The sequence below is a fragment of the Haemaphysalis longicornis genome, unplaced genomic scaffold (assembly GCF_048455015.1).
Source record: "Haemaphysalis longicornis isolate Haplotype H1 unplaced genomic scaffold, Haemaphysalis longicornis Haplotype H1 scaffold_12, whole genome shotgun sequence".
Classification (NCBI taxonomy): domain Eukaryota; kingdom Metazoa; phylum Arthropoda; class Arachnida; order Ixodida; family Ixodidae; genus Haemaphysalis; species Haemaphysalis longicornis.
The window spans coordinates 18,590,730-18,734,908 of record NW_027526225.1 but is presented as its reverse complement, the minus strand read 5'-3'; the positions used below and the strand labels follow the sequence as shown (position 1 = coordinate 18,734,908).

At 48.0% G+C, this 144,179-nt stretch overlaps 1 protein-coding gene across 1 annotated transcript; it reads left to right on the top strand.

Moving 5' to 3' along the window:
- Nucleotides 1–64,521: 64,521 nt before the first annotated feature.
- On the top strand, nucleotides 64,522–132,612 carry LOC144161520 (uncharacterized). The gene is made up of 3 exons (XM_077692180.1): nucleotides 64,522–64,740; nucleotides 128,878–129,541; nucleotides 132,572–132,612. Exons 1-3 carry the CDS (start codon nucleotides 64,522–64,524, stop codon nucleotides 132,610–132,612), a joined length of 924 nt encoding a protein of 307 aa, XP_077548306.1.
- Nucleotides 132,613–144,179: the final 11,567 nt, after the last annotated feature.

Sequence of the window (144,179 nt, the reverse complement as noted above, 5' to 3'; positions counted from 1 at the left end):
GCGCCGATGATGCAGAAGAGGCCGGCAAGGATGCTTCCCCACGACCAGCCACCACTGTCGCCTTGCCTGCAAAAAAGAGCAGACCGTGCTGCCACTGTTCTGCGTGCTTTCTTGCTTGCTTACATGGCGTCGAATCTCACTTTTGCGACACCGTTTAATTATGCTTTATCGCTTGATTTCAGGGCATTCAGTGGTACCTACGAGGTATAAAGTTGTGTGCGTGTGCATCTACTTGTGCTTGTGTGTTTGTGGTCCCGGGTGTTCTCGTACGGAGCGTGTGTTCTCGTGTTGTCGTGTTCTCGTGCAGGAGCTTGTGTGCGTATTCGTGTGCGTGCGTTGCTTGGTACGAATTTAAAATATGTAGCCCGTCATTGCCTAGGTAAAAAGTATATCAAATACTTGAACATCTTCTTTACCACGCGCCAAATTCTAGAAGGTAGTTTTGATTCCTTAGTTGGTACAGTCAATAAACTATTTATTAAGAAATCCGTGCTGCTAAACAAAGGAGTAGTGTGATTGACTATTATTTGCCTATACTTTTGTGCCAGTATTTTTAAGCACTTCATTTTCGCTCCAATGAGTGTCGAAATCTTCAGAACTGAGAGACTACTTCTTAATCCGAACTACCAGCAGTTTACAAAATATGGGAACTATTTCCGTAGAATAAAATAACTAATTTTTCATTGTAACGCCAATCAATATACGCAAACGTGAACCGTTTCAGAATTTCAATGTGATTTAATGCGTGTCCAAACTGACGAAGCTCATTTATATTTTTAAAATTGGGTGTACTATAAATAGTGACTACCGAAAGAGATAATGCTCTACCTGTTTGGGTAGATGCATAAAACTCCAGGTAACTCTCGAAGTAGCTGCTTACGTACACGAAAGACGACTAATAACGATGAGTTACGCAGACATGACAACTTGAAGGTAGCGTTAACTTTTGCAGAATGTTACACCGCATGCAAGCGCCGGACCATCGTGTTTCATGGCGCTGACTGCAGCGTAATCCAATTATGTTGCACGCAGAAGGATCTCTTTATGCAGGACTTGTATTCTTAGTATGGTTCTTCGACATGGCGTCATTTATTTCTGTTCAGTCCGACCCGCGTTAATACCTTCGAATCAATTATATTTTAGTGGACTGTTAGCCTTTGTTTTTGGCAAGGTTTAGGTTTTCTTCGAGCTAAATACCTACAGCGTCGGGTGAGTATTTTTTCCTGGTGTTTCGATTGTTGCATCGTTACCTCGTTACCCCCAGTCGAATGCCATAGTCGACGTCCTAATATGATTTAATGTGGCCCATTGAATGTTATACAACCAATGCCGTCGCTTAGCTATAATTGTTTCCCGTCTTAAAGGGAATATTGAGTATTCCGTAGTCCTCTCAGCTTTTGTTCGACAGCCAACAATTACTTGTTTTTGAGAAAGAAATAATTACAACTGTAATCTATTTTTTCCGTTTCCTTGTCATTTTTCATGACGCTTCAAAAACCTTACAAAGAGCCGGCTCCGGTATTACTCTATCGTCGCCATCTTCCTTAAAGGGACACTGAAGTGAATTTGTCAAGCTCCCGTTTTTGCTTGCACTGCGTAGACTGGCTCAAATTAGTCCACTTTTCATCGTTTATCCGGTTGACAAATCGGTAATTATTTTACAAAGCGCCAAAGAAGAAAAACTACCATGCGCGGTTTGCGGCGGCTGCACCAACTAAAGCTGTGACGTTGGGAGGAGCGGGACCGTGATTGGACGATGCCCAAGGTGAGCAACCAGTTTCGGTTTCGGTTTCGGTTCTGTAAAACACAACCTGTGGCGTTGTTGGATGGGCATTCTCAATAACTCAGTAATCATCGTACCGCGCTTCTGCCATGTTGTCAGCTGTAAAAATGCATAAAGATAAGCCTCCCAGGACGGCTTGGAATCGTAGCATTCACTAGCCGAGGCCTACGCAGTGCATGAACGCCCTCCGAGTACGCGCGCAGACGCACAAATGTCATGCGCTTCCCCCCTATTTGGAGCTTGCCTCACTCATGCCTGTACCGTAAAATGCGTGTTCGCACCAGGCCACCAGGCCAAGGGTCTGTTCATTCTGGCCTGTGCCCACTCCCCGCAAGTAGTCGGTGCTTATGGACAGCACGCCAACGAGAACTCGCTAGCGCACCAGTGCCAGCTTGCGCGCGTTCTGTGAACTAGTTCGTGGAGCCATGAACGTTGTGGCCCAAACAAAGGTGAACTCAATGTAGAAAACATCGGCAGAAAACAAAAAAGTTAACTTACAAAAAAAAAAAAGCACGTACCCGCGGGGACTCGAACTTGTGACTTGCAAAACAGTCGGTTGCGACATACCTGCAGCCTTAGACAACTCGCACGAAAGGGGCTGCGCGGTCACGGTAATATAAGGTATATATTGTACAACAAGTTTACATTTTTATTTAGTTTTGGCATTTCAAGCAGCTTAGGTGACTATTTGTTGTATTGTGCTCGTGCAGTAAGCGTCCCCCGAGTTTCCGCAATAGCTCACGTCTAGCAATTGCATTTCGTAGACGGAAAAGCGTTCGCAGATGCGTAGTCGTGCTGCTGACCGCTGTGCTTGTTCACCCAGCGCAAAAAAGTGCTTGCCGCACCCTATTTTTACGCTGTACGGTAAAAATATCAGTTGATTTTATTTCCTTAGTACCTATATTGACTTCGTTGAGTCTTCTCCCGCCTTCAAGAGGCCTTATATTTTCCTACGGGCGTACCAGTCAGCGAAGCGCCGCATGTGCGCTTGTGTGAAGCGACCTTGACTTGGAGCTAGATACACTGTACAAACTAACCAAGTAAAGAAAGGCACTTTCTTCCATTCACAAACGTGTCCTGGCTTCGTTTCAACTGAGCGAACGAATTGCGACGACCCGTCGGCGTCCGGCGGACGAAACGCTGGGCCGACTGACTCTGTCTGAAGTCCGGGGAGCCGTGCAGATAGCTCAGCCAATTGCGAGCTCGGCTCCTCTCGACGTCACACGAAAACGCCGCAGAAAATGGGCGAGCGTAAAGAGAGGAGGACAGCATTTTCGAATTAAGTTTTCTACTAAATAAAAGCGCGTAAACGCGCCCAGAGTGGTCGTAACATGGCCTGGGGACCCCGGACTACAATTTGCGCAAGTAATCCCGCAATGTTTACATATCACTTCAGTGTCCCTTTAAAGGGTGTTCACTTTGTCATTCAATTTCGTCGCAGAAATTTCAATTCAGGAAAGGCGCATTTGAAACAACGCTGGTGTGATGCCGTCCAGCAAATTCGGTAACCAAGATCCCGTGCTTCCTTTGCGGGAAATCATGATGTCACTGAAGCTTCCCTGGGAACATGCCCAGGACGTGCCTCGACCTGGTAGGTCGTGTTGAACATGCGTTTCTGCATCATCAATATCATCATCATAATCATGGTCTTCAATATCATCACCTATCTACGCCCACTGCAGGGTAAAAGCCTCTCCCATTATTCTCCAATATTCCGGGTCCCGGGCTAACTGCGACCACTTTATCACCACAAACTTCTTGATCTCATTCACTGCCCATCTAACTTTCTGCCGCCCCCTGCCACGCTTGCCTTCTCTAGGGATCCACTCTGTTACCCTTAATGACCAACGGTAATCTTGCCATCGATCTACATGATCTGCCCACGTCCGTTTATTCTTCCTAATTTCTACTAATATGTCGTTAACACGCGTGTGTTCTCCGACCAACTCCACTCTATTCGTGTCCCTTAATGTTACACCTATCATCTTCCATTCCATTGCTCGCTGAGTCGTCCTCAATTTAAGTTGAACCCTTTCAGTGATTCTCTAAGTTTCTGCCCCATAGGTAACTAGCGGTAAGATGCAGCTTTTATACAGTTTCTTCGTCAGGGACAATGGTAGGCTGCAATTCATTACATCTGAGAATGTCTGCCGAATGCATGCGTTTACAGTTCACCAATTTCACTGCCCTCTCGTTTTTGCCTGATCAGGGTAATAAAAGCTGATTTTGTCGCTGGCTTTTTGATTTATGCATCCGCAGGAGAGGAGTAAGTGCAGCAGTCCTTCGCGTTCACCCGTATTCAAGCATCGTTTGACTGCACTTGCACGTAAAGCAAGAAAAACAGTTCCACGAAAACGCAGCTGAAGCCGAGCCGAGCATTGGATATCACGTGATATTTTATGACGCCCAGTTGCTTCGGAGTGTGTCTTTTCAAGAGGATGTCACCATCAGAAATAGCAGCGTACGTTTATTTTGCATTTCCAGGTTTCTTTTACATACGTGTTTGTTTCAGGAAAACGCTTAAGCAACTAGAACAAACCCCATTTCACTATACGCTTGCAGTTTGTAAGGTCCCAACGTGTAGTGCAGAGAAGTATATGGGGCGTCCACACTTGTTTTAACTCTGTTTTTAATTTTCTGTGTTATTGAGAGACTGCTGCTCCTGCGAGTGGCTTTTTACAATACCGTCATCTGCCGATATATATCAACTTGTATTTGCGCTTTAGTGTCATGTAAAGAAAAAGACCCAGTGCTCTAGACTCGTGGACGTAGAAGCACACAAAATGGCTGTTCGCGCCTTAAAAGGTTCTGTCGTGTCTTTGTTCTTTCTCGTCTGTTTAGCGCCTCACATATCTTAGTTCGGTCCTGTGCCAACCGTGACCAATTTATCCCCGCAAACTTCTTGATCTCATCTGCCCATCTAACTTTCGGTCGTCCCCTACAACTCTTGCCTTATCTAGGGATCCACTCTGTTGCCCTTAAAGGAGCCATGAAGAGAAAATGCAAGTTGGTTTTATTCGAAAGATTTCGTGTTTTATAGTGCCCCCAGCGCTTGTCCGGATACAAACGGTGCTTTATTCACTGAGAAATTAAACAATTTAGGTTAAAATTTTGATTTTCCTGCTCAATCGTGCGTTTTCGTGGTCCCAAGTGACATCGCAGGAACCGACCGCTCTGCAGCCTAGAATACCTTCATTCACGCATCCGCCGTACAGGGTAGAGACACGTAACGCTTGCGCCGCCATGTTCGGTTGCTCGCTCGCCGCCGAAGCAAGTCATTGTGTCAAAACCGTGCTAAAATTATCGCCGCAACGCGGTTTACTGAAGAAGTTTGAATCATATTGTCTGTTTCGCGTTGCTAGGTCTCGTGGGAAACGAAAAGAATAACGCGTTGAGCCCGTTGGCCCAATTGCGGCGGCACGGGACCGTTCAAAAATTGTCTCCACCCTGTACAGCGGTGTTGGTTTGTTCCCGCGTTTCTTTACGTTCCGTAACCTAGATGGCGCCACCATACCGTGGCAAGCGTTTGGTTTGTTTTTGCCCGCATTTAAACCTGGCTTGTTTCTGTTCTGGGAGAAAATATTCGTTCCCTGAAACAGTGCTCGCTCGAAAAATGGGGTCACGTAAGACACCGTTGCTGGCGTCAATCGGCCAGTGTCGTCTGCGACAACCCCAAGCCGCGTAGTGCTGTGCAGCTAAACCAAAGCATGCTGTGCGCAGTACGAACAGCAGAACGCATCAGTACTTCTATGTTTACATGTGCTTTCGTAACTTCCACTGTTTGTCCCATCATTCTTATTGCTTTGTAAAGAATGTGCCCTAAATTTAAGCGCAAATCGCTCGTTCGTCTAGTTTGTAAGCTCTACCTAATTTGCGTCTGCTTCTGCCAGCCTCCGCCAATCGCAGAGCTTAGCCCATGTGACATCACAGGTTCTGTTGCGGGAAATGAGCTGGTGGGTCGCATGACCATTCCCGTTTTTCCTAATTATGTAGCTTATTTGAGCGAAGTTTACGTTAACAGTGGTGTCAGTATGATTCTAACGAGACAACCTTTTGAATGAACCAAACTTGTGTTTTCTCTTCATGGCTCCTTTAATGACCAGCGGTTATCTTGCCTTCGCATTACATGCCCTGCCCACGTCCATTTCTTCTTCTTAATTTCTACTAATATGTCTTTAACACCAGTTTGCTCCCTGACCCACTCCGCTCTCTTCTTGTCCCTTAATGTTACACCTATCATTTTCCGCTCCATTGCCCGCTGAGTCGTTCTCAATTTAAGTTGAACCCTCTTAGTGAGCCTCCAAGTTTCTGCCCCGTAGGTGCGGTAAGGTTGGCACAGGACCGAGGTAATTGGAGAATAATGGGAGAGGCCTTTGCCCTGCAGTGGGCGTAGATAGGCTGGTGATGATGATGATGATGATGATGATGATATCTTAGTTCATGATGATTTGATTGCGCACGAGCGGTGTCGATATTACGCCTACTTACCATATAGATGTCCGTTCTGAAAAAATAACAAAAAGCGCTAACATGCAACAAAACGATCATTTCGGATGTAGGGGCACCCACACAAAGCACAGTGAGGAAAATGCGTTGATCCGTTTATCGACGTGCTTCCACCTCCAACACCACAGTAAACTTTTGGAGCAATGCGACACGACAGTGAGTGGTAGACACACTTCATACCCGTATATACTAGCATACATTCGCAAGGACATGCATACTATGTACATACATACATACATACATACATACATACATACATACATACATACATACATACATACATACATACATACATACATACATACATACATAACCACCGCGGTGGCTCAGTGGCTAAGGCGTTGCGCTGCTGAGCACGAGGTCGCGGGTTCGATTCCCGGCCGCCGCGGCCGCTTTTCTCATGGAGGCGAAAAGCCAAAACGCCTGTGTGTACGAGATTTCGGCGCACGATAAAGGTCCCCAGGTGGTCAAAATTAATCCAGAGCCATCCACTACGGCGCACCTTACCGCTTGCGTTGCGTCGGCGCGTTAAACCCTACGCTCAATCATAAATATATACATATATACATACATACGTACATACGTACATACGTACATACGTACATAGATGTATGTATGTATGTATGTCGCCTCCGTTACACAGATGACATTTTCGTAATTTGGAACACGGTCGCGCGACTCTAGAAACGTTTATACCTCATCTCAATTCTTCGACTCCGACTAATAAATTCTCCTGCCAGTATTCTTAAAAAGAAGTGAACATCCTGGATACTCCCGTCATTCTAGACAATGGTAAACCTAAAACCACGCTTTTTAGAATACCAACAGACAGGCAGCAGTACCTAGAATATAAAAGCCATCACCCTAAATACTGCAAGCAAAGGAGCTTTGCACGACGAGTCGCCCGCCTTTTAGAGTATGCAGGGATGACAGGGACTACCTAAAGTATCTAGACGAACTCAAGTCCACCCTTATGAACGGGATCCACACCAAATCTCGGTCGATCAGGCGTACCAACCTGAATCTCATCTCAAAAGGGATGACGTGCTCAACAACAGCGGCAAAACTACAGCGCCAGGTCGCCTGCCCTAATAACTAAATTTTCAAACGCCCCCCCAAATGTAAACAATATATTGCCGAAATACTACCCCATTTTAGCCAGTAACGACCGACTTAAAAAGACGTTCCCGGAAGCGCCAAGGGTTACGTACTGGAGAAACAGGAATCTAAGAGATATTTTAGGGCATGCTAAAACAGGGCCTTCAAAGCAACCAATCATAGCAAACTGCTCCCGTCCCAGATGCAAGACTTGCAGGCACCTGCAGACTGACTGCATTCTAAAAAGCACAGCCAGTAATTATGTGCACAAGATTAATTCAATTTTTACGTGTACTTCAACATTGTGTATATGTTGCAATGCTCAATGTGTCACAAACAGTATATTGGCGAAACGAGTCAACCCATGAGCCAACGTCTTAACGGTCACCAGGCAGATACTCTTAGCAAATCCTCCATAGGTGTAGCGCAGCATTTCAACCAACCAGGCCACAATTTTGATGACCTTAAGTTGTATATACTTCAAACTTTAAAGGAGCACTGAGACCAACTTTTGGGCGTTAATGTTATTGCACAGTTCGCTTCCTTTACTCAACCGAATATCCTGGCTGAAATGTCAGCAGCTTGCGACGCGAAGAAAATACCTTAATTGGTTTTCATTTATCGCGCCGATGGAGAAGCGCGCGGAGCGGCATTTAGCACATGGACATCAGCGTGACATCACCCCGTAAAATCCAAAATAAGTGACACGACAGCGCTCGTCAAAAACTCGTGACGTCACTTGGCACGCGCGGCCCTGCGAGCGGGGAGCTGGCGCTGGCGCATTCACAAACGGTTGCACGTAGCCAGAGCTAGAGGCATTACCGCTGCCCAGAAAGGCACTGTTGGCAAAAATAAAGTACGGGAAAGCAAGCGATAATATCGCTTCGAATCAAGATAGAAGTCGCCATCAGGACTTTTATTGAAAGCGGTCATCGAATTTCCGCCGCAATGGTAGGGCTAGCACATTCCGGCAGATCAGCCGTTCAGCTCCGGTAGCGGCGCGGTCGAAACAACGCCCCCTCCGGCTTCCCCAGTATTTTGACGTCCAAACAAAGCGGTGAGGTCACGCCGGGATTCTGCCATATGCGCCTTTCGGGATGAAAGCTCGGGAATTTGAAACAAACTATTTTCAGGCCGTTCAATGTAATTATTTATCGCGCGCTGAAGTATTTAAAGTGCTCTTTCGGGTTCGCCAGACCATTAAGCAACGATAAAAGCAATTAAAGTGAAATATAAAATTTTCGTGTCAGTACTCCTTTTAGTCTCCTAGGGACAGAAAATACCGATAATCCTATTTAATTTACAAATTCAACTCCATGAAACCTGCTTGAATTAATGCGTGTAGGGGCAACTTGGAATTCTTGCGATATTCACAGGGAATACAGCATTAGCCATTGTCTTGCATATACCTTTTTCAAAGGCTATGACTTCTCCCTCTGCTCCTTATGTGGTCACCTAATTCATTTTGTTTTCATTCGTTAGCGTCCAGTTTAGTATGCGCCCGCATCCCTCCAACCTTTACTCTGGAATTCGATTTTATTTTTATTATTTCCTGTTTTTTTGCTCGGCTTTGCCTTGTGCCAAGTACATACCGCCAATTTTATTTTTTGTTTTTGAGTTTCAGGACAGGCCTGTTCCAGGAATGTTGTTGTTGGTGACACGTGCCATTTCGGTTCTGGGGTTATTGCTTTTTCTTTTGTGGGTGTGCTCGTGTGGTTTTCCTTCTTGTTTTTCTTTTTTCCTGGACCTAGTTATTCCCCCCCTTCTCTAACTTTTGTTTTGACCTGAGGCTTGCCGGTAGTTTCTGATAAGGACACCTCTCACCGCCTGGTCTGCTTCCGGCGTTTCTGAGAACCTTTCGATACGCCGCGCGGCGGGGCCAGAAATACCCTCTCATCTTTTCTCTGCAATAATTTCCCGGAATATCAACTCCCGGCTGACTTTCCTCTTGCCTACTCCGCAGCTCAAACTATACAACCTTCTTTGGCCCTCAATATCTCCCCCGAAATTCTCCCAAACCAATCCGCTTTCCACATTCCACTCCCTTCTCTCCTCTCACCTGGGGACCTAAACATATATAAAGCGTGCCAGCCAGGCAAGAGGTTGCCCTGACGAAGCCAAGTCTCTTTGCTGAAACGTTGGCAACAATCGTGGTTTCTACTTTGTTCGAAGTTTTCTTTTCATACATACCTACATACATACATACATACATACATACATACATACATACATACATACATACATACATACATACATACATACAGAAAGCAGTAAAACTTGGAAGTAAAACTTGGTAGAGAACACAAGAATAGAAAACTTCGAACAAGGTATCAACCACGATTGTTCCAACGTTTCCGCAAAGAGACTTGCCTTCGTCAGGGCAAACCTTCGCCGTGCTGGCACGCTTTATGTAGGGGACCTTTATATAGGACCTACCCCTATATAAAGCGTGCCAGCCAGGTGAGGGTTGGCCGTGATGAAGGCGAGTCTCTTTTCTGAAACGTTGCAACAATCGTGGTTTCTACCTCGTTCAAAGTTTTCTTCCTACATACATACATGCATACATACACACGCACACATCCATACATCCATACATACATCCATCCATCCATCCATCCATCCATCCATCCATCCATCCATCCATACATACATACATACATACATACATACATACATACATACATACATACATACATACATACATACATACATACATACATACATACATACATACATACATACATACATACATACATACATACATACATACATACATACATACATACATACATACATACATACATACATACATACATACATACATACATACATACATACATACATACATACATACATACATACATACATACATACATACATACATACATACATACATACATACATACATACATACATACATACATACATACATACATACATACATACATACATACATACATACATACATACATACATACATACATACATACATACATACATACATACATACATACATACATACATACATACATACATACATACATACATACATACATACATACATACATACATACATACATACATACATACATACATACATACATACATACATACATACATACATACATACATACATACATACATACATACATACATACATACATACATACATACATACATACATACATACATACATACATACATACATACATACATACATACATACATACATACATACATACATACATACATACATACATACATACATACATACATACATACATACATACATACATACATACATACATACATACATACATACATACATACATACATACATACATACATACATACATACATACATACATACATACATACATACATACATACATACATACATACATACATACATACATACATACATACATACATACATACATACATACATACATACATACATACATACATACATACATACATACATACATACATACATACATACATACATACATACATACATACATACATACATACATACATACATACATACATACATACATACATACATACATACATACATACATACATACATACATACATACATACATACATACATACATACATACATACATACATACATACATACATACATACATACATGCATGCATGCATGCATGCATGCATGTGCGTACGCACGCGCGATGCCGCATCTCGAAAGTTGCATTGTGTAAGCATGGTATTACTTACCTCAACATACTAATGTGTGATAGTCGGTGACTATAGCTGTTAAACTTATCTACAACAGCGCATTATAGACTGGACTACGGGCGGAGGACACACAGGATGACTGCGGGGCATACACTCGAATTTTTCCCTCGCGCAAAAAGGGTACTGGCACAGCGCAGGCGCAAAGACGGAAGAAATATACAGAAGGCGTTAAGCAAAGAAGGGAGTTAGATCATGGTTACGCATGTGGCAAGTGCTCACGCAGATCTGCAAAGCAATCTCACGAGCGTACAACGGCGTCTTGCTGGCACGCTCATGGACTCATGAGTATCGACGAACCGCCGGTGATTACACACGCTCCAATGTTATGGGGCCACATTCGCATCGCCTTCATTAAAGACTGTAAACTTTCTTGGGCTTCCCAACAAATAGCGTGTCGTAATGTCTGCGGTGTCCGGCGTAGAGCCGCAGTTTATCGTCAGGAAGATAAGGCGCATGCGCGGCAAACGAATAAAAGGTGTGCACTGCAACCTGCCGCCGCTCTTATCTCGACCATCCACGCACTGACGAGCATGTACAAATAAACGTCGCTCGCTCATAGAAACTTGTCTGCTCCTTCGCACGTACCACGTCAACACGACAATGTCTGTTTTTCTGTCCGCCTCCCTGCCCCTCTATTCAGCCATTCGGCCTAAATCAAAAACATTCTTGAGAAAAAATTTACATAGCATAATTTCCCAAATCACTAAATCCGGTACAATACTCCACACTTTACAGCAAAGTTGGGCGAAAAAAAATAGGCATATTAGGTTGGCTTCACTTCTAAACACAAACGCATTGATGAAATGACATTTTCTAGAGGCAAGATAAACCACCTCACCCAGAATATAGAGTCGCCAGGACGTTATAGCTGTAAGCGTTCTTTCTAATCTGGGATGCCCACATTGCATTTTCCCCGCAGACACTATAAAATTCCGCATCCTAGTAAGAGGCAGCTTGGTAATCTGGCGCAAGCTCACAAGGTTGATTGCGAACACTGACATCACTTGGTTCCCGTCCTTTTCCTGGTGTTGCCTGTTATCGCCCACGCACAAATGTTGGACGTCGGGGAGGTTACAAAAAGCGCAAAAGCAAACAAAGAGCGCAGCTTTTGCTCACTTCCAGCCACTTAGAGAGAATTCCGCGAATATTTATTTGAACCATGTACTTATACCACAGCTCGTACGGCTCCATAAGCGCTGCAGTTAGATGGCCAAGACTTACCTTCTGGAGGCGACTCGGCTAAAAATGTCCAGATAAAAGCTCGAGTGAGATAATGGTTGGCATTCCTGTCTTACTCTCGCATTTAGTGGGTGGGAATGCAACGGCAACGGAATTTATCACGGGCGAGAAACCAAAATGATAGCCTAGTGCACAAAATAGGCCGTAGAATACCTTTTAAAACAGAACGCAACGCCCTATACATAGATTCTAAGAGCACAAAATGTGATTTCAAGAAGGGGCTAACAAAGAATTGATACGTCCATTCGATCAATCGCACTGCTGATAGTTGCTCAATGTCATTTCTTTGCAATACTCCCATCTGGGAACACAAAGCAGCAGGAAGAACGCGGAAAAAATATGCTTAGCTAAGGTGAAAGATCCTACCTTTGTTATCCGGGTCATCCACTGAGCTTTCTGAAAGAGAACGTTCGTATTTGCATCATAAAACACAATAAACCATTAGAAGCAAGGAGTTGTGCCCTGGAAAAAGTCTGGTACGCATGAAACATCACGTTACGCAGTCATTCAATTTATATTAGATGCGCAGTATCTTAGGAGCGCACAACGTCCGTCCGGGTCTGTGCGCATAACATTTACAATCACAACCACAAATACCGTCTTATTTGTGGGGAATCTAATTAATGCCCCGTAACAATATCACATAGGCATCGGCAGAACTCGAGCCTGTGTCTGGTGCACCGGACAGCGTTAGTCTCAGTCGTCTTACCCTTTAGGCTACGACAGTGAGTTGGTACCCGGGAGTAAAACGGCTTACTCCCTCGCTTGTAACGATGCGGAGTACATTAGGACCTCCCAATGTCCGTCCGCGTCCATCCGTACGCACACCACTATTAAGCGATAATCATGTGAAATTGGATTTGAGCCGTGAGTTGCATTAACATTTAGGGAATAATCAAGGTGCAACTCACGGCTCAAATCAAATGACGGTCGGGCCGCAAATCGGATGACACTCGCGGCGCAAATTGGAAGTCATTTTGAGTCCCCGTAATCTGCACCCTCGCCACCACCCACGGAGTGAACATGCTGGCATTTTGACTTCACTCTCACAGATCTCTTTTGCAGAAACAGAAAACTTCCGCAAGGTACACAGCGGTTCTGCACTGATTCGTCCTGGCACCGCAAATAGTACAGGCACTAAACAATACTCTTCCCTTACCGGATATATCAGTCGGATCCATCGCTCCTTTCCTCTCCCTCTGTTTAGGACGGCGATATTCGTCGGTCTATCGATTCCCTTGAAATGGAGAAATGGCGAGATGCGTCCCCGGCTGCTTCTTCTTTGTCGTCGTCGTTTTCCTTTTCTTCATCCGCTCTTATATTCTTGAATGCATCTGGTAGTTTTAAATTGTCTCTCTGCCATTATCTACGCATGTTTTTTTTTTGTTTTATCACTCATTCGTATTGTTTAGTTTTCTTGTACTGAGGCTTTTTGGTTCTCTATACAAATTAGTCGATATCTACCGTTAGTTTAGCTATTATGGCGGATTTCCCGAAAGCAGGATTTATTCGTTTTTTGTTATTTTCTGCAAACCTGGCATACGTCATTACCTTGCATACGTACGAACCCAAGAAAACACTTGTACGACAGAGTAAGGGGTTCAACTAAGAGCACTCGTAATACGCGTTCACAGATTGAATGGCATCGCTACATGATCAGAACGCCTGAGGGGAAAACGGCGGACGGCAACTAGATCAGCTTATGTGCGAAGAGAGAAATCTAAAAACTCGCGTCCTGGAGACATAAAACAAGCCGATGTAATGGCGCAAAGGAGCAGAACATTCTGGATGACACGAGCAGGCATAATGACTGCTATCCTTAATCGGGTGCCTAGCCCTCTTTCACAGCCAATAGGCAGATATTTTTGGAAAATTCCCGCGTGCCGTCGCACGTACCTAATGCGTATACAAAACCGTTCCCTGTAAATGGGGATTTTTATCGAAACCAACGTCTTTGTTTCTGTGATTTTCTTATGTTTGAGAAGAGAAACTCCAATGGCGCCACGTGTCTTTGAAGCGTGAGGTTTCAAAGACACGTACATGCGTAGTCAAGATAACCGTTATTAATTAAGGGTGACAGAGTGGATCCCCAGAGAAGGCAAGTGTGGGAGGAGGCGGCATGAAGCTGTATGGGCAGACGCGATCAAGAAGTTTGTGGGGATAAATTTGTCGCATTTAGCGCAGTGCCAGGATAACTGGAGATGTATGGCAGAGGCGCTTGCCCTGGCATGGGCGCAGGCACGCTGCTGCTGCTGATGATGATGATAAATAAAAATGCATTTCATAGTCACTATATTGCTACTTAAAGCTCGGACCTCGAACGCTAAAAGAACTGACTATAATTTTTTTACTATCCGGGCCAGTCTCTGACCTAAGTAAAAAAAATACAATGAAGCTTTTATTGGACAATGATAGGGGTGGGTGTTAAGCTCGGGCTCCTCATTTAATTAAGGAAAGCCGCCGGTAGCCCATGTATCGGCGTTGCCTCCGCTTGTAGCTGCCATGCCGCGTTCCTTTCATGCAGCCGCAGCGACGCGAAGTTGGCGGCCGCCGAGTGCGCCCTTTGTCTACCTTCCTTTTGTGTGGCAAAAGACGGTAGTGCTTAGCTCGAGTACCTCTGTTGTGTTGGTCTGCGGTCAGCACGACCGGGCGGTATCAGCGAACGGCGGATGGGTGCACAGCAGTGAAAACATTTCGGACATGTGGAGGTGGCTCGGTCGTTCGTCAAGGTTAACAGCTGACGGGAAGCGAAAGGATGCCGTTTCTTGGTGTCGAAATTGCGCGTGGCGTGGTCGTTGGAGATTTTGCGAAGTGGTCGTAGCTGCTGTTCCTTAATGAGGAATTGGCCTCGAGAATGCTCGCCTCGGTTTGGAGTAGCTCTTCCCGCCAGTCAGACAGTGGAAGCGGCGTCCCTTAGTCTGGGGGAGGAATTAGCCCACGACTACCTCATTCTGCCAGCGCGCGTGGGGACAAAGGTGAGGAGGCAAGGGGAGGACACTGTAAGATGTTAGCAGTGCGAAGACCGCTCTAAGCATTCGGCTTTCGCTTTGTGCAGATGGCGCCCGCTTAACGTAATGGTTCAACTACTCCGCGCAGTCAGTGAGTTCAGGTGGCAGATGTCCTGTATTTGCTTTTCGGTTGTAATAACGTACGCGCGAAACGTACTATGAGTGCCATGAGAGACAGTTCTGGGTCACGTGACCACCGCTGGAAACACGTTTAGGATTGGTTGATTCTTGTGGCCAATCCGCGGTCCATATGAATCATGTTTAAAGGAGCCATGAAGAGAAAACAAGTTTGGTTCATTCAAAAGATTGTCTCGTTAGAATCATACTGACACCACTTTTAACGTAAACTTCGCTCAAATAAGCTACATAATTAGGAAAAACGGGAATGGTCATGCGACCCACCAGCTCATTTCCCGCAACAGAACCTATGTCGTCACATGAGCTAAGCTCTGCGATTGACGGAGGCTGGCAGAAGCAGACGCAAATTAGGTAGAACTTACAAACTAGACGAACGAGCGATTTGCGCTTAAATTTAGGGCACATTCTTTACAAAGCAATAAGAATGATGGGACAAACAGTGGAAGTTACGAAAGCACATGTAAACATAGAAGTACTGGTGCGTTCTGCTGTTCGTACTGCGCACAGCTTGCTTGGTTTAGCTGCACAGCACTACGGGGCTTGGGGTTGTCTCAGACGACACTGGCCGATTGACGCAAGCAACGGTGTCTTACGTAACCCCATTTGTCGAGCGAGCACTGTTTCAGGGAACGAATATTTTCTCCCAGAACAAAAACAAGCCAGGTTTAAATGCGGGCAAAAACAAACCAAACGCTTGCCACGGTATGGTGGCGCCATCTAGGTTACGGAACGTAAAGAAACGCGGGAACAAACCAACACCTCTGTACAGGGTGGAGACAACCTTTGAACGGTCCCGTGCCGCCGCAGTTGGGCCAACGGGCTCAACGCGTTATTCCTTTCGTTTCCCACGAGACCTAGCAACGCGAAACAGACAATATGATTCAAACTTCTTCAATAAACCGCGTTGCGGCGATAATTTTACCGCGGTTTTGACACAATGACTTGCTTCGGCGGCGAGCGAGCAACCGAAAAATTCCCCGCATTTCCCCGAGGGGAAGAATGTGAAAGTGCGAATGCACGAGTTGAATTTGCGCGGTTCGGTAATGTTCGCGAAAGAGAGATCACACACACACACACAACTACAAAGAAAGAAAGATGCATTTATTCACAGACACCTATTTGTGTTGTCGTTGTACTAGATTGCTAGAGCGGATCTCAGCTTTGAAATTTCGTGTCAGTACTCCTTTAAGCAGGTGCATTAGCCCTTCTCACTCCCGATTCTTGGCCAATCCCCCACGTGGGTATGTGCCATGTCAGCGGCCAGGCAGCGCGCGCCCATCTCCCCCCGTTGCCAAGGAAGACGAGGAGATTCCTGGCCAATCCCCCACGTGGGTATGTGCCATGTCAGCGGCCAGGCTGCGCGCGCCCATCTCCACGTGCGCGGACATCGCCGATGGACGCAGGTTCAGGGTCGCTTAAAGGGACACTGAAGTGAATTTGTCAAGCTCCCGTTTTTGCTTGCACTGCGTAGACTGGCTCAAATTAGCACACTTTTCATCGTTTATCCGGTTGACAAATCGGTAATTATTTTACAAAGCGCGAAAGAAGAAAAACTACCATGCGCGGTTTGCGGCGGCCGCACCAACTAAGGCTGTGACGTTGAGAGGAGGGGCGCCGTGATTGGACGATGCCCAAGGTTAGCAATCACACAAGTTTCGGTTTCGGTTTCGGTTCTGTAAAACATAACCAATGGCTTTGTTGGATGGGCATTCTCAATATCTCAGTAATCATCGTACCGCGCTTCTGCCATGTTGTCGGCTGTAAAATGCAGAAAATAAGCCTCCCAGGACGGCTTGTAGTCGTAGCATTCACTAGCCGAGACCTACGCAGTGCATAAACGCCCTCCGCGTACCCGAAGACGCCCAAATTTCATGCGCTTTTCGCCCATATTTGGAGCTTGCCTCCCTCATGCCTGTATCGTAAAAAGCGTGTTCGCACCAGGCCAAGGGTCTGTTCATTCTGGCCTGTGCCCACTGCCTGCAAGCAGTCGGTGCTTATGGCAACAGCACGCCAACGAGAACTCGCTAGCGCGCCAGTGCCAGCCTGCGCGCGTTTTGTGAACTAGTTCGTGTAGCCATGAACGTTGCGGCCCCAAAAAAGGTGAACTCAACATAGAAAACATCGGCGGAAAACAAAAAAGTTAACTTACAAAAAAAAAAAAAAAGCACGTACCCGCGGGGATTCGAACTCGTGACTCGCAAAACATTTGCCGAGACTTCCCAGCGCCTCAGACCGCTAGGCTACGGAGCGGGAGGCGAAAGCTTCGCTAATATAGGGTATATATTGTACAACCGGTTTAAACTTTTATTTAGTTTTGGCATTTCAAGCCGCTTAGGTGACTATTTGTTGTACTGCGATCGTGCAGTAAGCGTCGCCCGAGTTTCCACAGTAGCTCACGTCTAGCAATTGCATTTCGTAGACGGAAAAGCGTTCGCAGATGCGTAGTCGTGCACTGACCGCTGTGCTTGTTCGCCCAGCGCAAAAACATGCTTCCCGCGCCCTAGTTTTACGCTGTACGGTAAAAATATCAGTTGATTTTATTTGCTTAGTACCTATATTGACTTCGCTGACTCTTCTCCCGCCTTCAAGAGGCCTTATATTTTCCTACTGGCGTACCAGTCAGCGAAGCGTCGCATGTGCAGCGCTTGTGTGAAGCGACCTTGACTTGGAGCTAGATACAGTGTACAAACAAACCAAGTAAAGAAAGGCACATTCTTCCATTCACAAACGTGTCCTGGCTTCGTTTCAACTAAGCGAACGAATTGCGACCAAGCAATTTTTTTTAACCTCCTTGATTGCGACGACCCGCCGGCGGCCGGCGGACGAAACGCTGGGCCGACTGGCTCTGTCGGCCCGGGAGCCGTGCAGTAGCGCAGCCGTGGCGCAGCCAATTGCCAGCTCATCCCCTCCTGACGTCACACGAAAACGCCACAGAAAATGGGCGAGCGTAAAGAGAGGAGGACAGCGTTTTCGAATTAGTTTTTCTACTAAATAAAATCGCGTAAACGCGCCTAGAGTGGTCGAAACATGGCCTGGGGACTCCGGACTACAATTTGCGCTAGTAATCCCGCAATGTTTACATATCACTTCAGTGTCCCTTTAAGAAGTGGCGCCAGCGTATACGTGTCTCTACCGTGTACGGCGGATGCGTGAATGAAGGTACTCTAGGCTGCAGAGCGGTCGGTTCCAGTGATGTCACTTGGGACCACGTAAACGCACGATTGAGCGGGAATATCAAAATTTTAACCTAAATTGTTTAATTTCTCAGTGAATAAAGCACCGTTTGTATCCGGACAAGCGCTGGAGGCACTATAAAACACGAAATCTTTCGAATAAAACCAACTTGCATTTTCTCTTCATGGCTCCTTTAAAAGGGTTTTCTGTCTTTCTTGAATCCCCCTTTGGAGGTGTGATTTTTGTGATAAAATCCACAGTGTCGAGTTTTGTCCGGGGTCCGTCAGTCGAGGGGATCTAGTTCAGTATAAACCTTGGCCGAAGAGGATGCTGCGGGCAGAGTGACAAAGTAATCGTCATTCTGTGCTTATGTAAACACTTGGAATATAGCAAATACTGCAAATAAATCTAATATCCAGCAAGAAAAGGAGTCCTAATTCCTCACCTGCTTTAATCATCAGACGTCGGTCATCTTAGCGAGGCGAGGTTGTCCTCTCGGCTCGAGAATCAAACGAACATCAATATTTCGTCTTCATCATTCACCAAGAAGATGAAGAAGCGAAAGACAAGTGTGGGGCACTTGATACAGATACTACATATACAAGCTGCCAGCAGGCGTTGACACAGGGGAGCTGATCGATGGCACTATCTTTACCCTCCTTAAAAGACATCACCATTATTAGCTGTGCACTGGAAAATATGGTAGTGCGCTTGACTTTGCACGAAGTGATGATTTTAATGGACGCGTGCTTTAGCAGCCTATTTTCTTAAGGAACTTTTTCCACATGAACCTGGCAGTAATTTGCCATTTTGAAAAAGTGGCGTTTTTTTCCGGTTTTCTAAAATTCTCGACTTTTTATAACATTCGATTTCTCGCTGTCGAATTTGCTAAATTTGGTTTCAACTACACACGCATGTGATAGTTACAATCCAGCACACGAAGAGCATATTTTCATTCATTTTCACATGTTGGCGAACCGCTTCATTTATTAAGAAACTACTGATACCGGAAATGGACATGGATTGAGAGGGACAGTTGCTTAGTATAATTCGTTTTGACGGGGAATGTTGAGCCAACGCCGTAAATTGATCGATTTAAGGAAAGTTTATTGTAAAAAACTCAAAGCCCCTTCCTCTAACGATAAATTTGGTTGAAACCAGAAACTTTCTTCTGCCGCAAATCGTGTCGAATCAGTCTAAATCAACGTTTTTGGATTAGGTCAGTTGGCAAAGAGCGCGGCCTTCCAAGCACGGCGGCGCGGGCCGCTGTTGCCACCGACCAGGCGGTGGCGCTGCGGTAGCGTTGAGATCGGTCTAGGCGCGTCGTCTGCTAGGCGCGTCGTCTGCTTCTCTTTGTTTGAAAACGCGCCGGTGAACGCCCACCACACACCGTTGACGTTCTCCTTTGAAATGCACAATCCAACTTCGCTCTAATCTTTTGTTTTAGTGACAAGAGCTCTACATTTTTATGGCCATTTTGAGGAGACACAAGCTCTACTTCGGGTGGGAAAAAGGCAAGGTAAACGCTGCACAGTGCGCTTGCTTTCAGGCGAATCCCATTCCAACGGCCGTTTGTTTTTCCCCAGTACGGGATCCCTTATAACTCAATAATATTTAAAGCATACCCGAACACGTCTTACGCGGTTGAAACTGCGGAAAAGCCTACTATAGTCAACCACCCGCTTGGAATCAAGAAAGGATGTCTTGTCATTTTTATTTATGCTGCGGAAGCAAATGCAGTAGTTACATTTTCACAGAAATATATTTGCAATTCTAAAATAATTAGTGAGCCGATCGGTAGTTGCCTTAATAATAGCGAAGAAAATACACCAATTATTAAACCAATGTTTTTCGACGTTTTTATTTCTTTGGGTGGTATAATGTGTTTTCTTGACAGAAATAAAGTCTTTCTTGGATGAGAATATTTGTCGTGCTATTTTTTTGTAAATCACAGAAACTTTAATTTGTCTTCTCGTAGCCTGGATATGCCCAGTATTTTACGCGTTTCGCCTGACAGTTTTTTTCATTGTGCCATGGTTTGTGCTGTCTTCCTAATATTTTCAACGTAGATTTTTCTGCTCGTTTCTTTTTGCAGTCAATAGATAGGCAACACAACTCAGTTTTGACTAGTCAGACTGCTTAGGAGGTTTAACGTGCTGGCGCTACACAGGCAATGAGGCGCGCCCCATAGTAGATGACTCCGGATTAATTTTGACCACCTGGGGATCTTTAACGTCCGCCGATATCTCGAACACACGGGCGTTTTCGCTTTTCGCCTCTATCAGAAAAGAGGCCGCCGTGGTCGGAAGTCGAACCCGCGTCAATGTGCCCGGCAGCACGAATCTTAACCACCGCGACGGGTAGGGTAAAAGTATTGATCTCACAGCACCGTGCATCGGTTGTGCCACACACTGCCCTTTTTTCACGGCTGCTGTTGCTGATGAAATACCTGGCGACAGGTATACCATTTGCTCCAACGGCTAATATTTAAGGCAACAATGTAGCGGAGAAACGTTGCTATATTCTTACTGGTTTGTCAGCTGAGGGTGAATATTCCCTTTTTTTGCACTGTAGCTGCACGGCGGGAGAAGCACAACTCTTGAACTAACTTCAACCAACTGCCTCACTATTTCAGCCTTCTGTCAACGCCCCCAGACTCTTCGAGCTGGCTGGGCGAAGTATTCACATCCGACGATTCAAATGCTCAACATGTGCTGAATCCCTGCAGAACAGCGATGTACAGAACAGTTCCTGCTGAGTTCGGCGGTTTTTACACCACCCGTACCGTCACTTGCCCCAGTTAAATGCCCATCATATTGGCAGGACGCTACATTTGTGGGAACCACTGTACTCCCTTTGGGTGGTTTTCTGCATGACTTTGGCGTATTTGGTTTGGACAGATTCTCAAGTATGTTAGAGATAATACGGGGCACCGAGCTCTCCCTCAGGGTCCACCTGCCTCACGGTGTCTTTAGTTTTATCGTTCCGGATGTGTTCCTAGCAGATAACGATGTCTGAAGGCTCACAATGAATGCCACAAACGTATGTTTATGACGTAACTTTGAAGGTTTTCTGCGGAAACGCGCTTTTCCACGCCTTCAATACACCATCATCTTTCGGCGACTTGGAGAAATGCCGCGGCACGGACTTTGCCGGTGCCGAAACATACCCCCAACGGCAGCCCGGCGCGGAGCACGTCAACAAACCGCACCGACACTTCCGAGATCCACTAAAATATGTATGCACGATGACAGCATAGAGAATGCGCTAATAAAGGCGTGATGGACAGCCGAGCACCAACACCACAGCGAAAACACATTGCTGGGGCGAGCCCCGCTCCTCAAACTTGATCTCAACACAACGCCAGAGCCACCTCTCAGAGTGGCGACAAAATGGTGCCGCCTCTCACAGCGCAGTTTGCCAACTGAGTTAATCTAAAAATGTTGCTAAAGCGTAAGACTGTAGCGAAGTCGGATTGCGCATTTCAAAGGAGAAAGTTAACGGTGTGTGGTGGTCATTCACCGGCGCCTTTCCGAGCAAGGAGTAGCAGACGACGCGCCGAGACCGATCTCAACGCTACCGCAGCGCCACCTCCTGTTCGGCGGCAGCACCGGCCCGCCCCGCGGTACTTGCAAGGCCGCGCTCTTTGCCAACTGACCTAATCTAAAAACGTTGCGCTTTAGTGACGAGACCTCTACATTTTTACGGCCATTTTGAGGAGAGACAAGCTCTACTTCGCATGGGAAACAGGAAAGGCAAACGCTGCACAGTGCGCTTGCCTTCAGATGCTGTCCGTTCAAACGGCCGTTTATTTTCCCCCAGTACGGGATCCCTTATACCTCAATAATATTTAAAGCATACCCGAACACGTCTTACGCGGTTGAAACTGCGGAAAAGCCTACTATAGTCAACCACCGGCTTGGAATCAAGAAAGCATGCCTTGTCATTTTTTTTATGCTGCGGAAGCAAATTGAGTAGGTACATTTACACGGAAATATGTTTGCAATTCTTAAAAAAAATTAGTGAGCCGATCGGAAACCAATCGCTGCAACAGTAGTTGGCTTTATTACTAATGAAGAAAATAAACAAACTATTAAACCAATGTTTTTCAAAGTTTTTATTTTTTGGCCGGTGGTTTCTTGAAAGAAATAAAGGTTTTCTCATGTAAGAATATTTGTCAGGATATTTTTTGTTTGTTTTTAAATCTGATGAACCGTCTATTAGGGTCACAGGAAATTTCATTTATCTTCTCGTAGCCCGGATATGCCCATTACTGTACGCGTTTAGCCTGAGTGTTTTTCCATTGTGAAATCGTTTGTGCTGTCGTGCTAACGTTTTCCACGTAGATTTTTCTGCTGGTTTCATTTTGCAGTCAATAGATAGGAAACATTTCCCAATTTTGTCTAGTATGCTTTGAATAGCTGCTTAAGAGGTTTAACGTGCTGGCGCTACAAAGCTAGCGCCAGCTGGCGCTACAAAGCTAGGCAATGAGGCGCGCCCCACAGTGGAGGGGTCCAGATTACTTTTGACCCCCTGGGGATCTTTAACGCGAGTGGATATCTCGAACACACGGGTGTTCTCGCTTTCCACCTCTATCAGAAAGGAGGCCGCCGCGGCCGGGAATCGAACCCGCGTCCTTGCGTGCAGCAGCACGACGCCCTAACCACCGCGCCGGGTAGGGTAAAAGTTTTGATATGACAGCACCGTGCATCTGTTGTGCCACACACTGCCCTTTCACGGCTGTTGTTACTGATGAAATGCCTGGAGACATGTATACCATTTGCTCCAACGGCAAATATATAAGGCAACAATCTACCGGAGAAATGTTACTACATTCGTCCGGCTTGTTAGCTGAGGGTGAATCCCATTTTTATCGCTGTAGCTGGACGGCGGGAGAGCACAACTCTCGAACTAACTCCAACGAACAAGTTTTGCCTGACTATTCAGCCTTATCACAATGACCCCACACTCTTCGAGCTGGCTGGGCGAAGCACATTTCACTATTCAAACGTTGAACATTGGCTAAATTCCTGCACAATAGCATGGCACAGAACAGTTTCTAACGTGCTGAGTTCGGTAGTTTTTACACCACCCATACCGTCACATGCGCCAGTTTCGTCGCACAAATATGGCCATCATTTTGGCAGGATGCAACATGTGTGCGAACCACTTCACTCCCTTTGGGTGGTTTTCTGTATGACTTTGGCGTTTTTGGTTTGAACAGATGCTCAAACATGCTAGAGAAAATACGGACACCACGCTCTCCCTCATAGTCCACCTGCTTCGCGGTATCCATACAGTTTTACCCTTCACGATGTGTTCGTAGCAGATGACGGTGTCTGAAGGCACAGAATGAATGCCCCAAACGTATGTTTATGACGCAATTTTGAAGTTTTTGGCGGAATCGCGCTTTCTCGCGCATTCAATCCGTCAGGATCCTTCGCCGTCTTGAAGAAATGCCGTGGCAAGGACTTATCCGCTGCCGAAGCATACACCGAACGGTAGCCCGGAGCGGTGCCCGTCAACAAACCGCACAGACACTTCAGAGATCCACAAAATATGCGTGCACGATGACAGCACAGAGTTAATGCACTAATACAGGCTTGATGGACAGGGTAGCACCAACAGTACAGCGAGAACACATTGCCGTGGCGAGCCCCGGTTCTGAAACTAGATCTCAACGCAACGTCAGCGCCGCCTCTAGGAGTGGCGACGAAATGGTGCCGCCTCTTAAGGCGCAGTTTGCCAACTAAGCTAATCTAAAAACGTTTACATAAACACATGGTGCACAATAGGTTTGCCTCTTACCACAAAAACAATGATAAATGGCCTCACAGCAAGTACGGCTTCCACTTGCACCTTTATACTCAATATGTACTCCTGCAAATCAAAGAAGACATCCTGGACAATCTAAGCAGCCAACACAAAAGCGCCATCTTGGCCCTTGACGTCAAAGGGTCCTTCGACAATGTCACGCACCATGCTATATTAGAAGGCCTACAGTCAACCAACTGCGGCAAGCAGGCATACACCTTTGTTCAAAATTTCTTGACAGACCGCACAGAGACTATTGGCATAGGGAACCTTATTCATTTATTTATTCAAAATACCTTACAGGCCTGGGAGCATTGGGTAAGGGGGGCAAAAACAGCAGATAAACAAAAAATAGCAAGAGAAGTTATACAGAACCAACTCCCGACACCACCGAAAGGAACACCCCAGGGCTCTGTCATATCACCACTACTTTTCAATTTGGCAATGAAAGACCTTCCAGTACAATTGAATAATATCCCAGGCATCAGTCACGGTATCTACGCCGATTATATTACAATATGGACACGCACAGGCTCGGCCGGCACGCAGCAGGACGCCTTGCTTCGAAGAAGCGATTCAAACCACCGAACAGTACCTTCCTCGACGTGACGTGTACTGCTCTCCAGAAAGATCCGAATTACTCCTCCTTAAAAAACGAACGACAGGTCGACCCCCGGAGATAATTCCTGATATAGAAATTCAAATCAACAAAGCTTCAATTCCACAGGTCAAAACTCTCCGCCTACAAGGACTTACGCTACATGAAGACGCAGCGGGAATGGCAACGCTCCATAAACTGGAAACCACAATTCAGCAAGTTCTACATCTCATACGCCGTATCACAAATCGCCGACATGGACTCAACGGACAGGACACCATTAAAATTATTCAAGCAGTAATAACGAGTAGAATTACGTATGGAACGCCATATCTAGCCCTGAAAATAACGAAAAAGAAAAACTTATTATATTGATCCGAAAAGCCTACAAGTTTTCTCTGCGCTTACACCCTACTGCTTCTACAGACAAATTATTGCAATTAGGCCTGCACAACACTTGGGAAGAATTGGCTGAAGCCCTCAAAACTAGCAAATTTGAACGCCTAAAACTCACCAAGACGGGAAGCCACACCCTACAAAAACTGGGTTACAAAGTCCTGAAAGACAATAGCTCTAAACAACGAATTCCTCCACATGTGAGAAAGAACATTACTGTCGCGCCGTACCAAGAAATGTGCACCCGCTCTATAACAAAGCCCGACGCAAGGCCAGAGTTCAAGCTCTTCGAACTGCATACGGGAAACGTCCTCACGTTAGGTACGCAGACGCATCACTATACACCAGTCGATCAGCCCACGCCATCAGCATAGTCAATAATCAGGGACTGGAGCTAGCTCCTGCTTTTATACCTACCAAGGACATCGACACCGCTGAAGAAGCAGCCATTGCCCTTGCAGCTACCACTGGCAAAAAACATGTCACCATCATATCAGACTTCCAGTCAGCCTATCGCAACTTCCAAATTGGACGCATTTCATCAACAGCAGCAAAAATTCCATCAGCCCACCCTGATTTACCCGAAATGTTTGTCATATGGGCACCGGCGCATTCATCACTGAGAGGGAATAAGGCGGCTCATGCCGCAGCCCGAGCTCGTACACATGGGGCGCTGCCTTCTGGGATGTCAGCCAGTCCTTCCTTAAAGGAGTACTGACACGAAATTTCAAAGCTGAGATAACTATGTAAAACGCTTCCTTTTTATCAGGAGATATCTCCCAGCAAGTTTCAACAGCAACCGTTCAGCGAAACATATTTAAAATCAATTTTAATCTTCGCCCGCACGAGAAAGCCCAGAGCGGGCCGACGTGACATCATCTGCTACGTGCCCCAAACTGCCGACGTCGGGGCTCCCGTGACGAAGCTGACGAGCTGGCTGTGGTTGGCGCGCGCTGCTCGGGCGTGTGTACACGTCATGGTTTTGGGACTGACGTCATGCTGCCCGGGCCTGTGGGGACGGCGAAAACCTCGGCCGGTCTGGGCGCGCGCGTGCGCTCGCTCGCGCGCGCTTCCAGAGAGGCAGCGATACGGCAAGAATGGTGACGTCATGTTATACATGCTGTCATGGCGGCCGCTCGGCGTTTTTCAGTCGAAACCAAAACTGGCACGAATAAACGACGCCGTAAATGAATGTTTACGCTGCGCTCGACCGTCTAATCTGTCATTCTATGATTAGTGGGCTGGTAGGCACGCATAGCAGCGAAAAAAACGTAACATAAAAATTTCGTGTCAGTACTCCTTTAAGCCCAACATGAGATAATCCCCAGAACGTACAGTGACATCCTGGCGAGCTCGTACACATAGGGCGCTGCCTTCTGGGATATCAGCCAGTCCTTCCATAAGCCCAACATGAGATAATCCCCAGAACGTACAGTGACATCCTGGCCCACAACCGCTTGGGACGAAGAAACTTTCGGCCTCCACACCCCAACATGTCTCTCGAAGACACGGTTATCTACAGACAGTTACAAAGTAGCACATTTCCACATGGTACATTATTACACTCAATTCATGCGACATTGTATACATACACTTGTAAATTCTGCATAGAGCCATGCACTTTTACCACATGGTATGGGAGTGCCACCACATACCATTCCTTGCCCCAAATCCCAATCCCTGATCTGAGCAGTAGGTGGGTCGGTTAACCAGCTCCAATCCGGATCACCAACAACATGTGGTGGACCGGGCGAGACAGGCTGCCAAGACCCAGGGCTTCCTGGACTAAGGAGGTCCCCCACCTAGCAGTTAACCCAACAACATTGACTGCTCAATTAAATGTTTATTCCTCCTCCTTCTACCTAACCTAACGAATTACCCCTAGCCAATGTCCCCTTGTGGGTACATGCCAAGCACGTCGTCATCACCACTACCTCCATTACCACTACCAACACCACCACCGCACCACTACTATCATCATCACCATGATCATCATCATCATCATCATCATCAAAATATTCCTTCCAGAAACACCATGTTCAGACCTCAAAGTTCAAAGACACCGCAGGCGAACAAATGGGGCAAGACGTCCAAGGTTGCCTTTGAATCCTCTGGCAGAGAACCCGGGTATTCAATGCCGGAGCTTATCATTCCGCCTCCACCCACTCGGGTGACCGATTCACCGTCACCTTGCGCAATCGCCTAGAACCCCGATGTGGGACCGACTCCATGTTCTTCGCCGATCTCGAGCCCACTCCAGGCTGATAGCTCAACGAGAGCAATGAACAACGACCTCTTCCCGCATACCCCCATCGAAGGTATGTCCGACCCCACCGCGACCTTGAGCCCACAGCAGGTGACGTACTCTGTGCGAGGCCTACTCTCAATTTTTCCCGTGAGTATGGTCACGCGCGCATGTCACTATAGCGCCACCGTCGACATAGGTGACCGCAAAAGTGTTTCAGCTGCCTGTGAGGTCAGTGAGCATGCACTGCGGGGATTCAAAACAGAAAAAAATTGCCCCAGCGCGCTTTGAGCGTGGGTGCACTGCGAGGTGGTCAAACGAGTAGCCCACAGCAAACATCATTGACGAGGTCAAACGAGCGCTAGCAACAAAAAATGATTGTTTGTAATCTGATAGTTAGCACACCTGCAGACTAGTTTATTTAGGGGAATATAGAGCACTACACTTAAACCTGGTTGTAGCGACCGTCTATGTAACAAATTCCTGGATTTAACAAAGTTTTTCAATTCCCCATGGCCACACCCATTGAAGTCCATGTGTTTGCGACCTCTATGTAACGAAACCTCGCGGCTCGTAACTTTGATGTAACGATGTCGGCGGGCTCATCAGCCAGTATTTTGTTGCAGTTTTCGCAAAAATCGACCCTAGAAATGAACCAATTTAGCGAATACTAGCACTATTGGGAAGAGCGACCAGCACAGAAAACGTCTTGAATCGTCCAAACACGAATTTCGTGATTATGATGATGATGTCGAACGGAAGGTCTAGCACCATTCCGTGGCTAACGTGGCTTTCACTTATTGTTTTGCATATCTAGCGTGACACCACACCAGGGAGCAAGAGCAACTAGCCTTGACGTTTTCGTTTCGCGCGCCCGTAATGGGTGCAATTTTGGGTTCCAGACTTAAGCTTTGAAATATTAGGCCGTCCGGTCAGTGTTTAGTTGCACGTCTCCACTACTACGTGTGGTATCAGTTCGTAGGTGATGAGTGCTGCTGCTATAGAAAGCGAAAAGTTGTCTTTTCAAGAAAAGCGCACAATTTTAAATGCCGTATTCGCTGGCGAGTACCGCATCCAAGCGAGCACCCTCTCACCAATCTTGAGTGCTGAAAGGAGCATCAAGTTCGCAAAAAGGTGCCCTTGAAGCATAAGTTTGGTTCTTGTAACGCATTGTAGCGACTTTGGTTCCCTGGTGGTACATAACCGTGACTGCGTTAGCGGCTTTGCGGGTGTAGCGTGCGGCATCCGTGTAGCATGTCGTTGGGTTCCTTGCGCACTTCTTCGTAACCGCATCGACCAGTGCTTTGCGGAGTGCTTTTTTGTAAAGTGGGTGCATATTCCACAGCCCAGGAGCTACAAGAATGTGTTGACGGATTTGGAGGGGGACACGTTTGTACTGGTCTTCTTTGGGCTGTAGCGGGTATATGAGGCATGTAAGGGTGTCTCGTCCGGTAGGTGTTAGCTTGAGACGGGTAGTTTGGAAACAACGGTGAGCTTCGTGCAATTCTTCCAAAGTGTTGTGTACCCTTATTGAAGCAACTTGCGCGTGGATGTTGAGGGGGGTAGGTGTACAACTCGGTGTATCCTGCACAATCTTTGCCTCATTGGCCTTACACTGGAAGATTCTGTACGGGCACAGAAGGCTTATAAGCAAAGCAACTCTGCATTTAAACATCAACTAAAAAAAACATCTCATTTTTACGGCCTACTTAATTTTATTGCAGATGTCACAGACACCATACTGCACAAGTTAAAATAAAGCAAGTAATCACGTGAAACTGTGACCATTTAGTGCAATGCCTGCACAATGTGCCCGTGCGTGCAATGTACGTCCCGTATCACAGGCGGAGATTTGCACAACGCGGTCTGCGGATTTTCGCCCAGTTTACAACTTAACCTGGCACAAATACAATCACAATCAACACCAATATCATGAGAGAACCTTAAAGGGCCTATTTGAAGACAAAATACAACCTAGTTCAATTTAATAGGACTAGCCTTTGGTAACTCGCACAGCTCCATTCCAATCACAGACGTTTTTTTCAACCGAAGCAATGCAACAAATGTCATGAATTTTCAAATTCTGCGCTGCAGTGAAGTAAAATGGGCAGGAGTGATGTATATAGGCCAGCACTAAAACGTAGTTATGAGTATGTTAATTGGACGTTAGAATTCAAATGATAAGATCAATGGAGGCCCCTCTACAATCACGCAATCATGTTCCTTGGCGGTGACTTAGGTCGTTAGGCCAATCGTACATACAAGATCCTGTGATGTCATAGTGAAATCGCTGCCGGGAAGTGGGCGGGGATTCCCACTGCTTCAAATGTTTAATTGGCTGATTGTTGGATTGTAGGGTTTAACGCGCCGTAGTGGAGGGGCTCATGATTAATTTTGACCACCCGGGGATCTTTAACGTGCGCTGAAATCTTGTACATACGGGCAATTTTGCTTTTTGCCTCCATCAGAAAAGCGGCCGCCGCGGCGGGGAATCGATCCGGCGTCCTCATGCCCAGCAGCAGAAGGCCGAATGTTTAATTTATTATGTCAATTATTCCTTTGATTTGTTTGAGATAGAACTGGTATCGTTGTTATTGGGACGAGACAGTCTTTTTAATGAACGACAGTCTTTTTAATGAACCAAACATGTATTTTATCTTCATAGCCTTTAAGGGCGCTTGCAAACTGCCGCGCTTTTTTTTCCTTTCGGGGGGGGTTTCGAGAACAACCTTAGCCCCCCCCCCCCCCGAACAAAAATCCTGGCTACGCGCCTGATATATATATATATATATATATATATATATATATATATATATAGATATATATATATATATATATATATATATAGACTGGAAAGATAAAAACTCACACAGAGCGCGAAAAAAATAAGGTTAGTAGAGACAGAGACAAACGAGAAAGACTTAGAAAATAAAAATAAGTTTACTGACGTTTCAGGGAGAGGACTCCCTTTCAAAGGGAGTCCTCTCCCTGAAACGTCCCTTTCAAAGGGAGTCCTCTCCCTGAAACGTCAGTAAACTTATTTTTATTTTCTAAGTCTTTCTCGTTTGTCTCTGTCTCTACTAACCTTATATATATATATATATATATATATATATATATATATATATATATATATATATATATATATATATATATATATATATATATATATATATATATATATATATATATATATATATATATTGTGAGGCACGGGGCAGGAGTCGTCGGGCACCGGTTTATTAAATTAATCCCGAAGAGAGCGACAGGCTAGCAAGCTCAGGTCGAGCGCAGGGATTCCAGAACACACCGATGATGATAGCGTGGGCGACGATGTGCACGGCGAGTAAGCCTGGTGGCACATAGCATCTGGCGGATAGCCACTGAGGAGAATGTCCACATACGGCTGCTAATGTCTGCCTCAGTCATAGCCTATAACATTTCCCTCGGGGCTGAAGCGACCGACTCGGGCGCTTAAGGCGGATTCTGGGAGTTGAAAGGCTTCAGCCGGGAAACCTGTACAACTTCAGTGCCGCGACAACAGCGATCGGCGACAGTAGAGGTGGGCGTAACGCGGTAACTTACCGGTGATGACTGTTCCTGGATCGTGTAAGGGCCTACGAAGCGTAGAAGGAACTTCTCGCACAGTCCTGGGGTCCGGAGCAGAGTGGAAAGTAAGACCTGATCGCCGGCTCTAAACGAGACAACGCGGTGCGAAGCGTCGTAGTTTGACTTGCGGTCTTCCTGTGAGACGGTCGTCCTGAGTCGAGCGAGATGGCGGCTATAAGACAGGCGAGAAATAAAGTCATCGATACTGTTGGATGCAGAGGACACAGGCGCAGTCAAGAAAGAATTATCGAGAGCAGTTGAAGGTGGGCGCCACGGACAAGGAAAAATGGCGAAAATCCAATGGTACGTTGAACCGCTGTATTATAGGCGTAGGTGACAAATCGGAGAATGACGTCCCAGTTTTTATGGTCGGGCTGAATGTAAGAGGAAATCATATCCGAGAGCGTGCTATGAAAACGTTTGGTAAAACCATCAGTTTGGTGGTGGTAGCTGGACGTGGTTTTATGTACAGTTTTTGTTGCGCGAAGAACTTCTGCAAGCACGGCCGGAAGAAATACCCGGCCTCGGTCACTAAGAAGCACTTTGGGCGGTCCATGTCGCAGGAATATCGTCTTCAAAAAGAATTCGGCCACCTCTAAAGCGCAGCCCCTGCGAATGGGAGCTGTTTCCGCGTACCGTGTCAAGTGGTCCACTGTGGTAATGCTCCACCGATGTCCAGCCAAAGTGACGGGTAGAGGACCGTAGAGATCGATGCCAACGACTTCGAAAGGAGAGGAGGGGCACGGCAGTGGTTGTAGTGTGCCTGCCGGTCCCGAAGTTGGACGTTTGCGGCGCTGACACAATACGCACGATGCAACGTGTTTGGCAACAGAGGTAGATAGGCCGGGCCAGAAGAAGCGGCTCTTGATACGATCATAAGTTTCGTGGAAGGCAAGGTGGCCCGTGGTAGCGTCGTCGTGAAATGTCTCTAAAAATTTGCGTTGGAGGGTGCGGGGAATGACGGGCACTCATCTGTCGGCTGTTAGGTGGTTGTTGTACCGGTAAAAGGTTCCTTTAGTGAGTAGAAATTGGCGGAGCCGGTGGCGTGAACGACTATTGCGTGGTTGAGCGGAACCGTCTAACAGGTCAATGAGGTTGCGGCAGTAAGTGTCGGACCTTTGCTGAGAGGCCAATTCAGGAAGTGGTTCCTTGCAAGCGTCCACAGCGGCAATCCGTAGGGCTACTGTTGATGCAGAAAGCGCTTGAATGCCCTCTTGAGCGGGGGATAACGGGAAGCGTGAAAGAGCGTCTGCATCATCGTGCTGTTTGCCAGTCTTGTAGACGACGGTGAAGCTGTACTCTTGTAAACGGAGTATCCAACGGCCTAGCCGCCCGGTCAACTTCTTTAGGGAAGATATCCAACAAAGGGCGTGATGGTCAGTGACCACAGTGAAGTGACGCCCGTACAGATGTGGACGAAACTTTTGAACTGCCCAAACTACAGCGAGGCACTCCTGCTCTGTTATTGTGTAATTTTTCTCGGCAGGTGTCGATGTGCGGCTGGCGTAGGCAATTACCTGCTCAACAGAAGATGTCCTGCGCTGTAACAGAACAGCCCCAATGCCAGGTCCGCTGGCGTCGGTGTGCAGTATAGTCGGCGCTCTTTCATCAAAATGGCCGAGTACAGGATCAGAGGTTAAGGCACACTTCAGTTTCTGAAAAGCAGCTTCGCAGTCGTCGGACCATAGAAATGGTGTGGCAGAAGACAGCAGTTTATGTAGAGGGGAAGCGATTGAAGCGAAGTTTCGAATGAAGCCGCGGAAGTACGAGGCCAATCTTAAGAAGCTGCGAAGTTCTTTTGGACGGTTTGGGCGAGAAAAAGTGAGTACGGCATTGATTTCGTCAGGGTCGGTCCCGATTCCTTCTTTGCTCACCAGGTGACCTAATACCTTGATTGACTTGCTTGCAAAGTGGTATTTCTTTGTATTAAAGGGACACTGAAGTGAATTTGTCAAGCTCCAGTTTTTGCTTGCACTGCGTATACTGGCTCAAATTAGCACACTTTTCATCGTTTACCCGGTTGACAAATCGGTAATTATTTCACAAAGCGCGAAAGAAGAAAAACTACCATGCACGGTTTGCGGCGGCCGCAACAACTAAGGCTGTGACGTTGGGAGGAGGGGGCACCGTGACTGGACGATGCCCAAGGTTAGCAATCAAACAAGTTTCGGTTTCGGTTTTGGTTTTGTAAAACAGAACCAATGGAGTTGTTGGATGGGCATTCTCAATATCTCAGTAATCATCGTACCGCGCTTCTGCCATATTGTCGGCTGTCAAATGCAGAAGATAAGCCTCCCAGGACGGCTTGGAATCGTAGCATTCACTAGCCGAGGCCTACTCAGTGCATAAACGCCCTCCGCGTCCCCGCAGACGCTCAAATGCCATGCGTTTTTCCCCTATATTTGGAGCTTGCCTCACTCATGCCTGTATCGTAAAAAGCGTATTCGCACCAGGCCAAGGGTCTGTTGATTCTGGCCTGCGCCCACTGCCCGCAAGCAGTCGGTGCTTATGGCAACAGCACGCCAACGAGAACTCGCTAGCGCGCCAGTGCGAGCCTGCGCGCGTTCCGTGAACTAGTTCGTGGAGCAATGAACGCTGTGGCCCAAAAAAAGGTGAACTCAGTATAGAAAATATCAGCGGAAAACGAAAAAGTTAACTTATAAAAACAAAAAGCACGTATCCGCGGAGATTCGAACTTGTGACTTGCAAAACACTTGCGCTGGCATAACGAGCGCTCCTAACCACTCGGTCACGGAGCGAGCGCTGCCGACCTCGGAAATGTAAGGTATATAATGTATAACCTTGGAATGTATAATGCTTGAAAAGCTAAAACTAAATAAAAGTGTAACTTTTATTTAGTTTTAGCTTTCCAAGCAGCTTAGGTGACTATTTGTTGTTTTGCGCTCGTGCAGTAAGCGTCCCCCGAGTTTCCACAATAGCTCAGGTCTAGCAATTGCATTTCTTAGACGGAAAAGCGTTCGCAGATGCGTAGTCGTGCTGCTGGCCGCTGTGCTTGTTCGCCCAGCGCAAAAAAGTGCTTCCGCCACGCTAGTTTTACGCTGTACGGTAAAAATAACAGTTGATTTTATTTCCTTAGTACCTACATTGACTTCCCTGACTCTTCACCCGCCTTCATGAGGCCTTATATTTTCCTACTGGCGTAGCAGTCAGCGAAGCGTCGACGCTGGGCCGACTGACTCTGTCTGAAGGCCGGGGAGCCGTGCAGTAGCGCAGCCAATTGCGAGCTCGGCTCCTCCCGACGTCACACGAAAACGCCACAGAAAATGGGCGAACGTAAAGAGAGGAGTACAGCATTTTCGAATTAATTTTTCTACTAAATAAAATCGCGTAAACGCGCCCAGAGTGGTCGAAACATGGCCTGGGGACTCCGGGCTACAATTTGCGCTAGTAATCCCGCAATGTTTACATATCACATCAGTGTCCCTTAAAGGGTCAGGCCGGCGTTTGAAAGGCAAGTTACACTTCGTTAAGCCGACGGAGATGTTCGGGAAAAGTAGAAGAAAATACGACTATGTCGTCAAGGTAACATAGGCACGTCTTCCACTTTAAGCCGCGTAAAACCGTATCGATCGTGCGTTCAATTGTGGCCGGAGCGTTACACAACCCGAATGGCATTACGTAACTTCCTAAAGACCGTCAGGTGTGGTGGAAGCTGTTTTTTCTTTGTCTTGCTCGTGCATGGGAATTTGCCAGTATCCCGATCTCAAATCCAGGCTGGAGAAGTATTTGGCTCCTTACAAGGCGTCCAAAGCACCATCAATTATAGGCAACAGATAGACATCTTTCCGAGTTATGTTGTTAAGAGCCCGGCAATCCACACAAAATCGTACAGATTCGTCCTTCTTCTGGACTAGAACAAGGGCCGATGACCAGGAGCTGGTTCAATGGCGAACAAATGTTTTTCTTCAGCATGTCGTCGACATGTTCCTGAATGATTTGACGCTCCTTCAATGAGATGCCATACGGGCGACGTCGGATGATGCACAAGCCATCTGTGTCGATTTGGTGGGTGGCTGCGGAGGTCTGCCACAAGATGACAGAAGAAGAATCAAATAAAATTTCGTGTTTCCTCAGAAGAGCGAATAGCATTTCCTCTTGCTCTGGGTCGAGATCCGAACTGATTGTTGCGCTAATGGGAAAGGATGAAGGCTTAGTGCTCACCGAATTATCGTCCGGCGTAATAGATTCCAATGAGACAACATTCTCTGCATCCTCGCGCGGAGCACAAGCAACGGTGGTCCCTCGGGGCAAGAAAACCGCTTCGGCTGTAGTATTCGCTGCGGCCAGAAAAGCAGTTCCCGCAGAAAAATGGACGAGGCAGGGGGATATGACTACGCCATGAAGGTTTCCTGTCGGAGCAATGAGTACATAACCGTCGAGAATTTTGCACGAAGTAACCGAGAGTATAGTTTCTTGAGCAGGGAGAAGAGTTAATTCGCAGGACGCCGCCAATCGCAAGTCTCCAGTATCCGAAACACTGGCCAGGTCTGTATCATTCATATGAATCATCGGTTCACCACAAGAAATCACAGCAGACGCCAATTTAAGAAAATCCCAGCCTAATATCATTTGGTGAAGGCATGATGCCGGTACTGCGAACTGAATGTGGTGTCGAATGCCGTCGATAAAAACACGAGCTGTACACAGTCTAGATGGTTGAATAGTAGCGGAGTTCGCACCTCATAGAGCAGGGCCTGAATATGGAGTTTTCACTTTTCTCAGTCGAGAACATAAACTTACGTGAATTATCGAAATGCTCGCACCAGTGTCCACAAGAGCTTCAACACTAATTCCTTCAACTAAAACTGATAACGTGTTCGACGGTCGATGAGGAGGACTTCCAGAATTCCTAAGTGACGCAGTTTCACCCCTAGAAACTGCCGCCTCTAGTTTTCCGTGTTCTGGGAGGCAGGACGAAGCGGCGAGGTAGAGCGGCGGCGGAAGGGCGTTGGGGAAGATCGTCTCGGCGGGCGGGAGCTGCGGTGCTGGTCCTGCTAGTCTGCGGGTGACGGCGAACGTTGTGCGTACGGGAACCTTTGCGAATAGTAGTCGTAACACGGTTGACTCCTGCTTTGTGGAACGGGGGAGTACGCGAGCCTTTCATCTTCTTGGCGTCTTCGAGAGAAACGAGAGACATGTCTCCGGATGCCACAATAAAAACAGGTTGGGCGGGACGGACGCCAAGCACGGTAGCCATAAGCGATCTGAGGAGGACCTGGCAGAAACTGAACGGGACCAGCAGGTGGCACTGGGTGAGGATGCACATGGTTGGACCGGGTGAGCATGGGCGGTCGAGGGACAGGGGTAGACACAGGTGTCAAAGGCGAACATACCGTGTTGGAGAGAGGTTTCGGATTCGGGGCTTTGAAGCATAAGGCAGCGAAGACAATGCGGCTTCAGTTGAGCCGGGATGAATATCTGTTGCTGATGGGGAGGCCGGCATAAGGTAGCGCAGCTCTTGTTTGATCATCTCGCGCAGATCCGGAGGAAATGTCTTTGGTCGTGATTCTGAAAAGCCGAGCAATGTCTGCACTCCCAGTTCCTCGCGGATGATTGATCTTATCACGGAGCGCAAGTCCGCTTCGTCAATGGAAGCGCGGGTGTCCCACTGGGTTGGCTGCACACGGAGGGACTGTATAATGTCGTCGCTGAGCATGTCGTCGACTTGAGTCCGGATGGCTTCCCGTTCTTGAGAAGAGACGCGGTATGGTGACTGTCGGGTAGGTCGGGCTCCATCTTCAGTTATAATACGGTGCTTCGCTAGGGGTGTCTGACGTAATTTTGAACTCGACGAAAAGCACTCGCTGTAGCGACGCAGCAAAGCCAATAATTTGTTCCGTTGTTCTTGCGGTAGCGCCGGATTCACGTCGAAGGGCTGCGGAAGCTTGAAGGTGTTATCGGGTGTGAGTTCCAAGTCGGCGACCGAGATCACGTCACTTGCTTCTTGCGTTTCTTCGAGGAACGCAATTGCAGCTCCCTTGTTTAAATGCTGGTACTCTTCGGTGAAATTAGTGACCAAAATGTGAGATTGGCGTTGCTTAAAGTTCGCAATGCCTCTTGCGATTGAGACACCGTGGTCGAGAAGCAACCTTCGATCACTCTCTACGATAGCGTCGATGTCAGAAGCAGCATCCTCACAGTAGACGGCGATCATCAAGCTTGCGCGGGGTGGCAGGGTGATGTGATCGTCGGTGATCCTGACAGCAGCACGGTGATCGGGGTTCGGCTGCGGCGTCGTGGAGTGATCGGAGGAAAAAGTTATCGACTTGGTCTGCAGATCAATTATTGCGCCGTTGTCCGTCAAAAAGTCCATTCCGAGAATTACGTTGCGGCAGAAGTTAGGCAAAATAACGAACTCAGCAGGGTACGTGGTGCCGACTATGGTGAAGCGTGATGTTCACGTTCCACTTGGCGTTACGAGATGGCCTCCTACTCTGCGTATATGCGGACCGTCCCATGTTGTCGTAACTTTCTCAGCTTCGACGCGAATGAGCCATTATTACCGAGTAGTCGGCTCCCCTGTCGATGAGGGCGACTACGTCAAAGCCTTCGATGGACACCTCTACGTCGGACGCGGCCTTCCTTCGCCACACGTTCACCACACGTCGGCCTTCCTTGGCGTGTGGTATTGGTCTACAGGGCGTCGGGCGGGTGGCATGGGACGGCGGTATGGCTGGGCCTCTTGACGACGGGTTGGAGCAAGGCGGGTTTGACGAAGAGCTGCGGAGTAGGTCATCGCTTGAGGCTGACGGGGTGCTTCTGAAGGCATAGAAGTTCCCAGTGCCTGTGGAACCTCTTCACGGATGACGTCAGTCAGAGAAGCCACTTGAGGTTGCGGCGTTGTTGGAAAAAGCTTCTGAAGCTCCTCCTTGACCACTGGTGGATTGGTTTCGAGCAATGTATCGGAGCTTCCAGTTGCGGCACCGATGGTTTCCGAGAAGAGCGCGTGGACAAGGGCGGTCGTACTGCCTCGTTCGAATTTCTTGCGTCTTCTCCACCGCGCCGCCTCAGACGCGAATTCAGCCACCGTCTTCGGTAGGTTACGGACTAGACAAGCAAAAAGCTCTTGCTTCACTCTTCGCATTAGAAACCTGAGCTTCTTTTCTTCGGTCATTTCGGGGTCCGCACGGCGAAAAAGTCGCTTCATCTCTTCAACGAAGATCACGACACCTTCGTTGGGGTGCTGCGTTCGAGTTTCAAGCAAAAGCGCAGCTCGCTCTTTTCTCACAACTGTAGTGAAGGTCTGAAGAAACTCCCTTTTTATTTGAGTCCAGTCAGTCAAACAACTCACACGGTTCTCGAACCAAGTTCGAGCAGATTCTTCTAAGTAAAAGAAGACATGCCGGAACGTTTCTTCGTCGTCCCACCTGTTGAAGATGCGGACGCGCTCCAGCTTCTCCAACCATTCTTTGGGGTCTTCAGCGGGGGCTCCCCGGAACGATGGCGGTTCCCGTGGCTGCTGCAGGACGATTGGCGACGTTGTTTCTTGCACCATGGTGTTGGTCGCAGCGTTCCTTCTCTTGGGCCCTTCTGGCATGAGACCGAACTCGGGTAGCAATCCTTGGAGTCAGCGGCTTTGTTTGGTTGGGCTGGTTTGGCGGTTGCCGATAAAGCATAAAGGGTGAGTATAAAGGGAGAGTACCCAGTATAAAGGGTGAGTACCCAGCACCTCTACCCGATGTCACGAAGCCAAGGACGACGCAGTTGTCTTGAAGGAGAAACAAGTTTATTGGATGGAACTTGTGCTCCCCTAACAACTTCAAATAATACAGAGGCGGCGAAGCAGCGGTCAACAAAGTGACTTGCGTCGGCGAGGGTCGCAGAATCGAATGCCGAGGCGTCTGCTCTGCAGGCTTTTTATCTTTCGGCGCGAGTGTTTCTGGAACCGTCGATTCGCACCCAGAACATTGTAAATCACAGACGATTATTCTGGGCTAGCGACGTTAGGGCGAAACAGTTTGCTTATCTGAATCTGATAGCCCGTGCGGCATAAAAATAAAGAATGGAAGACGCGCTTTGCTTGGAACGCAGATAACGCAACCGGGCGTGGCCCGGCGGAAAAACCAAACAATAAATTAGGAAACCCATGCATGGTTCGCGGCAATACATATAAATATGTAAATATTGCAAAAGTGTTTCTTGACAGCGAATGTTTGCGTTCCGGGTGATGGTGGGTAGGTAGATGCCGAAAGGAATAGCCTGATCAAGGTGCATGGTGCTCTCCGAGATTGTGGCGCGTTCTCGGCGTGGCAATGGCTCTATCGTCCCCGTCTTCACAGTTCCTTTTTCCTGCATACCCCTTATTTCACATGGGCACACATCGCAGCATACTCTCCCGGTGCATAGTGCATCCTTCGCACTGACCAATATTCTCCAAATATGCGAATCTTTCGCGCACAGTGTATATATATTTATATATTTTTATATATATATTTAGGGTTTGGAAATGAGGGGCAAGTTAGGAAATACAGAAAAAAATGCCGGCAGTCTACAATGCCAAAGAAGACATACGGGAATGGTTGGATCATTTTTTACCGTTAATGACGTTACATTATTTTTTTTTCTTTCCACCGTAATTAATAAAAAAATAATGTAACGTCACTAACAGTAAAAAATAGCATAACCATTCCCCTATGCCTTCTTTGGCGTTGTAGACTGCCGGCATTTCTTTCTGTATTTCCTAACGAGCCCCTCATTTCCAAACCCTATACATTGATAAATATATATATACACATAAATATATATATTGTAATGAGGATATCACGGCCACTTGCTTAAATGGGTGTGTGCCGTGCACGTATCGCGTCAGACGACGTATGTACTCGGATATGGGGCAATCCACCACAAGTGGGTATGTGATTGAATCTGGGCTAGACAGCCCCATCGAGCGCGCTGTGCGCGAGACTGGTGTCCCGACCCGAGAGCTCGCTTGGACGCGTTTGTACTCCGCGATAGTCAGGCGTTGCTATACCTTCCTGCCAATAAACCCCACTATATTTTGGTGGAGGTGCTACACCTTATAAGGTCCCCAACCTGGAATTGCGCAGCAAGCGAGTGCTTACACCCGCAGCTGGAGGAATCGACCAGGAAATGGCGTCGCCGCAGCCCACGCCCATCATGTGCTCCGGTGTTCTGCCCCAACGAGAACCTCCCCAATTCAGCGGCAAGGATGATACCGACGCAGAGGACTGGTTGTCCTCCTACGAAAGGGTGAGCTTTCATAATAAATGGGATGACGCCATGAAGCTGAACAACGTCGACTTGTATCTGGACGAATTAGCCCGAATGTGGTTCCGTAACCATACAACCGATGCGCAAACTTGGTCGGATTTCAAGGCCCGCTTCTTGGCGGCGTTCGCTCGACCAGCTGTCCGCAAGCTTCACGCTGAGCAACGCCTACGCACGCGATCCCAGCAAGAAAACGAGACATACACAAGCTATATAGAAGAGGTCGTGGACCTGTGCAGGTGAGTGAATCCTGAGATGCTCGAGTGTGATAAAATCAAGCACATTCTCAAGAGCATTGAGGATTATGCCTTCCAGATGCTGCTGGGGAAGAATCCGTAGACTGTGAGCGAGGTTACAAATTTGTGCCTAAGCTACGGCGAACTGCGAAAGCAGCGCGTTTTCACACGCCAGCGTCCATCGCCGAATGATGACTTATCTCGAGGGTCGCTATTGTCCTTAACCTTACCTCCTGACCTTTCGTGCCTTTTGCCCCACATTGAGCAGTTCGTACGCGAAGTAGTTACGCGGCAGCTGTCCCTGCTCCCCAGTGCTTCTGAGCCTGCGTGTCCTTTGCCTGCGAATGTGCGCCGCCTAGTCCCAGAGCAGGTTGCCGAGACGCTTCCTTCAATCGGCCAACCGACGCCTGTGCCCGCGCCTGTGACTTCCGCCGCAGCAGCCCCGTTTGCTTCGCCTTCCACGGTGTCTTTAGCGCCATCCGTAGCGGCATCTCTCGAACCCAAAGTGGCAATGCCCCTTGCGCCACCGGTGGGCTCACCTCTTGCCTCTCTTGGGACGATACCGTTAAGTTATGCTGCAATCGTCCGACGGCTGCAACTAGGCGTTTTCCAACCTTACTACCGCACGACAGATCTGCGGATGATGGCGTATAACCGACTGCCACCTCAAACACCGAACCCCTGGCGCACTCCCGACAACCGCCCCGTTTGCTACGCATGCTGCACTCCAGGACACGTGGCCCGGTTGTGCCGCCGGCGGCCATCGTTTTCTAACGACGTCCCACATCGAGCGCCCAACTATGGACCCCACCAGTACTTCGCTCGAGTTGACACGGGCGCGACACCGAGTTCATACCCTGCGGAGCAACCGCCCTTTTCACGCCGCTGCTACTCGTCCCCGCGTACCCGTTCCCTTTCCCCCATGCGCCCTCGCCAGAATCCACCCACCGAGGGAAACTGACGGATCCAGTTCCCGAGGCAAGAACTGCAACGACGTCTATATGCCGAAGTCCTCGTTCCTCACCCGCCAATGTTATTGAACTGACTGTTGAAGGTGTAGCCGCATTAGCGCTTGTCGATACTGGTGCCGCTGTGTCCGTCTTAAGTGAACGCCTCTGCCGCTCATTGCGAAAAGTGACGACGCCACTCTCCGACCTTAATCTCCGAACCGCAAGCGCGCAAGAGGTGAAACCATTTGTCATGTGCACCGCTCGTGTAGCTATGCAAAACATCACATACATCATCGAGTTCATTGTCCTTCCCTCGTGTTCTCACGACATAATCCTCGGATGGGACTTCTTATAACGTCATCACGCCATCATTGATTGTGCTCGTGCTCAGGTCGAACTATTTCCGTCATGCGAACCGCCATCGAATGAACTGTCCATCAAGTTAATCGTGACGGACGACACGTCCCTTCCGCCCAATTCCGCCGTGCTTGTGCCTGTTTCTTCTGACGTCAAGCCTGATTGAACTGTTGTTTTCACGCCATCGAGTGTATTTTCGTCTCGGAAATGCCTGCCTTTGCCCGCTGCTGTCCTCGACGTCCAATGTGGGTCCAGTGTGATGCTTGTCGGCAACCCGTCGTCTTGCACTTCAACATTATATCGTGGGGAATGTCTCGGGTACGTGCAAGCGCTCGACCCCATTCTGGTCATGGCCGTCCCGGAGGAATCATCCGCGTTTTCGGTGAATGTCCTGAGCCCTCATCCAAGCAAGGCAACTTCCGATGTTTTTCAACGATCCATCGATGGAGATCTCACCCCAGCACAACGCGACCAACTTCTTGCCGTTCTCGATCGCTTCGGTGAATCTTTCGACAGTCATCAGACCGCCTTGGGCCGCACGTCGACTGTTGCCCACGAAATAGATACAGGATCCCACGCCCCTCTGCGGAAGGGACCTTATCGAGTGTCACCTTCCGAACGACGTGTAATTGACGAACACGTCGTTAACATGCTCACGCGCAACGTAATTAGACCCTCTTCAAGCCCCTGGGCTTCGCCCGTTGTGCTTGTCACAAAGAAAGATGGGGCCATCCGGTTCTGCGTCGATTACAGGCGTCTGAACAAAATCACCCGCAAAGACGTCTACCCACTACCTCGTATCGATGACGCTCTTGATTGCTTGCAAGGCGCTGAATTTTTCTCTTCTCTCGATCTACGCTCAGGTTACTGGCAAGTCCCCATGGCCGAATCTGATCGCTCAAAAACTGCCTTCGTGACACCTGATGGACTTTACGAATTTTACATCACGCCTTTCGGACTTTGCAACGGGCCGCAACATTTGAGAGAATGATGGACGGTGTCCTACGAGGCCTCAAGTAGAAAACATGCCTTTGTTATTTAGACGACATTGTCGTGTTTTCGCCCGATTTCACCAGTCACCTGGAGCGCCTAGAACAGGTCTTGACAAGCCTCACGTCTGCTGGGTTACAGCTCAACTTGAAAAAGTGCCGCTTTGCTGCTCGCAAACTCACCATTTTGGGTCATGTGGTATCAAAAGATGGCATCCTTCCCGACTCGGAGAAGCTTCGCGCAGTCGCCCAATTTCCGAAACCAACCACGATTAAAGACCTCCGAAGTTTCGTCGAATTATGTTCCTATTTCCGGCGTTTCGTACGGAACGTTGCCACCATCATCGAACCTTTGACGAAACTCCTCAGTGGATCCAGTAAAGAACCTGTCGACTGGTCGCCTGCCTGTGAAGAAGCTTTCGTATCTTTACGGCGTTTGCTTACGTCGCCCCCAATACTGCGACATTTCGACCCCCTCCTGCTAACTGAGGTACAAACTGATGCCAGTGGTGTCAGTGTCGGCGCTGTGCTCGCACAACGCAGAGAAGGCGCCCAGGAGTACGTAATTGATTATGCCAGCCGTACTCTCACAAAGGTGGAGAGAAATTACTCAGTGACCGAAAAAGAATGTTTGGCGATCATTTGGGCGATTCACAAATTCCGCCCCTACCTTTATGGACGCCCGTTTAACGTTGTCACGGACCATCACGCGCTGTGTTGGCTTTCGTCACTGAAAGACCCGTGCGGCCGACTTCGCCGTTGGGCTCTCCACCTCCAGGAGTACGACATTCGCGTTGTGTATCGGTCCGGCCGCAAGCATACGAACGCCGATGCCCTTTCTAGATGTCCCCTGGAGTCAGAAAATGCCTGCATATCCTCGCTCGACTGCGCCCTGGCGTCACTTGAAATCCGCGACATGGCTGCAGAGCAGCGGAAAGACCCCTGGATTGCGTTGATACTGCAATACCTGTCGAGTCCGTCCACAGTGTCGGCATCCCGTGCACCCAGTCGCCAGGCTTCACACTGCGCCGTTCCTGATGAACTCCTATATAGGCGCAACTATTTCGCAGACGGCCGCAAATGTTTGCTAGTTATTCCGCGTCATTTGCATTCTGCTATCTGCTCATACTACCGAGCAGACGCGCAATGCTCCCACGCTGGCGTCCTCAAGACAAATCAGCAGCGGCACATACGTTACTACTGGCCCGGAATGTACACGTTTGTTACAAAGTACATCCGCTCCTGTCTTGAATGCCAGCGCCGCACGTCTCCGCCGCAACACCCTACCGGGCCTCTACAGCCACTACCATGCCCTGCGCGCCCTTTCGAGCGTGTTGGGATCGACATCTACGGGCCCCTACCGAGCACAACCGCAGGAAACCGTTGGATCATCGTTGCAGTGGATCACCTTACCCGATATGCGGAAACAGCCGCACTCCCCACTGTCCCGGCGCGTGATGTGTCAGAATTCCTCCTGCAAAGGTTTATGTTGCGCCACGGCGCGCCCAAGGAGGTCTTGAGCGACAGAGGACGCGTCTTTTTATCCGACGTTGTACAAGCCCTGCTGACCCAGTGCCAAGTCGTTCATAAAAAACCTACGGCGTATCATCTACAAACCAATGGGTTGACCGAAAGATTTTACCGCACGCTTGGCGACATGTTTTCGATGTATGCCTCTTCGGACCATTCAAACTGGGACTTGTTTCTGCCGTTTGTCACTTATGCGTATAATACGGCGACGCAGACTACGACGGGCTTTCGCCATTCTTTCTACTTTATGGGCGTGAGCCTTCCGGCACCCAAGACACCATACTGCCCTACCGACCCAACGCCTCAGAGTGCAGGCCCATTTCTGAGATAGCTAAGCATGCCCAAGATTGCCGTGAACTGGCTCGATCCTTCACCGCTGCGGATCAAGGGCGCCAAAAATCTCGTCATGACGCTTCATCCACCTCGCCTACATATGCCACCGGATCTCTCGTGTGGCTGTGGATCCCGTCCAAGACGCCCGGTCTTTCACCAAAACTCCAAGCTAACTACCATGGACCCACAGAGTTCTTTAGAAAACATCCCCCGTCAATTACGTAGTTGAGCCGATCGCTGCCACGACCGATCTTCGTCGCCGAGGGCGCGAAACAGTGCACGTCCAGCGTATGAAGCCCTACTATGACCCCCTCGTCGTGGCATCGTCTTGAGTCGCGAGGATGGCTCCTCTCTTTGCCGGGGGGTGATTGTAATGAAGATATCACGGCCACTTCCTGAAATGGGTGTGTGCCGTGCACGTCTCGCCTCAGACGATGTATGTACTCGGAAATGGGACAATCCACCACAAGTAGTTATGTGCTTGAACATGCCCCATCGAGCGCACTGTGCGCGAGACTGGTGCCCCGACCCGAGAGCTCGCTTGGACGCGTTTGGACTCCGCGATAGTCAGGCGTTGCTATACCTTCCTGCCAATAAACCCCACTACAATAAATACATATATATATATATATATATATATATATATAACACAGAAATAGGGGTTGGCAGTCGAGAAAACCTCGGAAAGCAAAGGGGAGGATGTGGTAGATCATTGAAACAGATTAGGAGTTTGGAAAGAAAGAAAGAAAGTGAAGAAAAAATGCCCGCCAGGTGGGATCCGAACCCACGACCTCCAGAATACCGGTCTGGTGCGATACCGGTCTGGTGCACCAGAATGCACCGGTCTGGTGCACCAGACCGGTATTCTGGAGGTCGTGGGTTCGGATCCCACCTGGCGGGCATTTTTTCTTCACTTTCTTTCTTTCTTTCCAAATTCCTAATCTGTTTCAATGATCTACCACATCCTCCCCTTTGCTTTCCGAGGTTTTCTCGACTGCCAACCCCTATTTCTGTGTTATTTTCAACGAGCCCCTCATTTCCTATTCTGATTCGCTACATGCATAGCGAGGGCCTCTGTTCTGACAGTCTTGGTGCCAAAGGGAGCTTAAGAGGGTTCAAAGCTGGTCGACCACTCTGGACATGTCGTAGACACTCGAGTCACGACCCGGGGGTTAAAATGAAGGTCCCCTTCTCCCCGATTAGTCCGAATGGCGCTGGCTACCACCCCCAAGCACAGGAAACAAACATACCTAACATAAATACCCCAGAAAGTGAATGGGAAAATCGCCCCGCCGGTAGCGTAGTGGTTATCGCACCAGACCGGTATTCTGGAGGTCGTGGGTTCGGATCCCACCTGGCGGGCATTTTTTCTTCACTTTCTTTCTTTCTTTCCAAATTCCTAATCTGTTTCAATGATCTACCACATCCTCCCCTTTGCTTTCCGAGGTTTTCTCGACTGCCAACCCCTATTTCTGTGTTATTTTCAACGAGCCCCTCATTTCCTATATATATATATATATATATATATATATATATATATATATATATATACACTGTGCGCGAAAGACTGCCGGCATAGAGCAATAGGTACAATACATTATATCGTACAATGTACAATACGATATACGACAGCAACATTTTTTGGGGGGAATTTTTATATTCCCAACGTCCCCTCGGTGCACCTTGTTCATCCTGTAAGACGCGACCTTGATGACGGCACAGAAGTATTCCAAACACCAGAGAAGTTTTAATGAGCACAACTTTCCTTTCTTGCAGAGGTAGTTCAAGCTTTTCAAGATGGCTGCAAAAGAAATGAAAGAGCGCAACGGACTTCAGCTAGGAACACATGTTGCCGTTAAACTGGAAGGGCATGGCTGCGAAGTTGGTCGTCAAACTTCGTGGCTGCTTCTGTCGTTTGTTGTAACACGACCAAGTGACCGCATGCAGTACCCCAAGCTGCACAGTCTGCAGGCTATCAGTGATGCTCCAGAAAGCGATTTCCCGGTAAGGGAAACTTTCGCAGACTTGCTGGCTGAGGTTCTTGTGGTAGTAAAGAGGGGCTGCGTGAGAATGAACTGAAGCTGTTTTTAAGGGTATGGCTGTCCACTGGCTAAAGAGTTCTGCTGGCATTTCAGGCCTTGTGGTCACTTTTATCGAAATACCAGTGGTACTGTAACTGAAATTTTGCGGACCGATTTAGGTATCCCTTCCCAGAACTTTATTCAAGATCCGTTTGTGCGGACAACAGAGAACTTGCTTTACGACTGTAACATGACACAAGGAGTTCAGGGCCACGCGTTTTGCCACATCGACCTCTATTCTGCAATTGTACACTTACTGGCGTGAAGTTGAGGGTAGCAGGTGGATTAGTTTATAACTACTGCTGGAGCTGGAAAAGTTTGACGTTTCTAACGCTTGTGTACGCGACCCCATTGCTCCAAAAAAGAGCACATTGGCGCCTTTGTAGAGCTTGTCAGGAGTTTTCAGTCGGACAGGACAAAAACTCGCAATCTCTTTAGAGCGCTTACTCGTGATGATGTTGGTCGTCCTCTTCAAAAGCTTTCTGAGAAGCTCAGATGGAAACTTCACAGGGACACTGAAACAATCAATAAACCGGACATGGAGGATATTTCGGTCTCTTTTAGACCACTTTACATCGAACACCACCGACGTGCAAGCTGGCAATGGTGCGTGCCTGTTCCTCCAACGCTTTATTGACCTCGAAAAGGTATACGCAGAGAAATAGAAAAGACGAGTGGAGTCTCACATGCACATATTGTGCCATCACGCATCACGATGAATTTAAAAGCTTGGGCTAATTTTCAGCCATGGTTAGAGAAAGAAATGGCGTCCTCAAACGCTTCATTAAGCAAGAACAAACAAGTGGAACCCTGCTACTGACGCATTAAGGATTGGTAATTATCAGGAAAGACACAACGTAGACAATTCTGCTCGCTCGTATGATAAGCCGTACTCAGAATACAAGCCTGAGGGTGGAATTGAAGATTACAGAAAAAAACTCCCACCTCCCCTCGCGGGAGCCCCTGTGTAGATGCGACGCATAGGGGGTTCACGTTGCAGCGTTAGACAGCGGAGGAACGGCGCTGGAAAGCTGGAGCGGAGCGGCGCAGGCACCGCGTTTTATAGCGCGTATAACGGAGAGGGGACGCGCCGCCGCCAGTGCGTCTGCCGCGGCTATGACGCAACACAATCCACTTTAATCCAATCCAGTCCAAATCCAATCCAATCCAATCCAAGCCAAGGCAAGCCAATCCAAACCAATCCAATGCCCCTCGCGAGAGAGTGTTCGCTATCGGAGAGGAGAGGGGTGAGCGGCGGAGAGCGCAGCTCGCGCGGCGAGGAGAATGGGGAGGGAAGGACGCCTACGACGACAACGCCGACGACGCCGGATGCAGGGACAAGACGAGTGAATCAGATGCAGTCGCATCTAAAAAAAGACCCCGTTACGCAACGAAAGCCCAACGCCCAGGCTCGCACTTTGGTGCACAAGCCGTCTCTGCCAGGACGGAAGGAGAACTTTGGAGAAAATTGAATGCTTTAGGAGTCCGCACAGTAAAGGTACGCAGAAACGTTAAAAATGTTAAAGAGTTGTTCACAATAAAGTGTAGGCGTCACTTCTCGCTGTAATTGAGTGTAACTATTTATCACGGAATATTTTTGTGCAAATTTAATTATTTCAAATTTGGAAAGCGGTTCCTGTCATCCCTTATTTCACTGTATGTGTGTTTTACATTCAACAATTACGCAACTAGACCCAGCAAAAATCCATTTTATTATTTTCGCATCCAGCCGATTGGGTTGTATATAAAGATTGACATCTCGGTGAGATTCATTTGCAGATTTATTAGGAAGATGACGTACCGACCGGCTGATCGACCGGCCGAGCGGCGGACCGAGCGACTGATGGTCGGTCGGTCGGCCGGTTGCTCGCTCGCTTGGTCGAAGGCACATTGCAGCAGCACACTGGTCTTCTCCACTTAAAAAGTAAATTCAATGTTGAATACATTCGCTCTCGTTGCGGGCGCACACAACATATCCCGGGAGAAGGAGCACTCCCCGAACGCAGCGCAGCGCGTTCGTAGCACATGCTGCCATCTCGGTTTGTCGCGCAGTGGGAAGAGCGCCGCGTACAGCGTGTTGCGGCCAGAGAGTCATGGGATCAAAACCGGGTGCCCCTTAACTCTTTTTTATAGTGTACTGCGCTGACGTCAGCCCAAACGCTGACGGGGTTGAAGAGACGCCCATGCGCAGTAGAGTGTGGATGGCGGACAACGAGGGAGGGAGGGACACAGCCCCGAGCATGAGGTGCTTCGCATTTAAAAGTCAGAGAATGTTGATGAGGCCTTACTGGGTGTACCTAGGACATTTCAGTCATTGACATGTAGGGGCACAGTCGTTTTGGCGCAAGGAAGGAAGGAAATAAGAAAGACTTTGTTGAATGTCTGCAACAGACACAGTGTGTACACTGCGCCCGGACGTAGCCGCTCGTCGATCCCGACGTCACCCCTACTTGGACCACCCCTTTTCTACTCCCTGCGGGGTTGGACGCCGCTGCCCCATAAGGGAGGGCGTCGCCCCGCAGCTTTCGCTCCGGTGCTGCTTTTCGAGGGCCGCCAGGAGCTGCTGGACGGTTGATAGTTGCGTGTCCTTGTCACAACTGCGCACTGCTTCTTGATCCACGGCGGTAGGTCTGTCCTGGTTGCCGCCCCGTTAGGTCGCACTTCACATTCTCAGAGTAAGTGGGCGGTCGAGGCCCTAGCATTGTTACATAACACGCACGTGTCGTCCGTATAGACTTCAGGCTGTATATGCTTCATGACGACCGGGGTCATCAGTGAATTCGTCTACAGCTGTCTGAACGTGGACGCTTCCTCCCTGGTTAGCTCGGGGTGAGGCGGTCCCAGCACCCTCCTACAATTTCTATAATATTTGGTGACACCCTGAAAGGTATCGTACCTGTCCTTCGTCTCGGTCCACCTCGCTGCAGACGATTCAACTGCTGCCGCGCGGCCAGCTAATCCTCGCGCGACTGCGTTCACCGTCTCATTGTGGTTGGTGGCGAGTTCCGATACCTCGTTCCCCACATGGGCGGGAAACCACTTGATTGTCACCTTGCGTCCGTCGATGTTTACCCACTCGAGCACCCGCACAGCTTAACAGCCAACCCTTGGCGAAACTGCGCACTGCACTCTTTGAGTCGCTATGCACCGTCGTCGTCTCTGGGTCCGCGATGGCCAGGGCGATGGCCATCTGGGACCCAGTGAAGAGAGTTTCAGCGAAGAGAGTTTCATGCCTCCTAGCTTGAAATTATCGATTTCAATATTTAAATGATTTCGCCGATCCTAATTCGTGGAAAACTCTTCACAGCACTGATTGAATGTTTTCGAATGGCGCGTTGAGAAAGCCACTGCTTTAGGTTGTCTGTGTGTTTTTGTTTATTACACAGTTCATTAAACAGCAGTTAATATATGTGTGGCTTAGTGATTTGGGTGGATATTTTTTACGATTTGGAGTCCTTGAAATTACGACCACCCTATGTTGTAGGAAGATCAAGAGAATGTCAGGCAACGCTGATAGGAGCAGGCTCTTGGAACGATGCTCGAAGTCCGCTGAATGGCGCCCTGATGTCATCCTTGCAGAGCATCACCAAAATGTACGGAACCTCAGGCAAGACGGGCGATAGAGGCGTCCGTCATGCCCCTGTCGCCATGTTTTCTCCGTGCTTGTGCAATTCTACAATTACAACTAAACCCGATGTTCTTACCACGAAACGTTATGATGTATTTTATAGTCCCGTCACCGCGTAATTATCGGCCCCACCTGTGTGGATGTGGTGAAAAGAGGGACCACATATGGAGCGGGGTTCGCTGCAAAGGCATTCCACAATTACCTGACCTTTGATCAGCGGGTTCCTAATAAATGGCCACAGAACACAGTAAAGACCACGAGGATAACCTGAAATTTTATATGCAAATAAGGAAACAAAGCGTTCGCGGGTTTTTTGCTGTTCATGTTTTTGTGGCGTGGAGATGGAAGTTTGAGAAGGGCTGAAAAACCGTCAGCTTAGGTGGCATTGTGTTAGGTAAGATTTGCTGACCAAGACCACACTTTCTTTCCTGTAACTAGATCAGCACCTTTCCGACATCTTACTGAAAAACAATTTGCGAGTGCCTACTCAGTTAGCTTGAAATGTCTTTGAGAGACGAATCTCTACTTCCTCTCATGCTCTTCCTTTCTCTTTCCATGCTCGCACAATCAACACTGCCGCAACGCAGCCTCTACGCAGCCCCCAGGGACGCAGCCCCTACGTGAGCTCAGCGCCTAGTGGGGACTGTGCAGTAAGCGTGCGTCGAACATAGACAGGGACGTCTCCTCGCCACATCCCATGCACATCGTGCGTGCGTGAGCGATGAACAGTGAGTGCGGAACGAACACGTCTGCAGCGCGGATCGAACCCAGAACATGCGCATAACAATCCAGCCTGGCATGAAAGCGGCTCTCACAAGAGAAGATGAGAGAGAGAGAGAGAGAGAGAGAGAGAGAGAGAGGAACAGAGAGACGGAGGGAAAACTTTGTATTCAGCACTGTGTAGGAGGGCGATGGCATTTGTTTTCATGAATCCATGCACGCTCCCTGCCGACTGGCCCTTTCTACCAGCAGGAGTTGATCCTGAGGTAGGAAGCTGGCCAGCCGTATCTCCCACTTCTCGGAGTATGGGAAGATGGGTGGCAGGGCTGGCTCATTGTCGCACTCCCATATAATGTGCTTCCAAGTGTCTTGCCTGTTGCACAATTTACATTTCGCCTCGAATTGTGTCTGGAATAAAGGGAGCATCTTGATCGGATGTGGAATTGTGTTGCTTTTCAGTGCCGCTTTCATGATCCAGTAGTGCTCATTTTCTTTCCCTACCGTAGATGTAATAGGGCTATGTTGGTTTTGAGCGATACATCACTCAATTGAGTGATACATCAGATGAGTGATACATGAGATGTAATAAAACGCCGTAATTATCATCACTGAAGTTTTCGCATTGTACTTAACTTGCTGACTTTAATGGTTTTCCTGCTATGCGGCACTGGCGATGCACATGTTGCAATTTTTCCTACTCCTCTTTTGCATCAGTTGTAGTATTTTCGTGCTTGTATTTTTACCTCGATTTATTTTTTAGTTAGGCTATAGGTCGTTTCAGTAATTTTTTCGTTCGGATATTTGAGGTGCGGTACGAACATCGCCTTGTTATCAGCAGTTATTCCCGTTATCTTAAGTTCCTTAATAATTTATATTCATTATTTCTAAATTTGAGTAACGGTTGGCGATTCCCGTATTTTTTAGCGAATAATATGAACTCTCATGTATCTTTATCGTTATTTTGCATTGTGAGCCTATTCGTGTATTTTATTAAGTACTTTATTGATCCTTTCATGAAAGTAATTTCGTAATTTAAATTAAACAAGTATTACTATATCGCGTGCTAAGGCGTGCATATGTATGCCACATAAAAATATTTTGTCCAGTAGTCCGGAAATTCTAAAATTTCAGTATAAGGGGCTTGTTGGGAAGCTTCGGGCTTACCAAAGCCTAATCCAACCAATAGTATTTCAGTAATTTTAATAATCTCCTCTGGATAATTTAGCTCTTTGTTTCCTACCAGACGTTCCCTTTTCCTTATGGAGTTAATATGGAAATAAATGTTAGCAGTTTTCCTGTAATAATACCGGGTGGAATGGAGTTAAAAGCGCAAATAATACCTAAGAATACAAGTAAAATATTTATTTCATGTAGTTTTGCTCATGCTATACAATTTGTTTATTCTTTTAAAGCTTTAGTTGTAGAGCTATGTTTAAAGCCAAACAGATATTAATAATTTGCTCAATAGTGATGAGAAAAGAATATCATTCATTACGTTTTCAAAAACTTTCCGGAAAGATTAATTGATAGCTATTTCACAATATTCGTTTTTTCCTGACTTAGTTCTCAAGCTTTGTTTTTAGGGATTAGCCCAATTTTACATTTGCTCCATCTCTGGCGGAAATAACCGTTATATCAACAAACGTTAAAGAAGTTCAGAGAAAAAACCTTCTTTGTTGCCTATGTATTGCTTTAACGAAAGTTGCGTTTAGGCTGTTAGGGCTCAACTCTGGGAGGCCACATGCGAGTCGCCCATACGAAAATGCCTTATGGGCGTCATTGAAAAATGTAAGGTGGCCGCAGATGGGTCCCTATGGTCACCCATAAAAAGGCATAAATTAGGCTTTAGCCAGCTATTGAAGTTTTTAGGCATCCTGACCTAAATAATGTAAACTATACCATTCTCTTTAGACGATTATAGAACATCCTAGTGTGTTTAGTCTATAGAGTCACAGCTATTCAGGTTACTGTAGGCAGCTAAAGAAATATGTATGCTTTATTTCTATAGACCAGCCGTGACAAAGCTCTTTTGGCTGGCTATAGGCCCTTGTTTAGCTCTAACTCTACAGACTCAAAACCATTCAGCTGTCTTTTGCCAGCTATTGAAAAGAATTCGTCCTAAATCTAAGAGACAAAGCCATAAAAGCTCATTTCGCTGGCTATGGGCCGTTGTTTAGCTTTAACTATACAGACTCAAAACCATTGAGTGTCTTTTGCGAGCTATTGAAAATAATTCGACCTAAAGCTAAAGAGAGAAAGCCATCCAAGCTCAATTGGCTGGATATAGGCCGTTGTTTAGCTCTAACTCTACAGAATCAAAACCATTCAGCTGTCTTTTGCCAGCTATTGAAAAGAATTCGTCCTAAATCTAAAGACAGAAAGCCATAAAAGCTTATTTGACTGGCTATAGGCCGTTGTTTAGCACTACCTCTGCAGAATCAAAACCATTCAGCTGTCTTTTGCCAGCTATTGAAAAGAATTCGTCCTAAAGGTAAAGAGAGAAAGCCATAAAAGCTCATTCGGCTGGATATAGGCCGTTGTCTAGCTCTAAGTCTACATACTTGGAACCATTCAGCTGTCTTCTGCCAGCTATTGGAGAGAATCTGCCCTAAAGCTAAAGAGAGGCACCCATAAAATCTTGTGCGCCTGGCTACAGCACAATATTTTCGGTAAACATTTAGACGTGTGACGATTAAGCAACATGTAGCCGGAATTGCGAAAGCGTTTGGCGAAGAATTTACAGGCCTGCATCCTTAAATCTTCATTAGCTAAATACATAGCGACATAAGACTCCAAGTCTCCAGCCGCTAATAAAAAAGAGTTAGCCTATAAAGGTATAATTCCAGCAACCATTAAAGCTATTCTGCTGGTTTCAATGTGACTTAAGACGCGTAATTCATATACTCATGATTTACCTAGCTGCATCTACAACACAGATTGAATAACGATGATGAGGTTCCTCGGCCTGCTATATGAAATTATTTGTTCAATAAATTTAGGTGCTTATTATACCACCAATACGGAAAAAGTACAATTACTGTCAGCTACAGATTAACGGTCAAATTCAGGTTGCAATTTTGGATACTGCGCGTTGGCAAAGCTTGAAAATTAACAATAACCGAAAGACGTAAAAGTTTGGAGAATTCTTCCTCGGTGGCCCGTTGCTGCCACGGTCAAGTAAAAAAGCGGCCTTCTCTGAAAACGGTTCTCGCAGCGTCGAAGCAAATTGGGAAGAACTTTCGCGGCCCACGGTACGTGCGGATGCAGTCAGAAATATGGTGGCATCCTCGAACAACCGCATTCCTTCTCCTACGGAGCCCACTTTGAGATTAGTCATTACGAAAGGGGGAGAGCGACGCACGCCAGACCGAAGGAGGCACGGAAAGGAAATTCTGGGAAGCTATTAAAAGGTAGAGGGGTTCAGGACCGGCTAGCCGCTCGTGGAGGGGACACCCCTGCTTTCTGTTTTATTTTCGGTTGTGTTTCGCACACTGGTTTTGGCGATGGGTACCAAATGATACGGCCGGAGAGGGGTGGTGTGCCGTAAGCGCGCGTCGACGCTGTAGCCCGGCCGTGCGAAGGAAAGTTTTCGTTGAAAAGAGGGTCAGGCGTTCCGCGCTGTATTAATATATGTGCACGCAGCAATGATAGTGACAGACAATTTCCCCAGAGTACTGAAAACAGATATAGTTTTTTCGGATGAAGAAAACAAAACGTTAAGCGATGTTGTATTTACCAAATAAAACAATTACCAGCGAACAATTAAAAAAAGATCGAAACGTGTGCACGTATCTCCGCACTATTTTCTAGCGCGATCGACCTGCTTATACCAGAATGTCCTAAGTCAGCGACATCTCGTCTCCTTGCTCATGTGCGCGGGCATGGCACGTGTTGCCTGGTGCTGGGAATTTGCGATTCGACCGCAATGTGTTTGCGTAGATGGTGTGACGCCAAGCAAAGTGCCGCTTCAACAACATAAACTTGAAGTGATGCGAAAATGGATACATGAGATACCGCGACAGGAATTTCATTGTGCGTAAAATTCCCGGGTGAGTCATCTTACCAACTGAAGAGGCTGTATAGCGCGAGAAATGCAGGACTTTTTTTGTGTTCAAGAATAGGTTTCCAAAGTAGCCTGCACCACATGGGCATTGCAACTTATACAGAAGTGAAGATTTGGCCGCGGTTATGAGACAAAGGTAATTATTTTTTCTCGAACTGAGAAAACTTACAAGAAACTAATTGAGTTGACTTGAAAAACTTTTTTTTATTATTGCATTGTGTGCGACCGTCCTGACTGTTTTATTAAGAGTGCATTTAAATTTTAGCCACTGTACTGGCAGCTTTGTGCATTGAGTACTGAGTGGAATGAACGACTTCTGAGCGCTCACCTTTCTGTGGACTACCCAGCACCTGTAGGTGTATGTGTTTCAGTGGGCGTTCGCGGAAAATGTGCCGCGTAGTGTGGCTGTCGAGCGAATAACGTAGGCGTGAGCCAGAGTGTTGGAATGCGTGTGCTGTGTGTTTCGATCGGCGTATGTGAACATCTGTTTACTGGCGGCGAAGTAGCGTAGATAGTAGCCCTTTATGCAATGAATGGGATGAATAAACCCCTTGGTTTTGGTTTCCTTGAATGCCTGTGTTTAAGCCTTTTGTGAAGAAAACTGGCGAAGTGTTTGCAATTGCAACCTTGCACTTCCCCTATATCGCTGAAGTGTTCACAGAGCATATATTTTACAGAATGCAGCTAGGCACACAACTTAAGTACCACAGGAGATGTTCTAGAGATCCGCAAGGCTATATGCCTGCATGACAGCGTGTTAATAATCTCTCAGCGGCTGCTGCTGTCGCTGTGTTTCAAGTAGTGGTGAATCTCTTCTGGCTTCAGCCCATGCAAAAATATCGTATGGTCGTATATTGACGAACCTTTTTATGCTCGTCTTTAGATATTTGGCCCAATTATCTTAAGACGTTTTTATGGCTATCTTTAGCCATTCCTATGGAGATTCCTATGGGTGTGTTTAGCTTCTTCTATAGCCGTAGCAATATCGAAAGAAGAGCTAAAGACAGCCATAGAACCGGCTATACAAGAAGCTAAATACACCCATAGGAATATCGATTAGTATAGCCAAAGACAACAATAGAACCGGCTATAAAAGAAGCTAAAGACACCCATTAGAATGTTGATAGATATCTTAAGAAAACCACAGAACCGGCTATAGAAGGCGCTAAAGGCACCCATAGGAATGTCGATACAAATAGCTAAAGACAACCATATAACCGGCTATAAAAGAAACTAGAGACACCCATAGGAATGTCGATAGGAATAGCTAAAGACAGTCATAGAACCGGTTATAGAAGAAGTTAAGACACCCATAGGAAAGGCTATACGAATCGCTAAAGACACCAATAGAAACGTCTTAAGTATATTGGGCCAAAAAGCTAAAGACGACCACAAAAAGGATTTTCTATACACGACCATACAATATTTTTGTGTGGGAGATCTATTGACGCCAATTTTGATTCGAAAAAAACTTAGAACATCCTCCGCTTTAACTGACCCCAATACCACTAAAAAAGCTCAATCCCAATCCATACAATACCTGATTCACAAATTTGAAAGATTGGAGCAAGACCTTTTGAACTACATCAGTAAGAAATATGTCCAACAGACTCCACCTATTCAATAACCGCATACACAGGCAACTCCAACCAGGAATTGGATGCCCCAATAACTGAGGCCGAGGCGAGGGTGGCTATATAGCGGCTGAACACCAGATTGGCCCCTGGAGCAGATCTGATAATAGAATGTTATGTAACCTAGAGCATTTATCAGTGCAGGATGTCATGCGACTCTTCAAGGAGTGCTGCGACTCTGGTTCTATCCCAGAGCGGTGGCGTACTGCCAAAACAACCCACATTCCTAAACCCGGCAAACGCCCACGCGTTGATCACCTTCGCCCCATATCACTGACATTGCGTTTAGGTAAACTTTTGGGGCATGTTAACCTTTCCAGACTGAGTAGTTTTGCCGAACGGACACATCTCTTCCCACCCTCCGTGTTCGGCTTTCACCATAACCTTCCACTTAGGATGTTATGCTCCAACTCCAGCATCATACTGTTGACCGGGCTGTTCCTCCTGTGCGGACAACCAAGGCTATCCTCGGCTTGGACCTTACACAAGCATTTGACGCCATCTCCCATTCTGCAATTCCCGCGGATATAACAAACACATTTGGGAGAGCCGACTTACAACTATATTCATTCTTTTCTACCCGATAGAACGCTAACTCACATTTGGAAGAGCCGACTTACAACTATATTCGTTCTTTTCTACCCGATAGAACGCTCACTCGGCACCTGGGGTCCATTAAAACGTACTTGACCAATTTGGGAAGCATTGCACTCCCTAGGGCTCGGTGCTATCACCTTTTTTTTAATATCGCCATGAAAGACCTTCCTCCGTTACTATCTATCCTACCGGACCTCCACCATTCCCTTTACGCAGATGACATCACTCCTTAGATCTCCAAGCGTTCGGACGGACACATTCTGGACTCCTTCAAATAGCTACTAAAATGATCGAAAAATACACATCTAGCCGCGGCCTCTCTTGCTCTTTACAAAAGTCCGAGCTTTTGCTTTTTCGGTCCAACACACATGACCCCCCCAACATCTCGATTACCACCAAATCAGGCAGCATCATACCTACCGTCGACACTATCAAGGTTCTTGGCCTGCGGCTTCATAGCAAGGGACACAACCTGGACACTATCCGAGAACTTGAACGTTGGGTATACCAACCTACCAGACTAATATCTCGAATAGCTATGAAGCATAAGGGTGTCAAGGAGGGCAACCTCCTTCGACTCATACAAGCCTTTGTCCCGTCCCGAATAGCATATTCGACCCCCTTTCTAACCATAAAACTAAGGGAACGAATAAAAATTGACGGCATGATACGTAAATGTTTCAGGGTAGCCCTCGAAATCCCTCCACAAACATCAACAACTCCCTTGACGAGATAGTAGAGGCGCAACGCACCGCTCAGTTAAAAAGACTCACTACGAATAACACCGGTCGACACTTGCTTACTTCCTTAGGCCTTTCACCCCCCTCCTCCAACTATAAGCAATTGATAGACATTCCTTCTTCCAGCCGCCAGACGCTCCGAATCAAACCTCTTCCGCGATATATGCATCCCGTACAAAATGAGGATCGCAGACTGGCTCGCGCGAAAGCCCTTGAAAAGGTGTACCATCCAGGATCCCCCACTCTACACGCAGATGCAGCAAGCTATCCTACCAGAGCGGCTGCGTAGCCACGGTGGTTGACTCGAAACAAGCCCAGCTTGCTTCCGCCTCCTTACCTACAACATCCCCCATGGCCGGAGAAGAGATCGCCATCGCGTTGGCTTTGACCACAGTCCCCGCTTTCAAACAACTAGCAGTGACTCTAAATCAGCTATCCTTAATTTCCTTTACGCAAGAGTTTCCTCAGCAACCTAATCAGTCCTTTTGAAAGCACAGAACCTCCCATTCCGCTCTTTCACTTGTCTGGGATCCCGCGCATACCGCGCTACCCGGTTCAGTTTTTGTACCATCGCCATTTTAGGTGCTCTGTAAGGCAGTTTTATGTTTTATTTGATTCCTCAGTATCTTGTAACAAGATTAGATGAGGTTTTTGTAAACTTCGTGCATAAAACTTTCCAACTTTGTTTTGTTTTGCTTCCTGGATCATGCTATTGTAAATGTCATGTCCTTTGTACTACTGTCTATAACTAATTTCCTGGTGTTGCCCTTGCTGTTTGATTTCTTCTACACATGCCCTGACTCGCTTCCTTTCTATTTCTAATTCAACTGTCCGCTACGGCTTAGGTGTCTGTTTTGGTAGATTTTTCTTTTTGTCCTACTGTCGTTGTGGATGCTCTACGTTCTCATTGAAAGTGATACCTGCCGCGTCCGCCTCTGTCATCCACTGTCCTATTATGTTTTTCTGTTTGTTCGAGCTATGCAGATGTTTCAGTTTTTGTGAAGACAGACAGACAGGTTAGGTTAGGAAGCCGATCGTTTTTAAAAGAGTTTATATACGTTGCTGAATCTAGCACTGAAAAGGCATGCCGCTTGTCGTGACATGCAATTTTGTGTAGCGCGTTCTTCTATAAGCATGACTGACACAGCTGCACTAAAAGGAAGCAGATGACGGAGCACAGGAAGAACCGTCACTGTGCTAAGCTACCTCGTCGAGTTTTTATGTACGGGAGGGATTCAGAATGGAGTGAAAGATGCGAGGCCCTGCGTTGTTCTGTGAGTCCCAAAATATATCTCCATAAAATTTTATTGGAGTGATTGCATAATATAATCAACAGTCAGGCACAAATGAATCGCGGACACGGAAATCTGAATCAGAATTCACAAAATCAGACAGTATGGTTCGTGGGTATCGCGCAATGGCGCGGTTGTGGTATAATTCAAAAGTCACATTTTCAAACTTGGTGACTTGTATAGAGCCGTGCGATTATTTGATTTCTATAGAAAGAAAACCGCTTTTTTCAGGCTCAGATTTTCGCGTTTGCATTTGTAAAAAACAGTAGAGTAGGTTTCATCTTCAATGCTGTTACGCGATTTTAGAGGTGGGATATATACAAATTGTGTATTTCCAAAGGCGACCAAATCAAAAATAGTGCACCCTGTTTATATACCTATCAGAAGGACACATACGGAAATGAAAGAATGCCCTTATTTCTTCTTGTAAATTCTCAAACGAGATTTGTAATGTCTAGAAAGAAATCCATCCGGAATGACGAAGATATAGGTACATCTGAAGCCACTTCTTTGTGAAGCTGATGACATTGTAGCTTTATTCCGGTCTGTATCTGCCGTTCCAATTTCCCAATTCCGACAACAGAAAAGATTAGAGATTCAATACACAGAGTCGCAACTTGTCTTGGCGATGGGACCGCTGTCCTGAGAAGGGGGGGAAAGTCCATATGCAAGCTCTTGCATTACAGAAAAGACGCGGAAGCGAGCGGTGCTCCGGTGGCATGGAGCACCGGGGCAGCGAAGCCTCGCTGCGGCGCTGCCCTAAGGTCTTCCTTTCCTTTCGAGGTGCCTGTATATGTCTTACCTCGTTTCTTTCGCCGTGTAGTTTGCGTCACGTTTTGTTCTTCCTTAAAATATGTACCAACTAGCTCAGCAACAACTTTTGTTAGGTCTTCCAGGCCGCGTCTAGACATCAGCCACCATCAGTTCTTGTCCAGCGAGGCACCGGTTCAACGACTGCAGCGACCTGCTCCGTCGCCAGACACTACTTCCCCTTAGACTGCAGAATGTCATTGCGTATTTGCGTCGTCGCTTCCAGATCGTCACATCTCCCAGATCATCGACAGTAAGCGTGGGACTCTTTCTTTCCAACTGTGTCCGCAATAACCCTCACCTGAGCGTTTGCGCGTCTTGTCCGTTTGTGTGCTGAAGTGCCCATTCCGCTTTCTACGTCAATCACGGTAATATATTTGGTGTGTGTACCCGTTTGCGGGAACCTAGTCTAGGTTCGTGACTCTCTATGCGGTCCGTCCCAACAGTCCTTACGGTCTTACATATCTCGTATCTGTCGTCTCAAAGGTAACCAAATAAGATAAAAGAATTAAGCAACACTTCAGAAACAGACTTTTCCTAAACAGTTATACTTTTTGTAAAAGCCCACGGAGGACCATTTGGAACACATCGTTATTATTGTCCAAACTATAGATAATACATAAATTAAGACAATACATAAGTTCATCGACACTCATAACTGCATGAAAGATCACTCGCCCTCCGTGGAAACAAATTGCGTCCAACTTGCGTAAAAAGCGGAAATTCAAACTAATTTTAGATGCGACGCTGGGAGCAACTCTTGTCGGCGAAACTGTCCTTCCTGCGTGCGTTCGTTGTTGTTATCCGCAAGGCTGCGTCTATCCTCCACTCTCCCCCTCTCCTCTCCGATAGCGAACACTCTCGCGAGGTGCATTGGAGTGGATTCGATTGGATTGGCTTGGCTTGGATTGGATTGCATTGGATTAAAGTGGACTGTGTTGGATTGTGTTGCGTCATAGCCGCGGCAGACGCACTGGCGCCGGCACGTGCCCAGGTGAGACACGCTCTCTCTCAACATCTGCGGGCGCGTGGAGCAGCCCACTCTCACTCCGCCGGTGGGCGGCGCTGCGCGCGGCACTGCGCGCGCTTGCGCATGTGCAGTACTCTTTTTCTCCGCGGTCTCCTCTCCTTCGGGCGCGCTGCGCATATAACCGGTGTGCCACTCTCCGGCTGCCTTTCGGTCGACGGTTGCTCTCCGTTGCGCTTGAACCCCCCCCTCAGCGTCGCATCACACCAGGGTTCCCGCGAGGGGAGGTGGGCTTAATTTTTACTCGGAAGGTAATTGAATAAAACAGCAGCAAATAACAAACAAGATAGGAAAATTGATCTTACGGAAAACTTTCAGTATCAAGGCAGTTGTCTCCACGTCCACGGGTGCATGTGCCGTCTGGGTTGTGCAGGACGTTGCGTATGCATGTGCAGCGGCTGCCTTTTTGAATGCAGAATGACTCATCGTGTTCGCAGCGACACTTGTGGCAACCCTCCGTGTCACCATTTCTGTAAACAAGTGTCGAAGCCAAATCTATAGCAAAGATTATACAAACTTTCTCTGCGAAGTGTCAGAAGTATCAACACTACTTGCGGGAAATATCAAACTACGCACATCAATGAACTGAAACTTGCTGCCACCTATGCTTCAAAACACACAAACACTATGTTCGAACCAACCCGCGGAAAGGCAAAAAATAGTATTAGTCTGTGTCGCCCAAAAACATAGTAATACTATGAATAACGTAAAACTGTATCTTTCCGCGAAGTCCAACGGCAACAAGAATGGTGTCCCACGGGATGCCCTTTTGATAGCTTTGCCCATTCATCCAAAGAGCACCAACGGTAAAAAACGCATGAAGTTTACTGTTGTGGTTTGCTGCCCCATCGAGACCTATTCGAAAAACTCACACAACGTTCATTATGAAGACTTACCACACGAACTGCCAATATGCTATGTACCACTTGCCAGAGGAAACGTAACCGCGGTTGTTGCTACAGGTAAGTTAACAGACTACTGCGGACAGGCAGGAACAGGAACTGGCCATCACTTAAGGTGCCTATGCAAGCTTCTACTGCTCCTGATGGTGCGTTCGCGGAACTTCGAACGATGAGGTCTTTTGCTCATTTGTAGTACTCATTGTTCCTTGCTGCCCCAGTCTTGTGGACCACTGCACTGGCTCAATATTTCTATAGCGACAACGGTGGGCCGACAAGAAACCGTGGTCCTGAAAGTAACACTACCATTGCGCTTTGAATTAGGTATCTCGAACCTGTTAAGACACTCCTAGGGTTACAGTGTTGTCTTATTTATTTATTCCTTCAAAGTATCTCAAAGGCTCAGCTGGGCACTGCGTAAGGAGGACTTTCAGGAAAATTATATAAAAAAAAATCAACAGAAGCTATACAATTACTAGCTTCTTAATACGTGTACATCGACAAGTCAAGTAAGACAAGAATTGGAAAAAAAATATCATGGTTTTAGAATTTAAACAACAGCTAAAAATATGAAGTAGGACATTGCGAGAACTCGGAAAAAGATTCGAACTATCATATGGAAGTCCTAAAAAAAAATAAACGGCGCCTACACAAAGGAACGCAAGCACTGCCGTTTTGCGGTGGTAAATAAAAAAATGGCTGCAGTAGATGATAACGAAATGTTTCCCGGTTTCTCAGTGGTGCGATATTCTGAGGAAGATCGTTCAGCGAAGCATAGCAAGTGGGAGAGCAAAGAAATTAAATGAGTTCCTGGTAATGTAATTGCTGACGAAGCTGTATTGATGCTGTGTGGATTGTTTAATCTGCGTGATGTGGAAACAGGATTTATTGAAGGTAATGGGGAGAGTCTTGCTATACACGTATTAGGGAGAATGCACAGAAAAAGCAATTTGCAGTGGAAGAATCAACGGTTCTAGTGAACGAGCGTGTTGTTTTGGTTTTCCTTGAGGCGGAATTCTTACCCGGATCCAAACTGTGAATGCCGGTTGTGCACTGCTTCCGATTTCTCATTTAAATAAGTGTGCTAGGGCTGTAAACGGAAGAATAGAAATCTAGCTTTACTAGTGCGACCATCTTCTAGGCTATTGATGAATGTTCCATGGAGAATCATGTAACTGTTGAAGTAATCACCCTAATGATGGTTAATGTGGTGTTAATGTGGGAGGACCATACCACCTTTCCCGTTAAGAGCACGCCTGGGCATTTATGTGGTAACTGCACAGTAACTAGGTGGTTGTTTAGAAATTATAAAAAAAGAGTTTACGAGTTTGCAGCTGAAGGACATTATTTGGCAGTTAGGTTTAAATATATTTGCCACGGGGTGCACGAATCAGAGAGATTTAGGTGTTTTTTAGGCATCAGGCCATAGCTAGGTAAGGTCCTTTATATGAGGGTAAATTATGCAATCATCAGCAAAAAGGGTATGCAAATTGTTGATAAATTGGCAAGTGAAAGAAAGCCGGTAACTAATATTTAACAGTAAGGGACCGAGAACGCTGCCCTGAGGCACATACGAAGCTACGGGATAACGTTGCGGGGTATAATCATTAGCTGCTAGGAACAGTTTACCCATAAATAAGCAAGCCAAGATAGCGTTAGCAAATGTATTCGTAATGCAAACAATTTAAAGATTACATGGCAATCACATCCACAATCGAAACTTCCGGAAACTGAGATAGAGAAAGTGAGCTAGCGAGTTTATGTTTATGTTATTGTGTAACTCTGTGGTAAATACAAAGAGCTCTATTAAGGAAGAAGGCGGTACCCTGACCCGCAGCGATCGCACAGCAGAGCGAAGCAAATGATCTATAGGCAAATACAAGCAGGATCCTTCCCGCACCCCTATCTCCGAAGCAGACTGCACCCCGAGAGGTACGAAAAATACGTCTCATAGGAGTGTGATGAGGTGATGAGCGTTTCTTGATAGCCCTTCTCACCCGGCGACGCAGCATGGACGAGGTGGACGGCCTGTGCGACCGGGTGGCCATCATGATCGACGGGGAGCTGCAGTGCCTCGTGCTCGCCCACCTGCAGGAGAAGTTCGCCCAGGGCTTCACGGTCACGGTGAAGACGCACGTGGAGTACAAGGGCGACGAGGAGTACCGCGCCAAGCTGCTGCGGGCCATCAGGGAGACCTTCCCGGACAGCCTGCTCCAGCAGTCGTACGAGGTGAGCGGGCCACGGCTACGCGGAGGGAGAAAGCTTTATCTTGAACACCCTCATCAGACGGGGGAAGGAAAAACCCGTGTCTGGTGGACGGTCTCAATGAGGTATGGCATGATGTTGCCTGGCTAGCATGGCCTGGAACTAGCGTCACTTTAGTGACGCTACCCTGGACATGGACAATGAGGACCGTCCACCAGCATTGCTCCGAGAGGTTGTGCTCGGATCCTTGATGAAACGTAGATGGAGCTGCGCTGCAGGTTCGTCAAACCCTTGCCATTTTAAGTCTGATATAAAAGGTATTACCTCGGTCGGTTTTGCTTTTTTTCTCGCGCTGATAACGGTTAAGACATCGCAACCTTATCCTTGGGTCTTGCAAGGTGAAGAGTTTTCCCTCGCGTAGGTAGTGACTTGGTGTCATTCGCAGTGAACTTGAATCCTTCAAGCCCTTTTCTTTGGGCTTGAAGGATACTTTAGCTGCAGCCCAATGTCGAGCTGGTCTAGTTGCTCGGTTTGCACCATGTCGGTCTTCAAACAGCGCAACAGGGGTACGGCGGCGGACGGACACATAACAAAGGAGGGGCTCTGACGCACAGCTAAATGCTGCGTTCAAGAAAATGTCTTGTATTTTCCTTGAATAAAGGATTCTGTGGAGAGTAGGCGCTCGTCGTGTGTAGCCTGTCCATTCGTTGTCTTCGTTCTCCTCGATTTGGCTACACTTTTTGCACCTGTTGAGTCAGTGCAGCACTCTCGCACTCGATTTGCCAGTGCAGCTAGCGCCACCTGCACTTCAGCCCTCGATTTGACGCTGTGCCGCACGAGTCACGTGCTACACTTCTGCCCTAGCCTCTGTGCGAGTTCTCGTCTCGTGCAAGGTGCAGCAAGCTTTGGCGCGTTTTTTGGTGCGCATCATAGCGGACGGCTCCAGCATGATACTTGTGTCAGTAAACGGAGTAAACGACAGCGTTTCCCGTTTTAGACGAGAATGGTCGTCACGTGCAACAAGATAGTACATTTGTGTACAAAACAGGGTGACGCCTTTGGGAAAAAATTCACAGCATATCCACGGGGTGAATGATGATGAGTGGGCGAAGCTCCTGAGGGGAAATCATCGGTAAAACAGTGACTCTTCAGTGAAAGTTCGCCCACTACATCTGTGTCCGAACGTAACGTCTAGAAAGTCTCGCTTAAACCGCGCGTCGGCACCTTGGGGCTGAGCTCGCCTGATGCGTTTTGCAGACGCCTCACGAGCTCTCACTGCATCGGGGTCTGCCTGCCGATACGCGCGCTTTCTCGCCTCTTCCCGTTCTCTGATGTTTTGGAGATCCTCTTCGCGCCGCAGCCGTGCCGCTTTGCGTACGGCAGGGTCCTCGCGCCGTTGCCGTGACGCTTGGGCCTCTCGTTCTCGAACGCTGGGATCTTGGCGGCGTCGTCGCGCAGCCAGACGACACGCTTCGGCCTCCCGCTCTCGTACGGCAGGATCTTGGCGGCGGCGTCGCGCAGCTTCACGGAGCGCTTCTGCCTCGCGGGCTCGCACATCTGCAGCCTTATCCATCGGGCGACTCCGAGCGCGCGCCAACAGCGAACGGATTTTATTACAACGCTCCCCGCCATCTAGTAAACAATCCAAGAACTAAACTAGAGGTAGCCACGCCATCTAGTAAACAATCCAATCGCATCTTTTCATCATATACAAGTACCGCCATCTAGTAAACAATCCAAGAACTAAACTAGAGATAGCCACGCCATCTAGTAAACAATCCAAGAACTAAACTAGAGGTAGCTACATACATACGTCGAGGATGGACAGACCCACGCCCTAAGGAGCTTCGCCCCTAAAAGAGTGTAGTTTCTGTGGGCAATTGGGCATGCTCCGGCACGTCATCGGAGAGTGCGATTCACCGAGACCATCCCCAACTCCTGACCCAACCTTCCACTACCCTTCCCACACCCCTTAACGAGCGATGGGAGACCTTGCTAACCAGCCCCGCTTTGGAAGACCAGCTCGTTCTGATCTCGAGGGGCCAGGCAGCCAAGGAAGCATATGGGTCCCGTGAAGAGGGAACCGCCCCATTCGGCACGTAGTCGCCACAGTTTTGTTTGGCAAATAAAGTTTTTCTCTCTCTTTCTATCTCTCCAAAGAAAAACGTTTACGTTTCCTCAATTCTAGCTGGTTATCAAAACAGTTACCGGTTGCGACAAGAGATTTAATGTTTGAAGCTATACCGTGTTACTGGAGCATACGAACTTTCAAGCAGCATATATAATATGTTTTCCTTCATATGAATGTGACCAAACTAGAAACGTAGTTTCCGGGTTAATTCGTATTCCCAGATTTGATATTGGAGAATTTTAGCTATTTTCCTGTCTCTAGGCAATTTTCAGATGATAAGGAATAAAAAAAGACGTGGTACAAACTCTCACTTAAAAAAGATTCGGTATTTAACCACTATGAAATAAAATGAAGCTATTTATTTATTTATTTATTAGTAATACCCTCAGGGCCAATGGCATTATAGAGGGGAGTGGGTACATTCATAAGAATAACAAAAAAAAGCAGCGAGAGAAATACATATCAAACAAACATCTTATACAAAATTAGGCAAAACAAAAAGAAACGCAGAAAGCAAGCATAACTGTACACAACAAGCAAGAATTACACAATGTTGACTATGGCATTTTTGAAAAGCGTGTGATTTACAATGGTTGCTGTAGGAGAGGGAAGGCGATTCCATTCTAATGACGTACGGGGAATAAACGACTGAGAAAAAGCGGTCGTTCGGGTTGATGCAATACCGACTTTGTGAGCATGATCAAGGCGAGAAGAAACGTACAATGGTGGCAAAATGAGTTCTTCATGCAGATGTTGGTGATAAAATATTTTGTGGAACAACGAAAGTCGGGAAATTTTACGTCGAACTGCTAGGGATTGAAGGTTAAGGGTAGATTTAATTGTTGTTTAAAATGAACTAATGAACAATAAATTATTACTAATATTAATATCCACTACTGTGGTTGTAGATAGTTTATGGTTATTGATAAGACATTTGAAGCATTTAGTAGTTATGGCAACCAGTTGCATGTATGGGAACCAAGATGATCAACACAAGGAATATTGGGATATTCTTCCGTAGTAAATACTGACAACATTGTGTTAAACACGTTGGTGGACTGACTCTCCCGAATAGGACTGTGTTCATATCATTTTGTAAAACCTTATTACATGCACCCGGGGGATATTTCTGCCTAACTTTTCATGGATAGTGTATAGGATAGAAGGATAGGTCTTGTGAGATGTATTTACTGTCAGCACAAGTTGTAGATGACGCATGATTTTGCAGACACTGTTTGTACTTCTGCCATCCTTCGGTAGTACGCGAGCACCCCATACATTGGTATAATATTTCATTCTTGTTTCTTTGTGTGTGGAGGGACCTAACGAACCATTGCTTAGATTCTTCGCTTGAAACGGAAATGAGTGGTACGTATTTCTCAACCAAAGCAGGTATATTGTTCCTGAAAATGTGTAGGCATTGCAACACAGGTGTAGGGCATATCACTGTCTGGGCGTTAGACAGTTAGATGCGTTTAAATTTGACCGGAGATTTCCTAGGGAGATGTCGACAACTGCAAAGCTTGCGGTTACATCATCTCGCACGATGCAAGTGACGGCTCCCGCAGTGACCTGTCGTTCCGTTTCCTGTATTTTAAATGCAGAGCATTTCTTTAACTCACGATGTCACCCGGAGTTGTCGGCGTTGGCGTGCCTCTGCGTCCGCAACAGCCGTTCCAGGTGCACCCTCTCCCTCACTCCTCCTCGCCTGCTCTCCACTGCTCCTCGCGTGTTTTAAATGCAGAGCATTTCTTTAACTCACATGTAGCGTCCGCCGTCCGTGCGCAACAGCTCAGCGCACAGTTGCGCCCTCTCCCCCACTCCTCCTCCCCGCATCACGCTACCCTCCTCGCTCTCAACAACAGGTCCGCACCCCTCCCCCTACACTATATAAAAAATACTTATCGGCGCCTGGTTTCGATCCCACGACCCTGCGGGCGGAACGCAAGGTACATGGTGCTCTGCCCACTGCGCCACAAACCCGACACACAAAAAAAAGGCTATGAACGCGCCTTATATCCTTGACTCATTCAAACTACGTCAAGAAGGTGCTGATACAACGCATTCACTACCACCAACTCCCCAAACACTAAACGTTAATGCAATACACCCACCCCCTATGCGACGCATTTACTCGAGTCCCCCTCGCGGGGATATGGGCCCAATTTTTAGCAGCTCCGCGCGTACCATGGAACGAATTAACACTCGAAGGCAAGCCTTCTTGTCACCAATGTTGTAGTTACGACTACCAATCAGCCTAGCAACCGTACGTTTGCAGTCGTATTAGTCATGGGCACCTTCTCAGCGCACTCTCTACTCGATACGCCCTGGATATAAGCTCCGCAATGGCCCTTGGGGCGTTTCAAACGAAGCCGCCGAGCAAACGCTTTTTGGGGACACGCGTGATATGGCCTAGCTTCTTCTCGACTGACTTGTTGCGCTGTCTTGTCGGAAGACATGCGTCTTGTGTTTACTGTGCACGCTCACGCTTTCATTTTGGAGCTGCGCCCGAGACTGCAGTGCTTTCTCGGGCTTTTCGCTTCGATACGCACTGGCGAAGACCTAAAACAACTGCTGGCAAAAATTGTGCCGCGTGTGCAGCGTGGCCTCCTTGTTCTCGAACCATGTTAGGCGCAGTCCTGGGGGCTGAAGAACACGTTCCTCAGCTTTGGGGTGCCATCCCGCCGGTTAGAACGGGATACACATTTGAAGTATCCCAACCAGTCTTCGGCAAGTTTGAAAAATATCCATGTTGCAAGCGTGCGGTGCTAGTGGTTGATAAATTATAAGCTGACCCTGCGCGCTGCACTCGCTGGTCAACATGGCGGTGCTCAGGGTATGCGAAAGTTGGTTCCCTACTTCTGCTTGGCAGCGACCCGAAATCAGGAGAGATACTTTTAGAGACGGCGACTGGGTCGCTGACGCACCGTATAGACTAGCGTCGAGCAGGAATGTCGCCTGGATGCTAAAAATGTGCTCAGAGTTTGTCTGTTTTGCTTAAACTTTCTAATCTCGTTCGGCTGCCAGCGTTCGGATTCTTTGGTCTTGCGGATCAGGGGGTTGTCTGGCATGAGGGAAACTAACTAGGAAGATGCTTGCCTGGATGCTCAAAATGTGCTCAGAGTTTGTCTGTTTTGCTTAAACTTTCTGATCTCGTTCGGCTGCCAGCGTTCGGATTCTTTGGTCTTGCGTATCAGGGGGTTGTCTGGCATGAGGGAAACTAACTAGGAAGATGCTTGCCTGGATGCTCAAAATGTGCTCAGAGTTTGTCTGTTTTGCTTAAACTTTCTGATCTCGTTCGGCTGCCAGCGTTCGGATTCTTTGGTCTTGCGTATCAGGGGGTTGTCTGGCATGAGGGACACTAACAAGGAAGATGCTTAGGGTTTCCGCTTCTCGGCCTGTTGTGTTCTTTTATTTTGTCATTATTTACTTCCTTTAAACCGTCAAACCTGCTCCACTCCCACGCGTCGCCAGCCACTCTCGACGCGTCCCAGGCGCCCGATACGCCTCCGACCAGTGCCGAAGCGAGTTCCTCCCTAGAGTGGCGAGATTCTCTTGAGCATGTTCATTGCACCAACCACCGGCATATACAGCTTCGCTGGTAAAAAGACTTCCCCTCGAAACAGTCAGCTACATGCCTGAGCTGATGTGAGAGAAACACATAGCAAATTTTACAGCGGCGCTTTGTATGGCCGCCATTTCAAGCATTTAGGCTTTACCTGTGCAGAAACCAACTGGTGCGTAGATTTTGATGCAAAGTCCATTCCATTACGGGAAACTTTGATACGCCTCTTTAGTCGGATATGCATAATGAGCACGTAAGTTAGCGATGGGCACCATTTTAAAATTCGGCGAACTCTCCTTCAGACAACGTGTTGTTAAATGTTTTGCCGCTAGGCGACACGCCTTCCTGCTCCCATGTGTATGTGGGCGTCTAACTCTTTAGCCTCGGGATCCACTTTTTCGCGAGTTCAGAGCTGTCTCGTCTACTTGCTGCCCCTTTCTTGCACGTGGCTTTTGCTCTGCCCAATCAAGACGCTTCATGGATGTTGTTTAAGGGATACCGTTTCACTGCATGTATAAAAGCCTTAGAAGCACCGCCGGCTTCGAGTTACCAGAGAAGACTGTCGACATAAAACTTTCACGTTCTGCATGCCATAAATAGACACGTTTGCCGTCAGTTGTATTTCCAGCTGATCGACTGGTGTAACTAAATTATTTCGACGAAGACCCTTAGCACAAGCATTCGCAGCCAAACTTCCGTATCTAAGGCCAGTAGAAAACCATATTGATGTTCCAGGAAAACTTTACTTGGTTGTCCACCCTTACTCATGGCACGGGATTTTACTCCGTAGCAGGCAAACTTTGCAGAGTGCACTAGAAACCTCCTCTGCTACACAAAAACGATATGCAATTTTAGGGGCGAAGCTCCTAAAGCCATGGGTCTGTCCATCTTTTGTGTCTCGTGGTACGTGACCGCCGCATGCTTTCGGAGATGTCGCAAAGTGGGCCGCGTTGCACGCGCAAGAACCGGCTGCAACCGGCAGCGCAAACTCGGCACCGGGAGCGCGACCTTGTCTGTGTTCGCCAACGGAGGCGCGAGCGCACGTGCACTGCGAGGGGGAGATCACGCAAGAGATCACGCCACGAACGCAGGCAGTCGTTCTCGGAGATCCAACGAGACGCAAGGACCTTTGCTCGTTTCCTCTCGTCTTGTTCGGGCACAAGTTCGCCCTAAATAAAAGTTCTTTCATTACCGTTGTGTCCCATCCTACGTGACAAATTGTGGTGGAGGTGCGGGGTAGTCCTCGATGGCGCGGGGTCTTTCACCAGGTCTGGGCCTGGGAGCAGTGACTCCGAAAATAAAAGTTGATTTGTACAATGTACACACACAGTCTTACGTCTTTCTTAATGATGTAATGGGCGAACTTTCACGGGAGAGTTACGGTTACCGATGATCTCCCCCTCTCGAGCTTCGCCCCACTTATCATCATTCATTCCATGGATATGGCGTGATTTTTTTTGCAGGGTTCTGCACCCGACCTAATATTTTACTGAGTTCGCCGTTAGTTGGCAGAACCAAGTTCCCAGAAGCAAAAAAAAATCTACTTCTTTCAAGTTGCGCGCACCAGTGACCCCCAGTGTACAATGCAGTTGCGGTAATCATAAAAATTTATTTGTAGTATTACGAAACTAAACAGACCGCTTTGAGCAAGTATACCTGGCGCAAGTAGTTCAGTAAATGCCATTTGCAGGATATCTTTCTTCTACACTAAAATGTGCCCACCTGACAGTAGGTTTGAAATTCAAAAACATTTAGGGCGTGATTTAGGCCATGCACAAATTATTGGAAATTTTGTCCACGTTTTTCAAGAAGTGCGTGTAATTTCTGTGTTCCAATTTTGTTTATGGTTCCAAAACTAAGGCTTTCTGACCCTTTCTACTTTCTCGCAATACCATTTGCTGGGCAGAAAGCCAAGGCATTCTATGGCATTTGCTGGCTTGCACCGTTTTTTTTTTGAAGCATCACGATCTTCAACCTGAAACTCGGAAAAATATTTCTAAACTTTTGAGCGTCAATTTGGACTTGTTCCGCGTTAGCGGTAAAAAACGTGTGGCCTGAACTTACGCGTATACAAGTGGAATGCCTGTTTCTCTGTGCTGAGTACTTTCAGATGCTGCAACAATGGACAAAACAGGTTCAACCAAGCGAGCCAGAAACCTCTTCCGAAGCAAACTTTCCGTATTTTGTGACATATTGATGGGAAGGGATCCACAAATAACTATGTCGCATTTTTGCGAAACAAGTCATCATGCGTTTTTGTTGTGATTATTTATTTGCAGCGTTAAAGAAAGTTTCAAAATGCGAATGAAATAATGTATGATTCAGAAAAAAACCGTTGTCCGTCTGGAGCGCTGATGTGGCCCACTTTCATCGCGTCACAATATGCAACTTTAACAAAAATATACGTGGCATATGGAGCAGAAACCTATACCAGTGGGACGACCTCACGACCTCCTAAGTCACAGCAAGAGGCTATATCACCTTCTCCGTCAAAACAGTCATCATCGACCTCGCGCGCTGGATGCCGGGACGTGCTCGGAAAATGTGAAACCACAGCATTGCCAATAAACATCACCAGCTTTGGGTGGTGCCGTCTATAAAAGAGTAGGAGAGGCTCAACGACCGGAGCGGCTCGATTTGGATGGAAGTGGTGCCTTCTGTCTAGGTGACGGCGAGCTTAAACACCATTCTATTTGATGATAATAAAGATTGGGTTTTTTATGGCGCAAGGCCGACTAAGAGCAAAGAGCATCACGGAAAAGCTATTTTATGAGAGCAAAGTGATATAAATATACAGCATTTTACAAATATACCCTTGGAATTTCACAAAGCCAGGCTGTCAACATGCACGGTTAGTGATGAGGTGTAAAAACTTGACATCGGTAAGAAACTTAAGAGTGCGCTTGTGGGGAATTATGGGTGCGTCATCTAAAACGTACGATGGGTGCAGTGGAATGTGGTGTGTGTATAGTTGTGCGCAGTGTTTCTGTCGTGTTCTTTCTAGTGCCTTGCATTGTATCAGGATGTGGATCACGGATAGGCCGTCTCTACAACTTCTACACACAGGTCTTAGAGATGCAGTGAGCAGGTATGAGTCTGTTGCATGTGTGTGCTATCCGTAATCTAGACAAGGCGACTTCTGTATATCTATTGCGAATGCCACTGGTGCATGGTTTCAAGTGTGGGCTTATTACGCGTAACTTGTCTGTCTGTTCACTCAAGTGTGGTCGCCATGTTTTGCAAAGTTGTTGTCTCATGTGTGGCTTCTGATCGGTGTAACGTAATATTATGGCTACTGCATTCAAGAGTGCAGCAGTAGCGGCCATTTGACCTGCAACCTCATTACCGGCGATCCAAGAATGACCTGGTACCCAGTTTGTTCGCATACACAGACATAATGGCATTAAAGACGAGATTAAGTACATGGTTTTTGGAAGACGTTGAAGACGACAATGCACGTACAAATCTTTGGGGATCTGTACAGATAATGAATTTTGGACGGTGACTTCAAAGGATATGATTAACAGCAAGACGTATATCATAGACCTCTCCCGTTAGCATACAAGTATTACTATTCACAGTTTTAGTGAAATTGAAGCTGGGTCCATGCGCAGCGCAGGCTACAGAGGTGGCTGTTTTGGAGGGGTCAGTATAAAATTCAGCACATTGGCATTTCTGCTGCAGATACAAGAGGTGCTGCAGGATTGCACATCTGGGCGCTCGGGTTTTTTCTGTATGTGTAAAAGATATTTCGCATGATATAGGACGGAGATCCCACGGTGCTATAACATCGGTTACAGCAGTATTGATGGTATCTAAAATGAAGACAACAAGCTCCTACGCTTCCTCTGTAACTCTGTAAGAGAAGAGACAAAGAACGATAACCATTTAGCAGGAGTTGAGATTTGGATGTGTCGTAAAACTCTGGCTGAAAATAATGGTGAGGCATTGATGAGATTTTAAAAGCATACAGGAGGTCTGTGTATGCTTGCTGATTCGCGCTGATGTTGTAGGTAGCATTTGTTACACTAAACATAAAGGCTTTCGACCGGGCTGGTGCGGAAGGCGCCACATGCCAGGTAAAGTTCTCGATTAAGCACTGGGTCCAGCATTTTGAGGGACGCTTTACTCGCTGACGAATGTACAACACAGCCAGAGTCCAATAGTGAACCCATTACGCGAATAAAACACGTAAAAAGAGTTGTTTGTCAGCACGTTATGAAGTGTGTGAGAGAACGTTTAGATAGTCATCGACTTTAAGCATTTCTGCTTAATTTGTTCGATATGTGGAAAGAATGTGTGTTTTCTGCCAGGGACTGCAAATGGAAGCGTGTGTCCTTTTTTGACTGGAATTGAAACACTATTGAGTTTAAAGTCGGGATCCGGCCGAATGCCACACCTCTTGGAAAACAAAACACAAGTACCCTTGTCTCGATTAAATTTAAAACCGTGTCTATCCCCGAAGCCAGCTACCTTTTTAACACTTTTTAACTTGGCGCTCGCAAATAGACAGGTTACAAGACTTAAAGGATAGTTGCAAGTCGTCTGCATAGATTGAACCTAAAATAGATGGTGGCAATGCTTTTTTGAGTGAATTCGTTTTATGAATATATAGAGTGGAAATCGTAACGCCAACCTGCGGCACGCTATTTTCCTGCGCGTGAGCCCTAGAGAGTGCACTTCCAACTCTTACACTAAAGGTTTTTTCAGATATGTAACGGGCAGGCGTGTTTATCATGTTACCTGACATGCCGAAGGGTTTCGGCTTGCTGAGGGTGCCTTACTGCCTGGCAGTATCCTAGGATTTTTCCAGATCCAAGATTACCGTCATACAATACTGCTTGTGCAGGAAAGCATCTTTCAGAATCTAATGCTACGAGCTGATCGTTGATAGATCGCCCTGCCCTAAAGCCTGTTTGGCAGCTCTCGAGAGGACCGTTGTACTAAGAGAAGACCGTTGAGAACACCGAGAAGACTGAGAAAACCGTTCTACCAAGAAGTACATATGTCTCCTGATTATCATCTTCCCTAGGACCTTGCACAGGCAGCTTGTAAGAGCGACGGGTCGATAGCTGGTGGTACAGGAAGGATCCTCTCCTCCAGAAAAGCCACAACTATGGCCTTCCTGCAAGACGCTAGAATGCGCCCCGAAAACGATATTTTGTTGTATAGGTGCAGGAGTGTGTCAAACTTGTCTGGCTGTAGGTGTTGTACTATGGTGCATATAATCTTATCGGCGTCTGGGGCTGAATGTCTACATGTGCTCAGAACGGCCTTCAACTCACACAGTGTAAAAGTGAAATTGTATCCGCCTTTTCACTTGTATTGTCAAGGAGGGACTTTTAACTAGTGGTTTTATGTTTATGGAAAGTGTTTGTGTTTAGTGCAGAGCCGGGAACGTGTTGGAGGTGTTGTGCCTGATCTTCGAGTGTGTCTTCTGTTGTGCTCAACAGGGGCAGGCTGTGTGTATGTTGTCCTTTAATGCGTATTCTTGTGCATACCTTGTGTGTGTCTGCTGTGTAGGAATTATTTCATGTAAGGAGGGTGGGCCAACTCTCGCGTTTCGCCTCGCGGCGCACAACCTTACCTAGTGTCTTCGCCCTTTTAGATGATACAAGGTTAATGGACCTGGGGTACCAACGAAGGACAGCCCATTCCTTCTTCTGGACCTCTCGTGTTCGCTTTAGTCCTCGTTCCGCCATGGCCTCCTCAATTTGTTCGGGGAACCGGGGACCTGGGGAACTGACTTCCTGGGAGTACCGAGGTTGTGTGCCGTGAGGAGTTGGGTGGATTCGTCTACGAGTAAGTGTACTGCTGGCTGCGTGCTGTAGCATAGATGTATCTGTGAATGTACTCCATTTTGCTTTTGCTTCGTAAACTTGCTATGGGAATATGAACTGTTGGGGCCTCTCCCCATAAATGTTAATGTGGGTGAGAAGTGGCCGTTACCATACCTGTGCGTGTCCGCGTCCTTCTCAAGGGATGGAAAGAGAACTGCAGAGCCAATTACCAAGTGGAGGTATGAATGTGTATTGCGTCCTAAGTGATGCTATGCTGGCGATTTTTAAATGCAGGGCATTTCTTAGCCTCGCCTCTTCCTGCGTCGGACGGCGTCCACAGCTCCGCGTCCGCAGCAGGTGCGCGCATGCGTCGTAGTCAGCCCGTTCGCTCGTCACCCCCGGAATGCTCCGTCGCGGTCTCGGCCACGACCGGGCTGGAGGAGCGGCGGGCGCGCACTTTCATATGAAAGTGCATGCTCGCCGCTCCTCCTGCCCGGCCGTGTCTCGGCGTAACAGGTGCGTGATAGCAGCGCGGTGGGGCGTAGAAGAGCGCGCGCTGCTTGCGCATGCGCGCTCTCCCCCCCCGTACCGCTCTCCCTCTACTGCGCGCACTGCAAATATAAAGCCGCTAGCGGTCGCTCGTGCTTGTCACTCCGTTGCTCCTTCCTTCCTTGGTTGACGCTCGCTCCCACGTTTACTCGTGTCTGCTACTCCAGCATCACGGAAGAAGCGATGGAAGCAACACTGCCTTCAACCAGTACTAAGGCCCCAATGCTCTGCATTTACTCGTGTTCCCCTCCCGGGAAGGCGCGGGAATTTTTTTTGTTAAAAAGCTAGCTCCCGAGATATTAGGAACTTTTCAATGGGGCGACTCGGACTTCCGTGAGGGAAGAACCACAGAGTGGGTCATGAGAATTGAGGTCTCCTAATAAAAGAAAAAATTGGGCCCATCTCCCCGCGGGGGGGACTCGAGTAAATGCGTCGCATAGGGGGTGGGTGTATTGGGTTAACGTTTAGCGTTTCGGGAGTTGGTGGTAGTGAATGCGTTGTATCAGCAGCTTCTTGACGTAGTTTGAATGAGTCAAGGATATAAGGCGCGTTCGTAGCCTCCCATTCTGTGTCGGCTTTGTGGCGCAGTGGGTAGAGCACCATGTACATTGCGTTCCGCCCGCAGGGTCGAGGGATCGAAACCAGGCGCGGGATAGTCTTTTTTTTATATAGTGTAGGGGGAGGGGTGCGCACTACGACTACGGACGTCAACGCGGGTGACATCGTGAGTTACTGAAATGCTCTGCATTTAAAATGCATTTAAAATGGTTCAGAAACTGGTGTATCAGAGCCTCAAACTCGGTACTTGATTGCCCGTACTCAGGAGGCCTGTGGAGGGAGCATATCGTTATTAACCTGTTAAAAGTAATTGTGTGAATTGCGACAGCCTAGAGAACAATCTTCAGATGGATGGGGTTACAGGCCGGGGATTTTTCGTCGATGACGGCCACACCACCTGGGGATGTACAGCCACCACCCCTGTCCTTCCTAAATAACATGTAATTGTTCAAGAAATATGTGTGTTTCGAGTTTAAATGCGTGTCTTGAAAGCACATCACACTTGGCCCATGGGAATGCAAAAGTTCTTAGACATCATCAGTATTTTTAAGGATGCCTCTGCAGTTGCATTGGATTATACTTCCTGGCAGTAGACTCAAACGATAAATTGAAGCATTTCAAGATGCTCTAAAATATATTATAAAAAGCGATGTTTATTTGCGTGCAGCGTGCTACAAATAATTCGTGCGATACAGCGGTTCCCCATATTTGCTGACAATTATTCTCGGTGGTGTTCAAGCAATGCAGAACTTTTTCGCAGATTATAAACTACAGTTTTATGCCCTTCTTCGAGTTTCCGCATTTTCGAAGAATTCTTCAATTCCGCCGAGCATACACTGCTGCAGATCTGCACTTCCCATTCGGTGCCGTAGGTTTCACCAAGATCTCGCCAAACTTCTACATGTGCGGTAAAAGCAATAATGCATCTTTTCAGAATTGGCGAATGAAATGTTTTTATTCGCATCGTTTACTATGAATCGGCGTGTCCGGCATCCGGTTTCGACAAAGGCTCAGGTGCATTCCTGATGGAAGTTTCTCACACGTGAAAGAGAGTATTGTTTCCATTGGTTTTGTTTTGTGTTTTATGCTTCTAAATGCAAATGGTATCGCAATATTTATAAAAATGTGATGTCTCAAAAAGCTTGGCGCAAAACTTTCTGAAGCCATTACTCTGAAAAAAATGAGGGTATGAGAAAATTCAGAAGATGCACCAATGGGATTCTGGTGGTGCGATAATTACATCTAGGCTCCATGGAAACAAATAGACAATAGTCTCTTTGACGTCTTAGAACTAGCCGTCAGGATTTCGCGTCAGCCTGTGTGTAAACCGGCTACCAGAGAAGCCGATTCGTAGTAAACGATGCGAATAGAAAAGTTTCATTCGCCAATTCTGAAAGCATGCACGATTTCTTTTGCCACACCTGTAAACGTTTGGCAAGATCTTGGGAAAAGCTGCAATAATCATTGGTAAGTGCACAAACTGTAGCCATGTTTCCTCTGTGAGATTTCAAGATTTATCGACAACGCGAAAACGTGAAGGGCGTAAAACAAAAATTTGCAATACGCAAGAATCTGTTGCATTGCTTGAATACTACCGAGAATTGTCAGCATAGATGGCGGGACCCTGTTTCGCACGAAATATTCCTTGCACACTGCACGCAATAAGAAACACCTTTTCATAATATATATTAGGACATTTTGAAAGGCTCCAATTTATTGTTTGGATTGACTGCCAGGTCTTTGCTAGTTTTTGACCGTATGACACGTTCCTGTGCGTAAGAAAGGCAACACAAGAACTGATCGCTCTTACAGGGGCTGGCTTCAACTTGAATTTGGAGACGATGCCCAACATCTTGGAATTTAACGACAAAATAAAGGAAACTTTGGGAACTTCTTTGGATACGCAGACATTACAAGCATTGCTTAAGGTTGGACATCTTAATTTTACTACCGCACCCGCCTGACCGAATCGCAAGGATATCGATTCCGTTTTCGGTTTCTTAACGTATTTGTGTAAAATACAAGAGCCGCTCATTTCCCGCATGCAGTGTGGCCCATGGAAACGATGGGTAAACAAGAACACGAGTCTGCAAAGGCGTCAAAATCCAAATTTAGTACGTTTGAAGTACTTGCTCATATCCCAGTATACAGCGCTGCGGCTGAACACAGTGACATGTGCCGGCAACTGTGCGAATTAGCCCCTCATATCACAGCATGCATGCCTAACAGCAGTATGCATGGCAGCGGTAAGTAGTAACAGGTGTCTTCAACAGTGTCAAAAGCCGTGCTCCGCCATTTCAAATTAGAAGCTCATACCCCAGCATGCAGCGTGGCCTAACAACGACCCCTTAAATGGCGGCGGCGCAGCAGTAAAGAGTAAAATTTGTCTGCAGCGGTATCAAAACCAAACTTCCGCCATTTCAAATTAGCTGCACATTTTCTAGCATGGACTGCGGCCCAACAACGGCAGTGTCCGTGACAACGACTCTCCGTAAAGATCACCTCAAACTCTGCATAAGAATAAGGGCAGACCTCTGTAGAGCTATGTAACAGATGCCAGAGAGAGAGAGAGAGAGAGAGAGAGAGAAACTTTTATTGAGCGATTGGGGCTAGGGAAGCTTGGTGGTCGCCGGTTGGAGGTCGGCGGCGACGATGGCAGCTCGTTCCACCAAGGCAATCTGAACGCCCAGGTCGGACCTACCCAGCGCACCCTCCCATTGCTCGTCACGGGTGATAAAAGGACTCGCAACCCTAGAGTCCTCTCTCAATCCCAGCCCAGCTAAAAATCGATTTTTCTCTCCCAGCCTCTGCCCGCGCTCAGCAGAACGCCTACGTCATCGCTCACGTAAACGGGTGAGCGATAAATAATTAAGACGGTGTTAATCGAAAACTAAAGCTAGCCTACACCTAGACAGATTGCGCCATCTGCAGCATACAAATGAGGGCGCTCCAGACGTAGAGCCTATCCCTCTCGCTCATAGGTGGCGCCACGCAAAACGGATGACGTTTGGCCGCGTCCCGGTTGCACATATCCCGCATACGCCCCGCACTGGAGCGCGCGAGGTCGATGATTATGACTGCTCTGACGTAGGAGGGAACGCACCCTTTTGCTGTCACGTAGGAGGCCACAAGGGGCTCCCACTGGTATAGCTTTCCGATACTGGCATACAGAGACGAATCAGTTGACTACTTGGCGGTATCGACATTGCAACCTGTGAGATTTTTGTTTGAACGGGTGCATCTTACTCATGATCTATCGGCTGGTACTATCAAGCAAAACACAAGAGGTACATGTTTATTGCGTTTTGAAGTCACAAAACCGCCGTTCTGTAACTGTCGTCCAAGGCAAAAGCTCTCTTTGCGTGACCAGGTCCCCCTCCACCACAGGCTGCGCGCTCGGCCGCGTATTTTCTCTGCTCACGAGGGCCAGAAAACCGGCCAATGACAGCCAGTTTTAAGTATGGACCGGCAACCGGCCCACTGATTAAAAAGCCGGTCGGGTCGGTCCAGGTGAAGTCACAAAACCGCCGTTCTGTAACTGTCGTCCAAGGCAAAAGCTCTCTTTGCGTGACCACGGGCTGCTTTTAATTGTAACGATAGCAACCCCGCGTGCCCCGTGGGGTCATAGAATTTGGCACACGGAGAAACTCATCGCTCGCTAGGAGTGATGGCATGGCAAAAAGGGGCGCAGTTTTTCGGTTGGTGCCTCCGTGCTGTTACTCGCGTGGTGGATAATGCAAAACGCTGAGACAATCGAAGCCACTCACTGTACCATAAGGTGACTAAAGGTGAAGTTACACACACAAGGATAAGGAAAGAGGTGATGGAGAAAATATATTGAAATAAGTGCGGTATTTGCTAATTTTGAAGTCTGTCTTGTTTTCTATTACACCTGCAAATAATATGTTTGCAAAGTTCTGTAACGGGAGTTCACATTTCGTAGGGTGCTTAAGCTGATTTATTTAGCTACCCAGGGTCACATCAGCGTCTCTTCTTTTTCGCAATTCTCTCACCGGGTTTCTGCGCATTACAATCGAAAGAGCAACACAGGGCGAGAAACAGCAGTAGATGGTTTGCAAACACCGCCGCATGGTTTATATATTTTTCCAACCAAGTCTATGCCAAATTTTTTCACACCGGGTTTGGGGCGAAATGTTAGGCATTACTATTACGCATCTACAAATTTCCACGGATATACGAATTATATTGGTAGTTTAGCAGCGAAACTTATTACTAGAGCGTTTCCTACGACATTCAAGGCAAGCTGTAGAGACAAGGGTAAGAAAGGTTGTCTTACAATTTTTCGTTTTCTTTGGGGCAACCATCCTTGGAACTAAACGCGCAGGTTCCGTTCGGGTAGTACAGGGTTCCATCCACACACCTGCAGTCTCCACCATAAGGAAAGCAAGTTTCCGAGTGGCCAGGGCAGCTGCACTGGGCGCATCTATAATTCTCTTCCCTGTTTGAAAAGAAATATCACTCTTCTTAACCCTAGCTCTTTGAAAGTTCTAGCCAGCAATTCCAGGAAAGTGGCAAAGCATTGCAGTGCAGAATAATCAGCCGTGATAGAGCAGCAGCGTGAGGATTTTAGCAAAAAGCAGAAATTACTGGGGCACTTTCGGCTGTTTAGAAATGTGATAGCGAAAGCCCATTCAGACCTTCCGCTGATATGCTGCGGAACTTCCTGTTAAAGATCCCAGACCCATGAGTCACCACTTCTGCGCCCCCTGGAGATCATCCTACGTGGCACGTTCCCTTCGCCACTGCCTCCGCGCCCAATCGGCAGGAGCGCTGTTCGGCCCCGTCGGTACCTCCATATCTCAAGACGGCTCGCTTTGCATGTACGCTAGCGGACTAGCCTCCTGTGGCGCTGCTGTTCCTCTGTGAAAACAAGAAGCGTAGCAGGCCCTCTGAGAAAGGGTCTTCTTCGTTGCCCTTTTTCAGAGCCTTTCAAGCATCCTTTTGCAGTGCTGTTTTCTTTTACCGCCACGTAATCCCCAGCTCGTGGCTCGCGCTCCGATTTTCTGCGGGATTCTGCATGCCTCCCAGCAAATTTTTTACCCCACGCACTGCATAAAAGGTGTAAATCTGGTAATACTGGCTTAATAGTACTGAGATCTAAAAAGAGTTTAACTGATTTGCACCACTGTACTACCAAGCAATGTTCCACGCAAAGACCTAATCGAACAGTTATATTAGACTACTCCTCCGGGAGTCAATGCGTACTAAAAATCACATGACGACAATGTTCGTCGCTCTCATCACCAACGCGTACTCCTTGCTGCGTATGAAAGGACGCGCAGAGCGCGTCCCGCAATAATCATGGTGTGAGCACCACATGATCAATTTCTTTGCAGAGTCGACGACTTATCTTTAGTCTGTAAGAAAGAATAAAGCCTTTCCACTCAACGTGAAAGCTATCAGAAATGCAGAGCAGTGATTGGCCAGAATGGGCTGTAGCGCCATTATCCGCTGACAGCTACCAACCAATGGAATTAAATTTCCCGCTTTCGCAGTGCTCGCTGGCCTTCTGCCTAAAACAGCTCCAGCGGGAGCTCTGTTCTTTATGTGGTTGCTTTCCCCCCCGCACGTGACGGCCTTGAACTGCTACTTTTTTTTGCTTACTATCGTAAAACCAACCCAACGAGCGTTCCTAACTAAATAAACATGGGCGCTGCCGGTTAATTACGTATATATATTGCCTCAAGTATACCTGCGATTTTCTTTGCGCTAAATAATGGGGAGGTGTATGGCAAGCGACAGCGGCTTACAAGTTTCGAACGGTTTTTGAAGCCTCTGCGGCATGCCCTATGACGGTACGCCGGGTTTGTCAACTCGGTGCGCTGCCTAATTCCGGCACTCGCTTGACATCGACCGTTATGGCAAGCTACAATGACGAGGCAAGCCCCTCAAGTGCCCTGCCATTAAAATTGAACGCACCATTAGCAGATGCTCTAAAAATACCCAGGTATCCATCATGACGCAGAATTTTATACAATGATGCAAAAGACACTAAGCGTCCCATGTACCTATTGAGAAATATTTCTTAGAACAGAGACTCTCCAACATGAACTTTGTGCCACTTTACCTTATGGGTTGCCCATTCGATAATTCCGGTGCCAGGACAAAAAGTCGTGCTTCTGTATACACTTTGAACACACGTTTGAAAGAATATGTGAGCTTTAAGATGTAATTTGGAGTCTTATTGCAGTCCTTTTCGTGGTATAAAATAGCACCGAAGTAATATTTATGCATTGTGACCTGATCTTACATAGAAATGTTGTGAGAACTGCTTCGGATCAATTATGTCTTCCTACAGGATTTGAAGAGCAAAGTTGGGATAAATTAATAACAACGCATTTATTGCAACATCGCACTTCATTTATTCTTTATCTATTCAGCTTACTACGTTCTCCCAGAGGGCATTGTTGTAGGAGATACATAAAAGTGTTCACTGCAGAAGTGGAATCATGAATCTCGTAATATACAAAAATAAAAATCAACAGAGGCATCTTTTAAAAGCTTGCAACAAACAGCATGGTATAACATCAAACGACAGCAGAGCCGAAGGCAAAAAAATTGTAAAATAAAAGAGAAACAGGAAAACAAGACAGAAGACGAAATAAAAAAAATGACATTCTATAAAACTAGCCACAGTGGTCATCAAACATTTCAGTGGGCGGGAATACGTAGCAGTAGTTATGAATAAAAAAAACGACAAAAAATGTTTGACGCGAACATGATCACGGCAATTCAGGAAACACCATTTTCACTGTCACCACGCAGATAACACCTAAAAGCGGTGTCAAATCTAACGTCAGATGCGGAAACGACGTTTTCCGGAAGCTTATTCAAATCGCCGATTGCACGTGGAAAAAAAGATAATTTAAAAGCGACGTGCGGCAATAAATTTCTCCGATCTTCATGCTATTGTCTCTCCTTTTCGATACGTAAGCAGACGGTTTTAAAAAAGTCGGGCGATTAATACCGGTTTTTACGTTAGTTAGTTATCTCATTGAGGAATAGTAGGCTACATACTGTGCGGCGAATTTCTAAGCAGTCCCAAAGCAGTGCCTTATTTATTGCGCAAACACTGGTATTCTTAACGAACGAACCAGTGACGAAGAGGGCAGCACGGTTTTTAATAGCTTATAGTTTATTAATGAGTCGGATTGTTAATGTCCGTATACAATACACAATATTCAGCATATAGCCGTAGTTTAGACGAAACGTTGTCATCTTTACATCTGTATTAATGATATAAACGTTTACATAAAACGTTTATATCATTAATAAAAATTAAAAACAACCGGGGGCCGAGGACGGACCCCTGCGGGACTCTTGAGGGGACGGGGACGGGTTCGGATTCAAAGCCATTAAATTCGAAAGATACGTGCGCACCACACCAAGCACGTCGTCAGGGAGAGCAAGATAAGATAATTTATGAAGCAAGTGCGAGTGAGACACTACATCAAATGCCTTTCGGAAGTCTAAAATTACACAGTCTACTTGCGTACCTGAATCAAATAAAGAAAAAAATGTCATGACAGAATTCTACTAATTGGGTTGTGCATAAATGCAAAGCTCGGAAACCATCCTGGTAGTTCATAAAGAAATTATTTACTTTCAAATGATAGAATATGTTGGAGTAAATCATGTTCTCAAGGATTTTGCAACACACGCTCGTAACTATATGGGACTGTAATTGGGCGCCTGGCAACGGCGTCGTTTTTTCAAACAGCTACGACGTTAGGAGATTTCCACTGTAAGGGCAACTGACGTGTAGACATAGATAATCTGAATATCACGACAAAAAAGTTAAACACCGGGGCTGCGCAGTTTTTCAAAACTAGAGAGGGTATCGTGTCAGGACCGGGGGCAGAATGAGGTTTCAGTTCTTCAAGAAATTTTAATACTCCATTATTTGTTCCATCTATATCTGGCATGGCCGGTAGATTGCACTGGGAACTTCCTGCACTGGGTGCACTTATTAGGGGTATAAAAAAAAACTTATTGAAAGTATTTGTTAAAGTGATTGGGCTTATCGACGTCCTTAGTTATAAATCCTTGATCGGTAGACAGCGGGGGAATAGTTTCTTCCTCCTCTCCGTTTTGTTCTACGAACTTCCACAGTTCTTTAAGACTGAGTTGAAGTTTTAGATGCAACGCATATCTTTAACTCGCCTTGTCCCGCGTCGTTGTCGCGGCGTAGTCCGCATCCCTCCACCATTCTCCTCGCTGCGGCAGCTGCGCGCTCCGCCGCTCTCACCGCAGCGCCATCTGTGCGTCAGCGCGGTCAGCGCGCAGCTTGCGCTCGGCTGCGCTCGCTCCCGTCGCCTTGCCAGCTGTGCATTAGCGCGCAGCTTGCGCTCGGTTAAAGATTTACACCATATTCCCGCGAGGGGAATCATGGGGTAGATGCGACGCATCGGGGGCGAACATGCTGCGTAAATAGGAAAGACAACAACAGCAATCAACACGGTGACATCGTTAACATAACAAAAACGCAACGGCAACCCCTGATGCGTCACATCTACCCCATGGTTCCCCTCGCGGGAAGATGGTGTAAATTTTTCACTTAAGGAATAATAAAATTTATCTTTGGCACAGTTTATTTTCTTCGTAATTTCGAAGAAAATTATTGCGAGGCTTTTGAAAATTTCTTTGTTCCTGTTGCTGACGTATCTGTTGTAGATACCTGTTTTCTTGTTGAGCAAAAGCTTAATCTCACGCATGAACCAGGGTTTATTTTTACATTGTGTACCAGACAAACTTTTGATAGCATGTGTTCATCTATTAGTGAAAGGAATCTAGTTCTGAACCGCTCCCATAGTTCCTGTACGCAAAAAGGTAATGAGGCTTCAATGAAATCATCGTACTTGTCATCTAAGCTATGACTAATCGCACTGTAATCGCCCTTCTTAAAATTGTACACTTTGCGTAGTTTCGGTGAACGGCATTTCGGTGGCAACACTTAGGCGGACGGGAAATTGGTGTACGGACATACAGTAGACTCTCGACAAACGGTTGAGATATGGTATTTTGCGGTTGGTAGCATGAAAGTTTAGCAAAGACTCCGTCGTGGTCACTGATGCCAGGGATTGCTGTAATGGATTGAACTAATGCGTCAGCATTTCAAAAAACCAAGTCGAGTATAGAGCTGCTTTGGGCGGTTCTTCTGGTGGGAAAATCAATGCATCGGTAAAGACCATATGCTGCTATCATGTTACAGAATTCATCGGAAAGAACAGACTGTGCATATAAAAGTAGAGATTGGTTGATCCACTGAACGCGAGACATATTAAAGTCGCCACCGAGAAAGACATTATTATTTACGTTTTACAACGCGTTTGATAAGGACCGAAATGGTTCCAGTGAACTTGAACGGGGGCTGCGATAAAAAGACCCTATTCTAAGATGTTCGCCATTATGAAGGATGACTTTCACCACACGTTTTCGCAGTTATCATCGCACAGATCTACTGGCATGCTAGCGATGGATTTGTTGACGAGAAGAAATACACCGCCACCATGAACTTCAAGGTCGGGCCGATAAATTTCGCAACCTGACGGAAAGACTTCAGCATTGCTTATGGTGTCATCTAACCATGATTCTGTGCCAACAACAATATCGGCATGCGTCGTGATTATTAAACTAAAAAGAGCATCTCGTTTATTCTTTATGCTGCTGCAGTTAATTACTAGGATGTTGAGCTCCGTTAGCATGCAAACGTCCCTACGCACTGCGTGTTTCTCTAGGTCGACAGGCGTTTTTCGACGGGTGCTGCCATATAGCTAGCTTTCAGGTATAAAAATTTTATTAGACACCAAATCATACACGTAGCAGTTTTTCCCAAGTAACAGTTTATCATATCCTATTTGATAGGGGGACTTACTTTCCTTAGCAAACTTAAGAAGCTTTTTTCACCCTAGGTGTACAGATGCCGAAAAATCTTTGGCCAAAGCGAAATCTGTGTTCTTGAGTTTATTTCCGGAGGCAAGAATGAATTGCTTGTCCTTGAAGTAATTTACTTTTATCACGAGAGAGCGACTCTTGTTCGCTTGAAAGTGGCCGAATCTGTGTGCCCTTTCAACTTTCAACTTCTCAAATGTTCTACACAGCAGCTCTGAAGAAAGGGGCAGCACTTTTTTCTCTGATTGTGTCCACGTTTCGGACTTCCGTCTCCGTCTTCGTTTTTTCCTTTGTCTTTTCATTTGAATTTCCCAGGGGTTACTTCCCTGTTACACTGTTTTTGCGTCTTTTTTGACAATATTTGCCCAATTGACAAGTACTGTCCATCTGCCACAGAGTGTCGTAGTTGTGGCAAAACAACGTTGAAACACAAGACTGCGGCCAAATAATTTATTGCGCAGTGTGGGACAAACTGGGCAAGATAACATTCAACCCCAACAGCCCTGGGCGGATCATCAAGCCTCCAATAACGTGCCGCCGAAGGATCGACGTGAGTGAGTCTCCTGGGCTGACCGCGTGCAGGAGCAACCCTTTGCGATGCAGAGAATCAGCGTGAAATGAATTCATGAGGGTAGCATATAGACAAAAGACTGAGATGGAAAATGTCCTCGCTCACGAAAATCCTTTCCTAACAGAAGATTGCCACGTAAACGCCGAGTTTGAGGAACTCAAGCGCAATCAACATATTACGACCACTCTCCCATCTCTCAGGTACAAAACGCAACCCCCGTCCCATTCTCACATACAATGCCACAGCCACGGTTCTGAACACAACACGTACTTGCAAACACGCCTGGACTCGTTAGTACATGGTAAGTACAGATACTTACCGAGAACGACATGCCCGCAAATAAAAGAGTAAAAACACTCAAACTTACACGAAGTCTCCACAGAAGGAATTGCGTCGTCAACTCAGGTAATATATTATAACCCGCATTTTCCTAGAAGAGTCGCCTAACCAACTCTCTAGAGGAAACTCGCCTACGTACAAACAAACGTAACCATGACTTCTTCGATAACGGCCGTACAAGCAAACTCTAGAAGCTGCCAGCGCCAACGTCCCACCTTTCTGCTAAAGGTAAAGTATATTCGCCCTTCTTTGTGCTACCTTGGGAAGCCTATTCCACTATCTAAATTTAAGACTGTTGAACTCATACATCACCAAAGAAGTTGGGCCGCGGTCACACTACCGACTGTTACCACACCTGGGCACGGTTCTGTCCTGCTGCCTTTGCCGCAACACCTACCCCGTTCTGGAACCCTGCTTGTAGCCACGAAGTTGTTGTGTTCTCATACACCTTCCCACTGCTCACAAAATTATAATCGCCACTTCGCATCACAAACCTCTTTATCTCTATTCTAACCAAGCTGTCTTCATCTGGATTGCAGCCCTTGTCGACCGGCACCCAACACCCGACGCTCGTTGGAGGCGATTTCAGTGCCTCTCATACCTCTGAGATTTCGTTCGTAGGGAGACTATGAACCAAGCGGAACACGGGAAATCAGCTGGTCGTCTTTCAAGGCAAAGGACGCGCAAAGCAAGATAAAGTTTCAGGAGCGACTCCCTGACATCGAGGATGAAAAATGGACGGCGAGAGTGTTCAAGTTCTTGTACATGAGGAGCGTTGGCACGCCGTAGAGACGGAGGACGAGAAAGCTGACCAAGCGGTACGGAACGTCGGTAAGGGAAAGTGGGGTGTTGAGCCACGAGTGCCGAAAAGCGAAACTCAAGGCTTAAGAAAAATGTTTATTGGCGATGAGTCTAGCTTCCGAACCGTTCCCTGCCGTATCCGATGCACTAGCTCGTGTTTCTTTCACTACTGGCTCGTCGTCTTCATGGTCGGAGGAGGCAGCGGGTCGAGAGATTAAACAGGGGCATACAAAACAGTTAAAAGTCAGGTAAAGGCAACACAGACAGAGAATTGGGAACAAAGAATGGAAGCCAAACACAATTTGGAGACATACGACATAGAATGGGAAAATTATGAAGGAAGATTACTATGGCAGTACGAGAGGCATTGCGTTGCTCTTTGAAGCACGGGCGGAGTGTCTGAGAGCTGGAGCATACACGGGCATCTACAGGCAGCAGCATGAAACATGTTTATGCGGCAGCAGAGATCGGGAAGCCATAGACCATATTATGAGATACTTCTCAGAGGTACTACTGCTGCGGGGCAACGCGGAAATGATGTTTGCGGAGGCTTTGGGATTTCGGGTGAGGAGGAGCCGACAACCTCAGGGCAATAAAGGTGACCAAGAGACTGCTGGAATATTGTGGGAAGAAAAGTAGGAAAGAGATGGGTACGTACGGGGAATACTCATACGGATGTGAATTTAGATAAGGGGGGGGGGGTCGAAGGGGGTACGGAGCGATGGTAGTGTAAAACAGGGGTAGGGGTGCTGCAGAGGAGGTAAACCTATTAGGTTACCTAAGAGTAGGATAAGTGAGTTGAATAAAACAGGCAAGTCTGTTGGTGACAACCTACATCCCGACTCAAACGGAGAGCCACCAATTATCATCATCATCATATATTGCAAAAATACGTCTGATTATTTCCGTCAAAGTGCGAGGCTGCTACGACCGGGTTACTTTTTAGCCCGGCACCAATGCCTTCATCTATGAACCGTGCGGAGAACATTCCTCACTGCCCGTCAAATGATGTGTCATGGCCGCTTACGCCTGTTATTCATGAGAGACACTTTCCAAGACCGGATACCTCCCCTGGGAGCAAGACCTACGGACGTGGCCTTGACAATCTGTGCCTGTGGTTTGAAAAGTTTGTCTGTAGCACTGAGTTACCATCGCGCTGCCTAATCGCTGTAAATAGGTGTGTACGGGACATTTCTTAGGAACGCCTCCACATGAAAACGCGGGAAATTGCTGCTGAGGTCTAGCCGGCCTGAGCCTTCCGCCGGCGACGTTTTTGCAGGGATTCACTTTGTGTGGCTCCTTTGGAACACTTCTATAGGTTCAACTGTTGGGTACAGCTAATAAAATTGGTGTTTCATTGAGGTACTGCTTCACCGTGCATCATATTGTGGGTGCGCCAAGGCCGATCTATTTCACGCTTAGGCATTCCTTACAGACGGGTCTGAGATATTTCGGTGAAGGGCATTTCTGTGAAGACACTTAGGCGCAGGGGAAATTTGTGTACGGACATACTTGTGTACGAATATTTCTGTGCACGCACACGTCGTTGAGCCTACTTTTAGGCGAGGGAGTTATTGTGTTCATGCATGTATAAAAAAGCCGGTAAATTTTCATTTCCTTGTAACGTGGGTTATGCACCCCGGTCCACTGCATTGATTGCATTCATATATTGGCGCTATGTTTGATATTTGCCAGTTATTTTGTGAAAGTCATCTTTTGTATGTATTTTTAATTACGCCGTTTAGAAATCACCTATTAAACAGGGCAGTTGAAAAAGTTATTTTGCCCATCTTTTTAAATTTAAGGCAACACGTTCACCTCGGGTTACTCTTTTTTGGCGCATGCAAATGAAATAAGACCATTACCCGGTGTGTGCGATGCTATAACTATTTTACAAGTAATCTTCTCTAAATAAAGATGCACTCTTTTTATTCAAAGAAAACTGTTTTGTAAAGAAGCAGTTTCACCTCAAAGTGCAGAAAATCGTATGAAGAGATTTATATGGGCTGCACTGTAGCATAAAATGAATTTCAAATGCTGTTGCATTGAGATGGAAAACGTGTTTTATACTGCACTGAGTGCAACCGTGGCACGTGGCTCGATATACTAGTCCGGTAGTCCATGCTGTGCTGACGTGGCCCGGGGGCGTCACATGAAACTCCTGCTCAGCGAGGTGGCCCCTCTGGAGAAAGGTCTCCCACTGCTCAAGGGTGTGTGGGTTTGCAGGGCACATACCAGCCAAATTAGTTGTATATGGGATGCCAGGTAAAGAAGGGGAGTTGCAGTGGGGATATGCGGTAGGGGAAATCCAATGCAGTCGTCACCAAAAGTGTGCGTCGGCCGCACAAACCAACAGATGGGGTGGTGGGTCGCGTTGTTTGTGGTTCGGTTGTCGGGACATTTGTGTGGGGACTGGGGAAGAGGTAGGCTGTGTGTTGCCCTTTTCTTTTTTTTCGAAACAGTAATTGAAGGGGACTTTATTCGAAGAGGGACGATGCGGGATCCTACTGTTGAGTAATAGGGTGGGGGAACATTTGGGAGCATTCTCGGGGACTTGGCGCAGGGTGGGGCGCATTGTGTTTATTTACTGCTGTTATGCGTTTCCAGAGGCAGCTGCCCTATTTCATTCAGAAACAAATGTGTGGGTTGTGGTGTGTGCTGTCCTCCGCCGACATAAGAAAGAGCCTCTTTTTTTTTATTGGCTTTTGTTTTAAAACAACTTGGAGCCATGGTTCCTTTTTTTTCTAATTGGCTTTAACCTGTTATAGCAAAAGCTGGTGCAGGTTTGTTTCTATTTTTCTAGTTTATTTTTCTTATTATGGAACGTACCAGTTTTCGACGAGGGGTAGTAGGGCCCTGTGAGAAGCTCGGTAGCGATGGAGGATGTCGGAGTAATTTTGTGAGACGGGGTGCAGCGCCGGAAGGCCGCTAAGTGGTTCGCCTTCTTCCCCTTCTGCTAATGCCTGTGGGTAAGGTCACGGGAAGAGGCCAGCGCTACCTCATTTCCAGCTAGGGATGCATTGGCGGGTATCCACACCATGTGAGTATGCGGCAGTTCTGGTCCTTCTTGGTGAATGGTAGCTGCAAGACCGGGGATGTTCCCCGTTGCGAACCGTCGGCACGCTGTCTCTCAGCAGGCGGGCGTTTTAACTTTGGAGGACGGGGCATGCACCACCGTTAAGGCATTGGCTGCTTCTTCACCTGTACTTGTAGAGCTGGTATGAAAGGTTTCTGCTGCCTTAACGACGCAATGTGCCCTGACTAGTACACCCTCGTGTGGATGGTCGCAGCGGCGGATCGCGACGTCTATGTAGCATGCTTCCGGGCCTGTGGAATAGGTTGATGTAAGACATCGTACACGGTGTCTCTCGCGGACAGCATCGTAATTTGGGCGCATCGACCGGAAGCACGCGTATGGCAGCTTGTTAGGTCGCTGTCATGAGGTGCAGGTTGTCGACTGTTGCTGGAAGGGAGTCGCCCAAAGTGCTTAACCCATATCGCCTTGTAGAAGTTAGTCGAAGTCGTTGATGCTGACTTTACGAGGTTTGCTTTAATAACTTCAGCAAGTGTGTTATGCAAGCCCCGCTGGAGGAGGCCGCAAGTTGATGTGAAGACTGGTAGCAGATGAGCCGTTTTTCAGGCTGTGCAAATCATTATATCAATTTTTTTGTCTCTTTGTTGTAGAGAACCATGTAGGGTGTCCAACAAGACAATCTGCTGAACAGCATGACCTGAAAAAATACGCATGTGTCTCCTTTTTCGGGTTCGTGTACGGTGGGGTCAGATGCCTTGAATAAGATGAATGAGCTGGCCAATATGTTGAAAGCAAGAAGCATTGCTGCTACACTTTCATCATGACGGTAGGAAATTCCCCGAATGGTAGGACTGTCGGGTCGTGTCTGAAGTTAGGCTACTTGGTGGGTTTTGCATTTTCAATTCGGCTGCAGCTTACTGGATGTTGGAGCGTGAGTTTGATGATGAAGTGCTCACTGCTAAGAGAATCAGGTAGGACCTCTCATGTGAATACGGGCGCGTTCTGGGCAAGGATAAGGTCGGGAATGGGAAGGCAAAGGTGGTTACCGCAGTGCCCGTTCACGTTGGTACAGTTAGGTCATTGTATAAGATAAAGCAAATCAGTTGTGTAAAATGTGGAAAAGCTGGGTCTTTTGTGGGAGCATGAGGGTATCCCCATGTTATGTGCGAGGCGTCGAAGGCTCCTACTACGGATATTGAGTTGTTGCGCGCATGCTGTACTGCTTGTTGCAGTAGATAGTCTATGGATGAAAAAGGTCACGCAAGGAGGCTGTAGACATTCATAAAAAGGCTAGGCCGGTCGGCAAGTTTGCCTTGGCAGTATTTCTAAGAAGACATGTTCAAGCTGAGAGGTCAAGATTATAGCTTGGGCAGTAAAGTTGCGAGTGGCCAGAACTGTTGTACGGCTGTTGTTAGAGTTGGTGAACGTGTCATTCCCTCTTAGCGTGACGAATTGAGTTTGAATGTTCTGTAAAGGAAGGATTTCAGGGATGGCTGTTGTTGTTAGTAGATCGATGGCAGCTTTTTCTATTTGCAGTAGCAGAAATACCATTGGTAGAAGACTAGGGGGGAGGGGAGGAGAGCCATTATTGCAGCGGTGATGGGTAATGCAGCGTTTGGATTCTTTCGGCTTCCGGGGGTCGGCGACGATTCCTTGTTTTAAGGCAGATAGCCTTTCTGTAAGGAGGTGGACGATTTTGCCTTTCATGTCGATTGTAATTTTACACACTTCCAGTGCAGACTGCTGGATTGTTGCGCCACGTAGGGGATAAATTGGGCTGTGATTTGAGCCACAGGTCTAGGATATTGCTGTGGAGGAAGAACCCGGTTTAAAAAAAAAGAAAACTGCGCCTCCTATCTCTCCTGAATGCTCATAACCCGCGTAGGGGTTGGGCTTAAGAATACCAGTAATTCCCGTACTAGAGAGAAAGCGCGATCTCATGCACCTTAGAATAGAAGAAAGAACTACAAAAACACCGGGAACAGGGAACCGGGAACAAAAATAAGCCCAAGAATATTAGCCCAAATGTACTCGTCCACCCGTTTTCAAATGACCTCTGGGTATTGTTTACGGGGAGAATGGAAGGGGTGTTCAAATTCTTCTAGCTCCGGGATCCTTGCTACATTTAACATGGAGCGCTTGTGTCGTCTTTTCTTCCTTTTGTCCCGTGCATCGAGCTGTTTCGTTATTTGATGTACCAACCTCCGAACTGGAAACCCTGCTCCTAGCTGCACTCTGTAAAGTCATTCACTGTACAGACGGCCGTCCAGACAAGATGTATTTATAACCACATAAAAGCGTCTAAGAAGCGAGAGAACTTCACTGAAACAACCCGCCAGAGAAAATCACGTGATTGGCCCGCTGAGAAGGAGTGTTTTTTTTTCTGTATAGAGACTAAATCATTTAAGGAACTATCTTTGTGGACGCGTGGTGGAAGGACACACACAGCTGTACCGAGCGCTGTAAGTGCACGCACTTCACTCTACCCAGGTGCCACGTGAATGAGTGCGAACACTGGTTATTGTAATAGCGAAGGCGTTTAGGGTCCATAGCGCCAGGCGAAGCTGTTGGCCGTCAGGCTAGGCGAAGGTAACGCCATATGCGGCCACTTGGCCGCATATGGTGCCACCGCCTCTACGGTCGTTCGCTTGCGCGCAAGGGGCTAGGGAGGGAGAGGGGCAGGGAAGAAATATCAAGGAAACAGCGTGGCCATCGCTGGGGTTTTCCGCTATGGACGCCAAATAGTTGCAAGGTCGCACTGCGCTCGGCTACGAACGTTCACCTTTAGCCGCTATAGGAAAAGCGCCAGCAGAAGCGCTGAAAGTCACCGCTCCATCTCCCGTGAACGTATATTTGTAAGCGCGAATTTTCAAGCAATCACACTTTGCAAGCGTAGAACAGGCTTTATTTTTAACACACAATTGTTTTATTCCCGGATACACAAAGATTTCGCCGACGTCATATACGTCACGGAAGTGACGCCAGTACAACGGGGCAAGCAGCCTGTAGCGGGTGCACCCCTACACACAGGGTCTGCTTGCGGGGAAGCAACCTTTAGTAGTAAATAGTACGTTATGCTTAGGGTTGTTCATTTTCGGGTTTTATATTTTAACACGAGAGTGTTTTATGCCGCGATACCCCAAGATTTTAATGACGTCACATTCGTCACGGAAATGATGCCAGTGCTCCTTTGCCGAAGAGACCCGCCTGCCGGATGTCGCTCGCCAATCACACCCCCAAGACAGCCACCGACTAGCAAATCTTGCTCAGCTGCAGATTTCGCTGCACATTTCACTTTCGTGTTTTACTGATTCCTACGACAGAGGAATCAACCGCAGTTTTTTTTTTTACTCTCTAATTGGTCTTCTCTATTGTGCTTCCTTACGTGGACTGCACGCGCTTTTATATCCGCCTCCTTTAGGGCAGCATGTTGTGCGTGTTCTGCGCGGGCATTTTTAGCAACGGGGGGAAGACCAAGAACCCGCCTATTGAAACCTTACTACCCCCTTTTTCTTACTGTCGCCTCCCTCTTGGGCTCGTAATGGTGAGTTCCATTTTTCTTTGCCTTTAATGTACTCTGTTGTTAGCTCTGAACCCGATAGTATGTCAACAGAGAAGTGCTGCACGATGTGTACGTGCTATTACCCGCGAGTATATTTCCGGTGGGGGCTGTTACAGTAAACGTGCTTTTTCTTGTAATGGGCATCCCGTGCCATGACTCATTTCTCACGCCAGAGGCAAATCAGGCGTCGTCCTATCACTCGTTAGCTAGTTCGAACCACATCTTCTGATCCTATGCATAAGGAAGGTAGCGGGGTGGTTGTCGCCCCTCCAGTCCGAGGCGTCGGCCTCGGATAGTGCCATGGCTCGTGGCATAGTCCTTAATCGCATTAAGCGTCCAACTTTCGATCGGCCACTAAACTAACTCTAATTTTCTTGCAATATCCTTACCAAGCACTGCACACAAAGCCCCTATATCCTTTTGATGCCCATTGTTGCTCAGCAGCAACAACTCAAACAATATTTTTTGTCTCCCCCTTTGTGGCTTTTTCAAACTTTCACACCACCTGGTGACAGACAAATGTTTCTCGACCTCCAAAAATTAAAAAAAAGAGAGGGCAGCATGTATTTCCGTGTGCTAAAAAAAGTATTGTTTACGCGTGTCAACTCTCATCGAGCCCCGGGGGCTCAATAGGCTCGTGACAGGTAAGCGAAATTGTGCAATTTTGTTGTTATAAGAAATTATAGCAAAACAAATTTTATTTTATAGTCTTCACTTGAACCAGAAATCATGCTGATAAACGTAACTTTCTTTTTCAACTGATATATGGGCAGCCAGTGCCCAGTGTGTCCTAGTGTCCGTCCTAATGAACCAAATTTTTTTCTGACTTCATATTTGTGATGTTGGAAGTCCTTTTAGATCATAAAAATTTCACATGCTTAAGCAGCATATTAAAGTTTTGGGCATCAAAGGGGTAGAGACATATTCACTCTTCTAGATGTTGGAGAGGTACCAGTTTTGACGACAATATCAGGGGCCTTATGAGAAAATGTGAGTGCCGTAATAGAGCACTTTTTATGCAAGTGATGTTTCACAATGAGTCCTTCAGAAAAATTGTCATGCGTGGTCTTAAAAGTTTTCGTCCGAATTAACAAATGAAGGAAGCTAAGTCTAACGCTTGAAGGTACCGAAGCTGCACGCAACCTTCACGACCATCACGAAGGTTTTTAAGGCCACGATTGTAGCCGATTCGCGTCTTCTGCGCTGCGGCAACGGCTTATTACTCCATCATTGTTGCCACAAGTGTGAGATCCTTTCATTTTTTCCAACTGATAATCGTTGGGCATCACCTTGGAGGAGTGTACGTTATGGTTTGCCTCTCATTGCGAGCAAGTGTTGCCACGATTTCAACGAACGCTGGAGTTTTTTTGGCCAATCTTGGCCAATCTCCTTAAGTGGGCATGCTTGGCTTGACAAACATGCGCCGGGGACACTGGGCGCTCGTTCGAGGCATGCACACACGAGTGCTCGGCATTTTCTTGGTTTTAATGGCCTGAATGCCACCGCAATCTTTTCCGATGTTCCTAAGTGAGCACGCTTGACTTGAAAAACGTGCACAGGGGACGCTGGGCGGTCGTAGCAGGGCACGCATACTCGAGCGCTCGGCATTTTCGTGGTCGGCATTTCGCTCGGCATTTTTTAATGCGGGGTGTCGCCGCAATCTTGGCAGGTCTCCCTAGTGGGTATGACTGGGTGATGAACGTGCGCAAGAGACACGGGGCGGTCTTCGCGAGGCACGCACACAGCGACAGCGGATTTCTTGGTTTTGTTAACTGCCGGGCGGTCGCCTGGAAGCTCGCCCTTACGTGCGCGCGCTCGGCAATTTATTGGTATTTTTTGTTGGGGGAATACAAAATACGATTTTTTAAACAGCTTCGCTGTTAAAATTACTTCACTTTGTTGGGTTTTTATTTTCTCGTTTCTTGTCTCTGCTGACTGCCTCCAATATCTTCTACAAATTTTATCACTAGTAAATGTTTGTTACATAGGGGTTTCTGGGAATTATATTCGCGTGATTTGCTGACAATTTTCATGGAACCTACGGGATTCACACAAGTGCTAACAATGATGCACAAGGCTTCAGCTGGCAGCAAAGCACCCACACATATCTTCGGTTGTGTACCCTCCAAGAAACGTCTTTCATAGGGTTTGGTCACCTCCCTTACGATGCACCTTTTCTTCGAGCGGTCGACTTCGTTTTTAGTCCAACGGTGACTTTACCCAATGCGCTGAAGAAGAAAAAATTACCCCACCTTCCCGCGAGGGGAACCCTGTGGGAGATGCGACGCATCTGGGGGTTCACTTGGCGTTTCCGTTGGGCTTATTCTCTAATTGCGTGAAACGTGTGAGGAACGCGTATGATGTCTTCTTTATTTAACATGTGGCGTAACGTTAAAGATGACGGACTTGTGGTCGCTGAAGTGGACGGGTAGTCTACGGGTAGCATCGGCTGCTCGCTTCAATCGTTTGCGTTCAGAATCACGTTCACGCCTCTTCGCAGCCTTGTCTTCAGTGGTGCTAGCATTCCTGTTATCACAGTGATCGGTGCTTGTTACGGTTGCGCGGGCGATAGCAGAATTGTTAGGCTCCATTCAACGCATCGATGGAAATCGGAACGCCGGTGCTGGAACGACCGCGGCTATGACGCAACGTGGCGCGGCTATGACGCAACACAATCCAACAGAATCCACTTTAATCCAATCCAAATCCAATCCAATCCAATCCAATCCCACCCAAGCCAAGCCAAGCCAAGCCAAGCCAAGCCAGCCCAATCGAATCCAATCAAATGCCCCTCGCGAGAGAGTGTTCGCTATCGGAGAGGAGAGGGGGTGAGCGGTAGAGAGCGCAGCTCGCGCGGCGAGGCGAGGAGAATGGGGGAGGGGTATGAACGGACAACAACAACGCCGTATGGAGGGACAAGGCGAGTGAATGAGATGCTGTCGCATCTAAAAGATGAGCCTCTTTCACAGTAGTGCACAGTTTTAAATGTGCTTAGCTGCGGCGTCCACTACGTCCTCATTGCCTAGACATGGACTCTCACGTTTCGTTGCGAAGTTCTGAAAGGCCGTATGAAGCTCACTCTGCAGCAAAACCTCACCAGTTTGGGATTCCGTCGTTCAGGTTCTTGGAAAATACCAGAAGCAGTGCCATGGCTTTTTCCCGAGGAAGAATGCAGACTCCAAAGCAGTACAAAGTTAGCACTGTCACTGTTCAGTGCCCATTTTTAGGTTTTGCGGTAAACAGTTATACATGTGCGCAATGCGAGTGACGCTAAAAATTTTGGCTATATTGGCAGTATAGTTTTCAAAAAAGCGAAGCACATTGCCAGGTCTGTTATGTGCACGACGCGAAAATAGTGCCACGATAGGAGGAGGCGAAGCGGATGAAGCGGTCTGGGTGTTGCGTGGACACGCTCAAAGAAGTGATTGCCGACATCTTGTAAATAGATCGCTTCACCCCACCCAATCAGCCATCTCATTTGTCCTGCTGCCACATAACAAGCTTGGTGGAGGGTGCTGGGTTCATTCCCATCCGATACCCAAGCTGCGCCCCGTTTTGGCTCCTCAAGCGGTCTCTTGTAAGCTCTTAGATCGCGTCGCACGGCCGTCCTGGCTCGCGCGTGGAGACGACCTTTTCCCCAGACCCGTGCCGCCAGCTTATGCCGAGCCTACGAACCGCCATGACCAGCCGAGACGAGACCCCATCGTCTGATGTGTCGTGCGGCTACGCAAAAATATGAACATTGTACAGTAAAGCCCGCTTACACCGAACAGCGCGAGGATGCTTAAATAGTTCGATATAGCAAAAATTCGATATATAAAGTGAAGCAAAAATAACTTACATGAGAGAAATCCTGCCGATGGAGTCACGAGCTAACGCTGATACGACAATTTTTCGGAAAGAAAACAATCATTTATTGGGGCGCAAGAACTGCGTGAGAGCAGCCGCCTGCTTCTTGGAGCGCAACGCGTTGCGGGTGACTGCTTGTTCAACGGTATCTAAACAATAGACAATCACAAGACCGCTGCCCTTAATGGCACGGCAGTATCGCCATAGCAGGGCCATGGCAGCGACGGCTTCGCTCGTGCTCGGAAGGGGTACAGGGTCGTCGGCGTCTTCGACAGAGCGGAAACAAGCATGGATACAAGCGAATAACTGCGAACCCAGCGAACCAAGCACCTGCGGGCAGCGAGTGGCGCGGAAATGAAGAACAGTAAAACCGCAGCCCGCACCGCCCATTGTGGCGCTTTCGGCGCCAACGGCATGCGTTTGTGTAGCTGGTACAGTGTTACTGGATATATGTAACACTGGACATGAGTAACTCTGTAGCTGGTCCACTCTGCCACGGCTTTGTGGATGCCCTTGAGCTCGTGCGGAAGTCGGAAGCGACACTCGTGCCACCGCTGGGTGCCGAGGTATTGCGGGAACGCCTGCCAAATGCCTAAGGAGAGCGAAAAATCCGGCGCGGGAGAGTTCGATAGATTCATTGTGAGCAAAATCGCGTTCGATATAAAAAGTTAAACATGCAAGTAGTTTTTATGAGCATTATACAAGGGTTCGATATAAGCAATAATTCGATATATCCGTGTTCATTATAACCGCGCTGTCAATATAACACTTTCGTGCGGGATCGATATTGTAAAATATTACCAAAAAAGAGCATTTATTTTTCGATTCCGGTATTGCCGGCGTTCATGAAAACTTGTGTTTAAAGATAACCTAGTAAAGAGGAAATCAGAATTCTTACCAAGCGCTATTAAAGAATGCGCACGTTGGCTCATTCTCAGGAGCACATCTACCGTCTGGTAAGATTAATGTTCCACTCATGCACTTGCAATGACTTCCGGCAACTCGACAGGAGAAATCTCCATTGCTGCAAAAACAGCGTGCGCAGCTCCCAGTTCTGAAAAAGGAAAAAACTGAGTCAGTTCTTGATGAATGGATGTCCGACTTTTATTTCATGTATTAACACCTTAAAGACCCGGGTGCATCACAAAAGATGGGCTTTTGGCCGATGTAGACAGACTATGAGCAACAACAAAAAATAAGGAAAACACAGAAAATTACAAGTTTACATAGGCAAAACACAACTCACATCTACAAACAGCCTTATACCTATTTAAATGGGGAATAGAATCACAGGAATACGGGTAGCGTCTCAATTTAAACGCTTCGTTTTTGGCGAAATCTTTTTCGGGGTTTGCAAGAGGCAGTCATGCCGCAAAGTATTCAAACTGCTATTGGATGACGAAACACGCATGAGTTCATTGATGACGTACAGCAGTTCCTTCGAGAAATTGGCTGCATCTGGGATTAAGTGTCAGTAGCGATCGAGGGCTACTGCAGTTGAGGGTCACATTTTAACACGAAAGTGTTTGATGCCGGGAACGGTGTAAGATATACTACTGGGTGAGGACACAGCTTGCAAAACAAACGTGTGCTCGTCGTTTTAATAAAGTCACCAAATTGATACCGCTGAGACCGTTGACGGGGGTAGGCTGCGGATAGGGCACACCCATGCAACGCACTCGCATCTGCTGACGGGATCTTCTAGACCCCAGTGCAGCAGGTGCGGAGAGGCCCTATCCGTGGTGCACATACTAATCACATGCAAGGCACTTCACACAACACGGCACAAACACTTCAGAGAACTGTACAGACATCATATCCCACTACATCCATCGCGGTTTATAGGTGACGATGCCATAGTTTCCGTGAAAGGTGTGTTTGAGTATTTATCAGACGTAAAGTTTTTAAACCTCATTTTCTATTACGCATAATCAAATCTGGCCCTATACACCAGCCATCACCATTGCCGTTAATTGATTTTATTGTTGTTCTGGCTTTAGTAGCCACTATTTTTTTATAAGATACTTTTAATTGGCGCTCTTTGCCCCAGCTGGCCTCGCGCCAAAAAACTCCAACCATCATCATCAGACCGTTGACGGCAGCACCCTCTAGTGGGAGAGAAAAGAAGCTGCCCGAGTTCCGCCTACTCGGAGGTGTTCCCATCTTTTCGGCTCCTTGCTTGGCCTTCTCGGCCGCTTCCGTAACTGGTCGTCTGCTCGATGTCTGCCGGTCGTGGCTTGGCCAACTCCGCCGGCCAGTGGTGCAGGCGATAATTTGAAGAAAGCCGTGCGAAAGCCTTTGCGCTCTCCCAAGTGTTTCAACGTTTTCTAGGCATGTGTTTTGAGTCGGTAACAATCAAAAGAAGGTATTAAACACTAAACCGAAGGGAATGTGTGCCGCGGTTATCCTTGAGCGCTCACAAAAGTGAGATTAATTCTTGCGCAACAAAAAAGTGTCGTGTAAATTCTTTTTTTTAGTACGTACTGCAACGGTTGAAAAAAAAAACATGACATTATTTGAGGTTCCCTGCGGTCCCGAACGAATGAATGCGTGCTCTGCAGCCCTCCCTAGCAGAAAATGATATGCTACTTGCAGTAAGCAATTCTCTTAGAGTGCGGTTGCCCGAAAGGGTACTTTTCAGATTTTGGGGGGGGGGGGGGGGGGGGGGGGGGGGGGAGGAAGTACTACGGAATGTCGAAAAGGTGCGCCCTCGAAACGACGCAGTGATGCCCATTGTACCGTTGGCTACAGCCCCCCGGCTACTCAGTACAAGCAGCGGAAAAAAGAAAGCGTCCGCTGCCGGAACAACACCCGACATACACGGAAAGTAGCCCAGTTTTTGAAATGGATTAAACTAGCGGCGAGTACGCTGCTGTTTCTTCGTCGTAAGTGGCGTTGCACCACTGGGGTAAGTTCACGCACGAAGCAGCGGACGCGAATCGATGTTGGCAGTCACTGCCGGTGTACAATGTTTGGAGGAGCTGCGCGCGCGTCAAAATGAACTTAGGACGCCCAAACTCTCGCAGCTGTTTTGAACAATCCAATAAATTACGCGTTACAATCGCGTTGTGTGAGCTGACACGGTGAGCTCACACAAACAACGTCGTTTTACACGCATGCCGTTCGTGCCTGCGAGTTTCCTTGCTTCGGACAGTCGTTGGTCAAGCCACTTGAAGCCTTGGATGCTGCGAAGCCCATCTAGGAGTTCTGCCACGAGAGGTCCTTTCAATCAAAGGTCTACGTGCGGCGGCACGGTGCCACCAACTCTATTTGACACATTTTGAGGCTGCTGTGTCCATACCTAAAATGTATCTCACACCATGATGCCGGGGTACAGCAACACCTCACCGACGTCATATTCGTCCCGGAAACGGCATCGCCAGAAAAAGTTCCGCTCACGCGGCGCCGCTTGGGTTCGAGCCCACGACCACTCTGCCGGCAACCGGAGGTGTGAGACGCTCTGCAAACTGGGCTATGAACTTACGCCAATTTCGCTCTACGAACGCGCCTTATGTCCTTCCCTACAACAATCTTCATTCAGATGGGGCTGCCACCTAGGAGAGCAGAAGAGAAGTAGTGCGTCGTGATCCTAATGAGCGCCGATGGTTAACGCTACTGCTGCGGCTGTGATGGCCCCGCGTAACAAAAACTGTCAACGACGTCGAATGGCGAATTTCGCGCTTATTACTGATTTAGTGCGACGACAGACGTCAACGGGAAGCGAACCGCGTTCACGCATTCACGGTTGAAGCTGCGAACGCTGCCTCTCGCGTTCCAGAAGCTGAGCTCGTGGCAGCGTGACCGTCTGCCGTACACGCCACGAAGCAGAACCGAAGTGGTCGCACCTTTGCCCAAGCTATCCGCCAGCAGGAATGCGACCTACAAGCACACCCACAAGACAGCTAGCAACCCGCAGGTCATGCTCCTTTCGCCGCACGTACCATGACTTCACCAAACGATTTGCTGAGAACCAGTCCGGTTTCGTTCGTATGGTTTGTGAGCGCCTGTGGTTTTATTCGGATTTGCGCAATGCTCCGGCACGTGTAATCCAGTGTCTAATGTTGATGTGTGCAACGGTGCCATATTGACGAAATATAAATAGCGATGTGCAAGTGTTCATATCGATGCACAATAAACATTCAACTACTCCTGTGAAGGCACATTCTCACTTTCGTGTTTTAGCGGTTTCAATGGAAGAGGGATCAATCACATTTTTTTGAGCAGGAATCTTTATCCTTAGATTCTAGTTATTAAAAAAATGTATGGCTTGAAGATGAGATCGGGTTCAAGCCTCTAAAACATATATTTTTGGGACACGTTGAACCTTCTGATTTACACTCAGATCTCAATCAGCTTGATACTTTTTTTCCAAAAATCTATTTGTTTCCTATGGAATTTGCAATGCGGCCCCAGCTCTCTTCAAAATATGTAAATGACGGAATAAGAAACAAACTTTTTACAAATGAACACCACGCACACGTGCCGTTGTGTTTTTTTTTTTTTGCATAGATAAGTACTCATTGATCATAATATTAAAAATTTAAAACGAATTTTTCTGGGCGCCCGAGGCTTCTTCTGTGCTCTGAGGCGAAGGCTCAGGCGATACTTAATTACAAATTCTTTACTGCGTCAAGTCCTTTGCGTCAGTTTATTCGGGCTCCTTTGTTTGTTTTTGGCACCGAATTACTTCAACCCCCTTCGCTTATACACCGTGTTCGCGTCCCATTCTTCGCTTTCCTTTCTTCCTCCTACAGCGCGAACTACGTCTGCAATCAGACTGACACGCGCCAACGCCTTATCAGAGTAAAGTTTCTGCGCGGCTCGTGTGCCTCTGTTCTACTCAGGTAAGATCACGTTTAGGTATCACGCCGCAAGCCCTATTCTAACACTTCTAGATTTTCAAATCAAAGTATTGCAGATTTTCTGAAGCGGCCGTTTAAAGCTCCGGATTTCGGACCAATCGCCTATGTGGGGATGTGCTTAACAGAAAGGAACAATAACACCACAACAACGACAAATTTTTTTCTACCACTCGCACCATGCTGGGATAGCACAGTCCAAAGAGTATTTTTATGAGTCCGTTCAGTTGATTAATAAAAGTATAAAGGGTGCAGCCTCAACCTCCGGAATGGTCGCCTATGATGGAACCGCTAACAAGTACAAGAAAATTTAGCCAGTTTTATGCTACCCAAGTTTCGGCTCTCTGCTTCATCAGTGCAGTGTTTCTGCTTGTTGTGTGCGTTGCGAAAGTATGGCGATAAGAAAAGATGATTGGATAGCACAGTAGGCAGAGCATCGGGCTGCTACGGTGGATACCTGTGTTAGAATCCCCCGTGTAGCGCGTGTTGTTTTTATGCATTTATTCTTTACAACACGGCCATTTTCTTGACCGTACAACCACAAGAGCGCTTCTTCGCAGAATGGGCAACTTACTGCTTTCGCCTCAGTGCAAACATCTGTAAGGTGTGTTCTACTGCAGTGTATGCACTCCGACAAGGTATTCCCCTTCGATGTGGAAGTGAGCCCCTGTAGTATGCAGCAAAAACTGCGTCAGGTGTGTGTCATCGGTTCATCGGTAACCTAATATAACTATCAAGGTGTTTTGCCTACGTTGAGGAATTACAGGAATGGATTTGAAATGCCCGGCGCTTCCTGGAGTAGAAATGAGTGAAGTTTTCGTACTCCGAGGAATTGAAGGGAATGCAATTTAGGCAAGCTTTTATTCCCCCGGAGTGAATTTCTGAGGGAAATAGGGACGCTCATTTCGCTACACTTCCATCCGCTACAGCGCTCAAATGTGGTCTCCGGTGGCTGCTGTACGGCTTGCGCTATGTCCGGAAGGGCGATCGATCTGTGCCGATACAGAACACGCTCACAGACATTCCGGTTAAAATGATAAAACGATACAAGACAAGTATTTCTCACGCTCTCATTCCCTGCTCGGCGGCTCGCCCGAGGACTTGGGCACTTTTATTATCCTTTCCTTCGCCGCCGCGCTGCCCGCAACGTCTTTCGCGCGCACGGTGGGTGCGAGAGGGGGGGAGCAGGCGAGATCGGTAAATAGTATTGGCAAAAAAACAGGGGGTGAAGTCCCGCTTACTGTCTCTCTATCCCCCTCCACTTCTCTCTCTATCTCTCTCTCACCAACTAACAAGTATTGCTTCTGTGCAATGCCTCTGTGTTTTTGCAGCATGGAGAAGACCAGTTGGGTTAGCATTAGTGTGAGCTGCGTTTTAGGTTACACGGTGCACAAATTTAGAGAGAACACACGAACCAAGGGGGCAGCACAAACGCAGCTATCAACTTGTTTATTAGAAAAACAATATTTGTACAGGCATCTTGAGGGACAGGAACATGCCTCAAAAAGCTTCAAGAACACCGCTACACATGCTAGCAAACAGCTACCTCAGGCAATCTGTCGCTGCACTGCATAATTGTGAGTGCAACCAAGTGTTTAAAACTACTTCAGTTTTGGCAAAATCACAGATAAACCACACGCAAAATTTCGGAAGTCTTTCACATATCAAGCCAACAGAGCGCATGCGTGAGCTCATGCTCAATCATGCTGACCGTGCCTGACATTGACTTCATAAGAACCAGCTTATAGAGAGTCGACAAAAGGAAAGAAAAAGCGACAAGTACGATGGTTCGATTCCCAGCCTCGGCGGGGGCTTTGTTATACAGGCGGAAAAAAAAAACGCCCGTGTGTTCGATATTTAGGTTCACGTTAAAGATCCCCTAGTGGCCAAAATTATTCCGGCGGCCTCCACTACTGCGCTACTCATTGCGTGAATAGTTTTTACGCGTTAAACACCATAATCAATCAAATAGAAAAAGAGTCTTGCAAAGAAAATAAAGAAGGCAAAAAGTGTCTTTTATCAGCTTATCGTGTTTTGCCGCCTGGCTTTTGTGAGTATGAGCAAAACGTTTTCTCGCCCTAGCACCCCCCCCCCCTCCCTACCTTCTATTTTATCTTGGAACACTTTCGACGTGTTTCGTCCACACGCAAATACTGTATTTGTAATAAATGAATTTATAGGCGCAATGTCCACTCCGTTCGTGGGTCCTAATTTTGTGTACCCTGTAGCCGGAGCACACTCTACCAAAGCAGAGGCGAAATTTATTTTTGGATATAGGAAGCGCTAAAATCGAAGTATCAAAGATCAAAGTAGCAGACGCCGCTGCCTCGAGTATACTGTTAGAGCTGAAAGACTGTCGCCATGAAGAAATATTCTTTGAGCTGTTGCGCTTAGCATGAGCGCGATTGGGCGCGAGTGGCGAGCGTTAGCGCGAGTAAGTTGGAGTGGGGGCGACGAGTGTTGAGGGGAGCGCGAGTGAGGGCGAGAGGTGGGGACGAGTGGTGAGCGCGAAACCGAGCGAATGCGAGTTGTGGCGACGAGTGGTAAGCGGGAACGCAAGTGAGTGGTGGCGACGAGTAGTTGAGCGTGAGCGCGAGTAAGTGCATGTAGGGGCGACGAGTGGTGAGGGTGAGAGCGAGTGAGGGCGAGAGGTGGGGACGAGTGGTGAGCGCGAAACCGAGCGAATGCGAGTTGGGGCGACGAGTGGTAAGCGGGAACACAAGTGAGTGGTGGCGACGAGTAGTTGAGCGTGAGCGCGAGTAAGTGCATGTAGGGGCGACGAGTGGTGAGGGTGAGAGCGAGTGAGGGCGAGAGGTGGGGACGAGTGGTGAGCGCGAAACCGAGCGAATGCGAGTTGTGGCGACGAGTGGTAAGCGGGAACGCAAGTGAGTGGTGGCGACGAGTAGTTGAGCGTGAGCGCGAGTAAGTGCATGTAGGGGCGACGAGTGGTGAGGGTGAGAGCGAGTGAGGGCGAGAGGTGGGGACGAGTGGTGAGCGCGAAACCGAGCGAATGCGAGTTGTGGCGACGAGTGGTAAGCGGGAACGCAAGTGAGTGGTGGCGACGAGTAGTTGAGCGTGAGCGCGAGTAAGTGCATGTAGGGGCGACGAGTGGTGAGGGTGAGAGCGAGTGAGGGCGAGAGGTGGGGACGAGTGGTGAGCGCGAAACCGAGCGAATGCGAGTTGTGGCGACGAGTGGTAAGCGGGAACGCAAGTGAGTGGTGGCGACGAGTAGTTGAGCGTGAGCGCGAGTAAGTGCATGTAGGGGCGACGAGTGGTGAGGGTGAGAGCGAGTGAGGGCGAGAGGTGGGGACGAGTGGTGAGCGCGAAACCGAGCGAATGCGAGTTGTGGCGACGAGTGGTAAGCGGGAACGCAAGTGAGTGGTGGCGACGAGTAGTTGAGCGTGAGCGCGAGTAAGTGCATGTAGGGGCGACGAGTGGTGAGGGTGAGAGCGAGTGAGGGCGAGAGGTGGGGACGAGTGGTGAGCGCGAAACCGAGCGAATGCGAGTTGTGGCGACGAGTGGTAAGCGGGAACGCAAGTGAGTGGTGGCGACGAGTAGTTGAGCGTGAGCGCGAGTAAGTGCATGTAGGGGCGACGAGTGGTGAGGGTGAGAGCGAGTGAGGGCGAGAGGTGGGGACGAGTGGTGAGCGCGAAACCGAGCGAATGCGAGTTGTGGCGACGAGTGGTAAGCGGGAACGCAAGTGAGTGGTGGCGACGAGTAGTTGAGCGTGAGCGCGAGTAAGTGCATGTAGGGGCGACGAGTGGTGAGGGTGAGAGCGAGTGAGGGCGAGAGGTGGGGACGAGTGGTGAGCGCGAAACCGAGCGAATGCGAGTTGTGGCGACGAGTGGTAAGCGGGAACGCAAGTGAGTGGTGGCGACGAGTAGTTGAGCGTGAGCGCGAGTAAGTGCATGTAGGGGCGACGAGTGGTGAGGGTGAGAGCGAGTGAGGGCGAGAGGTGGGGACGAGTGGTGAGCGCGAAACCGAGCGAATGCGAGTTGTGGCGACGAGTGGTAAGCGGGAACGCAAGTGAGTGGTGGCGACGAGTAGTTGAGCGTGAGCGCGAGTAAGTGCATGTAGGGGCGACGAGTGGTGAGGGTGAGAGCGAGTGAGGGCGAGAGGTGGGGACGAGTGGTGAGCGCGAAACCGAGCGAATGCGAGTTGTGGCGACGAGTGGTAAGCGGGAACGCAAGTGAGTGGTGGCGACGAGTAGTTGAGCGTGAGCGCGAGTAAGTGCATGTAGGGGCGACGAGTGGTGAGGGTGAGAGCGAGTGAGGGCGAGAGGTGGGGACGAGTGGCGGGCGTGACCGCGAGTGAGTGCGAGTGGTGAGGGTGGAGTGGCTAGCGTGAGTGCAAGTCAGTGCGAGTGGTGAGGACGGAGTGGCGAGCGAGAGTGCGAGTGCGTTAGAATAAAGATTTTGGAGTGAGTGTGAGTGATTGCCGTCAAGTTTTGCCGAGGTGTTTTTGGGACATCCGGGAAACCCTCAATCAGGCGTTGTAGTGAGATACAGCGGGAGGCGCTAAATTTAAAAGGACTTCGGTGGCGGCGGAGAGAGGTGGTTGACCCCTAGGGCACGCAATGTTGTTTTCAGCCCCATTATTTATTTATTGAATATGTTTTCAAGGCTTATATGGCATAACATATTGACTTACTCAATTCAAATTCATTAACGTTTTACGAACGAAAAAAATGCCAACTCACCTGTGCGCCGTTTCCTGGACTTCATCGCCGTCACCTAGCAGACGAGAAAAAACAGGGTGGCATGAACTATTCGCTGGTCGGAGATATGTCGAAAGAAGGATTTCAGATCACCCACCGAACTTGCCAGACCACTTACGGGGAAAACTGGTAGCGAGAGGTGGCAAGCAAAGCGAAAACAGCATACCACAGTGTGGTACTCAGAAAATGGTTTCGCGCACGCATCTGCGTTATCGGGCAAAGCGTCAAAACAAGCACACGAAATTTATCAAAACAAATATTTAGCAGTGGCTTAGATCGGCTATGCCAGGATATACGTACCGTAAGCTAAGCTTCATTGATTGATTGATTGTGGAGTTTAACGCGCCGACGCAACGCTGGCGATGAGGCGCGCCGTAGTGGAGGGCTCCGGACTAATTTTGACCACCTGGGGATCTTTAACGTGCGCCGAAATCTCGTACACACGGCCGTTTTCGCTTTTCGCCTCCATCAGAAAAGCGGCCGCCGCGGCCGGGAATCGAACCCGCGACCTCGTGCTCAGCTGCGCAACGCCTTAGCCACTGAGCCACCGCGGCGGGTGAGCTAAGCTTCAGCTGGTTATTCTAAGGTTTCCTGGTTGTCTACGATAAGCTGATTATGATGCTTGCTCCTGCTACAACAATTTCTAATCCAATCCAATCCACTCAAATCAAATCAAATCCAATCGCGGCGGTGGCCCCGGCGCGCCAGCTGTGCGCCGTGACACGTCACTGCTCCTCGGCTCTCCAGCCACGCGAAACTGGTCAACCTCGGCCAGTATAGTTCAGGCTCCAAAAGCACGTGTACCTCACGACAACGGGCTAACTTCGTTGGCCGTGTTAAATCCGGCGCTGCGCAAAACCACGGCATTTGTCCAGGTCGTCGTCGTCATTATCATCATCATGATCATTATCATTTCATTTTAGTTTAAACTTACAAACTAGGAATGAAGAGAAGAACGACTGCGCACTGCGTAACGCCATTCACGGATGTCTTTATCTTTTTGAGGCTCGTGGTACCTTTGTCCTATTGCGTTGAACACGGCGAGAGCCGACGGGCTCGGAACTGATTACCACATTCATGGAAACCAGGTTCCTTGCGGCCACGGCCTTGCAGGTTTAGCACCGCTTCGGGGAAAAAAGTAAACGTACGTTGCGCCTCCGAACAGCCGCTTCGCACCAGAACCTCTCGCAGAATTCGCCGAGCGAAGCCACTCGATCGAATTTGACATGGTACGTTCGGTGCTCAACACCCGCCGTTAGGCGAGTGGGCCGTTACAAAACGACCAGGCATAGCTCATCGCCAGATGGACAAGGTTGGTCACGAATTTATTTGAAGTTAAAACTTCGCTTTTCAAGGAAGAATCCAGGGGCAGCATTTGCACATCAAATGCTTTCAGGCTAACGAGCTTACAGCTTTTGTTATGGTCTTTACTTGCATCCCCGTCTAATAATGACACATACAACACCTCCGTATTTTTGGACGCTGGTTTCGCAGATTGTAGATATGTTCTTATCATCAATATAAGCGGGATAATAAACAAAGAGAAGTGCAGTAGCAGGCCTGAGCAAGAGTAGGAAGTTGGAGAGGGGTGACTGTGTTAATGGCGGCAAGTGCCCCTCTTGAAACCCCCTGTCTACGCCACCTATGACTTTACATTACAAACAATAACAAGGCATATATGGGACCTATTTTAGAACTTCTGCTGCTCGCACCGAAGCCATTAGTGTCAAAACCGCAGACTCACCCGTGCGCTACAGTATCCGACGAGCTGGAGTATTTCATGAGTACCCCGTCACGGACCATTGCATGCTACTCTGGTTCACGGAATACGCCTTGCGTAATGCAAGTTTCGGCATTTCGGCCCCGTGCTGTTTCGGCCCCGTCCTGCTCTTCCAACCCCTTCCATGGCCCGTGAGATCTGGACACGGCTGGCTCACAGGTCCCGATCACGGATCTTCGAAACGGGCGTCATCTGCAAGGCGCCACCATGGCACCGCCTTCTGCACCCCGAGTGCCGCTACGCCGCTTGTCATCGTGAGCCACCCTCGAGACCCAGCTTTCTTCTACGGCACCAACGATGTCGACGTGGAGGACTGGGTCAGTCTCTACGAGCGTGTGAGTGCCCACAATCGCTCGGATCCCACACTTATGCTGGCTAAGCTTTCGTTCCGCCTGAAAGGTGCAGCGGAGACGTGGGACAATACCGACGGAGCAACTCTTACTAGTTGGGACAGCTGCAGGCAGAGATGATTAAGCTCTTTGGCAATTCATCTGGTCGCCAGCTCGCTGCCAAAAATCAGCTTGCGTCGCGAGCGCAGACGTCAACTGAGCCGTACATAGCCTACATCCTAGATGTACTGGCCCTTTGCCATAAAGCTGACGACCACATGTCCGAGAGGGATAAAGTTGACCACATTTGGAAAGGCATAGCAGATGATGCCTCCAATTTGCTCGTGTGCAAAGACTGCTCCACTGTAAGCTCAATTTTGGATGAGTGCAAGCGCTTCGAACAAGCGAAAAGCCGTTGAATCACTCAGAAATTCATGCGCCTTCCCAATACCGCTGCAACGTCTTCATGTGAGGGCCCAGTTTCGCCACCGCGCCCACCACCGGCAGAAACCAGTGCAGGCACGGTGACCCGTATCGTCCGACGTGAGATAGAGGCCATGACTCCGATCACCACCAAACACTCCTTCGCTGACGTTCATCTGCCGAAACACTCCGTTATACAAGCAGTGTTGCGCGACGAAATTGCTTGCATGGGCTTGCAGCCAGCCTGCCACATGAGCCATCCTGTCGGTCGGCAATTTTCCGCCAACGGCGCTTCCTGCAATCATTATGGGCCAGCTCAGTCGGCCCCGACCCCTTTTCGCCAAGAGTGTTGGCCGCGGTCATGCAGGAACCCGGCTCAACGGAGAACATCCGATGACCGGCCCATATGCTTTAACTGCAGGCGTGTTGGTCATGTTGCCCGGTATTGCCAGAGCCGCTGGTTTTCTTCCGCTCGGAACACTTGGAACGACCGTGTCCCGCAATCTGCGACGAACCGCACTTCTGCCAGCTACCAGCACCGCAGTGCCGCCGATGCCGCCTACGCCGCCCCACAATTTGGCCGTTCCCCGTCACCCCAGCGCCGACAGTCTCGCTCTACGCTGCCCCGCCGCTCTACCTCGCTGACCCACTACGGACGCGTCGACTCGAAAAACTAGCGAGTGCAGCTCCCAGAGGTGATGCTGCATTCCCGACCCCGACCAAAAATCCTGTTTTGATGCTGCCGACGAGGAACAATTTGCTCGACGTGAAAGTTGATGGTGTGCGTGTTCGGGCATTGACTGATACAGGGGCGCATATTTCCCTTATGAGTGCTAATCTACGGACCCGCTTGTGAAAAGTCCTCACACCTGCCCTTTCGCATGTTCAAGTTGCCGACGGCGGTACACCGGTGATCGCTGGTATGTGCACTTGACGCGTCACCATCGCCGGCCACGGCGCCACTGTTCTTTTCTCTGTTTTGGACAAATGTCCTCACGACGTGATCCTTGGCCACGATTTCTTGACGAAGCATGCAGCACTCATCGATTGCTCTACGGGCCTTCTTCGTCTTCAGTTACCGCCTACTGCCGATTTCTCCCCGCCGCGCCTGTGCTCGTTCAAACACATTCGCTTAGCAAGTCAATCCGCCACTTTGTCCCCCTTACTTCGTCTACCGCCATTCCTGACGGCGACTACCTTGCTACTCTCCTAATGGACGTTTTATTGACGCGAAATGTTGCACTGCCCCACACGGTGGTCACCATCAAACAGAACCGTGTTTGCTTGCCTATCCTCAACTTTTCGCTCCTTACTCAAGTACTTCCAGAAGGTATATCCGTCGCCGCTCTCACCCATCTAGCGGTAGCTTAAATTTCGGCATATGCTTTAAACCGTGACTCAATGCAACAACATCGATCCAACCATCGACCTACCTCGCCAGATAAATTTTCACCCCTGATCAGTCCGGGCCTATCTCAAGCTCAATCAAGCAAACTGCGCAGCCTTGTATCATTATTTGAAGACGTTTTCGACTTGGGTGACAGACCTTTCGGGCAAAGCACAACTGTGATGGCATCGATACAGGTGATGCCTGGCCTATCCATCGCCGGCCATACCGTGTTTCTCTTACCGAACGAGGAGTCATCCAGCAGGAGGTTGAAAAAATGCTCGCAAAGGACATAATCGAACCATCCTGTAGTCCATGGGCTTCAACCGTCGTGTTGGTAAAAAAGAAAGACGGTACCTAGCTCTTCTATGTGGACTACCGCCACTTGAACCGGGTTACCAAGACATATGTCTACCCTTTACACAGAATCGACGATGCCCTAGATTGCCCTCATGGGGCGAAATACTTCTCCAATATAGACCTTCACTCTGGTTATTGGCAGATTGCAATTGATGAGATGAACCAAGAAAAGACCGCTTTCGTCAAACCCGACGGCCTATACCAGTTCAAGGTTATGCCGTTCGGTTTGTGCAACACGCCAGCCTCTTTTGAGCGCACGATGGACTCTCTTCTGCGCGGATTTAAATGGTCCACTTGCCTCTGCTGTCTAGATGACGTCATCGTGTTTTCTCCCTCCTTCGAGACTCATCTCCAGCACCTGCGTGAAATCCTTACTCTTTTCCGTCAGGCCAACCTGCAGCTCAATTCAGCGAAGTGCTGCTTCGTGAGGCGTGAACTAACCATTTTGGGCCACCTCGTGGATGCTCAAGGTGTACAGCCCGATACCGATAAGATGAAGCAGTTAAGGACTTCCCTCTACCCCGCTCATCGAAAGAGGGCCGCAGTTTTGTGGGCCTCTGCTCATATTTCCGCCGTTTTATAAGAGGCGTTGCTGATATCGCCCGTACTCTAACCGATTTTTTGAAAAAGGACACCTTCTTCGCGTGGGGCCTTCAACAGGCCAAAGCCTGTTGAGGGCCCCACATTGGTGCATCTCCTTACCACATCGCCCATTTTAGCCCGCTTCGATGTGTCTGCACCCACAGAAATCCGGACTGACACTAGCGGCCATGGCATTGGAGCCGTCCTCGCTCAGCGCCAATCCGGCAAGGATTGCGTGATCGCCTACGCCAGCCGCCTCCTATCTCCAGCAAAAAGAAATTATTCCATCAAAAAACGGGAGTGTCTCACTCTTGTGTGGGCTGTGGGCAAATTTCGTCCGTACCTCTACGGCCGACCGTTTTTCGTTGTGACGGATCACCACGCGCTCTGTTGATTAGCATCACTGAAAGATCCAACCGGCAGCCTCGGGTGATAAACTCTCCGCCTCCAGGAGTATTCTTATTCAGTCGTCAACAGATCGGGCCAGCTGCACCAGGACGCCGACTGTCTGTCAAGCTACCCTGTCGAACCTCCAGAGCCTACGTGTTTCGACGCATTTCCATCCCTTCAGGCGATTTCCTCTTTCTTCCACCTTGGTAAAAAGCAGCGCCAGCATGAATTGTTGAGCCAGATCATTAAATGCCTGAGTAACGCCCCTACGGATCCATCAGTACGATTTTTCAAATCAAGGACGGTGTGCGCTATCGTAAGAATGCACGCCTGGAAGGTCCTGAGCTGCTCCCTGTTGTGCCTGACCACCTTCGTTTGGACGTCCTGGAGCAACTGCACGACCATCCAACAGTTGGTCATTTAGGAGTTTCAAGAGCGTACGACCGTGTCCGACGGCGTTTCTTCTGGTTAGGGCTTTACCGCTCTATTCGCCGTTACGTCAGTGCATGCGAAATGCACGCGGCCCGCCGAACCCTCTTCAGCCACTGGACACACCGGTGGAACCATTTTTCCGCGTTGGTTTAGACCTGCTTCGTTCCTTTCCACAGTCTGCGGCCGGAAATCGGTGGATTGCAGTGGTCACTGATTACGCGACCCGTTACGCAATAAAACGGGTCCTTCCAACCAGCTGCGCTACTGATGTCGCAGATTTCCTCCTTTACGAGGTGATCCTCCATCATGGTGCTCCTCGTCAGCTATTGACGGACCGCGGACGAAACTTCCTGTCGCGAGTAGTCAATGGCATCCTTCGCTCCTGCGCAACCACGCACAAATTTACTACTTTCTACCATCTGCAGACCAACGGTCTTACGGAGCAACCTAACAGAACCCTAATGGATATGCTTTCCATGTATATTTCGGATGACCATCGCGACTGGGACATTGCTTTACCTTTTATTACATTCGCATACAACTCGTCCCGTCATGATACCGCCAGATGTTCGCCTTTTTACCTCCGGTCTTGCCCCTGGACACCTTGCCCCTGGACTTGCCCCTGGACACCCTTATAGAAGACAACACGCCGCCTTCTGGCTTTGCCCAAGATGCCATTGTCCTGTCTGACTTTGCCGGCCGCATAGGGCGCACCAGGCTTACGTCATCCCAGGATTAGCAAAAGTCTCGTTACGATCGACGCCACAGCACCCGCCACTTTGAGCCAGGTTTCCTCGTGCTGCTCTGGTGTCCTGCGTGCCAAGTAGGGCGTTCTGAGAAACTGATCGCCCGCTACCACGCACCCTACCGTGTCCTGCGCCAAGTGACTGCTGTAAAATATGAAATCACCCCTGTCGTTCCGGCTGACTCATCACGCCCTCCGAAGACTGACATCGTCCATGTCGTCCGTTTAAATCCCTACCTTTCGCAGCCTAGAGTTATGCCCTGAGCAGCACCGAGACGGTCGTCTTACTGAAGGGGGGTTCTGTTACGAGACATCACCATGAAGTCGGAATCATCATCAAGGAGGGAAGAGAAAGAAGACCTGAGAGGGACGCGCGTGAAGTTCGGCCCCTTGCTTGGACGGCGCTTAGTCGGTCTTACTGTGCCTTCTGTAGATACCGGACTACCGCGTATCAATATTTAGCAAAATGAACCCTGTCAAGGCGAATTTCCTAGTTCTGGTAAAAAATACCGATATCCCTACGACAGCCATTAATACACTGCCTGTGTTAGCACGCGCGCAAACCGTTTGTCCTACGCAAAGCAGATAAACCATTTCAAACGCTTGTTGAAGAAGTAACATGCAGAATTCCGGTTGTGTTTGCCTTTGTTGACGAGATCCCCGTACAGCCTTCCAAATGTTTAATAATATAGCCGCAGCGACGAATGACCGGCATCTCAGTGCTTTATCACGGTGCTCAGCAGCGCAATAGGCGAGACTACGCGCACGCGCATAGGGCTATCTGCTGCATGAGTATCGTCTGCTACGCTGTTTCCTTGAGAGTGGTACACCCCCTGTCACTGCATCTGAATGGCTTCACGACTCACGCTGCTTAGCTACCTGTGGCGGTAGCGAAACGGCTTTGCAAGATAAGAAAAATAGGGGGTGTGTGGCCCTGAGAACAGCGGAGCATACGACGCTCCCACAACAGATAGTTCATGCGCGTGCGCGTACCCTCGCCTATTTTGCCGGTGAACACCGTGATAAGGCCTCACATGCTGATCGGTCATCGCTCTCGATATATTATCAAACATTTGGGAGGCTCCACAAGTTAATCGGTGTGAACATCAAGGATTTAGACTTTCTTCAAGGGTTTCGCCTAGTCGTTCAGAACACACCAAGGTGTGTCTACAGAGGCGCCACCCTCTTATCACATCCGCTTTGACATCATTTGTCCTGTGGGTTCAGTGGATCCTCTTTATTCCCTCCGCCCTTTTTCTCCCCCCTTTGTGACCACGCCCAAGAGTAAAGACCAATCTCTCTTGTTAAGCTATCGGAATGAGCCTGTTTTGCTATTCGCCGAGTGGCTTCATCAGTAATTAGCACGCTGAAATTGCTTCTTTAGTGAACTGAACAAGTGAACTGATCCTGGTTAGTTGGGGGAGGTTTCTACAAGAAAAACACAGCGCATCAAACCGGCCTATTAAAAGAACGGCCCAGGGCACTTCAGGTATCTTCTTTCGTTTGTCTTGTTTTGTGGCACTGCTTTAAAGCAAAGCCGTATTGGTTGACTTGTACCATCGGTGGCGAAATGCGAAAAGCCGTGCGCCAAGAGCTGCGTTGCAATTTGCGGACGGCTTGGTAGACAGCTTACGAAGCAGCCCAGTTAAATGTTTAAAGAAATGAGAATTGGAACGGTGCAGCGGTCACGAACGCAACACGAACGCAGACGACAACCTCGTAGCAGACATGTTGAGCAACGCAAGCCGCAGGTTTCGTAAATATTATTACTGTTAGTATTTGAAACTTTACGTAGTTTATAAATTAAAAGAAATCATCTCTACCACGGGAAAATATACTAAATATTTCAATAAAAGAACAACTTATTTTGCAGCAACCTTATACAGAAAAAGGTGGCGCATGCGTCACTTGATAGTTTGGACGGAAAGGTAGCTTGCATCGTTGCCGTCTTCGATGCTGTCTCCGCAAAGCAGTCTTAATTGACTGCATCGTTCGAATTTGAGCGGAGCTTAACATGACGGACTGTCCGCGAAAACAGCAACGAAGCCGTCTTACGGAGAAATTGGAAGGCACCAAAAGCCGAATTTATCCACCTGCTGTAATGACGGTGATGGTGATGACGACGATGCCCTTGACGTTTTTGGCACGCACGCACCCACTCGAGGAGTTGTCTAGAAATGAAGTGCTCAGTAATCCTCGTTGGAGTTTACAGGTATAGAGTTTCTTAGTAAGTATACTAGAGCGGAAACTGCACCTTGGAATCCATGTCATCGTGGGGGTTATGGGAACACACCCTTCTCGCTTGGGCTTGGCATTACAAATGGATGCTTAGGCGGTTTTCGAGACTTGCTTTCTTTATTATGCGTTACCACGTCTGCCAGCTGCTTGGTGAAAAAGCAGGCCGCCCGTGACCATACCTAACATTAGTCATGCCGGAGTCGAAGGAACGTATAACTGAGCGGGTAATATGCTGCCGCGAAAGTTGTACCTGACGGAAAAAAAAGAAACCAAATGTACTTCGACGAACACCAGATACGACAGATACGGCCGCCTGCGCCCGTCTATATCTTGTTTTCGCTTACTACGGTGTAACGCCATCTTTTCCCTTTTCTTCACGCATGAACCAATTCGCTTAGTACTAAGATTTGTTAAACTGTAGTTGACGGTCGGTGCACCGGTTCACCACGAAGGCGGCGTTTTTTATAGGCACGCCCACAAAGATATACATGCTTGTAAAACACCTGATTGATTGAACTAATCGTAAAACAAATAAAATGATAGTCTCCAACGATTGATTGATTGATTGTAGGGTTTAACGCGCCGACGCAACGCAGGCGATGAGGCGCGCCGTAGTGGAGGGCTCCGGATTATATTTGACCACCTGGGGATCTTTATCGTGCGCCGAAATCTCGTACACACGGGCGTTTTTGCTTTTCGCCTTCATAAGAAAAGCAGCCGCCACGGCCGGGAATAGAACCCACGACCCATAGTCTCCAACGAGGTTCTCCCAAAATATTAACATTATTGTTAACAACGTTATATATAGCCTACTTTGTTAACTACCAGCCTTGACCTGCAGAACAGTGGGCACAACCGTTATGGCAAAAATACGTCTACTTCCTTTTGCAGCGTGAGCTACACTGGCCGAGGTTGAGCAGTTTCGCGTGGCTCGTGGAGAGTCTTGCTGCGCAAGCGCGGCACGTGGCGGCCCGGTCCCCTTGATAATCACGCGAGGAGTGGCCGGTTGGGGAACCGATGTCTCGTGCGTAGCAGCAACACCAGCGTGCGCCTTCGGAAGCACACCCCACGCGTCCAGCGTCTTCGCCGACAAATGTTCCGCACGTGTCGGCCCGGTCCACTTGGCGATCGTATGACGGGTGGCCGGGTGTGAAACCGATGGCTCTTGTGTCGCAGCAACATCGGCGTGCGCCTGCGGAAGCACACCCCACGCGTCCAGCGTCTTCGTCGACCTATGTTCCGCACGTGGCGGCCCGGTCCACTTGGTGATCAGGAGACGGGTGGCCGGGTGTGAAACCGATGGCTCTTGTGTCGCAGCAACACCGGCGTGCGCCTGCGGAAGCACACCCCACGCGTCCAGCGTCTTCGTCGACCTATGTTCCGCACGTGGCGGCCCGGTCCACTTGGTGATCAGGAGACGGGTGGCCGGGTGTGAAACCGATGGCTCTTGTGTCGCAGCAACACCGGCGTGCGCCTGCGGAAGCACACCCCACGCGTCCAGCGTCTTCGTCGACCTATGTTCCGCACGTGGCGGCCCGGTCCACTTGGTGATCAGGAGACGGGTGGCCGGGTGTGAAACCGATGGCTCTTGTGTCGCAGCAACACCGGCGTGCGCCTGCGGAAGCACACCCCATGCGTCCAGCGTCTTCGCCGACCTATGTTCCGCACGTGGCGGCCCGGTTCACTTGGTGATCATGCGAGGGGTGGCCGGGTGTGAAACCGATGGCTCGTGCGTCGCAGCAACACCGGCGTGCGCCTGTGGAACCAGCTTAGCTCTGGGGCGATTGGTGACGCTGCGCCGCAGCCGTTTGATAAATATGCATGTGTCACATAATGCGTATACCGTGTGTGTGTCATTGAAGGAGCAGTAAGCATGATAATCAGGCTAATCCTAGACAAGCAGGAAAGCTAACAATAACCAGCTGAAGCTTAAGTCACGCGACGTATACTCTGGCATAGCCAAGCTAAGGCACTGCTAATTTTTTTCGCACGCTTTTAGAACTGTGGTATGCAGGTTTTAATCTGATCTTGAGTGGTGTGGTTCTTTATATCAAGAATAAAAGAGAGGTGACGTCGGTGTGAAGCTGGCGAAAATTATCTGAATCATTTTCGGAAGGTCTGCGGAGAGAATGTATTACCGCTGGTGCGATTGGGGGTGGGGCAATCGTAAACCCGGCTTTTTTTACCACTCTGCCCGGTGCTGTTTGAGGCGCTCATGTCTCTGAGGCGTTTTAATGGACACTAGCCGCTTTCAGGTAGACATTATGGCTTTCTATTTACCAGAACGAAAATATTTGGGCGGCTGCGGAGTTTGTTATGTCAACTTTCCCCCAAAACATGTTGACACTAAGGCAAACATCCTTATACATACCCAGTGTAGGTTGGAAGGGCAACGCTGTAGTCAGGAGCAAAATCGCAAAAATGCAGTGATCATTCATGTCACGTCTGGAGGAAAGCTGGGTTGACTCAGCAACCCCAACCGGCTTCCTGAGCGTACAATCGTTTTAGCAGTGGCTTCAGACCCCTTCAGGGGTCTTTTTTCCACCCCGCTTCAAGATGGCTTCCAAAATGCGGAGCGCGCGTTTTCATGAATAGTACTGAAGTCCCATTGTTTCAATATGCGCGAAGAAAAAAAATAGGGTGACGATTCACAATCACAATCACCCTTCGTGACGGCTACGCTTAAGCAGATCTTTAGCAATAATTTCTTTTAAGAGTGCCCGGCACGAATAATATTTTACTCTCTTCAAGCGTTTTATGGCGGTTTCAAAGACTGTTATAGAACTCTAGCTTTCTTTGTTATGAGGGCCATATTACGAGTAAACAAGTTCTGTGCATATAATTGCCGATTCTGGGTACACGTAACAATACTGACACCTAGCAAACAGTGGCGTAAGGATCATTTTTAAATAAAACTGATGAAATAGTTCTATTTTTCGAAGGCCCCTGATAGGTATTTAAAGATTATTTTGCGATGATAATGATGGCGATAATGAAATTGTATCAATGGTATTTATGCTCCGCAGCACACATGAAAAAGAATACCACAATCCCGCGGGAAGCAGTCAACCGACCGACGTGGCCAGTCGTGCGGATACGATGGAATGCCGCGAAGTTTGCTCTGCATGCATTTCTCTGATAACGTTCTGCTTTCTGGACCCGTTTGAATACACCGAGAACACCGACCTTCAATCAAGAACAGTCAAGTTAGTGACTACCAGATGGCATCCGTTCCCTATACGTCAAACGACCGAAAGAGCAAACAGGCAGGAAAACGTGAACAGGAAAATATAAAAATGCAGTGTCTATGAATATAGCATGGGAATACCTCCTCCCGTCTAATGGAACTATGGCCCGATGCTAAACCAAACAGTTTGCACAACAGTAGTGTAGTGACCAAGCAGAGGCAGCTGCTACTCCAACGACAAGAACGTTTATTGAAAGGACAGTGTGGCTTAAATAGTTCAGCGTATCGGCGCTCAAAAAAAGGGAAGTAAACAAGAAAAGGCACATGCTCGCCTGCCCGTCCTGCACGTAACCGCACGACGTCACTTGGCACGTTATCACAAAGAGAGTCTCTTGTGTAACGTGGTATGTCTGGAGCAGAACCATACCAGTCAGGCGTTCCGGGCGTTAGCGTATTGCTGGGCGTAAAGCGGAGCGTACGCTCGCCGCGACGCGCCCATGGATGGTGTTAGTACAGCGTTTTTTGTAGCGTGCGCTAACGCTTGCGGCGCCACCCACTGAACCCAACGCGAAGTACCAAAATTTGATCTTTTTATGTGGCTAACCACGCAAGCTGTAGGTGTGCGGCGTTTTTTTAATGCGTTAACGCTGGTTTCAATTGCAAAAACCTTGCAAGTATGATAAAATAGTCCCTTTTACCTTTATTCAGTATTAGGGAAAAATATGATACACCCGTCGCTATTGTTTTGTTCATCCTCGCAACACCAAAGTTTTGAAGCAACACGCAGTGCTCGGGATACTCACTTTATTCAGCTCTGAAATATGGCAGGACCATGTGACAACTACAACTGAGCATGGCATGCGGCGCTAATGCGACGGGCAAGATGAACCAGCGGGTTGGCTGGCAGGGGTTTAGTTAAGGTAGTTCAGTGATACACTTCACCCGGGTGTAGCAAATATACGATGCGTTCCTATTATTCACTTCCTCTTATTTGTCGAGTCCAACTACAACCCCTTCACATTTCACACGCGTAGCGCAACGTTCTCTGCTCGTACCCGAGGGTGCGACGACGACGCAGGCGAAAATGTTTGAATGTCCTAAATGGAGGCCGCCGATCTGAACCAACTGCATTCAACCACAGTGACATGCACACAAACATCGCCACCCGCTTCGGGAGCAATCCGGGTAGTCCTTGGTCGTTCATTTCTATCCTGTATGCCTGTTGGAACTGAAACATTGTCGTGTAATGAGAAACACACGCGACGGTCCGCGTTTTCAGTCGGGGAACCTCCTGCCGCCGACATCGCCGAGGCAGCAGCCATTTTGGAAGCAAGGTGCCTTCCAGCTGCTTCCCAGCGCCCCACAAGCGCCCCGCAGAATACGCTCCCAGCTGGTGCGTGCGTAACACCGCATCGTCGGGGCGTTTACGTAACGTACTGCGCAAGCGCAGTCGCGATCCGCCCCGCCGTGGCGTATTCTCGTCCGGAGCGCGCGCAACTAAATCTGTCTACTGACGGGCTTGGGCAGCGCATGTCGTTGTACTATTCCGTAGTCACCGTCGGTGACGCCCTCGTGGATAGTTTGGCCTACACATCGTTTGATTCTTGCAGGCCCGCAGAGCATCGCCGACATTTTCCGCTAGCCCCACGTCGCCAAGTTAGGGTCCGAACCCACACCCGATTACCAGGCGATGCTACTGGTCCTGGCGTCGGATGTTGTAGAGCAAAACGTCCACCAGCTGCTGCTCCATAAGAAGTGATTAGAATGCCCTTTTCGGCAAGCTGGTTCTTCATTGTAGACGGCTAAAGAGGAAAATGTAGACAAATCTTGAATGAAGATGACAGGGACAATGCTTGTACGTATGCGAGCAAGTTAAGGGACTTTTACTGCACGAGCTAGGCATCACTGGACATCGTTGTTGAGGTCGTCTTAGAAGACGTGCGGAAGAATGGTGTCGAGTGTCCACTCTCTTCCGTAGGCGATCTTCTACGGAGCCATCCGTGTAGTAATAGTGTAGCTGTAGTTGTAATATAGCTGTACCGTACACGCACGGCACATTATAGAAGTGTTTTGTTCCCAGCCTTCTAGATGTTCATTATCGGGGTAAATAGTATACCCGCGATCCTTTTGTTGGGATGTGTGGTGGATCATTTTGTGTGGGAGGTAAACCACATGCTTCCGTGATCTCTGTTACACCAGCGTACAACTCCCCCGATAAGTTGTTTAACTAAATGCCAAGCACTTACACTACCACACAATAAAGAAGAAACTTCTTTCTGCCCACTACGTACTCATTTACTCTTTCCCGCACAGTATTCAGCTAAGTCTATATTCTGCCGAGAACACAAAACCCTTAGTCACGTATTATTAAGCCGGGACAAAAACCGTGACCTTCAGAACCCCTTTCTCTCAAGAGCAGTGGGACATACTGCTGTGGAGATGTCAAACTGGGAACCAACTTCGGCTTACGGCCAGGGATACGGCTTCCCGGAGAGCCCACGAGCTCGTGGACTTAGAAACCACCCTTAAAATACCGCGTAATACATTTATACAACTGCTAGTGGGAAATATAAATGTTTACCAATTACGTTTATTTTTTAACCACCATAACTGCAATGAAGAACTTAACCTAAGATCTGATCACGGAACCGTACGAGATAGTGCAATTTATGTAATAAAAATAGAATGGAATTGGGGTCCACACTTAAGCGATAGCTTAGTCACCGCCGTGGTACTACACACTTTGGTCATGATTCTGGTTTGCGCGTTCCAAGTTTTAAACGTAGGAATATTTGCAAACAAAATACGCGAAAGGTCTTGAAGGGTCTTCACTCGTACTCCAGGCAGCGACCAAACAACTTGAGATGAGAACGGGGCAAACATGTGGACTAACAACTGATAAATAACTTGTGCACTCTGCGGAAAGAACTCGGACAACCAATGTCTTAATTCCGCAATGAGTGGGCCCAGGATTGGCGTGAATGTCCCGACTCAATGGCCAGTGCATGCGCGGGTAAACGTTGATTTATACATGATCGGCAAGCAGAAGCAGAAGAAAGCGGAAGTAAGCTAGACACAAAACTATAGCCTTAAGCGAGGTAACAGGCTAACATAAAAATGTTCGCGATAAAGAAAAGGAAATGTCCTACAGAGGTTTGTCCGAAGCCTCTCGGGGTGCCAAAGTCACGACGCAGCTGGCTCGATGACTGGTTCTACGCCACGTCGCATCCAGGCACGGGACATCGGGCAGGCTTCGTCGAAGCAACGGCAGCGTAGCAGCGGGTGCGCACCGATGGTTCCACCTCCGGGTGCACACGGACCCGCGCTCTCTCGCCTAGCACGTCACCAACACCAAGCACAGGATCAGCGGCGGACGGCTCTCGGGACAGCAGCGGTTGCGCTCCGGGTTTTTCCCCGAACTCGATCACAGGGCCGCGCTCGATCACTCACAGGGGCACATTTAAACGCAAAGAACACGCACGAAGTTACACAGGGGAAATAATACAAAATACGTGAAGAACCAAACTGATGTCAAAAAACAAGCGAAGAACACACTATATGCAAAAGACGGAGTGAGAGGCGAGGATTAACTCTACCCATGTTTCTAGCCACTCCATTGTCAGTCTGGTCGTGACCGGCTTCAAGACGACCAGAGAGCCAGTGGCTTCACTCTTAGACCCTAAGATTCTGGAGTAGGTGCAGGCGCCCGTGTACCGAGTTCGCAAAATGGTCTTTGCGGCCTCCTAGTCGTTTCATTGTCGTATCGGACGGATCCTTTTGCGGCCCGACCTTGGCGGTTTTGTAATGACTAGACCTTTTCTATGGGCGACCCTCTGAATTGCTAACGATGATTCTGGCGTGGCCGACCGTTTCATCGCTGCGCAGACGGTGTCTATTGCCGTCGGGTCACTGCCCCTACGGCGATAATGTATTGGGTTCTGCTGATACGGTCTTGCCTTCTCCTTTGACTTATCCGCGGAAATTCGGGTTTCAGGCCGCATTTAAGAACCCGCAGGCTCGTAAAGCTGAAGACAGGCATGATGTTTCGAAACTGCGACTGAGTGACTTCTATTTTTTGTGCGGATTCACATTAAGGTCTTTGGACCGTCGATTGGCTACGTGCCCCGTTGCACATGCGCGATAGTTTTTTGGTGTTATTCTCGAACGCTTCTGAGTTGCGAACGTGCTTTTCTTGGGTACGGCATGTTGGCATCACTCCTGCGGGTGCCCAAAATTTCGACTTTCTTTTTAGTGAATTATGATGACAAGTGTCGCACATCCGGACAAATTGTCGTACGTCTCGATGCAGGTGTGGCCAGAAATACTCATGCAAAACGCGGTCCGTCTTCCTTCGGATATCTTGGTGCCCAGCCATGATGCTCTCATGGGCTACTCGAAGGATCGGGCCGCGCAGTCTCTTTGGAAAAACGAATTGTTTGAAATCTCTGCCGGTGGCAAGCTGGTATTGGTGGCATAACACGTTGTTGGATTCAAGGAACGAGTACCTGTCCTTTTGCCGATGAAAACGTCTTCCCTAACTTCCGGAAGCAACATCGGAGGGTCGGGTCTCGTTGTTGTTCTTCAGCCAACTGTTCTCTTGGGATGTAGGCGCATCTCATTAGAGGTAGAGTTACGAGCACAAGCTCTCCTTTCTCTTTCTTGGCGACAGCCGAAACCGGAAAATCAGCGGGCAGCTGGGTGACTGTTGCAGCCAGTGCTACATTTGGGCCATATTTGTTTTTGAGTTGCCAGTCGGGTTCTGGCGTGTGAGGTTTCTTCTCAGCTGGAATGTCGCCGAGCACGATATCAGTTGATCCACGCAACCGGCGATAACCTCGCCCACAAGGTACGGGGTTTGGGCGTAGGCTTTGGCTTCCGGAATATTTACTTGACTGTTCCGTCGAAGAGCAGTGCTTAGGTAGTTCTTCCCGTTAACTGGTTTTCTGGGACCAAGTCACGTCTGACAAGAACGGTATTGCTACCAGTGTCCCGCAAAACGGTGACGGGCTTTCCGAATAGTCTTCCTTCGACTAGTGGCAGTCCTTTGTCTACGCAACCATGTTTCTTCACGATGCCGTAACAATACTTCACACCAGAATTAACATCACAGTTGTTGTCCTCGAGCTGCATGTACTGCTGCGGAGTTTCCCGAGGTTCAGCGACAGCACAAGCAGCAACCTGCTCTTTTAAATGCAGATCATTTCAGTAACTCACGATGTCACCCGCATTGACGTCCGCAGTCGTAGTCCGCACCGTCGTTATCCCCACCCTTCCCCCTACACTATATAAAAAAAATACTATCCGGCGCCTGGTTTCCATCCCTCGACCCTGCGGGCGGAACGCAATGTACATGGTGCTCTACCCACTGCGCCACAAAGCCGACACGGAATGGGAGGCTACGAACACGCCTTATATCCTTGACTCATTCACACTATATAAAAAAAAATACCATCCGGCGCCTGGTTTCGATCCCTCGACCCTGCGGGCGGAACGCAATGTACATGGTGCTCTACCCACTGCACCACAAAGCCAACATAGAATGGGAGGCTACGAACGCGCCTTATATCCTTCACTCATTCAAACTATGTCAAGAAGCTGCTGATAGAACGCATTCACTACCACCAACTCCCCAAACACTAAACGTTAACGCAATACACCCACCCCCTATGCGACACATTTGCTCGAGTCCCCCTCACGGGGAGATGGGCCCAATTTTTTTCATGGGGCGGGTCTTGCAGTGTTCGGTTTTGTGACCAAAGCGACCACAAGTAACGCATTTTGCTGGATCCTTTGGGGTGTTACGACAATCTTGAACTCAGTGTGCTGGGCGATTCCACAAAAAGCATTTGTGGGCGCTTTCTTATGCGAGTCGGACGCCGTTTTTGTTGTATCGGAGACGTCTTCGGAAATCTTGCCAAGGTTCGAGAGGTTTTGTTCCTCTAGAAAACGATCTGTAGCCTCAGCCAGGTCGTTCAGCATTTTGCACTCTCGCTCTTTCAGGAAGATGACGAGCTTAGGATGGCAGCAGCGCATGAATCGTTCTGTGATCATTTGATAAGAGAACAAGAGAACAGAGATCAGATGTTTTTGTTTTTGCACATTCGCCATCTCGATTCAATGATCAAAAGAACCAGTAAGCCTTGCTGCTAGTTGTTTCCCGGTTTCGCCATCCTCATCCTTCGCCATTCTGAACTTTTCTTGGTACCCCTGGGCTGTGACCCGAAAACGCTGAAGCAACGCCTGCCTGATGTAGCGTAATCTAGGTACTCTTCGGCGGTCATACGGCACGGCCTACGAATGTAAGCGCGTCCCCGCTCGAGCGCAAGCTTACAGCTAGGGCCCATTTGTCTGGAGGCCCTGCTGTACGGTTGCAACGCGCTCAAACCTTTGCAGGTACGCGTGCAAGACATCGCGCTTCTCATCAAAAAGAGGAAGCAATTTAGGTGGGTTGATCAAAGATGGAGTTGCAACAACTTCAACTCCCGCGGCGACATTTGGTTGGCTAGTACCACCTTCTTGGAGTCGGATCTTTAGCCGTAGCAGCTCCTTCCCCCTTTCTGCAGCATCTCTTAAATAAAGAGAACGAAGTGCGCCACGAGCGCAGCCAGCGGGATCTGGCTCCACGAGCGCGGCTCTCGCGGCAGTCGGTCGTAGCCATCTTGTATAGCCGGACGTCTGGTCTCCTCGTTCCCTTTCGCTACACAATTCTCTGGTGCCGAAAACCCCCAGCCATCCGGTCCCGCTGACTCGCGCCATGGAATCGCTTCGTCGCCGCCGGGGAGTTCTTCGCGCCACAGTCACGAAGAAGATGACGACACTCGACGCGCTCCTGCAGGACCCGGCGGCACCGACTCTCGAATTTCAGACGCTTCTGGACATAATTCGCGACAAGCAGCGAGCATTGCACGAACTGGACAGCCAGATTCAGGCGACTCTCATAGGAGGAGGAGGAGGAGAAAACTTTATTGGACAGATCCATCGAGCTTGTAAGTGGGCGGGGTCCTCAGTCCAGGACTCCGTTGGTGTGGCCTGCCGTCTTCGCCCTTTCAGCAAGCCAGAGCTGCTTACTTGGGTCCGAGCTGGCAAGTTCACTCTCCCACTGCTCGTATGTAGGACTGGGAATTGGTGCAAGGTCTGGGTTTGAAGGGCATGCCCAAACCATATGAAAGAGCGTTGCTGGGTTGCCGCAGTGCCGGCACAGGGGGTAGTATATTGTGGGGTGAATGGCGTGTAGCCGTGTGGGATGTGGAAATGTATTTGTTTGAAGTTGTCGGAGGGTGACTTGTTGTTCTTTTGTTAATTTTTCTGCCGGTGGCGGGAAGGTGCGTCGTGTGAGCATGTAGTGTTGGGTGATGTCGTTGTATGTACTAAGTGGGTGTCTGGTCCTCTCATCGTCCTCTTGCGGTGCCCGGCGAGCAAGATCTCGGGCGTGAGCGTGAGCCGCTGCATTGCCGCGAAGGGATGAGTGGGCAGGCGTCCAAATGATTTTGACTGATCTTTCAGGGGGGTTTTGGACTAGGATCCGTAGGGCTTTTGTGGAAATCCTTCCGGCTATGTACTTACGACACGCTGCTTGCGAGTCTGTAATAATAATCTTGGCTTTGGTCTGGGTTATTGCTAATGCGAGCGCCGCTTCTTCCGCTTCGAGGATGGTAGCCTGGCGAAGGGTGACACTAGTAATAAGATCAGTGGGGGTGGCAACAACCGCTGTTTTAGTATTTGCACGTGCGTAGTCCGCTGCGTCTGTGAATACTGTTGTTTTTGAGTGACAGTACAGCCGTTCAAGGGTTTGTGCCCTGGCGGTTCTTCTACCTTCATGGTGCTGAGGGGTCATATTTCTTGGCAGGGGAGCAATTTTTAGCTTCGACCTAATTTCCGGTGGAATGTCTTCGGCATTGTCCATTTCCATTAAAGGGGAGTATCCCAGAAGAGGAATTTGACGCCGACGTTTTGGATGCTATTGATTACGACGAGCGCATCTGCGCCCTTCGCACGCGCGTGCGCTCCGTCACGAGCCCGGCCCCTTCAGCCAGCGCAGCTACAGCCGAGTCTGGTGAGCCTTGCGGGAGCGCACTTTTCAGCCTCGACCGGGCACTCCTCAGACAACGCAGGGGACCCGCTTCGCCGCACTCCCGAAGCTCCAGATACCGAACTTCTCGGGCGACCGACGCGACTGGCAAGGGTTCTGGGACCAGTTCGAGTCAAGCATCCATTCGAACGCGACTTTGCCACGCATCGAGAAGTTTAAGTACCTTGTCTCGTACTTGACCGGTCCCGCCAAGGACGCGATCGAGGGCATCAGGCTTGCCGACGACAATTACGACTTCGCCGTCAAAATCATTACCAACAGATTTGGGCGGAAAGACCTACTAGTGGACGACCACCTGGACAAATTGCTCGCCTTGGAGCCGGTGCAGAATTCGGCCGACACCGACAAATTGCGGGTCCTCTACGACACGGTCACGTTTCGCATAAACGCGTTGGAGGGCCTGGGCGTTTCCCCGGACCAGTACTCCGTCGTGCTCCACCGCGTACTGCTGTGGACCTTGCCGCACGACCTGGGCCTCCTGTACCGGCAAAGGCTGAAGGAGGCGCAGCAAGACGCATTCGAGGTGTCCGCGTCCCCTTCCGCCAGATCCAAGGAAATCAAGGTGATCCTGGACTTTCTCCGCGCCCAGGTGGAGATTCGAGAGGAGAGCGCCTCCGATTGTTCTGTGCCGTCAACGCACCGCGTCCAGGAGAGGGGTCAGTCGTCGCCACCGCGTGTCGTTCTTCCAACGGCAATGACTCTGAGCGCCCAATGTCCCTCTGCGGGGCGGTCCAGGGCCTGTTTGCCCGTACGCATAAGTTCTCGATTAAGTTCCCGCTTACGAATAAGACGCCAATAAGTTGAAGTCGGCCACGGCAAATAAGCCGGTTGCCAAAAAACCCGACGAAAACGCTACCTTAACCGAGCGTTTGTATCACTTTCGGGCAAACGACTTATTACCTAGACATCGCTAAAGTCGTAGTTGAGAACTTATTCCCGCACTTATCGCGTTCGGGCAAACGGGCCCAGGTGTCAACTTTGCAACGCTCAGGACCACGTCCTCGCCCACTGCACATCGGCAGTATCACCCGAGGAGAAGCGAAAGCGACTGCAGGCAAACAGGTGCTGTTTCAGGTGCGGAAAGCACAACCATTTCGCCAGACACTGCAGAACAGCCAACAGTCTTGTCTGCAGCCACTGTTCCCGTCGCCACCTCACGTCGCTGTGCGACATCCAGCTCCCTGCGGAAGGGTTTGGGCCCACCAGTCCAGAGTCGGAGCAAAGTCGCAGCAAAGGGGCAGCAATCAATAATGCCAGCGCGGTGACATCCGCGTCAACCAGCGGTGCAGGACCCATGTCGGTGCTTCTCCAGACAGGCCGTGCATGGCCCCTCGGCAAGAGTCACCAGCTGCTCGTTCGTTTTTTGTTGGACACCGGGACCCAGCGAACGTTCATTCGACGCGACGTGTCCCAAGCACTTTGTTGTCCGGTCAACGGTGTCGAACGTCTAACGCTTTCTACGTTCAGAGACACTCGCCCGAGAGCACCTGTTACGTGCAACAGAGTCTCTTTGACACTTAAAAGTCAGGACGATGGCCAGAACATCATAGTCGAGGCCCTGGAAGTTCCCAGCATCTGCACCTTCAGAAGCCCGCCCGTCAGCAAAGAAATCGTTCGTGCGATGGCCGATCAGGGTCAAGTTTCTGCGGATGCCCGACTTGCGCCCACATTTCGAGAGAACCAGGTCAGCGTGTTCATCGGTTCAGACGCGTATTGGAAGGTGGCAAAAGTAAACGTTTCGAGAATTTCCCCCACTCTGATGGCCGTGGAGACGGTTCTGGGCTGGACCGTTCAAGGTACTCAACTCGACAGCTCAAGCTTTTCGACCGCTCACTCGAGCGCACTCTTTCTGTCTCTTGGAGAATCGTCCACGGAAGACGCCGCAGTAGGCAATGATCGATCGTCCATGTGCCGCATGCAAGTCAGCGAAACTCGGGGCACTACGGAAAACTGCACGTTCAACGACCCCGCCGTCCAACCGTTCGAACTTCAGGATCGCAAAGAAAACCACCGGGATCAGGTGTTGCTCCGCAAGGAAGAGCCAAGAAGCGACGTCGCCAATCATCCGTCCTTTCAAAAGGTGAAACGTGATTTTAAAACGAAGAGAGGTGACCCCTGCCTGATGAAAGTGCTCGGAACGCAGTGGAAGGGCTCAGACAGCCTTGTTCTGAGGGAGGACAATATCATCACGTTTGTGTCGGAAGAGCCTGTGGCAAAGAGCGAAGCCATGCCCGCTGTTCCAAGCGCACTCCTGGCTAAGCAAAGGGAACACGTACCTCCAGCAGAAACTCTGCCTTCTAGAACTCTTGTTTACTGGCAGCGAGCTGCGCATACTGTGACAGCACCGTCAAGCCGCCAAGGGGTATCGTCTGTGGCACCGTCCGATATGGGAATACCTCCTGCTGCTTCGATTCACCCACGAGGTAACGGAACAGCCGCCAGCCAAGCTCGAAGTAGAGGACGTCGTGTTTCTAGAAGACAAGTCGATGCCTGCCGTCTAACAACTCGACCACCATCGTCACCGTTTTTCGGTCGCGACGGAGTTGTGCGACCATGCTCCTTCCGCCAGTGGATTTCCGTCCGCCTGTCATCGGGACTTAAGATAGGCGACAGGGTCCACAGATGTTATGGTGCAACAAGTCCCTGCTCAACTTGGGGGCCGCGGGAGTGTCTTAAATAAAAAGAACGAAGTGCGCCACGAGCGCAGCCAGCGGGAGCTGGCTCCACGAGCGCGGCTCTCGCGGCAGTCGGTCGTAGCCATCTTGTATAGCCGGACGTCTGGTCTCCTCGTTCCCTTTCGCTACAGCATCTTTAGCTCACTCTGCGGCTTCCTTGTCTCTTTCAGCGGCGTCTAGGCTGACTTCCCTTTCGGCGGCTCTAGCAGCCCGTTGCGATGCACGTTCGCTCTCTCTCCACGCCCTAAGCTCTTGTCCCGAGAGTCTCAGATGAGTCCCCAATGCCATTACTTTTTCGAGATCCATGCTGCTGCAGCTAACGTTACAAACGCACTCATGGTTCACTGACTCCTTTCAGCGGGTGTTAAGGATCCTGGCTGGCTCGCCACTTTTTGTAATGAATGGGTCAAGGATTGGCGTGAGAGACCCGAGTCAATGGCCAGTGCATGCACGGTTAAACGTTGCTTTTACATAATCGGCAAGCAGAAGCAGAGGATAGCGGAAGTAAGCTAGCCATGAAACTAAAGCTATAAGCGTTGAAAGGTAACAGGCTAACATAAAAATGTTCGCGATAAAGAAAAGGAAATGTCCTACAGAGGTTTGTCTGAAGCCCCTCGGGGTGCCGAAGTCACGACCAAGCTGGCTCGATAACTGGCTCTATGCCACGTCGCACCCAGGCACGGGACATCGGGCAGGCATCGTCGAAGCAGCGGCAGCGTAGCAGCGGGTGCGCACCGATGGTTGCACATCCGGGTGCACACGGACCCGATCTCTCTCGCCCAGTACGTCACCAACACCAAGCACGGGATCAGCGGCGGACGGCTCTCGGGAACAGCAGCGCTTGCGCTCCGGGTTTTCCCCCGAACTCAATCACAGGGCCGCGTTCTCCACCCCAGTGCCTGACAGGCTCCAAGCACGAGATCAGCGGCGGAGGGGTCTCGGGAAATGGAGCGGTTGCGCTCCGGGTTTTGCCGCGTTGCGCTCCAGGTTTTGCCCCGGTTTTGATCCCAGGGCCGCGCTCTCAAGCCCAGCGCGTCACAGGCGACCCCTGATCACCGGCTTGGTTTGGTTGGTTGGTTCCAAAAAAAAAAAAAAAAAGACTTGTACCCACTCAGGGGGATTGGCCAGGAAATTGGCACTAACTGAGAGAAGAGGAAAAACTGGAATTCGGATTAAAAGAAGAAAACTGAATAAATACAGGGAAAAGGTGAGTATAAACGGGAATAAAAAGATAATAAGTAAACTGCTAGAAAATGAGGTGCAGTAGCAGATAGAGCTCACCAACTACAAAATCAACACAAATGAATAAGGAAAGGATAGGCCGAAGGACAATCGTGGAAAGTACGTAAGAAAATTAAAGAAAGAAGGTTCAGCAGCGAAGTAGAGGCGGGATTTTCTGTATGCTCTGTCCTCAGCTGTGCGCTCGGCGTCCTCTTCCTCGTCGTCCAGCGGCACTTAATCAAAAAGCCTCGTTTGCGCCCGCTATTCGTAACTCCTGCAGGAGAGACCCAGCAAAACGGCATACTTCTCTTTATCTTTCCGTGCGCACCACTAAAGTGCGAGATTCTTACCAGGCAGCATTGTGCCACATATCATGCCTGTCCAGTTAAGGCCGCACGTACCGGGTTTTACGTGTGAAATAAATAGCCGCTCAAAATGACTACGGGGTAAACCGCCATCAGCTCCATCCGAACTCATTATCACACCGTCCTCAAAATCCTTTTGTTGCCCAGCCGTGTGATTTTTTTGGCTGTTGATGGCCTTTGCGGTGGCCTGTCTTCCGCGTAAGTTTATTGGCCTCATTTAGGCAGCCCAAAGTGGCGCATTAGAAGTATCACTGGAGTCGTTAAAGTTGCCCTGAACGCCTTGGCGACGCTTACCGTGGACGTGCCTTTGAAGGCTGTTGAAAAAGGTGACGCCTCGCCGCCCTTGTGCCCATCATCATGATCATGTGAGATTAAAGCACGCATCAGAATGGGTCACGGCGACTCGTCCCTTTGTCCACAAAGGCTTTGAGGCGGCTAGGCGCAGTTGCTCATGGTGTGCTTCGTGGCGCGGCCATAGCATTGTGATGAGGTGCTTTGTGCCCTCTGTACTAGATGAAGTGGCATTTTCACACCCAAGCTGCGTCACATAAATTTGGGATTAAAAGCTACGCTGCGGCGTCTGCACTGCGAAAATTTCGCTGTAGGATATAACCGCTTTGTTTTTTTTTCCTATCGGAATACATTTATGATTCTACAAAACATCACACTAATAGGCAATATTTTTTCGGTCTGTAATAAAACTTTAACCATGCAGTAGAACGCACAAAGCGCGACGTATAGAGGAAACCCAGAACGCCTTGCTCAAAGGAGCTGCCTGCTTGCTGATTCACCGAATGCGAGTCAAACAGCACGTAGTATCAGATAATGCCCCACTGAAATCTGGATATAGTAGGAAATGTCAGCGAACATTACGCTTAACAGGATGGAAGGTTGGGTGAGTTGGTGTTGATTCATCTTGAAAACAAGCGCGGAAAGACGTTGACTAAGGAAAGAAACAAACAGGATGACGACGGACACAGGACCAGCCGGTCGTCCTGTGTATATCTTTTCTTAGTCAACGTCTTTCCGGGCCTGTTTTCAAGATGAACATTACGCGTTAGTAGAATCTAGGTTGAATCTTACATTCAAGGTGATCTCTACTGGAATAAAGAGACAAATATTTCTTACTGCACACGACAAAAAATATGTCGTGGGATATTAGCGCAAATAAGCAACCGCCACGCATCGAATGAGCGAAAGATAGTGAGCTCCCGGCCAATGCCGTTCCGACACTGTCTGCATGAATTTCGGGAGGGTTCCGGCATTTTATGTGTACACTGGTTATAGCGTGGGCTACTCAAACCCAGAAATTGTGGTTTGTCTGTAGGCCGGTCTGTATGTCTGTCACTCGATTCAGCATCTCGTCCAAAGTGAAACAAGGTCCGCGCAATAGTTTCATATACTCACAGCCAAATCTAAACCTCTAAGTCCGGTTTATATGTTCATACTTGTTAACATTTTTCAAAAATAACAAGACATTAAGCAAATATAAGACAACAAATTAATACATAAGTATTATTTGCAGTGTTCTGTTATGAAAATCATACATGCTTTATTTTTGTGAAACATAATACTTCATCCACAACACAAAAAACTCACTCCGCCGTCACGTGCCGTCGCCGGCGCCACTAGAGATCCTGGCGGCATTTTAAGAAATCAAGCGGCAACAGATACAAAAGGTTCCACTAGAGTGTTTCCACCTTCTGCTTGCAATGCACGTGGACTATACTCCGTTTCATACATCAAGTGCAACGCTGTGAAGGCTACACAAGTAGTCCGCAAAGAACGGAGGTGTATCACTCCGCGCTGTTTTGTAGCCGAGTGGTCTAACGCGTCGCTCTGGAGAAAAGACGCTGAATTTTGAAGTACATGGGTTCGAAACCGCGTTCCGTCGTTTCTTTTTTTTTTATGACATCTTCTGCGAGTTCAATTGTAAATCTTATTTCGTTCCCAGTAACTTAAACACCACGCGCATGCGGAAATGAACTGCACGTATGGGTTCTGGATGCATACCGATGTTTGACCAGCAATTGCTATTTTGTCGCGATTCTATACCATTGTCAGCTACCTCATTGTGTCTAGCGAGAACTTTGTGTAAGAAAAACACGTTAATTCATTAATTATTTAGCACAGCTGCTCTAACCAGGGTGAATTACCAACAGGTGTTCACTTTCAGCTTTCGTTTTTGCCGTTGCCCTGACGATCCACTTCTTTATGGGCCTCTCTTAACACACTCAGCATGTTATTGATTATACCGTGCCGCCAGCAGAGCAGCGGGTTCAGTTTTTACCGAAACATTTGGGATCGACTTTGGCACTGCACTCTGGAGTAGCCCGAAGCTCTTGGTGCGAATAATGTATCATTTGTTATTCATGGGAAAGGACAGAAAGCAGATTTCTGTACCTTAGAATAGTGATTTCTGGCACAGAAACGCATAATATATATTTTAAATTTGTTATTCGCCCCTTTCCAGTCCGAATATATGCAACATTTTTGTGAATTCTTGTGCGTGATTTTGATTTATTTATTTCTTCACTGCAATATTTCACCCCGGAAGCAAGAGTTATATTTTCTTTTGTGATTGGAGAAAGAGCTCTTTAAGCTAGGCACTTATTCGCAAGACAATCATGGATAGGTGAATTGTTTTTACATACGGAACCCTGATATAGCCCGTTTTTCTGTGTCAAGGAAATGTCTATGGTATAGGTTAATGCTGTGACAAATAACAGTACTAGCTCATGAGTTGGAGATTTGTGGCCATACATAAATGCATACAGGGGCAATACGGATTGTGTGTCACACACAAATATTCCAAGAAGAGGCTGACTTTCGTGGTTTAATAAACAAACTTTATTTACAGAAGAGCACCTCTGGTCGATTTCCTGGTGGGTTCCGACTTCTTACTTTCCTTCCTTTCTCCCACCCAGTTTTTGCAGAGGTTATATGACTGCTCCAGCTGTATACACTTCACGACCGAACAGGACAGCACTACAATGTAGTGTCTTTCATAGCACGGGTCACTTGGTGACGTTAAACTCCACAAACAAAACCACACGACGAGGAAACACAGTTTGCTTTGTCGCGGTAACAAAGCCTTTTCGGGGAATCGGCGCAGCATGAAGAAGCGCGAACAGGCTGGATAGGAAGGTGTCCACGCTCCAGCTCTACCAGTTGACCCTCGTGAACAAAGCCGCCACTACTGACAGGGCACAGATTGCTGGGAAGTTCATCAACGATTCCCCCCTGCCCTGCCTTGGAATTCCTTGATCGCCCGCAGGTACCTGCGGCGCCAGACAATGATGCCAAGATTCCGTATTCTCCTATCATAGGTGAAGCCCATGTCCTTCATTAACCTCCACGAGGTGGTTTTCGTGAAGTTCGGCAAGTCGTCGTCTTCGTGGACAGCCTTTCGCACACTGTCCAGTGTCGGGATTTCCCTCTTGGCCTACATGCTCTTCACATTCAGACGTATGGCATGGACTGTGAAGCTGTCATGCTTGATGGTCCGCGTGCTTGATATCGTCACGTCGCGAGGTCTTCTCTTTGGAGACACCAAATTCCCACGCAGACACTCCGCCTTCAATTTCGCCACGGTACGGTGAAATACTCCGGTGTCCTCGCTCACAACACTCAGTACTTCCTGCACAGATTTCACCGGGAAACGCACCCTGGTATGGGCGCACACATTTGCAATTACTTGCTTGGCGTTCTTTGACAACTTTGATGCGCAAACCCTCGAAAAAATACGTACAGGAGACGTGGTCGAAGCCCGAGAGCTGGACGCCATTTTTTCAACGCTGCCTCAAAGAGTAAACAAAAAACGGCGTTCAAGGTTACTCGGAGATGGAAAACCTGATACGAAAGCGACAAACATAAAAAACAAACTCGCATATTTCGATCGTTTGTCCGGCAACACGGGCGTTTTTTGTCAAGCTGATGATAAATATTTATGCTTTAAGGTTGCCGGCGAAGCATTTATTGTATCTGGCGCACCGCAAGCAACCCACTACTTTTGGTCGCGGAAGCACACAGCGCAAACAAGAGCGCTAGCTTTGACAGCGTTGCACCTGATGTATGAAACGGAGTATAGGGAAACGCGGTTCTATAAATATTGACGTAGGGTGGCTCGATTCACGCGCTTCTCCGCCGTACGGCTGCGCTGGCATCGGGGCACCCGGCCTGGAGGAGTGGAACGCGCTAAATGTAAATCCAATTGAGCAAACATTTAGCGTGCTTGCCTTGGGAGGCGCGCGACGGAAGAGGAACAGCATGAAAGGTGAGCGGCAAAGCGAAGAGAGGTATTTACGTGGAAAATATCGACAGACTATCGTCTTTTGTCGACACTTGCAACAAAAGGAGCAGATACGCGGCCAAAAAATTTCTCTCGAAGTAGATGCTAAGCGTCCGATACGTTGTGGTGGATGGTTTTTTCAATCACGCAGGCGCAGCGTCGAACTGTTAACGTTGTTACTGCTTGGTTTGGCGCCCATTAAAATGCAAGAAGGGCTATTGTGAAGCTCACGTCGTCTTCACACGACCATTCGTACTTTAAAACATCTCAGCCAAGAAGTTACTTATTCAAGCCGTCTTAAAGAAGTCTTGCAGCTGTACCAACGGGGCACTTATAGCTGGATAATTTGGAACTAGTACGTGACTTACAAAGAAGGGTGTCAGACAAGGGGACGCAATATCTCTGCAATTATTTACTGCCTGTCGGGACCATGTATCCGAAAAGATTAAGGGGAGGAAGAGTGGGTTGCGATTAACGGTAAATATCTGAGCAACCTAAGTTTTGCAGTCATTGTTTTGTTCAGTCAAAGTAGTCGCCAATTGCAGACCATTCTTCGCTGACGGCGCTCCGAAAGTTTGTTTGCAGGAACCAAAATAAACACGAAAAAGTCAAAGCTTGTGCTCAGTAAGCACTTTTGAATAGGTAACGACATCTTGGAAAATTATGTTATTACATATATCTTGGGCAAGTCCTAACTGCTGATTCCAAGCATGACATAAATTAATCGCGGAAAAAGAATGGGGTGGCCTGCTTTTTTGAGGAATTATGATATTTTCATAGAATAGAATAAAATGCATTATTTCGCATCACAAGTTGCATGATGTTGGTTGGGGGCCTGGGGAAAAAGCTGAGGAAAAACAAACGAAAATTCCATTTAGTTCTGGTCATCTAATGTACACATTAAAAAACACAAAAAAATTGAGGACAGAACCCGCACCAACTAAGGTATCGCACGTGTAAAACCAATTCAAAATAAATAAAATAGGCATAGGCCAAAAACACTTTTAGAAAAAAATCCAATTCTACCTTGATAACAAATAAAAAAAATCATACTCCACATGCAAAGGCGCTACTGGCTACATCCACACTAAAATAATGATATAGATCAAAGCTAATTTATAAAATCTAACAATACGAAATCTAAGATGCGAAAAAAATCGGAGGGCATTATGAAATGAGAACGCACAAAAATACATGCCAAACAGTACACTAACAATTTCATTACAGCGAGTTCTGGAACTATGCAAAATTCGCTGGTGCATCCATGACCCTTTTCTCACCACATGCAGACCCATGGACACAACAACCACACTAAAACGGATCAATCAGAAATAAACCAGCTAGAAGAGACACAAAACCACATAGTTCAAATAGTACTCGGTCGGAAAGTAAACACTGTCGTGCACTAAACTTTCCACAGTCTTTCACATTGTGCAGTCATTCACTTTAAATACACTTCACTGCACTACCATGCGTGCATCAATATGTTCCAAAACTAGAGTTCATCATTCACAAAACTGCACTTAAATGACGTGGAAGCCACTACTAACGCTTATATGGTCGGTGGCAAAGTCTCCTCAAATCACCGCACTGCTGTATTACACTGCACAACACATCACCACACAAGCCACATGACCACGTATGAATTCGTCTCTTGATGAAGTTGGCTTTCAGGAAGACAGGCGAGGCAGTCAAACTTCCGGTACAGACCTAGCCATCCGTAAGTATTTTAATTGCAGCGTTGTCTTCAAGTAATGATCTCAGGAGTGGTGGTTCAAGGGGATGTCTTGTGAGCCTCTGCAGTTTGTGGATGTAGGGTCTTGTTTTAACGCAGTTTGATAAGTAATGAGCCACAGATGAAGCACCGTGTCCACAAGAACACTGGTAATTGTTTGTTCTGTTGGGAGCTATACAGCGCTTTGAAAACATGGGGCATCCACTCTTATACAATAAAATACACTCACAGCTTGACGGAGCCACAGGCCTTCAGGTTGACAGGTGTAGAACACATTGAAAACATGTGCAAGCAAATCTCATGCTGTAAAAAACATTCATCAACACTACAGTTACAAAAATAATATAGCAATGACACACAGTGAACTTGCCGAGCAAGATCTCTAAAAATAACTCAAAAATACAACGCACGCTTTAAAAAAGGGATTACAATCACCAGGTGTTGTGTATATTGTAAAATCTATCACAAGCATACGAAAAGATAGAGATAGCAATTGATTTGCATAGCATGTGCAGAGAAGTGACTGCGCAATTGTTTTATTTAAAGAATTTTAGTTTTGGGATTCCTATAAAAAGAAGAATAAATGGAAGAAATGAAATAGAGTGGAGGAGCAACTTCATACAATTACACGGTAATTTGTGACTTAAACAAAATGAATGTTCTTTTTTAAAACTTGACCTTTCATTAGGCTGGTAGATATTTTACTGCAGACATTAAGGTTGATCTTATCAGACAGTTTATTTAGGACTAATATAGTTTGATGCACAACACTCGTTTTACAAAATTGTTCTGGTTCTGGGAGTACGCAGATTTGAATGCCGTAAGGAATAGTGCGTTCTGTCGGTATCGTTGTATTTAAGCTGTGCCTCATTTTTGATGGATAGTTTTCAGCTACCTGAAGTAATAAGCGTAAACAACCTCTGCTACTCAAAACGCAGGTATATATAACCAATGCACTGCTCACCTAATCATTTACGCGGCCGAAACTTGGGTCTCACTAAAGACTTTAAATAAAACTCAGAGTGACCAAACGAGATATGGAAAGAAGAATGGAAGAAAGAAATAGAAGAAGAAAGACTAAAAGAAGAAAGTCACGCTTAGGAATAAGAAAACAGCAGCTTGGATTAGGCAACAATATGGTGTCGAAGACTTTTTAGCTGAACTTGGGCAAAGAAAATGGGCACAAGCGGGTCATTTAATGTGCATGAGATTAAACAGGGGAACCATCCATTTAACGGAGTGGCTGCCAATATAGTGTAAACGATATAGGACTACCGAAAAGCGAAAACGCCCGTGAGTTCGAGATTCGGGCGCACGTTGAATATCCCCAGGTGGTCAAAATTAATCCGGTGCCTTCCACTACGGCGCGCCTCATCACCTGTGTAGCGTCCGCGCATTGAATCCTCCAATCAAACAGTCCATCAAGCAATCTATCAGTCAAGTCTTGATGTGTGAATTCAACCCCACTCCACGCGCAGACGTACTTAGAAAAAGCAACAAAGAACATGCCACGCCGCAGGTGAGACCGTGGAACGCTACACCACTACCACAACCGCAAACGCAGTGGCGGAATGAAGATAAAAAACTGTAGCTGTGTAGCTTCAGCCCATTAAACGTCATATTTACTCACGAGTCGATGGACGGATGAACTACGGACATTTAGTGGGAAATACGTGGCTGAGGATCTTGGGGACAGGCCTTCGTCCTGGGGCACAACCAGGCTGACGATAATAATGACGATACAGCGTCTATCCCCGTACTTATGAGAAGGTAGTTCGGTACTGCTATGACCATTACTTAAACGTGTACCTAGGCTCTTTGTTGCATGCAAACCTATCTGATGTTTGTAAAACAGGATTGATTGCACTGTGATGGTGTATAGCAAAAGTGGCAGCATGAATTGTCCGTATATTATGACGTAGCCAAGATTAACGCAGATTCTCCGAAAAACAAATTTCACCATAGCGAACGTGTGATCCTACAAGAGCTCAAACATTAGAAAAGCGGTGACCAAGAAGTCAGCAGCGTGACGGGCACGGATGAGCATCGGCGAAATGAATACCGCGTTGTCTAACGTGCGAGTACTTTTCTTTCGGCGTGATTGTTTGTAGAACCGTGGAATTGCATTGAGAGTACTGGATATCAAAGAAGATTATTCCAGCCTAGTGACAACGGAGCGAAACACTCTCCCTATCAAGTCAGATAGGCCATGCGGCATAAAAATAAAGAGAATTAAACATGAGCTTCGCTTGGAACACCGGTAACACAGCCTGGCGTGACGGAACCCTGCAAACCTAACGCATAAGTAAACATACATAATGCATGGCTCGCGGCAGTACCCTCCCCCCCCCCCACCCATTAATTCACACGTTAATTCACTCAGTGACCCACCTTAATTTACTTTGATTCAAGTTATCTGACTCTGATTCCACTTAATTCGCATTGATTTCTCTCCATCTGCTTTGTCTTCGTGATTCACTTCGGTCCTTCCCAATTTAGTTGGGTTCATGTTAATTCATTTTATCCAACTTAATTCACTACTTTATTCACTATTAGTTGCGTTGAATATTCACAATTTAATTCTCGTCGTATTCATTTTAAATACGTTTGGTTTCATCTTAGCACAAATTGACATCTGCGAGTTAAGTTTTATTCATCTTTATTCACTTGAAGTTACCTTGATTCACTCGTAAATCCACCTAATTTTATCCCTTCGTAACTTGCACTCATTTTTGTTATTTCCCGTGTCTGCTTAATTCACTTTTGTTCCGGTTATTTACCTTTAATGTCTCTTAATTCACTAAAATTATTCCTAATTCGTTTTTTCATCCTCCTTAATTCGCAGTGTCATCGCCTAATTCTAAATCTTTATCTGGGGCGGTATTCTCGTAACTGTCCCTTTTGAAAACGTCCCTTTTGCGCCCCTTCCTCGTGACGTACTTCCGGTTAAGCAATGAGCCTTGGCAGTAGGTTTGCCGCGCTTGCGTTACGTCACTTCCGGTTGTTTGCTTTTAGCCAATCAGGGCTTGCCAAAAGGGACACTTTTGAAAGGGACGCAAAAGGGACAAAACTCGAGAATACCGCTGCTGGTTCGCTCTAACTGCCTCTAATTCCGTGGGGGCGTCCAGGGGCTTTTTTATAAGACGCCTGATGACTGGCGGTTTCTGCTCAAGGGCTGTGAAGGTCGACGGAATGTTTAGACACATAAACTTTCTCTTTATCTCAGTTACATTGATCACATTGATGCATTTTATCATATAATAAAGTTATCAATATAACAACGTTGTGCTCTTGCAGCTCTTTAACCTCTCTTTTTTTTCCCTGCCTCGTCCCTGCTGATTGTGTTGTGGGGGGTGGGAGCTCCGTCAAGCCGCGAGTACAGCGGCTTTTTTTCCCGCCTCCTCAGCCATTGTACTTGACTGAAATAAAGAACTTCAACTTCAACTTCAACTATGCGAGATACGCAACATCATCCTGCACGACCCTCCGCTCACTCTCCGTTAATTGCGCCCATTGACCTCAAAGCATGACCACTTGAACGATAGAAGATCCAACCGTCTAGGAGATCCAACCGTCGCCGCTGTCGACACCATACCAAACCGGCGCATAAACTCGCACCACGCAACGCGCCATTACACGCAGCAGTTTGGCAGAACCATGATGCGGCAGTTTCTTCCGAGCGCAGACTCACGACAGGAACAGTGACGCAGCAGCGACGCGCGCCGAGTGGCGCCCGCTCTACACGCGCCTCACAAGCGGTCCCGCCAACAGCGCTCCCGGCGGCCAAAGCATCCTCTGTAACAGCGGCGGCCAAAACCGCCGACAAAGACAAGCTGATCATGTCAGGGTGGCCGCGCACGCTCACATGCACGCTATCTCGAACCCGATGTCGCACCGGTGCCACCGATAGGCGTCGCCGGTGCAGCCCGCGGCACGCCGCTCGAGTGTTATCAGCATCGGAAACCAGGCCGCTCACGCAGCGGCGCTGGAGAGTCTTAACATTACCCCTCCGCTCGTTTATACCTAGGCTACTTCGCCTGCCCTACTCATCCAGCGACTCAAGAAGCGCAAGAAATGTCGGTACAAACAAGTGACACCATCTGGTTATCTCGCTAACATGCCCTAATTAACAAGAGCCAAAGAAGTATTCATCAACAAGCTTTGCGTCAATGCAGGTTACACCCCACATATCATTCAGAAGTGGACAAAGTGTCCCACAACACACTCACCCCCCCCCCCATTGTCCCTACTGTAACACGAACACCAAAGCAGACCTTCACCACATTATATGTGTATTACCATTCTTCCATGCACATCGTTCGGACACCATTCGACACATTGATCTGAACACCATACACCAAGAAGGACATGCCGCATTAGATAAGTTTGTTATACACGAAATACGCAAATTTGCAACTAAAAGTGGTCAGTCGCGAGTAGTCTGACGAAGGACGACACAGGCGCAGCCTCTGAACAGTCAGTGAATAGAAGAAAAATTGGTAGCGTATCTTCTCCTTTCGTTGGAAATGTCGTCAAAAGACGATAGAATTTGTAGACATTTGCCAAGAAAATGCCCCCCTTAGCTTTCCCGCTCACCCCTCATGCTGTTCCTGTTCCGTCGCGCTCATCCAAAGTAAACACACTAAAGCTTTGCTCAAGGCGATTTGAATTTACCGCGTTCCACTGCTACAGGTGGGGTTCCTCGATGCCAGCGCTGCGGTACTGCGGAGATGCGCGTGAATCGAGGCGGGCGACTTCAAGGTTTATAGAACCGCATTGCCGTGCTCCACGTGCGTTCCAAGAAGAACGTGAAACCTAGCTAGTGGAACATTTCTTTGCGGTTGCCGCGTGATTTCTTATATGCCGCCCGGACGTGGCGCGCGCAACAGCAGGCAGTACGCGTTGTTCTCAGTAGATGTAGATGTTCTGCAGTGTGTGCTATCGAAAAACCAAGCATACAGGATTTTATAAATAAAGGAATGTAAAAAACTGTAAATATCCATTGTG

Excerpts from the sequence above, each read along its gene's own strand:
- LOC144161520 (XM_077692180.1), top strand. The coding sequence starts at position 64,522 with ATGGACGAGGTGGACGGCCTGTGCGACCGGGTGGCCATCATGATCGAC. Across the intron at positions 64,741-128,877 it reads TGCTCCAGCAGTCGTACGAG|CCTCGACCGGGCACTCCTCA; the intron begins GTGAGCGGGCCA and ends CGCACTTTTCAG. Across the intron at positions 129,542-132,571 it reads GCACCGCGTCCAGGAGAGGG|GGCCGCGCTCTCAAGCCCAG; the intron begins GTCAGTCGTCGC and ends TTTTGATCCCAG.